Source organism: Cyrtonyx montezumae, unplaced genomic scaffold (genome assembly GCF_038088225.1).
Source record: "Cyrtonyx montezumae isolate F1298 unplaced genomic scaffold, pur_monq_1.0 scaffold_8, whole genome shotgun sequence".
In the NCBI taxonomy this organism is placed as follows: domain Eukaryota; kingdom Metazoa; phylum Chordata; class Aves; order Galliformes; family Odontophoridae; genus Cyrtonyx; species Cyrtonyx montezumae.
The window spans coordinates 35,332,118-35,476,296 of NW_027072089.1; the positions used below are offsets into that span (position 1 = coordinate 35,332,118).

At 40.3% G+C, this 144,179-nt stretch overlaps 1 protein-coding gene across 2 annotated transcripts; it reads right to left on the minus strand.

Moving 5' to 3' along the window:
• Positions 1 to 7,880: 7,880 nt before the first annotated feature.
• FAM110B (family with sequence similarity 110 member B) lies at positions 7,881 to 110,016 on the minus strand. Of its 2 annotated transcripts, XM_065751918.1 has the most exons (4): positions 109,986 to 110,016; positions 83,136 to 83,264; positions 22,039 to 22,105; positions 7,881 to 10,731 (listed from the first exon to the last, which is right to left on the minus strand). In XM_065751918.1, the coding sequence occupies exon 4, from the start codon at positions 10,442 to 10,444 to the stop codon at positions 9,332 to 9,334; it is 1,113 nt and encodes a 370-aa protein (XP_065607990.1). In that variant the 5' UTR covers positions 10,445 to 10,731; positions 22,039 to 22,105; positions 83,136 to 83,264; positions 109,986 to 110,016; the 3' UTR covers positions 7,881 to 9,331. The 2 variants fall into 2 exon arrangements, with proteins under 2 accessions (XP_065607990.1, XP_065607991.1); XM_065751919.1 differs by lacking the exons at positions 83,136 to 83,264; positions 109,986 to 110,016 and adding an exon at positions 61,286 to 61,408.
• Between the last annotated feature and the right edge of the window lie 34,163 nt (positions 110,017 to 144,179).

The window sequence follows — 144,179 nt, forward strand, 5'->3', positions numbered from 1 at the left end:
CCCATCCCACAGAAATTTTTCTCCATGTTTATTATGCACTTTTGGAAAATAAACAGGGCTCAGAATGAGTTGTTTCTCATGGGAAAATGGTCTGTTGGGAGCACATTACACATTCCATTTGCTAATGAGAGTCTTCTGATAATTTTAACCATGCATTGCAAATGCGGGCAGCCCGCATCACATCTGCAGTGCTCAGATAGCATGGAACTGCTCCAAACTGCTTCTCAAACACATAGTTCTAAAATTTCCCATATATTTACTATTCCCTCATTCTGGTCACTAATGCACATTTATCCAGAAGACAAACTATGTGCATATTGATAGTTTAGTTGTTACACGTGCCATAGTATTAACAGATAATGGACTGTCTTTCAAAGAACATAGGAACAGATGCCTAAAGAAATAAGTGAATCAGTCTAAGGAAACTCAAAGACTAAATGTTTCAAGGAAGAAAGATAAGTGGCCTCAGCTTAAAGCAGTTGAAGCAATAAGAAATCTCAAATTAGAGATACGCTTCATGAAAGAGTTTCATATAGCTGGTTGTAAAGAAAGAGGAGATGCAGGCTGCTGCCAGAAGGATTTCAAGGACAAGTCGAATCGGCAAACAGCTGCAGCTCTAATTTCTGTTTTCAGCACTCATAGTCAGAATGACGAGGTCCGGGAGATGGGATCTTCGACTCCTGCAGAGTGGACATGAAAATACAGATCTGGGAAAGAAATATCAATGATGGTGCCCAGAGCAAATATGGACAAGAAGAAGCACTGCTCTGCAAAAGCAGGAAGAGACACGGGAGGACACAGCTCAGTCATCAAGCTCCTGAGTGTGCCATTTCCCAAAGTGCCCACCACATTGCTGTAGAAATAGCTGCTCACTTGTGGTGTTTGAGGTACCATGTAGAGCAGACCTGAAAAGGAGTGGAGATTGGTTTTCACCAGGAGCTCTGAAGGAGCCTGGGATTAGCATCTCTCTCACAGAAGCCAGTAAGTCCTGCCCAGGATGTTAAAGGATGCAGCCTCACCTCCACTGCTATACTTCAGAGCATAAACATGCTGAGTCTCAGTATCTGCCATATGTCCCTCTTGAGCTATTTCTCTGACTTAGAATAATATCAAAACACATCTTGAGGAAAACTGTTTCCATAGTTCTTTCAACACACTCCACAGTCTCATTACACATCGGTTCACACAGCAGCCCCCTGAAAAACCCAGCATCTCCCTGAGCATCAAATCTCTATGGCACTTGTGTGGCAATGAGCCTGTGGAGAGAATCTCTGGTTCCTCACCACAAGTGCCTGTGTAGATTAATTCGTACATAACCTCAAGCCCCAGCAGCACAGGGTTTTGCATGCTGCAGCAGGGGTGGGGATTTGCCAGGATGGGGCCTTGCAGTGCATGGAGCATTACTGCAGAGCAGAGAACACACTTGAACAGCAAGCTCCAAAGAGCAGGGTCTGCCCCGAACATTTCAGATTGTTGAATCAGAGAATCTTAGAATTGCTTGAGTTGGAAGGGATCCTTAAAGGCCATCTGGTCCAACTCCTCTGCAACGAACATGGACACCTGCTGCTACATGGGGTTGCTCAGAGTCCTGTCCGGCCTGGCCATGAGCATCCCCACGGATGGGGCATTCACTGCCTCTCTGGCCATCCTGTGCCATCTGGCCTCACCTTCAGAGATGAGCCTCAATAACGTCCCAGAAAGGCTTTTGATATCATAGCTGGCTCTCCGCAAATTATTACTTAAACGTGGTGAATGTGTATGAGAATAGTACCGAGTCATGCATTGCTTCTGAAATACTGCTTTGGCATTCACAGACAAGCAAAGGGGGCATCCCTGAGGCTTGACATGAATATTCATGATGATTCATTTGTCCTCAGTGTTTCCATAAGCTGGTTATTAGCAGTCCAGTTAAAACAGAGAGAACAATTTGTTTGCTATACTGGTGCTACACTTATGAAAGGAGAGGTACACTACTTGGGAGCATAGCATGGTAGCAACTTTCATAGAATCATAGAACCATGCTTCTTGGCACATTGAGCAGAAGGGGAGCTCCTAGTTAGACTCAGGGGTCTTCTCCCTTCTCCTTCCATGACATGGGACGAGACTGTGATTTTGTGGTTGCTTCCTACTGTGAGACTGAGGCTGTGCCTGCTACACCCTGTCCAGCCATGTCCCAGGGGACTCTTTTGGTGACTAATTCCACTGGGCACCATGCTGGTAAGACCCATGCACTTGAACAGATGGAGAAGCAGAAGGAAAGCAATGCCCAAGATTTGTAGTAAAGAAAAATAAAACATTCCCAAATAGGGTAAAATACTAAGCTCTGACAGTGGGTGAAATCCTGCCTGCCTCACTTACCATCAGTAGTAAAATTCCCATTGACTTCAGTGAGACCAGAATTCTGATACCAGTATTTTTCATGGTATTCTCAGCACACGGCCTTATTTTAATGCTTCCTCATGCCAGTGCAGGGAAAACCTGCAAGGCTTTTAACTTCTTCACCTTTTTGTCACTCCAGAGCATTTGGGGAAAAAAATGTCAACCCTGCAATATCATTAGGAAACAGTAATAGCAATACACACACACACACACACACACACACACATATATAATTTTATGGTTCTTGCCTGCTCTCTGTCTCTAGAATTCAGTACTGAAGCATATACTGACATAAAGCTCCTGTTTTCACTCAGGGTTTGAAAGGCCTCATTTGTTGAACACACTAGAGAGAAAACTCTGGGAAATGCACGATGCTGTGACAGCTCCTTGTGCAGAGCCCTGCAGCACAGAATAAAACTCAGCAGATGGACTCAAATCCGTAAACTAACAGAGCGTGTTTTCAGGAGGACGTGTTAGTTTTGTGCCAGATATATTTAAGCTGATATCCTCCAAGATATGCAAGACCTGAACAAAAAAAATCAAGCTTTTGCCAAAACCTAATACCATCATTTTCATGCATTCATACACCTCAGGTAATTCTGCTCTCCCAAGTCTCATTTGCAGGTCAACATTAATAAATAAGATGATGTTAATTTTCTCACCTCCTGCCCCATAAAAACCCTATAAAGAACAAAACCCACACCCTCCCAGACTTCTAAGTTCAGCTAAAGCACTTCTTTATCCCGCTGCTGAAGCCACTCCAAAACACTGCCAATGTGTTTCTAAACGCTCATTGCTGAGAGCAGCAAAGCTTTTATAGTTCAGAATGCCAAGACTGATTTCATAAAAGCTTAATATACTTGCAAAGCAGGTCATTTATTAAAAGACCTTTTAAAAGCTTCATTTCTTAAAAAGCGAAATTATCTGCCCACCCCCACATCTCCTCTAAGTATTTCATGTATTTCAACTCTGATATTTCATGTTTTTTCCCCTTCCTCCTCATTTTGAGGATATCAGTAAGAGCTGTTTCTTGACACCATGTCACCAAGTGCTTCTGCTTCCACACTCTGGCGTTACTGTGCCCACAAAGATGTGCCAATCTTTGGACTGGCAATCCTGGACACGGGGTTGAAGCATCAGAGCATCAGCCCAAGATTGCATTACACTGCAGCCCAAGCTGCTGTTTACTCATATTGCTACCTGTCACGACATAACAGCTTGGAAACAAGGACTGTCGTGAATTTGGTGTCATAAAAAGACAGGAGATGTGATAGAAAGGTTGCTGTGGGAGCTGGGAGTGTGAACTGAAAGAGAGATGAAGCTGGCTAAGAAAGGGTGCTAAGCGAGGAGGGGGTGATCTTGACCACACTCTTCAGAGAACAGGAGAAAAGAGCATGGCCAGCAGGTCAAGGGAGGTGATCCTCCCCCTCTACTCTGCCCTGGTGAGGCCACATTTAGACTACTGCATTCAGCTGTGGGCTCTCCAGTTCAAAAAAGACAGGGATGTCCTAGAAGGAGTCCAGGAGAAGGCCACAGAGACGACACAGGGCCTGGAGCATCTATGAGGAAAAGCTGAGAGACCTGGATTCATTCAGCCTGAAGAAAAGAAGCCTGAGTGGAGATCTGATAAATGTTCATAAATATCTAAAGGGAGGTGGGAGACAAATGGATGAGGACAGGCTCTTAGTTGTGTGCAGAGATAGGATAAGGTGTAACAGCCTAAAAATTGAATGTAGGAAGTTCCATACTAACACACTGAAGAACTTCTTTATGGTAAAGGTGATGGAGCACTGGCACAGGCTGCCCAGAGAGGTTGTGGTATCTCCTTCTACGGAGATAGTCAGGACCCAGCTGAACACTGATCTGTGCGACCTATTGTAGGGTACATGCTTTATCAGGGGGTTGGACTCCATGATCTCTTGAGGCCCCTTCCAGCCCCTGTGGTTCTGTGAAAAGGCAGACAGGGCAATGAAGGAAAGTGTAGAAAGGGAGAATGGGGGTTGGGAACTCTGAAAAAGTGAAACACCACAAAGGTGGAGGAGACTTCCAGTGCCAAAAGCAGGAAACAATAATAGCACAGACACCAGCCCCCTCTTACTCTTAAGACCATCACAAAAATGACTTTAAATTTAGAAGAATTTAAGAGATTACAGTTTTTGTTATATAAATGTTTTTCTTGAAAAAGGAAAACAAAAAAACAAACAAACAACAAAAAAACAAGCTCACTACAGAACACTACTAAATTCCCATGGGCAGCCATAGGCAAATTCTTTATTGATGGACTATAAAGCATGCTTGGAGGCTGTTTGTACGCACCAGGGTGAGGCAGACACTGTATTGTAGGTGCACTTCAGCAGCCATCTATGACCACAACAAATGCTGGGACAGAGCTACTGATTGCCACTTGTGCTCCCGGGAATATATAAAAGGGGTTAATAAAAGAGTTATTAATAAAATATTGAAATTTGCTTATTTAGAACTTCGCTTAACAGATGCCATCATCAGGAGATAAAAGTCCTTGCACCAAAGAGACAGTTGAGATGCCTTTTCCCATTAAGCTAAGGGTGACATATTTCCAAGGGCAGATTATTGGAGCCTTTCTGCTGACAGCAAGAAATGTCAGATGAACTCAGAATATCACTGAATGTCTATGCCTTGGTTAAAAAAAAATAACTTGGAGTAATATTACAATTCAGGACAAGACGCCTTATCCAATTTATTCTCTGTCCAGCACAAAGAGACCCCGCAATATATCCACATTTATATTCATTGCCCCAAAAAAGGCAATGTACCCTCACTATAGGGGAACACAGCTCCAGATGCTCTTACATTCTAAGCTTAATGTGCTCAGCTAGCAGTGTGGCACCATTAACCGTGGGAAATATGAGCTATATAGCGTTGAAAAACTGTCACCTTCCAAATTTATTCTTACACTCGGCCTAATAAAAAGTCCTGCATGAACAAGTGAGCTCTGAGTATAACATACTAAACATTACTGCTCCCTACCAGCGGATATCGGATGGGATGTGTTTGGGTTTAGCTCCTCTCCTGTGTCCTGCAGAAGGAAATCATTGATCTCTTCACCGCAGAGCTCCATTAGGCGCTTTGTTTAACACTGAATGACTCAAGCCAAACACGTATGGCCTCCACGGATGGACAAACTGCTGCAGAAAGAGAGAAGTCAGCACCACTGATAGGCCCTGCTGTCTTTTGATTTTTGACTTTCTGCCAAAGCATCATCCTTCTGTGTTTACCCTTCAGAAGCCCTGAGCTCGCAGCTCAGCATCCTCTCTTGCAGAAACCAAGTTCATCAAAAGGAATAACTCAGAACTCCGATTTATGGAAGGTAATCTTGTAGCACAGTCTCAAATCTTTCACAGCCTTGTTACAACACAAAGTAATTAAAAGAGCAATTTTACGACGCTGCCTTTCACTCAGATAAAAGGTTTATCTTCATGGGAAGCCATAAAGATTCCAAAGTATACTTCATCACATCGTTTTCCTCTTTCCCTCGTTGTGAATCAAGATAACAGAGCCTCTAGAAGCCCCTGTGCCATCGTGCTGTGTGCACACGCATGCATGAATTGGCACTAAGCACTGGAAATACACAGTGCTTTCCTTCACTTCTGGGGCCAGGGCTGCCAGCACTGGGCTCAGCACTCACTTCCACAGGACACCACGCACCTGCATCTCCTTCTGAGCTGCTCTTGCAGCAGGAGCTGCAGTGCAACCACTGCTGCTTGCTGTGCTTTTTGCACCTGAGTGAACGCCTGCTGAAAGCGATGGGAACATGACCAGAATGGGTCCCAGGTGAGGTGTTTGAGCTGGTTACAACCATCTGTAAACTCATTGTTTGGCACTCGGGAATCTCCCAAGACAGACACAAAACAAGGGACACTAGCAACGAGCGAGTTAGCAGCCTGCAAAGGCAACGTGCTTGCTCCCCTTTGAGAGCAAAACCAGCTCAGACAGCACCGATGAGGCTTTTATACGTGCAAGTAAGATGATAAGTAAACCCTCTCTGCAGAAACTCTAACAAAGTGTCAAATGGAAGCAATTGTTATCAGTTTGCTCAAAGCCTTGTGGTCTTTTCACTCGTGATTTCTAGTGTTGCAGGCTCACCAGTTGCAAAAATAGCCGGCTCTGGAAGCCTGAGTCCTGTATAATGTTGTTCAAGAGCAGGGACACTGGAGTTGGATCCCCACTGCGCTACGTCAAAGGTTCTTCTCAAGCACCTGTGTGAGGAAATGCTCTTAGTGACAGCTCACAAGCCTAAACCACTCATGGTATTGAAAGGAAATGAATTTGGCTTCTCAGAGCCTGTGGCTTCAGAACAAACCTTGAGAAACAAGTTTAGAGTATCAGCATATGCTTCAATCCATTTTCAAGTTACAAAGGCTTCTTTATTAACGGTCCTGGCTGACAACAGTTGAGATAAGTGTTTTAGGAATTTTGATAAACATGCTAAGAAAGAACAATGTGAGTGCATTTTTATTTCGGCTTTAACTTCTTTCATTGCTGTACAGCTGCATTACACTTGGCTTTAATCCCTTTAGCATTATTTTCCTTGTCAAAATAGCCACTGATCTGAGTAAAACTTACTGGAAAAATATGCTTTGAAAACCAGTGTGATATTAATGCCAACCAAGATCCACAGAGCTTAAACTGTCACAAGTGTGCCTGTAGCTGAAATATGCATCTCCTCACTAGGAATGCCATAGTCTTGGGTTGTGAATCCAAGTGCAGAAAGCATGGAGCAGCTTCCTGCAACTGAATACATGCCTTGCCCTCCTCTCAGTGAACAATCATTTGGAAAACAGTTGAATGAAACAATATAGGACAATTCCTAGAATTGCTTAGGTTGGAAGGGACCTTAAAGACCATCTATTTCCAACTCCTTGCTGTGTGCAAGGCTGCCCCCACCAGCTCAGCTGCCCAGGGCCCCATCCCACCTGGCCTTGAGTGCATTCAGGGATGGGGCACTCACAGCTCCTCTGGGCAGCCTGTGCCACTGCCTCACTGCTGCACCATAGGCATCAAATGACCATGCTGCTCTACTTGTAGTCTGGCCTGCTTTAACAGACCATGGCTACAGGTCAGAAGGTGGGCTACAGGCTTCTTAAGGAAAAGATAGAACCCAATTGTGTAGAACAACTTAAATAGTGGAATATATAATTAATTGCTACTGAAGAATAACTCAGAAGACCGTGGTGATTCATTACGAATAGATGCTATAAACGGGGACAGGAACACTGCTAGGTAAGGAGGAAGCAAGCTATTTTAGGAGTCCTGAAAATTTCTTCTAGTTCTGCATATGGATCACGCTGCTAAAGTTACTTTCTAAGAAACTGTGTTCTGAAAAGCACTTTTGTGAAGAAAACTTTCATTAGAACCATTATTTAACGAAGACCAACACTGGTCCTAAAGCACAGTTCCCAATACAATTTAAGAATGGGAGGAGTTGAAAAATAAAAATAAAAAAAAGAATAAAACCCACCATGCCTGCACCAGGAGCTATTTATTAGCATAACACTCTTCCTTTTAAAGATTTCGTAACAACTGAAGTATATACAAAGTCTTACAGCATTTACACAATAAAAAAGTTTCCTATTAGCTGATGAAGTATACGGTAGTGCTGCAATTTATTTCAAAGCAGGTATACAATAATGAAGCAGACCACTGTATTTTCAACTCCTCTGCTACTGCACCACAACTGTCGGTTGAAATGACAGTTAATTAAACCTCTGGGAAGATACAGGTTGTCGAAAGATTTGTAACAGGTTCACCTGCAGCACTAGCCATCATAAGGAGGAAAGAAAATAAAGCTACATACTGTCATGTTTCTACACTTTCTAGAGCTGTAACAAACTTTCACAGCCTTAGATATAACATATGCAAGACAACATAATCACAATTCTTCAGATATAGTTCAGCTACTGAGTGTATTTACTTCTGAATAGGAGGCATTATATTGATATGGCTGTGTGTTTCCATTTTTGTTCATTAACTGTTCAAATAGGTCTACAAAAAATTAAAAGACAGCATGGACTTTGTAGTCATGATGTGTTTGACTAATAAAGGCATTCAGTATCAGCTATAGGATCTAATCATTCCCGTCAAAAGTTTAAGACCAGGAATCTTAAGAGTAAAAACAAAACCCACAAAATCCCACACCTATGATGCTTTTGTGTGTTGACTCCAACCTTCTTTAAGCTTTTCAGATTGGGTAATACAAAATCATTAAAATGCTTACACCAAACCAAATTCAATATTCATTTAGTTTATGAGCGGGCAAGCAGATTCACTAGACCACCTCAGCTGTGAAACTGGGGGTGCTCATTTAGAAACAGAAACCTAAACAGTCCCTTACTACAGGTAGGGATACGTACTTCAACAAAGAACAGCGCATTCCTTGCCTTTCAGAAACAGCTTTACAGGTGCCAATAATCCACCTTCTACAAGAGACAAGGCTGCTCTGCCTACTGTTGCATGTCTAAACCTCTTATTTTGTCCAATTTTGCTCCCCCCCACCCTCCCGCTCTCCCACCAAAAGGGATTCCATTTCAGCTTAGAACCTAGAAACGTCAGTTGACGATATCCGTATTAAGACAAAAAGTGACATATAAAACCCACGAGGAACCACATAAATACCAAAGAAGTCATATGACCTTTCCATGTAAACACTTCGATTATACTAAAGCCCTAATTAGATTCTTGTCTTAAACTTTTGGCAGATAACGTGTATGCTCAGCCAGGCTTTGCAGTTGGTTATTGTTCAAGTGGAAGCCAGGTCAGTTCACATGTTGACAGGCATGCAACTTGGAAACATTGCACAACAAGCAACACAAAGAGATTTGAGAAGTGTACAAGACTTCAAGTAGACTTCACAACCCTTCACAACTGAATATTCACAGACAAAATACAGTCCTTGCTTTTTCTACTGTGGATTTTCTCACACATGGGACACTTTCTGTGACTCTCTAGCTTGCTTGATGCTATATAACCACTTGATGATTCTGGCATTTCTTTCAATAGCAGAAATGCCGTATGGCACACGGTCATTGGCACTGTCATCGTTTCTAAGGTCACTGTTGCTGTCCTGAGACTGTTCACAGTCTGAGCTAATCATGCTTGCACTGCGAAAGTTGAGAGATATAATATCAGAGTTAGCCCTTGCAAAATTTTCCATCCCAAGGTTTTCAAGCTCTTCAGGATCCAGTCCACAGTAGTTAAAGAACCGTTCCACATCTGCATCGACGCGAAAGTATCTGTCGCTTAAGTCTGATTTTGATCTCTGTAGGGAGGGTCTTCTACTAACTCCGCATCCAGACTCAACTGCCTCAATCTCTGGGGATTTCAGGGTGGCAATGGCAGCAATTTTGGGTTTTGGAGGCAGAGGTGGGGCTGAGCTACTGCAAGGTATTGCTTTTAAGGGCTTTGCGCTAGTTACTTTCCTAATGTCTGAGGAGCTGTGAGAGACATGCAAGAAAGTCTCTGCCGACTGGTCTAGGAGCCTTCTACTGACATTGGAGCTGCTCTCCTGGGGGCTGCTACGGCCCTGTGTGGGGTAAACCTTCAAGGATTCGGCAAACGAATGTCGGTTCAGTTCCGTCGAATCGGCTCTGTGGGGTGGCCAGTTTCGGGGACCGTGCTTGTGCCCCGAGCCCGAGCTGGAGCCTTCAGAGCTATTGATGATGTTCTTCAGAATCTCTAGCTTCAGATTTTCTCTCTGGACACCACTCTCGGTCTTGGCGTTGTTGCTGAAGACCTTCAAGGTAGGGCTGCCCAGTGCCCGCTTGGCCGCGGGACAGACTGGTGGCTTCGCCAGCACTGCCGGCTTCACGGGCTCCTGCTTGGCATTGATGACCTCCTGGCTCTTGACGTATTTCGCCTTGTCGGCTTCCAGCCTCTCCACCGCGCTCAGTCTTTTTGGGTTAGGCTCCGCCTGCCTGCGAAAATAGTCGGGTCCTTTGTTCAGGATGCGGAGAGGGACGGCGGATGTGAAAGTCACGGCGGGGCTGACCGGCTTCACCATGCTACCTGTCGGTAGTGTTTCTGTAGGCATGTTTGGTGGTCTTTCCCCCGCAGCCGTTTTGGATTCTTCTCTGGGATCTCCTAAACGCACGGTGTAGAAACATGTACATTAAGCACAATGAATAGCCGATGAATCCAGGGATCTGAGCGTTAGCAGCAGCGCCTCATCTCACAGCTCATTAAATAACGCTGCGCTTCTCTTTTAGAGGCAGCCTTTGTACCGCGAGGCCACCAGACACAAGTCCGTATTAGCCTGCTCCACTGCCTCCTTTCTTCTCGCTGAAAGATGTGGGAGTTGCGTTGCTTCCTTTGTGCGATCTGAAAGGCAGAAGAGCCAACCGCGTGTTAGTGGCAGTGCCTGACATCAGAGCGATAGCAACAGCAGCCCAACCCTCCTCTCCTCTCCTGTGGCAGTGCAGGGAGGCAGCGCCGGGTGCCCCTCCACAGTGCCCAGCCCCACCACCAACCCAGAGCAATTACCCCAAAAGGAAAGGGGAAGAACACAGGGCCCCCGCTGGGATGCAGCCACACGCGCTGGGGGCAGGTAGGGGACAGGGATGCCACGTGGGCTGGGTCACTGGGTTAGACTCACATACCATCCTGAAGATGTTCACTTTCAAACACTGCCTGTGGCGTTCTCTAGTTGATTTCTCAACATACTTTACCCCCTCAGCCCCCAGAAGTTTTTCTCCTTACTGGCAATATATAATTCTAACAAATTCAGAGTACTTTCCTATTTCATTAAATGCTCCAGAAAATGAGCCAGTCTTAAAAATCAGGGAGGAAACAGAGATATGTAGTGTTTTAACTGCAAGGCGTACACTTCATCATTAAGCTAACTGGAAATCAAGCAACCAGATAGAGATACTGCTGAAACCCCACACTGCAGCTTCAAGGCTTTTTGAACATGAGTCCCCACAGCACGGGTGCTCCAGCAGCAAAACAAGGACCTCTATGTCCTGGTTGCCAGTAGGCTTAAGAGAGGGAAAATTAACTATAACAAGAAAACCCCAAACCATAAAGAAAACAAACAAACACTTTATTCTTTTAATGATGGATTTTGGAAGCATGTAAAACATTCTGACTAGGCTAGAAAGAAGAGAAATTGCCTTCACTTGCCAACTGTTAAAGCTTTCTAGGCAGCACCATGCCCAAAACAATATTTATCTTTATCTAAATTAAGATTCCTTCACTTCAGATTGCCACAATGCCACACACAAACTAAAATGCAACAGCACGGGTGACAGGGCAATTGCTGTAGCAACTTTTCCCACATGAGGCACTGAAGAGCACTTTCCAAAGGATCTAGTTTTAAAGCAGTGATTTAGCTAATGGGTCTCATTTGTTTTATTACCGCCCCCATTAATCTACACTGTCCTTTTTAATATCCCATTTCTGCTATCATCGTGTTCTTCAGGCAGAGTAGGAAAAGCTGCTGCTGCTGCTTCATTCATCCCGAGGTGCTCAAAGCAGCATCTTTCCCAGTGATGACCTGCTCTTGCCTGCACTGCCATGCTCATCTATCGTTATCCAACTTACTGATGGTTAAATACCCTATGGTTAGTTAAGACGTTCGGACCAACAAAAAAAACCTCCTCTACATCCCACAACAAAACTTGTAATTCCAGCTAAACATACCTTAACAGACAAAGAGAGCAGCCTCAAGTATTTATTCCCAGCAATACACGATACATACATTGAATATTTTCTCTAAACCACTCAAGGTCAAAAGCAAGGAAACCAAACATATAAATACTATAATGAGATTATAGGAAAAAGCTGAGCTTTCTCCTGAAGGCTCACTGTCACAAGCATTCTTCGAATACAAACTAACATATTTAGGTGGGTGATAAACCAGACGCATTCAGCGCCACTGAAAGGGTAGCAAAATGTTAATTAAGCTTTCCTTTCAACGTTGTTTTATAAATCCTAGTGACTTCCTGAATTTTAACTAAGTCTTCCTGAAAAAGCTCTTTTTTTCCTCATTTGAGTCAACATATTTACTGGGACTATTTTACAATTAAGTTTCTAATTTCCAAATGTGCTGAAGGTGATTTTAGCAGGCACCTGCACATATACATTTCTGTGTATCATAAATCAGACCCTTCCACGCTGCCAGCACGGAGCTTGTAGAAATACCTGATTGCTGCGTTTACTCAGTGCTTACAAGCAGAAATTGAATATATGCAAGGACAGGGGCCTTGTTAGGAGAAAACAAAAATGAAGATGAAGAAGAAAAATAATCACATTCCAAAAACCAACCCTTCAATTCTACGTACTAAACCAACACTGTCACCCAGCTGAATTAATACCACTTGAATAAGTGAGAGCACAGCTCTGCACTTCTCCTCAGCCACTGTCACTGAAGGCCGTGGTTCTGCCCAGAGGAACTCCTGCCAGCTCCGCTCTGCTCCTGGAGAGCTGCCCTGAGCACACTGCAGATTAGCAGGGCTGTGGGAACCAAAGCTTTTGGAAGTCTTTCCCCAGCATTTAGCAACTTCCTCACCCAGGACGGCTCTGCTTGATGCCAGCACGCACTGCTTAGGAGGTTTTCTTCAAAGGAAGAAGGAAGAAAAAGATTCCCACTGTGCATGCATGTTCACCCAAGGGAACAAGAGTGCTTGTTTGCAAGCACACATGGGGCCAAATGCCCTGAAGTCAATGGAAATACACTGTACTGACTGGCAATGAGCTCCAGGCACACCTACAAAGAAAATCATAGGGCTAGGGGAGCCAGAGCAGAGACACCCACCGAAGCCAGCAAGGGCCAGGTGGTTACACGGCCAGAAAGGGAGCTCTGTCCTAGTGCTGTTGGGAAAAACTGAGGTAGACTCAGCTACAATGTTGTTTTGGTTTTCCTGAGGTACTGTATTTAAATATCACGGGAAAGTTTATACAGTACTCTCACCTCAGAGAGCTAGAAATTGTTAATCAGACTGCATTAGAACAGAAAGTGGAGTGTAAGACAGGAGGATGGAGGTACTAATGAAACAACCTCTCCTGCCTGTGCTCAGATGGCTGCAGCCTAATTCTGCTGCTAGCTGTGACTCCTAGTGCAATTCCTATCAGTGCCTCTGTTGTTCACAGGCATACTTTAAGCACGGCCCTGATGCTAGGAGAGCCCTGTTACTAATTTCAGCACAAATGAAATAGGCTGAGCAGAGGCAGCACAGCCTAGTCACAGGAAGACAGAACTGTGCCACTTTGTTTCCAGTCGTGAAAGCCATAATTGCATCAACAAGGGTGGAAATAGCTTTTTGTTGGCTTCAGTGCTAAGGAAACCCATCAGAATTTGCCATCAGAATTACCTGCTGTGGACGGCTCCAGTACTAGCTTTGCACTGTAGGAACGCAAAGCCAAAATTTCCACTCCCAGGAAATGAATGAAATACACTTAAGGACCTAAAAACATTTTACTCTGTTTTGTTTTCATCCAGATGTTTATTCTGAAGGTGTAATCCTCCCCAGGGACTGGATTACGTTTTGCAGGATTCACTCCAGACTCCCATTATTGCACTTCCTTAGGAAAAGATCACTAGGCTTAAGAGATCATTTAAAGAAAAACAAAACTGAAAACTTACGCACACATTCAAGCACGCTCCATTTTAATAATGCACATACACTGATAAAGGCTTTCTTGAAGTTTGTACCACTGAGCTCTCCTTACATCAGCAACTGTTGCAGAACTGCTGAGCAGATTACAAAACATACACAGGAGTAGAGGGGCTTAGGTTTTTTAAGGCTCTTTCAGCCGGGCACTTTGATTCAAGATTCCTTTGTGGCAGAGGCAAAGATCCAAAGCACTTAGTCATTCTAGCCATCACGCTCTCATTGCTCTTAGGCCTGCAACGTGTTTGTCAGATGTTCACATTTAGGTAATAGGCTCACTAGCTGCATGATTTGGGACAACACAGTGCAGCCAACAGCAGCAATAGCTATACAACTAACAGTAACTGGAAACAAATTCTCTGTGAAGTACTATTTCTGTGTTGCCTTGTAGCTCCTATACCTTGACCAAGTTTCAATCAGCCACTGCCCAAACGTCTACTCTGAAACCACTACGTATTTTAGCAATATTCGAGTTGCAGCACAGCAGCAAAATACAACAGTGAAAATATGGCCTAAATGATACCACAGGAATTTTTACTCTTGATTTCACTGAGGACACAGCCTCATGCAGCAACACTGTGCTCAAGCTGATGCTCTTACTTCATCCCTCTGTGATAGAGGATGATGGATAGACAGGAGGACAAAACACAATGGATACACATAACAAGGCTGCCAGCCTTCCCTCCGCTTTCCTTGGTATTTAAAGGCCCGAGTCAATTTTATTTTCCTGATGGTAAAATATAACTACACAGCCTCAAGATGCACCACAAACATCATAAATTCAAGTACAAGTGATCTCAGCAGGGCTCAGAGAAATCACAAAACAAAATTTGCACAGGACCGCAGCACACAGATGAAAAATGACAGGCTCAGCTAATGGCTAGGTGCACGTTAGAGCTGAAGGTCCCCTTGTGAAGCTACTGCTTTCTTAATAGTCCCTATAAAGCCAATAAATGAGGACTCTGTTGAGAATAACTTGGTACAGGGCTATGCACTAGGATATAGTAGTATGTACACCTCAAATCCATACAAGCTCTTTGGAGAAACATCACTGTAAACCTCATACATACTTTATATTAGTAAGTTTAAAAATATGAACTTAGAATTGAATTGGCACTGAATAATCCACATCCAGAATGGCAGCAGTATGACATCTCTGAAATCCATTCTAGATAAACACATAGACGAGTGCAGACTCGGCCTCATATTACATCAGCTATTGAGATAAAAAGTATGAGGAGATGGAATTCAGATCTACCATGAATCAAAATGCAATTCAAAGTTGCCCTTCGGTAGCACAAAACAGTGACCAACAAGTGAAGGGCAGTATCTGTTCAAGGAGCAGGTTGAGCCTCCAAAAGGTCACAAAACATGATATATTGTGACCTAAAATGAGGAGTAGCACAGGGATGTAGAGGTGGGAAATTTCCCCCCAACTGGGAAAGCTGGTGGTCAAGGCAGATGTGTTCTAATGCTTGTGTATTACAACCAGAAGATCTAAAGAACTGCAGCTTTGATACCTTACACATCTGACAATAGCCTGATACATTTTAGGCCTATTCTGAGTTGCTCTGGCATTACACTCAACGACACCCTCTGATGTTAACTATCAGTCTGAAGTGCAGTAAGGTGACAAGTTTGCACAAGAAAAACTTGTAAGACAAAACTCTTGATAGAGTGCTACCATCACTTGACACTTCCTATTTCACTTTGAAGTTAAAACTGAGGTTTAAACCAGGATGTAACTAGAAATGCTTACACTGCTGTGGGGAAATAGCTTTTGGAAAACGCATGGAGGTACAAATGCTGGGGGATGCACCTCCATGGCTGTACTTGCATTCTGACTCTGAAATGCATGCTCAGCGCTCAGGGCAAGCTGCACAGAGAAGCCTCTCCCCAGGAAAAGCCATCAGAAATTGTTTTGCTCCTTTTCAGTTCTGAAAACTGGTGCTGTTACATGTTTTACCCAACAGACACACTCCACTGCTAGTGATACTTGCTTCTGGGTGAATACTGCCCAAACACGAAAACCGATTTCTGTAAAAGGTGCAGGCAGCTGCACAAGTACACAAAAAACCTCAGGAACGAAATTTTCCTTCCTTCCAATAAGACAGTACAAAAAAATGTAAGTTGTCTTATTATTTACATACATAGAGATCAATGCTGAGTTCTCTAAACCCCTCTGTTGCTTATAGCATACCGTACTCTTTGAGATAATTTCAGCCTCTCATTTAAAATTCACTTCAAGTGGGGACCTAAAAAGTATAAAGGAATGCAATGTAACTTTTTGCTATATTTCTAGCTCTGGCTTTCTATGAATACTTCCGTTTTCATGTATATTTTGCCTGCATATTTCTTTAAAACACTTTGCAAAACTTTAGGCAATGCATTTTAAGCAGATCTTGGATTGCAATCCAACTACTCACTCCTCAGCCAGTCTCAATGGTCCCAAGTTGAAAGTTGAAAGCACTTTCATTCTTCTCATCCTCTCTCTCTCCATAGGCACCACATTTAAACATATGCTCTACAAGCTCCTCACAGCCCTTCACTCTGGTCTCCTGGCCCTACACATTTTCCCAAGATTCCCTGAACTTTCAGAAGTCAGATCAAATGTCGTCTTTATCAGAAGACACCTGGGTCCCAATGCCCCATAACATTTCAGTGTTCATCAGAATCACAGAACTGTTGGGGTTGGAATGAACCTCTGGAGATCATCAAGTGCTCTCCACCGCTCTTCTTCTTCTCTATTCTCCTCTGCCAGTAGAAAAAGCCAGCATCTCAGGTCTCCTTGCCCCTGGCTGCTGACCTTCCCAGCCCCGCTTGGATTCAGCATCCTGATAAACCATTTATTTCCCAAGAGGAGATGTTTTCAATATGTAGCAAAATTAATTAATTGGCCAGCCTTGCATGTCATCACTGCACACTGGGAGGAAACAGAGGGAGGCTGAACAACAAAACATTTTTAATTAAGATCTTGAAAAAAAGAAAGCCTTTTAAATGGAACACTTCAGATTAATTTGCACCTCAGATCTGTGGAAATTCCTAACAAGCCCATTTTAAGAGCAAACCACATATGAAGCTACCCAAACCTTTGTGGTTTCCATACATAACTGGTTCAGTATAAATCATGTGTCAGTGAAGAAGGAAATCAGTATAATCTAGCTGCAAAAAGGTGTAAGACACACTCAGAGCACCCTTGGTCCAATGTTCACACAGGGACACATGTCTCACAGACAGGCTCCATGCAACAGTCACCCAACCAGCAATAAGGCAGCCAGAAAACAGCTCGAGAACTTCTTAAGTGTCCCTTCCCCCACAGCTCATCATCATTAGTGGAGCACCTGCTCCTCCGACAGCCACTTCTGTTTAAACCAAAACTGGGAATCACTTCAGAGCTCTCTGATCCCAGCCACACCCTGAACACCAAACAGATGATACCTGGACATCCTCCTCATCTCCCACAGAACAGAGATGGGAGAAGCTAGAATAAATACTCTGGGGTAGAGGGATGCTCAAGGCATGTCCTGCCCACAGCTGCTACTCAGCACAGGAGCAGCCCTGTTACTGATGTTAATCGTCATGCACATGGCTAACTAAGCCTGATGGCTAATTCCCAAGCTGTAGACAAACCATGGATTTTCCTGCCTGTCCTTGCTCATTAACCCTGCTTAACCTAGCATGCACCCTCTGAGCATGCTGCAGGCCCCCAAAATGCAGTGGGGGCTACCAATAATATCATAGAAAAAACTTTAGCCTCTGCTTCATTTGGAACGCCAACTGCAAGACAATCTCCATGGCAAGTGCTTAAACTCCTATAAAGTGCACGTAAAGACAGACTTTTCTCCAGCGCTTCTTTTAAAAGTTTTCCACTAAAAACATATATTTGGAAGCTTTCATTAAATTACAGAAAGAGTAAAAAATCCCAAATAGGGCTCTTGGTGCGAAAACTGGGTTAGTAAAACAGCTCCAGCATCATTAATTTCTAGGAGGCAGGGTGGTTTCCAGCTGAAATAGGAAGAGCCGCGCAAGAATACACAATAATCTCTGGGAAGCAGGAAACTGGCTGTGCCATTGGTGCAGTCTCCCATTTCTCAGAAGATGAAATACCTCTGATCTCATGTCCATAAATGGACAGCAGCTGCTACTGCCAACTCATTTTTGTGGAGTTGAAGAAGTTCACCAGACTCTGTCACATAAGGTCAAATCCCCTGAAACCTCAAGTTGCCATGTTTGGACTGTTTTTATTGAGAATGTTTTCTGAAACTGTTTGCAATGCAAAATATATTGAAGAAACATCATGTCAGAGCTATAAACAGATTCTATTTTAAAAGGCATAAACTCACAATGAAAATAGCTGTAGTTAGACACTCCCCTGTACTTTGTAAGCCTGGAAAACTCCAGAAATGTAAAAGTACAGAAGATCTAGAGTCAACAAATACAGTTTGGAAGAGAAACAACCCCAACGATTTATGCTGTGATGAAGAGCTACTATAAATGGAAAAGATGCTTCATAGAATCATACAATGGCCTGGGTTGAAAGGACCTCAATGATCATCTAATTTCAGCCCCCCTAACATGGGCATGGTCGCCAACCACTAGAGCAGGCTGCCCAGAGCCACATCCAGCCTTGCCTGGAATGCCTCAAGGGATGGTGCATCCACAACCTCTTGGGCAACCTGTTCCAGTGCATCACCACCCCCCAAGTGAAAAACTTCTTCGTAATATCTAACCTAAATCTCCCCTGTCTTAGCTTAAAACTAATCCTCCTTGTCCTACCACTAACAACTTGTAAACAGTCATTCCCCCTCCTGTTCACACGCTCCCTCCAAGTACTGGAAGGCCACAATGAGGTCTCCCTGGAGCCTCAAGCTAAACAAGCCCAGTTCCCTCAACCTATCCTCACATAGGAAAGGTGCTCCAGTCCTCTGATCATCTTAGCAACCCTCCAATTTCAGATTTAAAAATTCCCTTCCTTTAGTTATCGGAGATTTAATTGATAAGAAAAGCTTTCAAAACACTCATTCTCCAAGTTTCAGAACTAGCGTCTTTCTGAAGTTTCTTACACTTTATGAAAATACATTTCAAAGAAACAGTGCACTACTACACGGAGCAGTTCTTGTAAAACCCATTTTTGCAAATAGGGAATCAAAGTTAGATTGATTATACTCATTTTAGTCTTCTCAAGTTTAACAGCTTGCTGGTATCTTACTATACAGAAATTTGTTTCTGAATAAACTACGTGCAAAAAAACCTGTTTCACTCTAAAATTATTATTAAAACACAGCAAATGAGCATATTCTACTGATACAGCAAATACACTACCAGGTAGTAAGGTAGGCATGATTACAAACTAGTTACTGCTGAAAGCAATAATATTAGAAAAATGGCAATGTTCACCTTGTGGAATACAGCAGAGCGGCCTCATTCTGACAACAGAGGACTTTCAGTCACTCTTTCTGATTAGCTGTGGGGTGCTGTTTGTCAAGTCTTTGCATTACATATCCTCTTCTGTAACATGACATATCGCTGCAGTAAGGTCAGCACAGCCACTTAAAAATAATTTCCACACCATAATTGTCCCGGGCTAACCATTTATAAACACCCAAACATGAAATATTGTGCATTTATTTTTTTCTAAAATAAACTTTCAGAGTAAGTCAGAGAATCATATCTTTTACTTTAGACTGGTAGAGCTATGTTTTTCTCTAGATAAGAGAACATTTTCCCATACTGCAGAATATTCCTCCTTCCTCCAGCTCAGTTCTAAAGATACATGCTGCTTGAAGTCAAGAAAGAAAGTTAGAGGAATGCACACCACCGCATCTGTATATTTAAGATCTCTTTAAGTACGTCAGAAATACCAACCTTGTTGCAATCAATACAATACAGCTGTATAACCCAAGTTCTATGTTGGACATTTATGGTATAACTGACATTTGTGTGTGTAATCACTTAAACTACACTGGATGCATTTACTATAGTTGCTGAAATGTTAGCTGTTAGTATACATTGAGTCTATTTCCTATAAGTGACATTTAACGTAATGACACTTCACTACAAGTGTCTTTAAAAAGCTGCACTTACAAAGTTGGAATTGCCCAGGCTCTTCTTACTAAATGGTTTTCTGCATATCTGAGGACCCTAATGAAGTTACAACGGTGATAGAAATTCTTCCTGGCCACATCTTTTGCAACACCATAACAATCTCACTGTCTTACAGAAAACAAAATCATGAATCATGACCAGTGCACTAGTGTACTTAATCAAGTAGAGGGCTGAGGAATCACAGCTCCAATAAAAACTAAACCAGCAAACAAGCAACCCCCAGTAACTGGGCGTATGGGAACAGGCACAAGAAGTGGGAAACTATAAGACACTGAAGGTTAAAGGAGAAAGGCAGTTACTAGGAAAAGAGTAGAGAAGAAGTGATGGGAATAGGTGGCAGCAAACAGCAGGCTGGGAAGCAGAAAAAGATTACAAAATAGCGAGGGATTAAAGAAAAAAGGAAGACACTTCAAGTGCTCTTCCTCATCATCTCTATCACAACTCTTACACCCCACATGCCTCCCCAGCAGGAGGAGACTGCAGAAGGAAATCAGCTTTTGAGCGTCTCGTATTTTCAAGCAGAATACGAACAGCGGAGGAAACCCAGTCAATAAAGAACACCTTCAAGTCAATCAACAAAATGCAGAGGTTTGCTGTAGACTATCCAAAGCCACTTCTTCCTTTTGGCATTACTTCAGTTGCCCTTAATGTGCAGCAGCACAGATGCTTGCAACAGGCTTGCCCTGGGAGAGTTCTGAAGCTAGAATCACTGCTAAACCTCTCCCTTTCATACTTGTAGAACACACAGTGAACAACTGCAGACCTCCTGGAGCATCTGTATGAACACCAAACTTCAAGTTCATTCTCTAAAAAAATGGAAAGAAATCTCGTATGAAATGTCCCTAGCAAGGCAAAAACATGAAATGTGACTGTGGTATTAGCACAGATTAACTTCTCACTACAAAAACTGAATTGGAACAATTACAAAGCTCTAAACGTTCCTAAGTGTGAACCCTTGCAGCACAGCTTTGATGTCTTTCAATTTAGGACCATAACTTATCTGGAATTTTACATTCTGACCCTCCTCAACTGACATAAATTGGTTTAGAGATTATTTCAACATTTTACCGCTAAATTTGCCACGTGTACCCTTAGACTTAACATTTTGTTTCAAAGAAAAACAGCAGTGAAAACTGTTAATTTAAGACACCACGTGATGAATATTTACACTCTGGTGCTGAATCTGGTGATAAGAAACAGATGAATGCAAAATGCCTTCTACACAGTGGAATTAAAACCACATATTAGTGAAGTGTGTTGCTGATTTGACAAATGATGCATCAGATATTGATTACCGATTTTTTTCTTGCCTCAAATTAATGCTGGAAATGCTCTTATAACTTCTACAGAATTTTATGATCACTGCTACTAACTGCCATGCTCATACAACTCCTGACTCCCTGGGTTTCAAATGATTTCTTTGTACTAACTGAGAACAAAGCTACTCAGTATAGGAGATGTTTTCCATTTTTCCTGATACTGGATTTCCTCACTTCTGAGCACATCAGTAGTAGTAACCAGATTAATAGCAGAAAGGCTCTTGAGCACTAGGGTTAGAATTGCACACGTGTGCCGAACGTCAGAAAACATCAGATTGTACTGAAATGGAAGATTGCAACCAAGGTGTAGGTTGGGAATAAAGAAAGAAAAAACATTTGGAACTACTCAAATTACTTTGCCACGTTGACATGTCCATTGCAGTGTGACTGAGGACAGCAAAAACAATCCTCAATCTTTCTTAAACAGTACAAATGAATCTCCCCAACTCAATCAACTAATAAAGAACAACAAAGAGATTTACTACGAGAACAAACCATGAGGACAGCAGAAGAGAATAAGGAAAAGACCCTCAGAAGATGCCCTCCTTTTATTAATCCCTGGATGAGAAAGTATATTTAAATCAGAAGGTTACCTGAAAAAGCACAATGCTGAGCTCCTGTCCAGGCTCTGAATGGTGGACGGTAATACTCCAGTGGAGGCTGAAAGAAAGGAAAAAAAAAAAAAGATAAAAGCAATTAAAAAAAGGGAAAGGGCAGAAATATGGCAGCATTATATATATCAGTTGGAGGATATGTAAACCAAGCATCAAGCCTGGTTCACAGCACTAGAAGGGAAGACAGCTACGCATCAACAGAGCAATCATGAAAGACCAAATACACGATGAAATCAACACGTCTGCACACTGGAAAAGCTATGAGCTGTGTAATAAAAACTAATTAAAAAGACATTTGGGATGTCTCAGATCATAAGCTCTCATTTGCCATAGTGTTCTGAGGTACAAGACAGATTCAGCCACACTGCAGATGAAACACAAAGAGGTCCAAATTTCAAAATGAAATCTGTAATACACAGATTAAGGCAAACATAAAATTTGTATTTTAGGTTTCTATTATAGATAAACAAAGACTTTTGGCTTGCTTTTTCTCATTTCCAGATGACGAAAAGAGAATATAATATTATAAAGAGCAGAAAACCAGTAACAGCATTTGTGTGCAACACCTTTAGCAGGATGCAGAATTGGTGTCAGCTACTCTGGGGATATTTGTTTGAGGAAAAATATCAATATGTAAATGCTAACACTACTTAAAAACATGAAATTTTGGAAATATGAAATCCACAGTAATGACTTACTTTTAGGTGACTTCCTATATCCACAGTTAAGCTCAACGAGTAAAACTTTGTATGCTTAAGAACACCCGCACATCTCCCTGCTGGGAAGCGGAGATAGCTGACAGGACATTTTCCAACTCACCAACTCCAATTAAAAACCACTAAACCACTACGTTTTTAAATAGCTATTAGAAATTGGTCATTTCTTTCCAACACCTACATGAAGTGATTTATTCATGGAAGAACTGCAACTTTCAACCGGTGACACTAAATCATGGAAAAGTACAAATTTCTGTTTACGAAAGAGAAGACTATTTTATTTTTTAATTATAAAATATTAGCCTTTTTGGTATTTTGTGAGGATTTTGGACACTTCTATGCCATGGTAATAGTGTTTTTTTGTTTTTTTTTTTTTTTTACAAAACACTCCTCTTGGTCCAGCTAGTCCATGCACATTTTAATTCACAGTGAGTGCCTTCTTTTCCTGTCCAACATAAATTCAGAATACTATGTAGTAATATCAGTTACTAAACGCATACAGAAAAAAATTCAAACCTTTGTATTTTGCATCACGTGCCAAACATTTGTAAATATCTTCACAATATACTGAGCAGATGTAAAATGATGTAATGAAACATTTTGAGGCTATAACTTTTGTGAGATTAGATTTTCTGTGATTATTTTTATAAACAACCATTTAGGGAGAAATAAATCTGTGTATTAATTTAGACAGGGAAACAGCTCTGCAGCAGAACACAGCCTTTCTCCCCAGCAGAAAGATGCTGGTTTGAGTTTACATGGGTTTGCACAGAAAGCTCTAAGGGCAAGCAGCAAAGTTCCCTGCTTTTCATATCAACATACATACACTTTTTATTTTTTAAGTTATTGACACAAATATATGGAGATAAACATTCACAAACCACAGAATCACAAATACAATGGCTTACCCTAATACTAGCAATACAAACTGACTTGAAAACTATTTAAGAGATAACAGCTACCAACAAAAATAAAGCCCTTCAAAATATTGGCAAGACTAGAGCATGTTCTGTCATTTCCTCAGAAAATATAACGCGTATTTGAGATTGTTATTTCAAACAGCAACAAGGATCAACACTTTTATGATGGGACTGACAGCATGAGCTATGCAGTGGGATATATTTAGTGAATAGTAGCTTATATAGTACATACAATTTCAGAAATGTGGCTTATTGCATTTCCTAAGTGCTAGAAAGAGGTCACGATAATAAAAAGTGTCAGTATTAATACTGGAGAAGCTCTTGTACAGAGGATTGTCACAATTCCCTGCTTCCACAATAAACATCCTCCTCCACGTCTCAAGGGTTTTCTTGAGACACACATTAAACTGTGAAATTACTTGGAAGGGACACGCCACACAAGCTTCAGTGAACTTGAATCTAGACCCAGGATAACAAAGAAGGAGTAAGATGTGCAAACAAAACCAAGCAGATACCCATTCTATGGAGCTTTTGGGCACACTACTGGTATCAACATTCATGACATGGAACAAAACACAACCAACTCAGTTTAGAAGTCAAAACAACAACAAAAGACAGCTGTTAATAGGTATGAAAACAGACAGATGTTAATAGGTAGAAAAATATTAAGTCAGAGCAGTATACAAAACAAACAAAAGGCACAAAATTCAAGTGGCTTACACAAAGCATCTATCTAGTACCTTATACACATTATGTACATTATCAATATTAAACCATACAAACAATTGCACCGCATTGCCACAAAGGCTATTTGTGCCATGCCCAGTCAGAAAACCTACATATCCACATATAAGCCTAAATGTTATGCAAGTTCTTCAAACACCAGGACAGCAAAATATTCCTTAGTCTACACACGCCATCCACAAATGAGAGCAACCATGAGGCTCTGTAACGCACAAACATCTGGAGCAGCCTGGAGGCATCTACCTGTCTGCTCCCATACCTGGCAGGAGTGCGGATCTGCAGGCAGGAAAGCACAGTGGTTTTTGTAGGTGTAAGAATGAACAGCCCAAGGCAGAACTATACCTCGAATGTGCTGCTTTAAGTGGATAAACTGCCTCAGCAACAGATAGCCTTCATCTCTCTCAATCCAACACAGTGCAGTATAATTCTGATGTCTTTAGAAAACCTCATCCCATCCTGTACGTGCTGTGACAATCTTCTCTCAAGCTTCTTTCCCCTGCCCAGCTGTGTAGCCCAGCCCCAGTGACCACTGAATAACCAATGCCTGCCTTTCCTATGAGGTGGAAGGAAGGCCAAGAAAATGTTCCACACCTGCTGGACAATCAGCAGTACAATATGCAGCCGGCCCTAGCTCTGAAGAGCTCACGTATTTGTGACTAAAGCATTACCAAATGGCTGGCCACTAAGAAAGCATAGAGTTTATTACTGCTGACAACTAACATCACTGATCCTTTTGTTCCTTTTAATTCTTACTTGAATGTATTCTTGGACCTGGAGGTGCAGGATTTCATTCCCTTACAGATGTATGATTCAGATAAAGATACAGCTAGGCAAGATGCCATGCAGTTTTTACACTGGACACACAATACAGTGTTAAAATATTTGCTGGCATATACAAACATTGAGAGTTCAATGCTTTTTTTTTTGGTGGCATGGAAATCTGCTCCTTGTACACAGGCTGCACCAGGGCACCTGCCTCAGCAACACTAGGATGGCATGCACTGCCAGTTTTACAAATTTACCACTCCACACATTGCTCGTTTTGATTTTTTTTTCCCATTAAGAAATTTAACATGATCAATGATAGCAGATTCATATCACCTCTGCAGAAAAGACTGGTGTAAGAAATTCTTTTAGAAAGAGGCAATGGTCCTACATGACTCCTCTTCAAAATCGGTAACAAATATGCTGTTAGTGCTAAAGACATAGTAGCTGAGATCTGTGCAAAGAACAGATTGATCACGAGCTTCACGAGCTCCTACTAGATTGGTGTGTGGAATGCAGTTTAACTCTGGCCTCAAGGCAAATCACTAAAGCAATAATCCTCATCTTTCCAAACCTCTTCTTTTAAAGAATAAAAAGTGATATGATGAAAAAAAAAAATTATGACACACGAAGAAAGTGATGTCAGACTTCTGAAAACAAAACAAAACAAAAAAAATTGGAAGATTTAACATCATTTGTAAGGGTAGAAAATATGCCTGTGTAGTAAGCACCAGACAAAAACCTGGACTAGAATCACACTAAATTTAATCTCTGAAGTATTTTTCAAATCAACAATTCATACAGGTTTGAACTATCACATTCTCCTCTGAGCTTGTGTTTATTTATTGCTTTGTTTTCTATAGAACTCCACAGCCTCATTCATATTTCTCTCAGAAAAATCCTTTTGGAATGCCTATAAAAACACTCCACAATGGCCAGGCAGCTGGCATCCTGTAATTGCTTGTTAGACTAATTTTAACAGTCCCTCACATCTACTGGTAAAACCAAGGTCAAATGAAAAACATTAACAACAATCTGGGGTTTTTTAAATTATATTTATGCCATGTTCATCCCAGGTGCAGAATCCAGTACTTGTTCTCATTAGAACTTCATGCGATTGGCGATTGCCCAGTCATCCAATTTATCAAGAGTTCTCAAGAAGGCCTTACTATCCTCAAGGGATGCAATAGCTCCCTCCAATCTACTACTGTCCACAAACTTAGCATACCTTCAAGTGTGGAAAAACTCTACACTACATGCAAAAACACTGAGGGTCCCAGATTAGCGATCACTGTGATGGATACTGCATTCTTGAAATTTCAAGCTGTGAAAGAATGGTCAGTTGTCTGCCATGCAAGCAAGATCCCAGCATGGATTTTGAAAAGAGTAAGGAAGTGAGCCTAACATCTGGATCCCTTATTGGAGATACAACTGAAGAATGAAAAACATCTGGCCCTGGATATTATGAGCAGAGGGACATAGCTCACAACCAGTTCTCAAAGACGCTGGCAAGGATACATTTTCTTCAGTAGCTCTTAACCAAAGAGCATGGTTAGCCCCACACCTGAACTAAGTATACAAGGCTAACAGGATTCAAGACACATACCAAATTCTTCCTATTTACACTTGCTGAAATCATAATGTCTGGAAAAAAAAGCCGGGTTCTGACTCACCAAGCATCTACACTCTGATATTTTTTTTTTCTTGAAGACTGTTTCCCCTTATTGAAGAAAAATGAAGCAAAATAAAAGACATTACAAACTTTCTATAAAACGAATTTCAAGTATTTTTTTAGGCAACATCAGGCCAAGTAAAATCAACTTTCTGCTTATAGTCTGCTCTCTTCATGCAAACCTAAAATACATTTACCTAAATATAACAGCCATAGCTATTCTGCTCTTTGCTTTCTTCCAGGTTTAGCATCTCAACCCTGAGCAGTAAAGCCAAAAAACTGCCACCACGAGAAAAGTTAAAACCATAAATGCGACTTTATTTCAATGACTTGGATAGCAAGAAATCTTAACTAGAAATACCAATGAGCAACAGAGCAAGCACTGGGCACTGTGTGCCCAAGTTGACCAAGGTGTAAATGAAGATACTCAAAAGCTGCAGCCCGTGCTCCACTAAAGCACAGCTCACCACACTTTTACTATGGCACGTGGTTGGAAAGTGCTGGCACAAGTTAGGAGACGTATAACAACTTACAACATAACTTGCCACAACTGAAAGCAAAAATTGGAAATTGTGCAAAAGAATACTTTAACAGAGGAAAATAAACAGGCACACAAACAGAGCCCCAAAAGCTAAATGAAAAATGTGAAGAGAATGAACTTCAAGTCAATGATCTTTTTGCCTGCGCAAATCGTGGGGTAATTTCGGCTGACTTGGATACTACTGGCAAAAGGAAGACTTAAAATACATGATGGCTTACGTGAAATATTCACATCTGGAAGTGTCACATGCTTATCTCACTCAAAAGGTATGCTTGGTGTGTTCCCATGATTGAATCCCCCATTTGTCTCCACGTATCATTAAAAAATAACTATGATTAATAAACAACTTGCAATAACTATGACCAATAAACAACTACGTAGACTTTCATTTGGAGAGTTAACACTGAGCAGGTGTTCTAGCACCTCTAATTGTACTCTGTTTTGCTTAATCCACCACAAAAGGAAATTAATTTTTGAAAAAAATAAACATAGCTGGAACAGAGCATTTGGAGCACATCTGAAGTGAACTACCTTTCCCAATAGTTACTTTATATATTAGATATAAAATGTTTTTAGAAACAGACACATTTTTGCATATATATATATATTTTTTTTTTTTTAAATGTTAACTCAGTTACAGAAGAGTAGGACCTGTATTTTTCACTGAAATTAAGCCTTATATCAGAGTTCATATATTCTTTCAAGGGGTACTTTAACATTTGCAAGTTGAGGTGTGATCGCAGAGAATTAGGAGCTTGGTGTCTCAAAATCAAACGCAGCAGTTCAAATTAGAGTATACAAATTTAAAGGCTACCTTTAAGGAAATGAGACCTCGTGTACTGTTGCTACACAAAGAATACATCTTGAAAGATGTTAGGAAATACATTCCTCCTAATCCCTGGTCCATCATCATCCTTGAAAGCAGATCACACACATGTGTTACTAACACCTCATGATCACAGAATCGTAGGGGTTGGAAGGGACCTCTAGAGATCATCAAGTCCAACCCCCTGCCAAAGCAGCTCCCTAGACCATGATGAAGAGGTGGAGATTAAAATAGGACTCAGCTGCATATGTGCTGTAGTACCAAAAGGGGATTCTTCCTTCCTCTCTGAAAAAAAAAAAAAAAAAGAAACTGGAAACCAAGAACACGCCTCTTGATTTTTTATGCAGTTACCTAGTTGAATTTCCCTGTGTGTTGTTAAACTTTCTGATGTCTTCTTGTTTTAAGTTTAGTCCAAAATCTTAAGAGCTCACACCCCTTTCATTAAAGGATACCAAACCAAATATTAACACAAGGTTTGCCATATGTAAAAACATCCACAGCTCTACTTTAGTTATTCACTCTGCTCAACAAGGGAGAAAAGATCACATACATAACTCCTGACTAGGTCACAAACAGCACCTTTCTAATGTTTTATTCATAATGGAAAGCTCCATAAGGAGCATCATGCTCATGGTATGAGCCACAACTCTTCAGCAATCAATCAATACTGTATATTATTGTATTTCAGAGAGTGACGCATCCAGTGCATTCAACTGTCAGTCTCTTGATATAGTGCTCATTTTAACCCATGGTAGACAGTTTCTTGATGAGTCTGGGAATTATTCCAGACAAACTCTCAAGAATACCTATAAAGAAGAAAACGTATTGTCCAGTCTAAAATTCTTCCTATAGAATTCATACATACTTTAGTCAACAACAGTCTGCACACCAAAAAAAACCTTGCAAGCTTCACATGATGTACTTTGAAAACAATCATGCTTCCGGAATGACAGGCACAGAATAACTGCATATGAATTTTTGTCTAGAAGACAACGGATAACTTACAAAATCAAATCTGAATTAATCAGGTATCCCAGCTCTTGGTTCACTGAGCTGGATGCTTACAGTAACCTGATCCTGTTTCTTCAGGTCTTTTCTGACTGGTAACTTCTTTCAGCTTAGTACTCAGAAGTGAGTTTCACTAGGATTCAAAAAAGATTCTATCTTAAAATTCTTTTTCTTTTTTTCTTTTTTCCTCTCTCAATTTGAAAATTTTGGTCATCCCCTCATCCATGCCACACTCAGAACTGCTGAGAAAGAGAAGGACCTTTGCAGAAGTTAAAAGCAGACTCTGGGCGCTAAGCCAGTCTCCAACTGCGCTGTGCCCTGCTAAACCGTGTTTGGATTTTCTGCAAGAGCATACAAAATCTGCATAAAAGCTCTTGAAATACCAGAGGCAATCTAATCTGAACAAAATCTGGAAGCAGCAGACACTGTTTAAGACCCTTTATTCCACTTCAGTCATTAAGGGCACAAGATTTACACCCAAACCTTGGATCTGCAGTAGCACGCACATGTCTTTTTCTCTTGGATGTTTGCTTTGGCAGATCCAGTGTTTTTAATTTCATATCAGCCAGCACGTGCTAAGCTCTTCAAGAAAAGAAAGCAGGATCAAAGCTTGCTGAACAAGGATAGCCGTAAGAATGGACTCCATTAAGGAAACAAAGAACTGAGCTAAGAAATAATGGCTGTTTTTTCTATTATTGTATATAACATTTGGTGCCTCAGCATATTACATATTACATGTAATTGTCTGACAAGAGCATTCAGTTCTTTTTAAATTTTTTGCTTTTGTTTCAGAGATGCTGCAGAAAAAGGTAGAAAAAAATTAAGAGATTAGGACCAGATGAAAAAGGGAACTATTCTCTGGAATATACCTTGCACACAACAAAGGAAAAAGAAATTGTCCTTTGGACACTGCTTGGAATGATGCTAGCTGCCCAGTGCCCGACCAACACCTGAAGAGTTAGTGGGCTGGAGCACATACCATTGGAGGGGAAGCAGAGAGCACGGTGATTTATCCCTGTTAAGAAAGGACTACAGGGGGCCCTAATTGCAGTCTGCAAGTACCTAACAAGACAGAAGCCAAGGGGTGTGGGAAATTTTGGCCTTATACAAAGAAAGAAAACAAAATCTCTTTATCCCAAGGGAGGTCAAACACTGGAACAAGAGACCAGAGAGGCTACGGGACCTCTATCCTTGGAGATCCTTAGAACTGCCCTTGATGCCACCCTGAGCAACCTCATCCTATGAGACCTGTCTTGGCCAGCAGGCACCCTCCAGAAACACATTCCCACCTACGGAGTTCCTCTCACCTTATTACCTCTTTTGGTCATAACAGTCAGTGACACTATGTCTCATCCTATTCTCAACAGCAAGTGACCCAAACATGAGCAACATGCTAAGAAATATTACACTGCACATGTTAAAATTCATCACAATCATTTCATTCTACTGCTCCTCTTTCTCTTTTGGAAAAATACTGCTCCTCAGTATGCATGGGGTGTCTCTTCTGCACTTCTGCTTTTTGCATCTCTCAGTGAGTCAGTTGTCAACTGTGCATGAAACAGGACAACTCGGGGAAATCAAGGAAACAAAAGGAGACAGAACAAAGCCTACCTAGACAAAAATGTACAATCTCTGCTTTTCAACAGATGGCATCCATAACGCTCACTGAGACAGTCAGTTAATAGGCAGCATTCAGGAGCAAGTTCAGGAGAGGACAGAGGGACACAAAGTTGCTGAAGTTGGTGTTACAGTAGAGGCTAAATAAATGGCTAAATGTGTTGTTCCACTTTGTACAAGCCTTGTTGGCATGCTGCAATGTTCAATATGGTACAATTACCCCAAATACCGGTGATAAAGATATGCAGGATATGTTGGGACAAACCTAAGTGGTGGGCATAAAATTTTTTGCTATTTAGAAACTGCCTAAATCAAAGGAGATTTTCTGTTGCCACGAATTAAGTGCCAGGTAGGGAAATGACTGAGGATCCTATGAGAAGTTCTACAGTATGTGTCACATCTGTTGAATTAGTCAATCTAATAGTAGTGATGTGATGTACTCCTCTGCTCATGGCAGATCACGTTTGGGCAGAAACATGCAATGACTCTGCCAGAAGAACACAGTAGATACGCAGACAACCTTTATTCTGACTGTTCAGCTCTCCCCCAGTGCATCTGCCCACAGTGCAGTTAGAAACACACAAATATTTACCACAATGCAGCTCTGCAGTACACCCAGCAGACTTTGAGCAACAGAAATCGCCAAACTATTTTTTGCTATTTTGTAGAAAATAAATAACAGCACTATTAGAAACTGACAGAGAACCAACAAAAGCAACTAAGCAAACCCACACAGAAAACTGCTAATTAAGTAAAGCCCATTTTTTCACAGCATGGATGTCTGGAATCTCAAGCCTGAAAAACATGCATTTATCTTCCCCCATTTTATTCGCCTGAAGTCAGCTCTTTTCCTTTAGCATCCCAATCAAAAGCAAACTACATTTTAAAAACATCCGTCATAAGACATGAGCACTGCTTAATAATGAAACTGCTGAAATCAAAGCACAGTCTCGTTACTCTGTCAGGCAGCTCCTACTGAACACTGCAGGAAAGAGGCAGTCATTACAGAAACAGAGCCTGCTCAGCAGCTGAAGATGTCCAGTGCAAAATCCTAGAGTCTAGACTCACAGTTATCTTCCCTGCTAATTACTAATGGATATGAAACAAACTTTGCAATGCTCATTAATGACCCTGAGATAGCTTTATGCTAGGGATACTCGCTGCACTGTATGTACACCATGCCATTACAGACACAGTTGAGACTGGTAAAGTTTCTACACTGTGTCTCTGCACTAACAATCACTCATTCAGTTTTATCTTCCCAATACTAGAATAAGCCAATGTGGCTATTACAGCAGTATATGAGGAAAGGAAAGGAACTGGAAAGAAATATTTTTGGAGTGTGAAACTGTTCTACTTTAGTACTTCCTATGAAAGAATAAATGTATGCGGTTCACATCACTGCATCTTTGTTTGCAGGTTCCAAGTCTTTTGATAAGGAAGTTATTATTTATGTTTGCACAACAAGAGCTGATGCTAAGAATTAATAACATCTGTGCAATGTTTATTAATTTTGTACTGACAACTTATTTGCATTTGTAAGTTATACTTCAGTGGTAAAGACAGCACAGCTACCCTCTATTAGTCACCACTGTAGACAATCCACCAAATCTTACTGTACAAACAAAGCCTTGCAAAATGCTTTGCTTTTGAATCTCAGGACAGGAATGGTACAGCATCCACCACACATGAATTGCAAACCACTAACAACTGAGGTCTCTTCCAGCAACCTGCACCCCTGGTGTGCCCAAACAGCACCACAGCAATGATAAGGAGGTGGCCAGAAGCAGGGTACAGACTTGCAGAGTCTTTGCTCCCCCCAGAATGGGGCAGCAGGCACACGATGCTGATGTTGGGCTCACGTGCTAGACAAGAGCAGCTTCAGACAGGCCTCCCCCAGGACAGGACAATGTTATCACAGTTCTTGGTGCAGTGTGTGCTGGCTTTGCAAATGTGTTCACCCCACACTAAAAGCTGTTTGAGGCAGGCAAAGGGTCAGCTCTTGCTCTCAGTCCTGACAGTGGCACATTTCTTAGTCACTTCCCAGTTCTGAGGACTGAGAATTGTGTGAAATTATACCGTTGTTTCAACGCTACCATTATATGCATTGTCTTCAGACAATAAAATGTTCTGTCGTAGTCATTGCAGGATGACAGCAGTGAATACACACTGAGTCACTCCACATTAATTTAAATAGCACAACTGTGTGAACACATGTTCTTCAGTTAAATCCACACACAAGCAAAAATAATCAAACCTCCAAGGAAGAACTCACTTTCTACACAATGCAACAGCAATCCTCCTTGCTGTACAGCTACTCCTTGAATAAACATGAGGCTTAGAGAACCACTGCTGTTTTCTGACCCAGTAGAAGGCACACAAGCCACCTCAGAGAGTTATGTCACTAAAAGTGTATGTGCCTACACCTGCCTTTGTTTGGTGACCTCCACAACAACCGCAGAAATGGTGCCTGCAGGCTGAGCATCGTGACAGTGATACGGTGAGTTTTAGGGTTTCCCTCCTCCCACTTGAATTGGAACCTCGTTTCTCAAGGGAAAAAAAGAAAAAAAAGTCACTCAAATGTTTTCTCACCCTCCTTAACAGCATACCCCAGTCAGTGCATCACATTCAGAATGGGAGACAAGGGATGCCTACTGCCCTGACACTTGCACTTATCATAGGACTTGCTGCACAGCCAGCTCATCACACAGCACTGATACCAATGTGTGTTAAAAAGAAGCCAACAACTGTTCAGACTTCTCCATGTTTGTGCTCCAGAATGAAACCACCACCAGGAACAGAAATCAGCCAAAGTGCACCTTAAATGAAAATACAGAACTGAAGTGAGTACATGCTTCTTCATGCTAATGCCCATCAACAGCTGTCATCACACCAGAGCTGCACAGCTGCCTGAAGGGATGTTACTTCATGCTTCCTAAGACAAAACTACCTACATACAATGCCTCTAACATGCAATGGCATTTACTCATACCAGGTGCTGTCATCATAAAAGGTTCTTAGCATACTCTCCATACTGGGCCCTTGAAGAACTGCCCTGCCTGACAAAGGATGACAGTGCTTTGAAGAGGATTTGTAACACATAACTGAGGTCAACAGAGCACTCATACCACCAGATATTTCTCCAGAATGAGCTCAGGTATGACCGCCTTGAGCACAGGTACTTGTCTGGCTTCCTGTGGGAACTTCTATTTCTCTCCAGTACCTCTTCACACTCTTGAGTTAGGAAAACAAGTCCCCTGGCTGCTCAGTGGTTTCAAGCTCACACTACACAACACAGGTGAACAACAACATAGCATGAAAAAGAGGCAGCAGTTACCCACCTTACCAGGGACCAAAGCACGAGGAAATGCCTTTTACTCCTTCACCAGTTTCCCCTTCTCATGCTGGCAGTCTCAGTGAGCACCTGTACCACCCAGACATGGTTATCCACGCTGGCCCAAAGGAACACCTCATAACAGGACTGCCCCTTCCAGCAGCTCTGTGCTTCACAAACCTAAATACAAGGGCTGTACAGAAAGTAATGCCTCCTATTTTATTATGTTGGTCCACAACGTCAGAGGCAGATGCTGGTGGCGTGACAGTAGAGGTTGAACCTTCTCACCAATATCTCTTTACATTTTGCTGCTGTATGACAAATGACAGCAGAGGCGCAGCCTGACAAGGAAGTGCCTATGAAACAATGGTATGTCACTAAAATAGTACCACTGACATTCATCAATGCTTGTTGAGTGTTTAAGGAGACCAAACAGTGAACGTGAGTACAGTGAAGGCAGGGGATGGTGTGTTCCAGCAGTGACAACAGCAGCATGAAAAACAAGCCACATTCATAATAGCCAAGCACAGCTGTGACACCTCAAAATGAGGAGTACCTCAGTCAGCTCATCCATGTGAATTAACACATTACAACCAGGGAGCTGTGTATGGAGCAGAATATCTGCTTCAATGTGCTGGAAACAATGGTAGCAACACTGAAATATCACAAAGTTTGTCAGGATCTACTGAACAAGGCTGAAGGTGACAGCTTCCTGGATCCCACCATTACCAGTGACAAGACATGGTGTCACCACTGCAAGTCAGTGTCAAAACAGCAGTCCATAGAGAGGCGATGTGAATTTACCACTAAAAAAAGTTCAAGACATAGCCCTCAATGGGTAAAGTGATTCAAACTATCTTTTGGGATAGGAAAGGAGTGATCCTTCTGGATTTACTGGAACTCAGACAAATCATCTGATTGTTCCATTATGATGCTGACTAAGCTGAAGGCTCAAACTTCCAGAGTCAGGCCAGAGAAGAACACAACCTTCCTCTCACAACACGATGTTAGAACACCTACTGATTTGAAGACCACGGAGCAGTGTCAGCCTAGGTTGGACTGCCCCACCACACCTACTGAGTTGTCCAGACTTGGTGTCTTCTGGCTTCCATCTGTTCAGGTCAATGAAAGATGGACCAACTGGGCAACCTTTTCCTAGCAACAACACCATCACAGCAGCTGTGAAATAGTGGGTCACCTCCGCTGGTGTAGATTTTTACAAGAGCAGAATGCAAGCTCTTGTTCATCACTGGCAAAAATGCACAGCTAATGATAGTGCCCCTGTTGAAAAATAGTGTTTTGTAGCTGAAAATCTGCTCTATCCAACAGCATTATTGTGTTTTTTGTATCTGTTGCAGATTCCATGGCAACAAAGAGGAGGTATTACTAATGGAGCAACCTATGTACCACTGTGCTGCCACCCAAAATGCTGCAAGTCTTTCAGGCTTTGGAAGTGCTGGGGCTCCCTATGGCATGGCATTGGCAATGGACAGCTTGACTACTTCTCTTCTCTGTCTAGCAGCAACCAATGCCCTACTAGTTGTAACCTCCATAGTTGAACACTGAAATACCCAGGAACAGGAACAGAGATGCTCAGGAATCCAGTCTGGTAAAGAAGGCCAGCAAGCAACCTCGAGTAAGGTAGTTAACTGCATATTATCCATGACCAGGGAAAGTGATACTATTTACAAAGCCCACATGGGAAGGAATATTGTGGAGAACAAGTTGTATAGACCTCAGCTTTGAGGTCCATTTTTAACCTCATGTTTATCCTTCTTAAACTCCTTCTCCCCACATTCAACCCCTGACTCCAAGTCACAAGCAGGTTGGCTGGCATTGATGTGGCAGCTTGATGTGGCATCCTGGGAATCTCAGATTAGAAAACTGAGCCAGAAAGTGCTCTTCTAACAAGGAACAAAACCAGTGTAAATTACAAAGAGAAACAATATGGGAACAGAGGATGATTGTAATATTGTGTTTTGGAGCTCACTACCACAAATTGCAGGGTACACAGTTTCTGAGAAAGCTAGCTGTGACAGCCCTTCATATTCTTGCATCAAAATCAATTAAATGACACAGCACCGTACACTGACTAATGGCTAACTTGGAGAGCTACTCACAGCCACTTACGTGTAATCAAAATGCGTATAACTAATCACACGAAGTAACTGTTAGCATTTGCAGTTTATGTTCTCAAGCAGATGAATACTTCAAATGATACTTCAGCTACATAAAAACAACATAAAAACTCAGAATTTCAGGTCAGACAATTAAATCTTTCCTGTCCCGCTTCTCTGAAGGCTGTTTAAGTGAAAACTTGCAGTGCAGAGTGGCAGCCTTCAGAAAAGTTAACTTTCAGTGACATTACAGTTTATCTTCTGTAGTTGATGGGGAGGTTTGTGCTTCACCTTGGTAAAAAATAGTTGTCAGATACATTACGTTTCACGCTGAATATTTATGTCCTTTTCTCCAGTGCCGTAATTTTTGTTGAAGCATTAAGTTTTTCTGTGCAGATATAACTCTTGTATTTCTGGCTTGCCACCCCAAACAACAAGGTAAGCTTTAAGATTTATTCCAAAAAAGGAGAACAATCAAATTTTGGTAAAAACAGAACAACAACAAACAAAAGCCAACCACAATCTCAGATGACAAAACGCCTGCAGCATATACTAAAAATACCACATTTTTTTATTTCACACATTCGGTCCTGGAATGATTTGCAGTAGCTTGCAAAGTCAGATTGACATCAGCAAATGAAACAGCCCTAGCCATAGCCTGTGAAATACTGTTACAATACAAACTTTAAGTGTCAAACTTCAGTGAATTATGAAATTTATTATGCCCTCTATTTTCTACCTGTAGTCTCTTGTATAGAAAACAGTTATCTCAAGAACTATCTGCACCTGTGCTGTAAAGACCAACTCAGTTATCTACAGCTATTACTAGAAAATAAGAAGTGAAAAACCAACCACTAAATCACTGATTTTGTGAAACTTTCAAGAAGATGGAATATCATTATGAGTTCAGGACTATTATTAAGTAGATAAAAGCAGAAGGGATGAGATAGAACAGGTACAGATACATTAAAAAAAGATGTTAAAAGGTTTCATACTTTGAAACATGGGCGGCAAAGCATAGAAGGAGAAATCTGACGACAACACATTTAGGCAGCAATGATATGAAATCTGAAATTTCTGTTTATATCTTTTATATAACTATTTACTTATTTTTATTACTCCTTCCCAGTACTCAGAGATTTCTGTATTCACTAGAGGACTTCAGCAAAAAACACACTGTATTTTTGTTTCAAGGCATTGTCTTTGAGTAAATCTATTCATTTTCTTCTCACTTGATCTAAATAAAATCTAACAAGTCTCAATTTCTACCTGTTTTCCACGGTGTACAAAGATAAAACAGCTACAAGGTAAATTCTGAAGAAACTCATAACTGTAAGCATGCTTTACCCAAATACATACATACATTTCAGTTGAAGTACATAGAAGCAAATTATCTTGGGGAAACAAAACAAAAAGACTCCTAGATAAATCCATGTGTTAAGATACCAAAGAATAAAACTAATAGAGGATCAACATCCCCACCAATGGCTCACGTTTGGGGAATTCAGAACAAAACGATTCTAGATGGCCTAAAATTTGAAGATACTGATTTTAACCAAATTTGATAAAACTTTTCAATGTTTTTGCTAGGAAGTCAATTTTTCTTCTCCAACCACCTCTTTTCTTTTAAGGCCATTTCTGGATATACTCCAGTGGAATGCAGAAGCAGAGATGAACTAAAGCAAGAAATTGAACTTAGCTAAATCCACTGCAAGACTATGGAAATGACATCTCCTATTTCCAAACAGATAAGACTGTATTCATCAGAATGTTTTGCCATCTCTGATACAAAAACATAGGTCAGCAAAATCCCGTAATAAGTTCTTGTAAGCCCTTGAGAAAATACTGCTTCTTTCTTCCTCATTTTTCAGCCAGCACAACCTCCAAGAAACTTCTGATAATCAAGGACAAAAATAAGCACCCACCCCAAATCCTCACTTCTTTTGTGTTAAACTTAACCAGAATGAACAAAACATTTATTTTATTGGTTAGATGGAACTTGCAAAAATATTCCTTAATCATCACCACTGACTCCAGGTTTGTCTCTTGTTTAACAGATAATTACAGCATCCATTTTGTAGGACATCAGTGACATGAATGGGGCAGAAGAAGAGGAAGTGGGGAGCAGTTCCTGGCCTGGAAGTAAAGCAAAACAGAGAAGCCTGCTTTATCTGTCAAGTCTGCTTTTATCAGCAAAAGTGAGCTGCATCTTACTATGCCTTAAGAAAACCCGCTTGGCACTTTCTGCTAGCAGGCAGCACAATCGGCATCTGTGGGGGCTGTTGTCAAATGCTCCCAAACCTCACCCTCCTACACCTTGCACGTGTCTGCCCGTGCTCATGCATGCATAAAAAATCAGTGGCAAACTGGTTCTGTGGCAGCTGCAATGCACGGAAGCGCTTAGCACCACCAATCTTGTGCTGAAGTGATAAAACACAGATGGCCAAAGTGCCCTCCCCACAGGCGTGTGCAAAAGAAAGTAAGTAAATAAATAAAAAAATAACAACAGAAAAGAAAAATTAGAAATGCTTTGCTTTTAGACAGCTTCTTATTGCTCCTCCCACCTAGAAAAGCTAATGCATTGTTTTTGTAGCCTATCGTCCACATTCAGTAGTGTGGACGATAATTCAATTTCATGCTTATTTCAGGAGTGAACAACTTGAACTGCTGAAACAGACTCCAGTGTATGATCAAAATGCATGCTATTGTGTTTTGCTCAGGCTTCTCAAGTATTGCTTACACTTTTCTACAGTTCTTTCCCTGGCTTTCATCTCCCTCCATTTTGTTCCTGATATACAAATATCACTTAAATTAAGCTGACACAGAACTGCTCCTGCATAGACACATCTCTCACTCCGCAGCTGCACAGCCAGGCAGCAGCCCAGGGATGCCAGGTCAACCACAGTGCATAGAGTTGCAAATTTAGGTCACCTCTTTCAGTGTCACTCCAGTCACCAGCAACCACACTTCTTAAAAAAAAAAAACCCACAAAAAAACAACCAACCACTTGGCCGTTTTCCTGCCAACCTGCCTATCAAATGAGATCATCTTAAGAGCAAAATCAGCCCGGAAAATGCTTATTGCTGAAGATTTTGGGAAAGGGCCAAGATAACCACAAAGAATTAATTTTCCCCAATTTTGCTGTCGCTGTTGGAGTTGAGGGCAGCATTTGCCAGAGGCCAAGCAAGCATTAAAACCCCAGGAACATGCATTCTTTGACTAAGGTGCTCTCCGTAAGACTGAGACACAAATACTGATCTGATGGCAGGCAGACATCATCACCACCTGAGGAAGAGAAGAGCTGCGCCAGTGCCCATGTTAACAGAGATCCTTCAGCGGCCTGACCAGGACCATGGCTCAGCCTGATAAATATACAGGCAGCTGAGCTGAGGCCAGGCCCAAAAAGAAATACACATGGTGCTCAAATGGTCCACGACAGCAGCCAGCTATACTTGGAAGCAGGGAAACATCATCATATGCTCCAAGCAACGCATTAACTAATAGATTTTTACAGAAGAACAGCTCCTACACACCTGTGCCATTCAACCACACAGGAACTGAGAAGGAAAATCCTCAATAGAGAATGACACAAGGCATTATAGCTTGCTTAATTCTTGCTTGCAAAAGATAAACAGAGGAATCGCCAGAGAAGGTGCACCTACCAAACATTCACTACAAGAACAGCAAACTAACTTGTCATAGGGCATTGAAAATGAATCATAAGGGAGAAACAATGTGGATGGGTCACTGCATGACAAGACACTTCATTTAAGGAGTTTTAGATAAATCCACAGATGAGTGAATTATTTTACCCAGAGGATGATATTTCAGTTTTAGAAAAGAAAGGAAGGAGGTGCAGCAAAATAAATCCAACTTTAGGGCAACAACAACAACAACAACAAAAAAAAGGAAAATAACTTTATGTAAACAGAGATAGGTTACATGAGATGAGAATGAAGTTGTTAACAGCAGAAAACCCAGTACCATTTCCATAGCAACAGAAAACAGATCTGTCTTAAAAGTAACTAAAGCGTTTTTAAGAGAAACAAAGTTCAATTATGGGATGGCTTTTTTTTATTTTAATTTTTTCCCTCTGGTCAGAGACTGATGCAGGATCAGAGAGTCAGGGAGTTAACTTCCAGGCATACAAAAGGCTAAGCAATTAGGAACTACAGATTTGAAGAAAGAGTTGATCCCTTTCCCAGCCCATTACCCTGCCAACTGAAGATTATTTTCTACTCTCTCTTAGCTAATGACTTAGTCAAGCACTAGAACCTTTCTCTCTTAGAGCTCATTCCCCAGGTCCATGTACCTGCAAGGTGTGTATTAAGGAATCTCTGTTCATGTTTTTCTCTGTTAATGCTTGATTCTTGTTTTATCACCTATGCTGATAGTTTCTTTTGTCCTTCTACCTTGCCCTCAATTCTATTTCTTGTATTTGCACTTCTTTGTCCTGACATCCATCCACCGTTGTCAGTCTCTTCCTACAGAGAGGGCATCTACAACTGACTGCACATTGAAAGTATCAAGACAAGCTTGCTGCAAAGCCAACTAACATCAGCAGGGATCCAATCCATCAACACTTCCAGTGGGGTCAAGGTACTACAGACTGCTGTGCAATTTTACACAGACAACAGCTGCAATGTTCCCTCACATTATGTATTTTAGATCCTTGCTAGTATTGTTCCCTGGCTGCTTTTTTTTTTTCCCCAGTATTGCCCTGTTTATAGTCTCTCAATTGCATGCAATTGTTTTCGGGGGGGCATTATCTTCTGTAAAGCTAAGCAAAATAGCTTTGCATTTCATGTGTATGTATTTACCTCTTTAGATTCTTTTGAATTTTAAATATTTGTCTAGACTTGTATTTTCTGATTTTCCTTATTTGAAACTGAGTAGTACAGTAATTGAATCCTCTTCACATCACCGGATTAGGTTAAAAAGGACAAAACTAAAATCTTTTGGAGAGGTGAAGCAGAACAAAACTCAGGTACTGAGATGCAAAGAATGAAATCTTGTTTTAAACAATTTCTCGTTAGGATACTTATATTGAAGCAATTTTGTCTTTAAAATCCTGCCAAAAATGAAATAAAACATTTTGCAGAAAAAAGAAAAAGGAATCATATAAACTCAGACTGATTTCTTTACTAAAGCAATGGGAAACAGCAAACTGAGGAGAAATAAGAGAAAACATAACTAACAGACCTGTGGATCAGTGATTATTTCTTGCTATATTCAAGAAAAACAATCTAATGGTAATAATTGAATTGCTGCTTTAAAATGTGAGGAGTAGTAATAAATAAATAAATAATTCTTCTAAATAAAAGACCAGTGGTTAGATTAGCTTTAGCACTTGAAGAATTAGGGCTTTTTATATTTGCTAGTTTAAGAACAAGGCTGCCCCTGTACATACATGCAGGAACCTGAGGAAGCAAACGAAAGCTGTTCATGCTGAAGATCCGAGTTTGAAAATAGAGGACTGTTTCTGATGATTTTTCCACAGTAAATAATTCTACAAGACAAAGGTGATGTAGACAGCATATGGTATGTTAATTCTGGCCCTGACAACAGCTCTGTTTTCTGTCTATTCCTTTGCTAGACTGTGAGAAAACATGCAACTTGTGTCACCTCCATGAATGCAAAACTCGCAGGACTCAAGTCTTCTGCTCAGTCTCATGAGGCACAATGAGTATTAACACATAGGTATATAGAAGCACGTGACACAGGGCACAGAATTTCTGACTGAGCATCTCTCCAAAGCACCTCTCCTAATGAAAACAGCTAGTAGATAAAGTATCACAATATTTTACATAGCAGAGGAGAAACCAGACAGAAAAATACTCTAGCACAAAGAGGATGCACACTACCTTTGCAACAAGCAACTAAAAAAATATCCAAATAGCATGCTTTTCAAAGGAGCCTGGGACATTTTGATTAAAAACCCAACCTCTCTGTGCAGCATCAGTGCTCAATATTAAACCTTCAGTGCTCATCTAGACAGCACCATAAAGAGCCTTGCTGCTCTGTGTGAAAGGATATTCCCAGCACCCTGGTGTTGTTGATGCAGGATGGGAACTTTGTGCTCCAACAGGTGAGTTGACTTTTCCTTCTGAATTGCTTGCAGTACAGTCATGAAGTGGTCTGGTTATGTATTGACAATGGGTAGGGCTAAAAATCAGCATCAGCTTCCTGGTAAAAAGGAAGGCCTTCATGGAGGGAGGGAAGGGGGCTGTTTGTTCAGTTGGATGTGATGCTTCAACTATCCCACAGTACCCTTAATAAAGGGATGAAGGTGGTGGTGGGGAATGATCACAAATGAAGAGCAGTGAATTGAGCACCAAAATCTTCCTGGAAGGTGATGGGATGGGGAAAGGCCAGGGGAGAACATCTCCTGCCTGCACTTCATAGCCAGTCCAGAAGCAGATGGAGGCAGAAGGGCAGGAGGTGGCCACTGCTTGAGGTTGGAAAGAACAAAACCAGCCTCTGTATTTACGTACTGCACCACAGCTGAGAGGCAGGCCCTGGTGTTTTCTTCATACTTTCTTCATGCCTTTCTTTATATCACAGTGCATTTTACATTGTTAAAAACAGATAATTACTTTTTTTTCAGCTCTAAATAAAGTAAAAATGCCTGTCTTGCTGTTACTGTGAGGATCACAGTATGCTGAAATATAGAACTGTTCTGCTAAATACAGTAATCCAAGTTTTAAATATTCATTACTTTTCAGGGGGAAGGAAGTGGTAGGTGGCAGGAGGGATCACCTGAAGCACAGTTGGAATAACTCAGTAGCGTTTTTCATGAACACAGTCCCCCTGCACCGTCTGTAACCTGCTGAATCCCAGGTGTGCTCTACTGTGTGAAACTTGGATATTTTCTTGTAGGTTGGGTCAAAGACTTATTTATTTGAACTGTTTTATTCAATACAGCTATCTACCTCCTATATATGTTGCTCAAATTGCTTTTCAGACAGCCTTCAGACATGGGCTGCAGCCGTCCTGTTTCAAAGGGAATGCTCCCTGCAGCTGGTACCAACATCCCAAGCATTGTGGCTGCTCCAGCAGCACTCTGGTCCCAGGTTTCACAATCATTCTTATGAACAAAATAGCCAGAAATATCTTCTTGCTTTTTTTCCCCTGTGGAAAAAAGCTCAGATCTAGAATCTCAATTTTGGCCAAGCTGCTGTTGACAAAGTTTGCACTCTAAACCCATGGCAGTTCCACAAGTCAAAGTTCTCACTGACTTCAGCAAGAACCCAGAGCTTACGGCAACCTCACAGAGCATTACACTAACAGGTAAGAGTAGTTCAGGCACTGCACAGGAAGTTACACACAGCAGAGAGCCTAAGAGCTCATCTCTTTCAGTAAGATAAAGGAAATGATAGATGAAGCAAAACAAACAAACAAACAAAAAAATAATCCAGATACAGAAGCACACATTGGCATTTCATCCTCTCTTGCTGAAGACAATTCTAATTCTCAATTAATATAATAAAGCAAAAAAAAAAAAAGAAGTGGATTACTAGCTGCATGGCATTTCAATAGTACAAATCAATCACTAGCTTTTGTTTTTTCAAATATGCAGAAAAGAAATTGTAGTAGGACTCCCCCCAGTATAAGCACAGGTAGGAAAAATCAGTACCATTGGAACAAATTTGCAATCACGTACTAATAAAATAATGCAGAATTTGTTGATAACCAGGACTTGGAAAATGACATGCAGTCATCAACAAACAAATATCTGCTGTTTCCACAGAAGTCCCAGAATGAGTCAAATTGCCTTTGAAACACAGTCTGTTATTGGAAGCATAAAGCACTGTATCTGTTATAGCAGCTTCACAACGGAGGCCCAAAGGCCTGACTCTAAAAAGGAAATAAAACAAATTAATAAGAAAAACATGGCAGCCATTAAAGTAAATGAATAATAACTGATTTCTGGTCACAGATATTTTTTAGAACTAATAAAACGATTCCTTGGCACACTGACTGAAAGTGGGGGGGAAAAAATCCACATTTATCTGCAGGGCTCATCCTAAACATTTAGCAGCTACCTCGACAATAAGTCCTCTCGTTTTGGTACACTAGTGCAATGTTAGTGTTCTCAAAATTAGCCCGAAGGGTTTCTAAATTAGTAAGTCTATGTTACCATGGTAACATGCATTACTAAAATGGACCACTTTTTACATCCATTATAATCAACTTAGTGACCAAGAAAGTTATAAAAAAATCCTTGCCTTTTCAGTTTCCTACAGGTTTTAAAAAATTGTTATTATAATACAGAGATTGCTTTGTTTCTTATGCAAGAAGAGAATCAGAATGAAAATCACTACCCTCTGCAACAAAAGCATGACTTGCTTTTAAGTTTCCTGAGTTCCACTTAACAGACACAGATAGCTTTAACACCCTACATCTAGTTTAATATTATCAGACTAGTCACAAGCGGATGGCACCCCTTCCTTATCAGAGCACTGAGCAAAGCACACTGAGACCTCAGTCATGGAGCTTCATACACTCCAGGATCCTTCCCGTCACACTGCCTCATGTACCCTGGGGCACGTTAAATGGCACTAGGTGCCCTAAAAGTCAACCTGCCATCCCTGATCAGACGATATTCAAGCTGAGAATATTCAAGTTAAAAACAGTCTCATACAAAGTTCAGTGTTCAAAAGACATCATCTTCACAGCCATCACATCCACACAGACCAAAGAATCTGCCCTACATTCACACAGATTAGATAAATTTATAGCTCAGAAAAAAAAAATCATCGCCCCGATGGGAAACATCCTTGCTACAGCCAACTCTGCCCAATCAGCTTCAATAATGCAGTACCTTCATACGAGGGTTACTGCAGGATCCTATGAGGACAAGGAGCCTTGTCCAACCCAGGAAGTTTTTTCCACAATGGGTTTGATTCAAATGGCATCAAGTATTTGCAGTCAAAATCTTGACGACTTATATTTGGATATTTTCTTTTAAGAGATAGCATCTCATTGTATATAAATATTTTTTTTTGTCATAAGCCTGCTGTAACAACATCCCCAGGGTATTCCTGTGGACTCGCTGTTCACAAAAATCTCCTAATATTATTGAGACTATAAACATGAACTATTTCTGACTCCTGCTGCATTGAAATTTAAGGGGAAAATGTCACCAGTTTACAGTTGTGTCAACAAGAACTAGATGTATTAGCTTGTAATATTGCTTGCCAGTAGTGCTGAATCGATGATTTGTGAAATTACGGATATATTTTAAAAAAGGAAGTTACTATGAATTTTTATTTCTTTTTATTACTGGAAGAATATGTCAAATATTCCAGCTTCTCACATTTTGACCTGACAGTTTTTTGTCATTTTAGGTGACGCTATCATTTACAGTTGGGAGTTGATGCCAAAGCATTTTAGAATAATTTGTTGAAATAATTCACAATAATTTATATTCCTTTCAGAAAGCTGGAGGGAAAAGAAGAAACAGTGTCCAAAAACACTACGCAAACCCCTCCCAAAAGACTTCCATAAGTACAGGATTGCTTGGTGCCTTCCTTTACCCCATCAAGTTGTAGCAAGCGAGCCAAAACTGGGGATTCTTGCTTCACTCCACCCCCTGCTTTCCAGAAAAATCATATCCAGAGAGTATAAAGGAATAGTTGCTCCTCTGATCACTGGATTTCCTATCCAGGAAAATATCAGTTAAAGCATGCAATATACACACACTCATGCAACCATAGTTTCCAATCCTGATGCACTTATTTAGTTATTACTGACTTTTTGCTGTGTTGTTTTTGTCATACTTTTGGGGCTGAGGGAGAAAAGTTCTTCATAATCTCCAAAAACATATGCATGAATGGGACACCACGGTGAAATTACACGTAAAGCTCAAAACTAACGTTGACCATCCACAGACTGAATGACCTCCTGACTTCAAATGGTTGTTTTAGCAATGACTGTTATCACTCCTTGTGGCTGTTCCTAGGTTATAACCAAAAAACATAGTGGCTCAGGGATTTTCACACGCAGCAGTAATCATCTAACTGTGCAAAGAATTTTAAAGCTGCATGAACTAATCCTTCCAATAACAAGTCAGAAGCCATGCACTTGTGAGCACCCAACAAGTTACAGGAAAACTAAGTTCAAAGGCATTATCAAACACATCTCCCAAACTATATTACAGAATACGTACTGGGGAAAACTCCTTAATCACAACCTTCTCAATTGTTAGTTTTATGCAATTTACATGAGAACAGAAACACCAGATCATTTTATGTATACTGTGAGAAAAAACACATTCTGATGTAATTCTAACTGAACCTTGAGTTATCACAGTCTGCTGTCGGCCTCACTCACTTGAGGGACACGCCCTTACTTCTGGATTATCCTAATGATATTATAAAGTAAAAAACAAACAAACAAAAAAAACCAACAAAACCCCACACCCATCTTCTGAAATGTGAACATCTGCATATAAACTAGAAGGAAAAACATAAGAGAACTAACATTTGTTGATGAAAACCAATGGCTCTGTATTATACAGCCCCGTGCAGCTGCATTTCTGTCATAAAAGTTGCAAAACTGAAGTGCTTGAAAATAAATCAAACATCGAAACTAAATTACTGCCAGCAAGGGCACTGCAATTCAATGATAAAAATTCACGTGACACCAAACAGTTTCAAGCTGCAACAGTTTGAACATTATCCTTATATGTAAATTGTTATTTATAGGAAATTATAATTTGAAATACTGACAGTAAAATTTATATCTTAATAGCCAGCATACTGACAGCTAAAATGGTTCACACATCTGGCTGATTTTATAGTATGTGAACTTCTGGGACAATACAGAAATAGTTATGTCTGCCTGACGATCTGCATCTCAAGAGCATGCTCTTCCTCCAGCAAGGGAGGGGAACTGGTTGGTGGTAGCAAGATTCTTATTTTGAGTCCCTTTTATACGTGTTGGATCACTTGTACTAGGACAGAGAAGTTTTTACTGTAGAATATCACTATATATCAGAGGAGCACTTAAAATAGTGTCATCTCTTTCAAGGATGGCATTTATGTGCATTAAAAAAATGGAGCTGCTGTGACAGTGTAAAAGAGTTTTGGATTTACGAGAGTAGCTCACTGAGAAAGTCAAGGCACCACTCTATCGCCTTGGAAGTGACACTTGGAAAGATGGCTGATGCCTGACTGACAGGCAGTCCCAGCTCCTTCTGCTCCAAGGACAGTCCCAGGGTAAGACAGAATATAATTTTGAAGTGTTTTTGCTATTAACCTGGCACATACACCTCTACAACCACAGACACAAGAGATGTAATCTCTCTTTTGGATGTCTCAACCTGGATCCCCCAGATACCAAGGCAGCATGCATCTCACCACCCTCCCAACTTGCCACTTGAGCTCTACTCTCAAACTCCCAAGACCTAAAGTGAGGCAGAACAAGGCACCCACTGCTAATGAGATTAACTTGTAAACAGGCTGGCTACACCCTTCCTTCAGTTACCAAAGCACCACTGCCTGAAGAAACATTTGGAGAAGCAATCAAGATTGAGAAGTTGCCCCCAGCTCTTCTGTGGTAGATACTGGGTTTTTAAAGGCACGCAAGGCTGCTTGTTTTTCTGCACCATGCAATACATATCAGTGACCATCCCATGCAGTTCTCATGCCTGTTATCAGTACCCGTGGAAAGTGATGGCAAAACTGCACAATTATTTCAGACTACATGACTGCATACCATCTTGGCTACTGTTTCTAGATTTTCAAAACCTGGTACCCACATGTATATTTAAATGCAAATTTTTGCAGGGAACAAACATTATTCGACAGCTCTTCTATAAACTTCCAGTGTCCATAATTTATATAAAGTTCAAGAGATGAAAAAAGGAAGCTGTACTTGAAAATTAGCCTTTTCTGCTATAGCTATAGATGTTTCACCCCACAGAAGAACCCATACAGAATCACAGAACTGTAGGGGTTGGAAGGGACCCCTAGAGATCACCGAGTCCAACCCCCTGCCAGAGCAGCTCCCTAGCCCAGGTTGCACAGGTAGGCGTCCAGGTGAGTCGTGAACATCTCCAGAGAAGGAGACTCCACCACCTCTCTGTGCAGCTCCAGTGCTCCGCCACTGCACTGTGGAGAAGTTCCCACACACACATGCAGAACTTCCTGTGTGTCAGTTTGTGGCCATTTCCCCTCATCCTATTGCCACACACTGCAGAGAAGAGGCCAGCCTCCTCCCTTTGCCTCCCGCACGTCCTGAAAGAACACCCAAGCTACGATAGTACAACAGGCTCTAAAGCACAAACCCCAAACTGCAGTGGAAGGACAGAGCCAGAGCTAGGAATCAGCCCTTGTGCACTTCGTGAGGCTGCTCTATTTGAATTTCTTTCACACGCTGCCTTCATAGTAAAATAAAAATAAAACCAAATGCTGTTCCCACTGGAAGACCCCGTCCCCCAAAAGAAGCCACAACATTTCTAGAAAACAGAATCATACAGAGTTGTATTTGAATTTCGAAGTGCATTTGTTTCCTGTACTTAATTCCATCTTTAAAACAGGAAATATCTTAATTTTATTCTTCCTCTCTTCCCATAAATTAGTACCCAGTACTTTTTCAGAACAAGTTTTCTGTTCCAAGCCATCACCACTGTGTGCTATTTATGACAGTGCTGTGGAAGCAAGTAGAGCTCTGACTGTCTCAGAAACATCTCACTAATTTACCAAAAAGAAACAACACTATTTCTTAAGCAAGAAATCCACTGTTTGCAAACCTCTTCGAAATATGGAAGTTAACACCTGATAGTTTTTCTGATTAGTTTTAAAAATCACTGGGATAGTGTTAACAGCTATGCACGCTGAAGTGTTTTTATGTGAACACTGAAAATACAGGTAGAAGCCCCAAGAAATAAAATGATTATTTTATTGATTTATTTTAAATCCATGACCACATGGTAGCACTGCCAACTGCCTTCTCTGGGAGCTCATGAATGTAGCACAGTTTTGAATAATCTGGAAAACAAAACTAGACTTGAGACTTTCAGGCATCCATTAAAACCAACACAAAACACCAAGGACAACAACAAAAAAAGCTTAGCTTTCCAGAGCAGCACTGAACAGAGTTAGTTAATTAATGCTTGGAGCCACACTGTGGGTTGGACCAGTCGCTCCCATTTTGTAAATGAAGAAAAGCACTTGGTCAGTAGAACAGAAGTGCCATTATTATTGCAATTTCTGGTTCCCTAAGCAAGGCAGCTTCCCCTCTTATTAGGCCACAAAGCAATGCTTCAAGTCTGCCAAAATGACACCGTTACCTCTGCTCCCACAGTCTAAAAATAGATACCTGCACAAATTATTTTAGAAAGCACCAGAAGACACAAACTGGTTTTCAGATCTTCATTGCGAAATAGAACCATAAAAAGTTGTATGTTATTTCATCATTCTTCAAGCTGCTTCTTATAGGCTATGAGCTTTACACTTTATTTTCCTTCACAGGACAATTTGCTTTTCTGTCTGATGATAGTTCTCACAGCGTGCAAATGCACTCAACTAGAAATGCCACTGGACGAGACTTGTCTCTAATCAGTGAAGACACTTCAAGTTTCTGTTGCATTATGAACTTTTGCGTAACATCTGCACAGAGAAGTCTTCCCAGCAGACAGAATTCTCAACATGTGTCACTGCAAGTACAAGAAAACCTTTTTCTACATCTTAATTGAAAAGTTGATACTCACTTTGTGAGACTGCTTTGCGATATAAGGTAAATTAAAAGACCACCATCCTGGAGCACACTGAATTGATTTAACAGTGTTAGCTCTTGCCCAGTTGAAAGGATGTGAATCAAAGCAAAAACACAACCGTTGGAAAGCGTAATGGTAAGGCAACTTAAGACAGCACTATGGAGACAGAAAACCAGCATTCGGATAACAAATGAGACATGATAGATAAAGCTACAGTATTATACAGAGTGTCTTAGTACTGGCTACAACAAAGCAGGAACCAGCAAGAAGATGTAAAGAGGGATGATATGATCGAAGACCACAAGCTTTGGAAATGCTCCCTTCATGCAATATTCAGAACTGATGTAAATGGAACAAGACTGCTTTCATCCAGGCTAGAAAAGTGATGGTGAGCTCCTTCTGTAGTAAGATTAGAGACATAGATGGGAAAATAGGGAAAGACTGCATTTTGGGCCTGCAGCACCAGGAGTACTTAAAGAAACAGACTGTACCTGGCTGCAAGATCCTTGAGAGAAATAAAACAGTTATGATATAACTGATGAGGTTTTGCACCACTAATAACAACAGCTTTTTTACGCATTCATTTTTCATTACTATGCTAAAAGATTAATAGGTATAAGGCAGGAAGAGAAATACACTCTGTGACTCACGTGGACTGCAGGATTTTTACCTAAGGGAGAAATTTAGGAAGCTAGTTTAAGAGCTACTTTTTCTGAAAAGTTCATCATAAAGGCTCCTTAAGACATAAGGTTCCCAGCAGATTAACTGAATAGCAATTGCATTTGCTACCTAAAAAAGTGACCTTTATTGATAAGAAATACTAGGACACTTCAGGGTTTTAAAAGACCCTGCAAAGAAATTAGAGTTATCAGCTGAGAAGAGGATACTTTGTAGAGATGATTTAATATTAACTCTGCTTTTATATGCTTACAATATAAACAGAAAAAAATTATAGCTATACAGTAATAAAGATTGTAATCTAACCATATTAGAGGCCACTCAACCATACAGAACTTAAAGCAAATTATTTAAGGACTTAGTGCTTTCAAAGAAATGCAAACCACCTCAGATGACAGCTCACGCAAAATAGGATGTTAAGGAAATCTCCCCAGACTGAAAAACTGTACTGAAATCATGCTAGATACAACAGGGACTGAAACAGAATTACACCTAGCATGGTTTTGCTCTTTGCATGGGAAAAAATCATTTTTGTAAAGGATGTATCAGTTCTGCATTTGTAACTGGGCCATCTGATTTCTCCCACAAGCATGAAAAACTGAATCAATCAATAGCAAAAATAAGCCCCAGCATGTTTTTCAGTATTAGCAGCTTATTTCCTTAATACAACACATGCAATTCTGTTTTGAAGCAAAATGCAAGTAAGGATCCTCTTAGACTCACTGTCCTTGGATTTCTGTCCTCAGAAAAACACCCTGAACTTCCAAACTTTTCCATTTAAACCCTGATGGCACAATGCAAGGTGAGAAGCTGTGCTTTCATTGGTATTTCTGACCAAAAGAAACCAAACACTGCAATAATCTCAAACTATGGTAATGATCACAGTAAATCAGATCTGTCCAAGAGTCCTTCCCAAGAGCATCTGATGAGATTCTGACGTGCCTTTGTGCAATTTGTGACAATCTTTACTGTTTTAAATGCACCTGTGTTTGGCATTATGGGCCCTGTACCTGGTAGATTTCAGGAAGAAAACATTCATAAGAAAAGGTTCTGAGACAGCACCCTCATGCTTAATGATAACTCCTTTCCAGCTGCGAGGAAAAAAGGGCATTTCTTACCCTGCTGCACATCACTGCCAGAAGCAGTAAACTGCTACAACCACTGTGAAGAGGCTGAGAATCAAATCCCCAGCTCTAACAAATCCTTCGTTGCCTTATTTACATGTAACTCCCCAAGGAATCCTTTCTGCCATGGCTGTCACCTCTGCCCTGTAGAGCTGGGAAGGGCAGGACCAGGCATGAAGGAAACGGTCACAGTGGTAATAACCCTGTACTTGCTGCCAATACTGTCATGGCAGCCTTATTTAAGAGCAGATCCTAATTTACTGCAGAATTTCACATCAAACCTTTGCAACTTCTTTAGCTGCACTGTATACAGGGAATGAGAAGCAAGTTTCGTACTGTACAAAATGAAACAGGACTTTTTCTTCTAGCTCCAGACAGCCAAACAATCCTTGAAAGTGAAATCCATAGTGCGTGTGAACTTGGGAAGGGGCTGAAAGATGGAGAGGAAGGTACGGTTCTAAAATGGATGCGTAGGAAAGGGAAAAGAGAGCGGGGAAAGGAGACTCAACCTGCCAGGACAAACTCATCCCTTTTTCATGCATGTTTGTGACATCCAACAAGATACAACTTCTTCACTATTTCAGATTATCTCCAAAGGATTTTCGAAAGACAGTTGCAGGGACCAAGGAAAATAATCTCATCATGTGTAAAAGGCCTAAAAGCTGAACTAAAATGAAACAAACAGGGAAAAAAAAACAACTGTACAGCTCAAAAAGATTAAAAGGATTTATCTGATTAGTTTTTGAAAATTCAACAAAAATAAAAGTTAAAATTTCCTACTGGCTGTGACTGAAGCTGATGTGTTAAGCAAGGAGCTAAGCAAGCTCTCATAAATAGAGATTGGTTTCTTTCATCTTCAAAACAGTTCTGTTTTTTTTCCAAGTGCCTCCACTGCAAGAAATGTCTAAGTACAATTTCTAAGACGTTATGTCAGAACCTGTAAATAAGCAGGAAAAAATAAATTCCACAACATATTTTAACACATAACATCAGAACAGTAAATGTGGCATTGCAATGTATTGAAACAGTAAAAATCCAAACGTGTGTCAGAACAGAGATAACGCTTATGCTACTTCAAATATAAAGCCTCAGACCTGTACTTGGCCAAGATGTAAACAAACACTACCTTTCAGCCCCCAAAAATGTAATACTAACGATGGTGACCACTTAACAAGGGGAAAATTGCTTTAGTGGGGGCTGAAAAGGAGAAAGGAACCTTATTAATATAATAAGGCAAAAGTCATGGCTTTGAAGGCATGGAATGAAAAGCTTTGCCAGTATCTTTTTTCCTCCTCCAGTTACCCAACTCATACTACAAAAGATGCCCTAACCGTTTCCTCCAACGCTGCCTCGACGGTCACCTGTCTCCTTTACTTAGGCCCAAGGACTTAATACAGTATTAGCAGCCAGTGCTGTCCAGCCTTCTTGTTCTCAGCAGTGATGTCAGACCCACAAACGGACTGCAGAAACCAGTCTGCATACAAGCAGAGCCCTAATTATCTGCACTTAAGACTCCAGAAAGTATATGCATAAAAACAAAGTGTCTGTAGCGTGTTCTCAAAGCAGGCCAGTTTCTCCACGTTTGCTGCTTAATTCAAAGCTGTGTTTTGCTAGAGGGGAATCCAGCTGAGGGGGGCACCTCCTTCTTCTGGCCCACAGCCTTTTATTCTCCTTTCTCTCATGCAGATTTCCCTCTGTGCACTTTCTGCCCACTTAAGTTCAACATGATCCTTAACAAAGGTGTAATTCTGTGTAAGTGGTGCCCAACAGAAACCATCTAAGGAAGTTAAAGCCTTCTTTGAAGCAATTTTATACAATGTTTTTGAATGCAATGACATAACATACCATCATGGAAGGGAAATTATCTAAGATTTACAATGTCTGCATAAAGCACAGAAAATAGCTGTGGCCTGCATGAAATAGATTTTTTTTTTTTAATTATTTCCTTAACTCTTTTCCTTTTTTTTTTTTCAAATTTTTCCTCGTCTCTATTTATGCTTATATATACCATCTAGCAATAAGTAGATGTATACAGATCTCTATACATGTACACACTCATATACAAGGATAGGTATAAACACAGTTTTCATTTTCAATAGCAGAATTAATACAGAAAAAGTAATTTCCCTTGAATGGAGTGGCCTTGTGTGGTCAGCTGTGTAGAGATAGTCAAAACCAGAAATGTGAAACAGATGAGCCTGGAAGCATCTCTGGGTCCATCAGGCTCAACCCCTGTCCAAGCAGGGAAACTCAGGCCCATGTCCAGGCAGGTGCTGAAGGTCTCCAAAGACGGAGATTCCATGATGTATCTCCAAGCAACCTGTGTCAGTATTTAGTCACTTTCACAGTTAAAAAAATATATATAATAATAAATTATATGCTTCCATTGGATTTCCTGTGTTTCAGTTTGTGCCCATTGCCTCTTGTTTTGTCATAGGATATCAAATGAAAAAAGCCTGGCTCCATCTTCCTTTAATCCCCACCAAGAGTTATCAATGTATGTAAATAATTCCCCACATGATTTTTGGCAAGCAATAGAAAAAAAAAAAACTGTGTACAATCCTACTGCCTCAATAGGATGTTCCACAAAGCTAGAAGAGCTGCTGATGTATGTATTTCTTGTACATGAGGGAAGTATCAATCTAGTTTCAGGAAGTTTGCAGAAAAAAGTCAATACTAATTCAACACCAAATGGATTCAATATTTGCAGAACTCTTCTAAGAATGGATTTAAGACTTAGTTGCAGATGCGCTTCTGATGCATGTCTTCAGAGTCACACTAAAGTAAAATAAGAAAGCATAAACTGCTTTGCAGAAGAAGGAAAGAGAAAATACTTGCAGAAACTGTCTCTTTAGGGAGCTAAACAGCAGAGTTGACAGTAAAGAAGTATCCCAGTTTTTCCAAAACGTATTTCAGGAAAAAATTCTGCATCAAGACAAAGAACCCAAACCCTATGTACTTTAGCATGAGACGGCGGCACCATCTGCTCGGCTGTCACCCTGTGAAGATTTAATGAAGGCAACCACAATAATGCTGGACCCTTTAGGCAGCCAGTGCAGCAAATTCACCAAGAGCCGTCCCAAAAGAGTTCATCCTAAAATGAACACAACTCTAAGCCAGCAAGCACCCACACAGTTCACAGCCCTGTAGGCAGCAGCAAAGCTGTCACAGTTTGGGTCAGCATCATACCACTGCTGCCTGAGACACCTGCAAAGAGCAGAGTAAGGACCTGGTAAGGACAGCCCCTCAGGTTGACACCCTATGGCACAGCTATGTGGGGCACTTGTGTGAGGGTTGACACAATTGAGAGGGCCCTTGTTTTCAAAAAGCAGCCAGCAAAGCTCATGAATCACTTTGGAAAGCCCCGAGGTAGAGATGACAGGAGGATGACAGGAAGATGAAGAGGGACACTTGCTTTCAGTAAAGAGGTAAGAGAAGAAAAGCAGAGATGTCAGACTTGGAAAGGTCAGGGGTAAGATTTGATTTTATCAAAACGGGCTTTCTGTGCAGAAACCAAGGACATCTTCCATCAGTTAAAAAAAATCATAACAAAAGAAAAGCCTTTTTGGTAAGCTAACTTAAATTCTTCGCCTGCATGCCATCCTTGGCCACCTCTACTTCCAAGTTATTTTTGGATGTTCCTCACTGAAAACAGAGCGATGGCTGCAAAGATGCCAGAGCTCAGAGGGGTGAATGGCAGGTAGAAGTTGAAAGGCAGAAAGAGCTTGACTGGAGAAAGTGAGTAAAAGAGAGAAGATAGATTTGAATGGGAAAATGGGACAGACAAATTTAGATCTGAGGCGGCAGCAAGGGAAGAACAACTGTGAGGAGAAGAGAAATGATACACCAAAACACTGAAGGACAAGGAGGCCATCTATTGCTCCAAGGTTGTGTTCTGTTCCAGCTGCTGCATTCTGCTTTTCACTACAACTAACAGGAAGCACTCTTCATGTGCTGGGCTTCACCCAGTCCTGGGGCACAAGGGCCAAAGCAACAACCTTCATTCCACAGGACGTCTAAGAGATATGAGGTGGGGAAAGCCTGGATTGCAATAGGTTTGACAGAGCAGTGATGGAAGAGAATGGGATGCAGTTTTTCAATACCTCATACGTCTTCTGGTTAGACTGTTGTTGGAATGTTGTCACAGTGAGAAACACAAAGCTGCACACTCAATTCTGCATGACTGCAGTGCCCAAAATACCCAGTGCCAATTATGACACTGAGACAGAAGAAAATTGTCCCTACCCTGGGAAGTTTGTATTGTTAGTGCTCACATAGGCAGAAGCGGTTACACTGATTCTTTTTTGCCCTTTTTAAGGACATTTGCAATGATGGTTTATGACCATAAAGCACAGACTGCTCAGCTTACCTTAAAAGCTCACAGCCTGTGGTCACATAAAAAATGTTTCAGTCTTTTTTTTTTTCCCCCTTCCCCTCTTGCCTTTTTCTGCCCAGATATTAGAGGCAGGCAACGCTTTATGACAGCAACTGTTTCATACCACTGGCTAATAATGCAAACACATGCCTCCCCAAATCAATAACTCTCCTTTATTATCACTGTTTCATTATCACTACCTACAAAAACAGGACCCAGATCTCAGAAGAGCTTATTATAACCATGGACCCGAAACAGAAACAAGAGCCAAATATTCCCAGACTTCTGAAAATGTGCATACCTATGCAGACCTGAGTGTTCCAGTTTCTCTCAGTTTAAATGGCACTACCAACCCATACAAGTTGTACTGCACGCCGTGCAAAGTGGATAGTGAATGTGTTTGTACAGACTTCCTAACCAGGGAGCAGAATAGCATGATCTTTGGGCTAGTCTAGCTTTTTCCAAAATGTTAAGCACATCTAAAGGAAAAGCAATAATTTAGTACCATTCTTTTTCAGTAATGGAGATTTTGTAGCATACACATCGATACTAGGAATGGATGCAGTAAAACCACTCTACAAAACCCAACAGATAAAAACAGCCAATAAAGGAGACAACCATATAATCAGCAGCAGCACAAATAACGTTCAGTTAATAAACCAATATACCGCAGAAGTATCAGGCACAACAAGAAATGTCTATTATGGATAGGAATGGATGATTCATGTTTAAAAAAACAACAACATTTATTTACAAAGTTAGGATCAGGGTTGTAAACTTCAGCTGCTCTGCAGACAGACTGCAGCAAGCAGCAGTACCCACAGGTGGCTGAAATACATCCATGAGAGACAATGAGAAATGGAGACGGGAATCCTGTTACTGGGATTACCCAGACAACAGCATCCAGGATTATGATTTGTCGGTTGCATTCTGTACTAAAGCTATCTGGCCACACTTAATACCTCAGGTAATATATTTAAGAATAATTAATTGTAATAAGGGATTAAATGTGAATAAATAAATAAAATAAAATGGAGATACTTAACTCCCATTCCCCAAGTACACAACTGTGAGGAAAAATACTGCAGCTGCAAGAACCAAAAGAAAATTATATTGCTGCTTCAGTCCCCCTGCTCAATAAAACATGTTCTTCCTGTGTGTACTGCAAGTATTTGACAGAAAGTTGCCTAGAGCTATGTGTATTTCATCCTCTCTTTAAAAGTCTCCTACTCCATACACTTAGCCCACCAATAAAATTGTGCCAGACATGTAAGACTCATGGGACAGGAAGTGCAGCCCCACAGTAGCCACTGCCCCATCCCATTAGCCACTTGGCAACAAGGGAAGCCTTCTTCCCAATGCCCATCCTGCCCAGCCATCTTCACACGGGGAAGGATGTCACAATTCTCATCTCATTTGCTATTGCTGCTGGAGCAGTGCTGGAGGAGTGCTGGGGCAGTGAGGCCTCCCTTATTTATATCACAGCTTTCAGAATATCCCTCACCTTCTCAGCTAGGCTCATCTCACTCAGCCCAATCCCAAAGTACTGGGATTTCAAGGATGTAAAAGACTTTCACTATCCAAAAAAACCCAAGGGAACAGGCTAGTGATCTCCCATGAACAACAGATACTATTGAACCTGTTGTCCGTTTAAAAAGGCTTATGCTCCATCAAGGTAATAATCAGAGTTGGCTCCAAAAAACAAATGAAAAGGTGAAAGGTGCCTTAGGGTACAAAGTCACTTTTCTTATTTTAATGTAAACCTTTACATATATATCATTTAATACTACTCAACTTCAAAAACAGCAAGGCCTGTAAGTACAAATCCTGCAAAATAAACTCTTTGGTAATACCTTAAATCCCTATGGCTTTTTCTGTAGTCTCTCTTTTACTGCTAACAGATTGCAAAAAAAATGCATTAACTTCAAGCATCATCTTTCTCTTTTAGATTTGGTATGGTTTTACCTAATGTGAAATACACTTACACGTGTAATGGTAAAAAAGATCTAATACCTTAATAAAGCAGAGCTGGTCTAGCGCTGTTTATAACCGGCACTCAGATTACTGCATATATCCATCTCCAGCTAGCAGAAAAAGCCAGTGCTTCTGAAAGAACTACTCTTGAAGGAATATAAATATTTCCATTGGGCTGTAATGAGATTATGGGTACCACACTGAAAGCATTAACAACATATTCATTTCTACACAAACATATCTTAGGCACACATGATTGAAATCACCTTTTGCCAGTTATATACATATGAAACACACCAGTAGACGAGACACTGATTTTCATAACACACTTTTCTGCTCTTACCATCCCATACACCCACTGCACTTTAATCACAAAAGAGCTCTGGTTAGAAAGACCTCAAAATCCACCCAGTTCCAACCCTCTGCATGGGCAGAGCTGCAGCCCACCAGCTCAGGCTGCCCAGGGCCCCATCCAACTTGGCTTTAATCATCTCCAGGGAAGAGGCACCCATAGCTTCTCCGGGCAGCCCGTGCCAGCACATCACCGCTCTGAATGAAAAATGTTCTCTTAACATCTAAACTGGATTCCCCCCCTCTTTTAGTTTCAAACCATTCTCCCCTGTCCTATCACTATCAGACCACAGTTCTTGGTTGGAAAGGAAAAGTTCCTCCTTCACTTAACAAACGACTTGGAGATTTAACTACAGAGCAACACCGCAGAGATGAGGCACAGCTCAGAGGCACGGAATAAATGCACTATGCAGGCATCTCCTCACAAACAGCAACTACAGACTTAGAAGTCAAGAAATTTTCTGACAAGTGCGAATGTAGGACCTCAAGAAGAATAATCTGATGTACACTAGATTTCCTGCAGCAATTAGCGTGTTATGGTTAAAATGTTTATAGCAAGAATAATGACAACCTTTTTAGACAACACTCCTTAAGTGTTGCTTCAATTTATTTTCTTTGTTTACCAAGAAGAAAAAGGAAATCGTTGGAGGTAAAAAAAAAAAAAAAAGACATAAGCAAAGTAGCTTATTCCCTTCTGTTAAAGTATTTTTAGTTAATTTAAACTACTACCAGGTCTAGATTCATGACTGTCTATTTTTCTGGAGATGCTTGTATAGACCACCACAGCTCTTTTAGAAGGTACAGAAGTACATACCTTAATAGCTATGGGGTGCAGTATTTCGTTTTGTGAGGGAGCAGGTGATATATTCACCACCAAAGATACACTGTCACAGCATTTATGCCTTGTGTTGTTTACAAATAATGATAACCCAACACCTGAGACAGAAAATTAGATGTCTCAATCCCTTGAAAATGAGCTCCCTGCCTACAGCAAACACGTAATTCAGCTGGGGAATTTCTACATTTCTTTAGCTATAACTAACCATTACTTACTCCCTCCTGTCACAGAGGTCACGAAGATAGAGATAATTACTTCACGAAAGCCTCTTTAAGAAGGCAGAAGGCATAAATTAACTGAACACCTTCTTAAGAGGCTTCTAGCTGGTCCTTTGGAGCAAGGAGAAATACACGGCACCCTGAGCAACATGCCTTTACTGCCAGGTCCTCCTGGTCCAAGCTTAAGCTGTTGGGAAATGGCTTTTTTTGCATCACAGGTCTACATCAGAGAAAGCAGCTTCAGAAACAAAACCCTGGTGAACTTTCACCAACTACTATTTACTAGTCTAGTCAACAGCAAAAATTCAAAGGAACTGGTACCTGCCAGCTGTGATTTAAACATCCCAAATACTTTTTTCCCTTTTGAATACACTGTTACGAGTAATAAAGCATACCTATCTGTTGTGCACACAGCCATATAAAGTTAGTAATTACATAAATACCCAGGTTTAAGGATATCTAGTCTGAGGAATAACTTAGTTTCCCACCAGTCAGCTAAAGAACAACTTGATTTTGCATTGGTCTAAGCATCCTCATAGGGAGTCACAGAGGGAAGAGTGAAAGCTGACACCAAAATAGCTCCTGTTCTCAACACCTTCCTGACACTGCTGAGACAATCTCGTCCCTCCGACGCATGGTGGCAGCCAGCCAGAGGGCTGGTGACTTCATGCACAAGTTTATCTGGGTTCTGGAGTCTGACACAGACAAGGGCACCAAGTTTCAACTCTCAACAGTCAGCTTCAATATTCCAGTGTCATCACTGGAAGAATGAATACACCGAGACTTCTTTTTTTAATACCTCATACTTGCTTCCCTGCCTTTTGAACAGCTTTAACTGTAAAATGTGCTCATCAAATATGCATGCCTTTTATAAGAAAAGTTGTCATCAATTAACGCGCAGGTCAGGAATGATGAGAACTTAAATGAGTGTTGTGGTAAATACTGTGAAAGTCCCAGATTTCACAGGGACTTTCACACAGAAACTCGCATACACATCTTGGTTCATTCTACTGCTGAAGGCAGTTCTGACAATAAACAAGGCTCTGGGCCAAAATTCAGCCTCTGAAAACAATACAGATGTATGTATCCATACGTGCATGTGTGAGCACAAGCAAAGGATATACTGCAATCTGCCAGGCACGGTGGCTTTAGTTTCATTTTGAAAGCCACTGAAAATAAAACCCGTGGATGAAACAAAGAATCCACCCAGACATGAAGGCTACAGCATCTCTGTTGAAAGAACAATAGCGTATACTCCTCATTTCTCTCTCTTTTCATGGGAGAAGCACCAGGATAGTCATTACTCTGATCAAATTAAAGAATGCTTCACAAAATTATTCTTTAAACTAATCACCGTTAAGAGATTTCTCTTCATGTACCAATAGTCATAAATGCTCTAATTCAATTGCTCGCAGAACGCATTCCAATAAAAGAAATATTTCTATTAGCATTACAAAAGGCAACCAGGAGAATTACTCACATGCACGGGCTCAAGATTTCAAACCAAAGAAATATTCCTGCATAAATACATCCTATTTTTCTACTAAATCCACTCTAATGACAAGTTTGGTAATCTGACGGCTCTCCCACCAGAGAACACACAATATTAATGGAAGTAAGATCAAATTAAACAGATGACACGATTAACAGTATTCATTTCATGCACGACTGTGAGAGATAAAGACCTGAAAGTGATTACCACGAAGTAAAACTCCTCCACCGACCTCTCGGCTGGCGGCTAGCAGTCCTCAAGTACTGATGTTTGGTAACAAAGAGCAATGCCTTTCATCCGTGGGCTCTCACGCTACGAGCTGAGCACCTCCAGCGCTGCGTGCGCGCAGTACCTCTGTATCTATGTCTGTAATGCAGCACGCAGATTACTGGGGAAACCTATCAAACCGGCAGGCAGCAGCCCAGCCTGCCAATAAGAGCCAGGCACATGCGGGATCCAGCACATGCTCGCTGCGGCTCCCACCCTGTCACCGCTGCTTAGCGGCTGCTCAGCTAATTATAGCTGCCTGCCAGAGCGCCCAGCCAGCGTGCGTGGGGACGTTGGGCGCGGGCACGGGCACGTCGCGCCTCCCAGCAGAAGGATCCGCACCTGGGGCTGGGAGCGGCCTGCGTGCGGGAAGGAAAAAGGTCTGTTTCGCTGTTTTGGCTCCAGGAGAATGATCTGCCTTTGAGGAGGGGGCACCTCAGTCTGAAAAAGAAAGATGGATTTAGGAGAGAGCTGGCAAAGCTCGCCACTTGTCGGCTGCTGGATCAGTTAGTCAGACAACAAAACCTAGCAGTTTACTTTGTCTGCAACAATTCTTGTTTTGAACGTACACGGTAGCGGCGCAATCGCTGTAGATCTCTGACTGATTTATTTGCAGTAGTTCATGACTCACAGCGTAGAGCTCTGAGGCACTAAGTGCACGCGTTCAGCGCACAGCAGCCCCACAGAAATCAACAGGACCACATCTATCCTGTTCATCTTCGCTTGGGCAGATGCTCAGCTGACAGAGGGTTTCTGTGAGCACCAGCTTTCGCAAAGTGTTGGTGGAAATGCCAAGGACATTTTTGCTATTAGGCAAAACAGCTGGACTCGTTTAGAAAATACTTTTCATAAGCAAACACTGCTTAGAAGCACAGGGAACTTAGGTAGATAAAGATGAAAGTAAGGTCTAAGTGCACAGAACTAAGGGACATGATCTAAGAGACCACAGTATACTAGAAAGATGCTGACAGCTCCTACAACTATTCAGGATACAGAGTATCAGCTAAATGATAATGAAAAAAAAGATACAAGCGCTGTAATTTAGCATTCCTGAATAGCGTATATTTCAATGAATCTTCTCCCCAGTTAGCACAAAACAGGAAACAAAATTCTGAAGCCTCCTGTTTCCATAGGGTTCGCATACTGATTTGTTCCATGGCAGCCATATGGTTTCCAAAAGTGACTGGCAAGACAGAAATACAGAGCCTGTTATTCAGAAGTGCCAGGTAGCTAGCTAGATGTCCCTCATGAGATAAAAGCAGATTTTTCTGGACTGACATTGCCACAGTATCATCATAGTACAGAATCAGGCGTACGTAACTTTATGGCATATTGTTAAGACATCCCACAATGTTACACATAAAACATATCCATAAACATTACGCTTCCAAGTCTCATTGCAATAATGAATTTCTGTGTGCTCGTGCTAGCATTTCCCCCACTTCCTTACTCTTATCGCCAGCACCATACAGCATCAGGCACTGTCTAAATATATGATATTAAAGTTTGTTCATAAACATTTATATATCATATTTACTTCAGTACTAAAATTGTTTACTACTACATAAAGTGTTACCAGTGGAATAAGGTTTCCATGTGTTAACAGTGCAAGGCCACATTTATTGATAATATGTAAATAGCTTACTTAATCTGCCAGTGGAAATTGCTCATAAAAAGTCACTCTATGCTAGAAGCAGACTTCATTTCTATAAGAAAAATATTCTCAAAGCTGTATATGGATAGAAATAAAAATGAAATGCAGGAAAAGTGACATTTCGCCCCTTTAGTCAACTTTCAGTCAGCATCAAGTTTTGTATTGCAATAAACTAAGGAGATGACTTTATTAAGTCTTCCTTTTCAGATTACACTATTTAAGGAGCTCATCAGTTTTTACAAACTGTGCTTCTTTAAAACTCTGTAGGATATTCCAAGTTTCTCAGCAGTGTGACTTGACTCTGGAAAGCTATGCATTTCATAAAGGGGACCTGCTTACACACAGGTTAAAAACTTAAAGAGAACTGAAGAGAATGAATCGTGGTGAAGATTCTCAGTTCTCTGATGATCAGATTCATGAATACTTTTTAACAATGTTTTGCCAAAGGTAGTAACAGGAACTAGACGGATAGTCTTGACCCTAGTCCTCTGATCCAGCTGTTGGGAATACTTATGTTTGGTAGGCACAGACAGACAGTCACAAAAGACTAAGTCATTCTTTTAATCTAATCCACACTCATGGACCTCCAAAACACCAATAACAGGTGAAAAAGAAACCAAGAGAACAAAAGGTTAGTAAGTTTCAGCTGCTAAAGGGCTCCCAGTTTTGAAAATCTCCTGCTCAGGCCGCTAAACCTAGAATTCCTCTGCTTTGCCCAACAGCTGCAATCCCTCAAAGCTCCCATCATCACACATCTAGCCTCCTGCCTCCTTCCCATGAGCTGCTGGCTCCAGAGGGAAGCACAACCCATGTTCTTCTCTCATGTTGAGCTGAAGGTGGGGTCCACCAACATGACCAGGACCTCCATTACAATTGTTCCTATTTGACAACTGCAAAACCAGTACTTCAAGAGACACCATTTTTTTTTTCTGTAACATAATCAACACTCATTAAACGTCTGCAGTTAGCTTAATGAGTCAGCTAAAATGGTCTCAATTTCTATATCATTCTACCAACACTCACAGATCTTTAAATAGTCTGCTGGGAAAGGAAGCTGTGGAGAGCAGCACCCTGGGTCTGACGTTTGGAGCTGGTGGCAGTTTGTAAGGCAACCTGATGAAATCTCAGCTGGGCACAAGGCAGAGCTTCACCAGCATCCTCATTGCCTGTGATGACCACACACAAGTGTCTGGATCAGGCACAGGACCTGGGGAAGGATATGGCCATGTCTACACACACCAGCAACGGAGGCTGGGAAAGGTTTTCTGAGGATAGAGGAGCTTCTCAGCCCAAGCACATCTCTGCTGGAAGTGAACAAGTTGTGAAAGGTAGGCGAGTTGGCCAATATTCGGCAGACTTTCATAGAAAGCATAAGCCTGTCCCTGGCATAGGGGATCCATCTGTGCTGAACTTCGAGTTCCTGTTCCTCCACACGAAAGCAGAAGGGCTCTACTCCTTTTTTAGAAATGAAAAGTAAGGTAAGCTTTTCTTCTAGACATTTTCTTGACAGAACTGTTTCAATCAACATTTTCCACAACCATATGGTTTGAGGCAGATGCCCATCACAGAGGGGAGGAAAAAGGAAAACCTTTGGGTATGATGAGTTCACCCGAAACTGAAAACAAATCTTACTCTGAAAATTGCCTAGCTATTGTTATTAATAAATTTTACAATTCATTTACGCGCATCTAAATGAGTCAACAGCTATTTTAGGAACAAATAATTTTTTCTCATATTACTTTTATAAGTTCTTAAATATTCAGTGGTTCTAATTCAAAAATATTTAGAACCAATAGACTTCTGATATGTCTTACAAAGAAACATGTTTCATTCTGGCTAGCAGTTAATGTTTGTCTTAAAAAAACACCAAATATTGTTTGGAAACTGCTATAGCTTTTACTTAAATAGGTTTTACAAAATATAGAAAACATACAGAAAGAGAATGAGTTGAATAAAAGGGTTGTTGAATTGGCATGCTGCATTTCTAAAGGCAATAGCACAAATATTTCAAAGCTGTAGTCCTAAGAGGTTGAACTGAACCAATTACTCTAATGAATATTTTACTTGGCTCAATGCATTCATTTGACTTTTAGAAGAAAGCAAGATAAACTATCCCATGGTTTTGTATATATAACAGGAAAAGAAAGAAAAAACTCGAGATTTATATATTTATGTTACTTTTTACATTTATACTGATTAAATATTATAAGACAGTTTTTCACAATTTTTTCTACATTTCCATTTTGCTTCCCCTTAAGATTTATCTAGTGCTATTTTCATTTCCTTGTGAAAACTGCCTTTGACTTCACAGTAGTTATTTGATGTGCTCCCACCCTGCCCAGCAAGTGCTTGGTGAAGTCTTGGAAGTCTGTAAATTGGTGGTAGATGTAACACAAGCCCATCATTCATGGAGAGAAATAAAAACACATGCCTTAATGTTTGCCAAGTAAACCTTCTCAGGAAGTCACAAATGCCAGGCTTCAAGGTTGGCACTCAGCATAGTAAAAAAGACCAAAACAAACCAAAACTATATTCATTTATGGAGCACAGGGGCATTTCTTGAAGTGATCTTAGTTTGAGTCTGGGAAGAAAGTAGTTACCTGTACATATGTGCATCTCCATGCATGCACACATAAATGCTATCCCTAAATGTTCCAGACACTGCTCCTCCTAGTACTTAACAGGCAGAGAAGTCTCAACATTAAAGCCACAGAATCTCTGCAGGACATCAATAAGACTGATCAAAACCCTTCTTTTTCTTTTATTTTAAATAGCACTCATATTTTATCTTCCATTGTTGCTTGCTTCTGCAGACATTCACATGGGCAGACCCTCCACTGAAAAGCCAAGTGACCAAAATGAAGACATCAATCTGCCACTACCACCTCTGAGAACCAGGGGAGGAGCATTCAAGCTGACAGTAAGGTGTGTTTCATCCCACCCATGATGGATCCTTCAAGTAAACACAGTAAAGAAGGATCTCAAGCCTGTTAGAGATTTACTACACTAAGTACTTACACTTTGCCCACAAAACCAGATATGGCACAGATGTTAGCATTATTCTGGTTGCATCCTCAAGAACACAGCAATCTCAAATTTAAATGACAGGTTATTTTAAAGTCTTCATATCACCCTGAAATACGTTCCCTGTCACACACACCACTCTGACATCTTCATCTCAGCATCAAACTTTCACTTCTACCCAAGTTCCTTTCACACTTTGTTCACTGTAATACTTTCTTTTCCCTCCATATCTTATTTCAGCAACGATAGCAAACTAAACAAGCATTCTTAATGTCCCTGTATTTCCAACCCCCTAACTTCTTTTCTCATACCTGGGTCTATTAACTCCCTTTTCTCTTACCCTAGGGACAGCTACTGTGTGAGCTGCTCAGTTTGAAATACAACAAATTTGTGAGCTCTCGCTAGCGAGAGCGACATGTGTGCCTCCTTGGCACCACTTCTTGACTTCTGGATAGCCAACTAGATAGCCACAAGGATGATGAACCACAGAAAAGGTCCACACTGCTCAACAGTTACACAGTAAGCAAGAAAATAGACCTGAACAGTAGATCCAGGCCCTGGGCTACCTACAGGTATATGCATGACTTATGCAAATCAACAATCATGACCCTGTGATGAAGACCTCAGTGAGGCAAAGCCTGTAAAAATCTATCAGTGAAAGAAGAGGTTGCTTCTCTTAACAGCCAAGTGAGGGAATACATTTGCATAACATAAAAGGCTTTAAAAAAAAAAGTAATCTGATTGACAGAAGATTCTCAAGGCATAACATGAGGTATAGTGGTAGCAAAAGTCAACTGCTCAGAAGGGCATGGGAAGTTAAATATACATTGGAACAGGCCACAAGAGGGCTTCATAAGTGGAGATACATTTTTTGTACTTGATGTAGTGGAAAATACGGATCCCAAGAGCATCACTAAAGTCAGAAAGCTGACAGACAAGTACAAACCTGTTCCTGAATTTTTGGTAAGTACACTTCCAGTACCTCCACATCATTAATCTTCATTGCCACTGCCAGCACTTTCTTCTCCTTTTCTATTTACTGTCTTTTTTCCCTATAACTATCTTACTGCAATCTGAGATAAAACTCTGCACTGCTCATATCTAACCAAGACATCTATATATTGTTGCAGGACAACTTTAAATGCAAGCCTTCCATTAGAGGACAGGTGTAATTTCTCAAAAATGCTGTGCTGCAAACAAGTGCACTAGCTGAAGAGAGAGATGTAGCATTTCTTCCTTTGAAGGAAAAACTGTCAGACTTGCTCACTCAATGTAATTAAGAATGTTGTTTCCAATTCTGGTTAAGAAGTGCAGCTCTGTGGCTTTCTTTGATCTTCTCTGATGACAATGAAGACCTAGCAGGCTCTCTAAAGCCCTTTTCATTAAATTTATTTTATTCTTCAAAGAGTGTTTTCCACTCTCTCACATCTCTTTACGCGAGAAGGTGTTTATGTCGAGCTGCAAGACACAACTAGAAAGCAAGTCAAGGTGCAACTGTCAGAACACGAATTGGTTCTTTGCAGATGCTAACGCATGCAGGCATTCACTTGAAAACCGCCCAGAGATGGCAAAGCTTGGAGACTTCGAGTCTCCAGCCCACACCCATAATCCTGAGCTTCAGAGCAACTCTCAGATCTCATTACTGTACACAAGGGCTGAAGACATTCAGCACAATTAATCTCAGAAGAAAGCTAGCTTTGTATGCAATGACTTTTGTTATCTTTTCAAAGGTAACAAGTTTGAAGACAGATTACTAAACTTCAAGACTTTTTACTTAAGTGTAAAATAAATTTAGATTTTAATCTTAGAAATATTGTTACATGACTAGAAATTGTATGCATATGCAGCCAGCATCCATGACTTGCTGTACCAGAACCCAGTCTCATAGTCTTCTTACAAGAAACCAGAAGCATTTTGCCGGCATGGATGAAATGCTTCTCCAGGAAGAGAGGTTTAATTATTCAGTGTAGCAAGCCAAAAACCCTTGTATGAATAACACATCAGGACTTATTCCCTAACAGGAGTGTGCTTACACCTTGGCAGCTTGTAGACCTGGCAGCTACAGTTTGTGGGGCAGATAAGATACCAGATCCTACTTCCAGGACTGCTTGTGGATTTCAGCCAATGCTCTAATGTAAAATGAGGAAAGAATTCACATAGTCAATGGTCATGTAAAATTAGCGTAAATGGAAACAGATTAGTTCCCAACCCTAAAACCTACAGACTTACACTCCTTGTTCTCTCCCTTCCCTGACCGTTTGAACCAACACTCCCCTTCCTGAATGGTGTGCCTCCTAAAATGAGAGGGAAGCAATGACCCTACAACAATTAACAGGAGAGCTAGGGAGTGCTCTTAAAGAGATGGCAAATGCACGAGGGGACTGCTGCAAGGACAAATCACTTACTGGCCTTCCTTCTCCAATTCATCCTGGCCAGAACACCAGGTCTTTTCTTCACCTTCCCCTCCTAGGCCTGGGGGGCAAAAACTGTTGCTCAATTCTCAGTTTCCCTGCAATAATTCAGTGTGGCATAGTAGCTTCATAAAGTGACCAGCTGTAATAATACTGCTGTCAATAACCACGATTTCTTCAGGTGACCATCCAGAGACTCATCCTGAGCTGGGGAATCTCAGCCAGATGGTTCCTTTTATCCCTTATTTCAGCTGCAAATCCCCAGTGATAGGTTTCTAAAGTCATGGGCATCGCCACCTTCAAATTTACATTTAACAAACTAAAAAGAACATAACAAAAACACCAAACCATACATAGCCCTTTTGTCACTGGCACTGTGATGACTCCACATTGTTTTAGTGGGCACTGAACTTCAGTCAAGGTAAGATTAGGAATAATGCAGTCTAATGCTCACAGGTCTGAACCTAGTTTTCATGAAACAAGTATGTTGTATCTTTTCCAATACTATGCATCATGAAGGATAACATTGTTTTAGCTAGTTCTTTTGTTTGTTTATTTCTTGCATCCTCAAGCAGATGACATATCAGTGTTGATTTTAAAGGTCCCACAAAACATGCCAGAGTTGGAAAGGGAAGTCAATAATCCCTTAATAATAGGAAATATTGGTGTAGGTGGATGGTTAGACTGGATTATCCTGGAGGTCTTTTCCAACTTTGGTGATTTTATAATTCTGTATTATTAATAAAATAACCAACTTCTTTCCTATATAATCCCTGTAGAAATTTGGTACAAAATCATCAGGAAAATAAGGCCAAAAGGCAAGAAGTTAAAATTAAGTGAAGGGAGAACTAGAGCTTTCACTCTCAAACATGCATCTACTGCTACAGCAGTCTTCTGCTATACAAACAAGTAAGTCTCTCCTTGCTCTCCAAACATCCCTTTTAATCAGGGTCTGAGAAAGAAACTGCTTCAAAGCTAATCAGCAAATTAAACAGACGTTGATATTTTCAAAGTAAATTCCAGCTGTCTGTAGTCAAAACATAAGCAACATAACCACAGTAAAAGGGCTGACAGAGAAGGGAAACATTAGGAAATTTCAAAGTTGCATAAGTGTTTAACATTTACTTCACTGTACATGATATTCATACTTTATAACACAAACGGATGTACGACAAAAGAAACCCATAATTTCTACACTCAGCTGCACTGCCACATGCAATCTCCCCATATCCCATACACTAGCATAAATATTCATACTTGGAAGGACCAAAGGGAAGCAATGTAAATAACCCTGCACATAGGACTGAGCTTTCACACTGATCAGCCCAGCACATTATAGTGCAAAATCTTAACCATTTGTCTCATTTAAAGTATTCAAGTTATTCTGAGTACTTACAACCACACCATTTATATAATTCGTTTTTAATGAAGCAGATACAGAACTGAAATAGCTCTGAAATATTGATGCTGAGAAGAATTTAGACCGCTCATTTTCTCTTTGGGTACTTAGAATATAGTCATCTCCTGGGGTCAATCAGTGTAGTGCTTCAGGAAACAGTAGCTTCTACTACTGTTTTGTATCTCAACAGTACAATGCGATGAAATAACCACATCATACCTATGAATATATATATATATATATATAGGTAAATCTACTTGCAATTTAGGGTAAAGAACTACTCGGATTCAGATGCATCCCTTCTCATTCAGAATGTGAGATTTAAATTAACTGTTACAGATCTGAGCCTGTGTGAAGAGAGGCCTTAAGATTATCTTTCACCTTTTGCAGTAATGAGATTTTTTTGGCTCTGTATACATACTTCAACTCCTAAAACAAGCAGAAGAGAACAGTTGGACTAAGATCAGAGACACCTTCAAGTCTTCCCAATTATATCATATACTAGAGTATCTCTTGTCAAATAAATAAAATACAAGAGCAAAAAGTATCAAACCCTGTTAGGTGGGGACACACCTGATAAACTGGTGATTAAATAACAAAAAAAGCCTGAGATCTGTAGAAGCTGCTGTTGGCAAAAGAGATGCATGGATGCACTTGAGAAGTTTGTTGTGTCTGAAAAGCCCAGAACAGCAAAAGAAAAGGAAAATGATAAAAGCATACGCCTAGAAGAAGAGGGCAACTAAATCCACACCTAAGAGGTATCAAGAGACAAAACTAGAGAAAACGAAGCATGCCTTGTAGCTGGCTGTGTCTCTTCACTTGCCTCATCAGCCTGTAAAGCCTGCTGGAAACAGATCTGCAGAACTTGTGAGGAAAAACAAAATATTATTTGCACATTGCTACTACAGCTCTCAGGAGAACTTACCCGTAAGTAATTTACCAACAAAATTATCCACACTAGATGGTTCTCAGAAGCAGCACAAGCACCAGCTCATATTTACTAACTGTACTTCTAGCACTGTGGACATTTTTTTTTCCTGCTTTCTCTTTTTTACACAAACACTTTTAATCTGCATAGTCTTCAGGGCAGCCGTATGGAAAACTGGTATTGATTTCTTGTCTGAGCTTCTTCAAGTCAGCACTTCCATCTAGTAAGTTAAAAAGGCAGGCACCCCAACCCATGGTTAAGCACTGCTGCCTGCAGCACACAACGCTTCCACAGCAGAGGAGGAAAGTAGTTAGGAAATTTCTGATCTTGACTTTACAAGACTAAAGCCATGTTATTAAATTAATTCGTTCCCATCTTCTCTGGGAGCTTCACTTACATCGCTGTGCATTTCTTAAGGGCTCACAGGGCGCTATTCAAACCTATGGGACCATCATCTCATGCCTTAGCAATGACCTACCAGCAGAATGAAGGTATTACTGGAGCTGGTCCAAAACAGGGACACTGCTAGCAGGACAAAGACCTTGGCAGAGGGAAGACACTTCTCTCTAATAAAGATATCACATCCAACCTAAAGAGCATTACCTGATGGTGGATGAGGTTAAGTACTTTGTGTTTGAAGGTCCTGTGAAAGAAGCTTGAGGACCTATTCTCTACATCCCTTGACTATTAGCAGAAACAGAAAGAGCCTTTGAAGAGCCTGCAGAGACTATGATAATGAGAACACTCAGCAATGCTTCCCAGGTTGTTTGGGGTTTTTGTTTTTCTAAACATTAACTCACTATAGCTTCCAACTGAGAAAATGAAGATAGAAACAAGGATAAGAAGCTAGAACAAAGCTAAACATAGGTATAGTTACCTGATGCTTTAGATAACTGGTGAGTCATTTGATTACTTGCACTGAAATTAAAGCATTTGAAAATTAAAGGCTACACAATCGATCTGTGAATGGAAGGCTACATTACATGCACATCCAGCCTTCGCCTTACAGACCATAATGCTTTCCAAGATTACCCATATTTTATGTTAAAAGATGAATTCATTTTGTTCTTTATACATAGTTTCTTAACACAAGGAGTACCATTAATGTGAAGATAATCAAAACACAAAGCTAAAGAGATGTGAAGCAACCACCATTCAGGACTCTCCATAAACACTTTTTTTCTGCTTCCCTTAACACTGAAATTTGAAGTCTGGCCTATGACTAAAATAGGTGAGCAAGAGCCTTAACTTGGCAAAGATCATAAGCCATCATTCAAGAAAAATATGATCTAATACTTGTAATTTCAAACTATCTCGCTATCTGACATACAAAATAAAAAAAAAATATTATTCAGATGAGTCAGTATTTTCATTACAGGCTGCCTACCACAGCAAAAACTCAAGTGAATGAGCATTGCAGAAGAACATGTTGTTATAGAAGTGCTATCAAGATGTGACTTGAAAGAGTCACAAAGTAACTGCAGTGTATATATATTTATTCATTTATTTGAAAATACCTATTCTTATTAACATAGCACACAAAGAGGAAAAAGAAAATTCAAACATTATAAAGCTCTATAGAGGACAAAACTCTATTGGAATGCTCCACAGGTAAGAAAACTTCATCTAGAACTGATGCAAATATATTGAGCTTAGCTATCAAAATAATTACGTTTCAATGCCAGGCAGTTCTGAGCAGAGATAACTTAAATCACACTGATGTGATTGAATAGTTTTTGGCTGAGGTCACATATCTAAAGCTTGCTGTCTACTTAAACAGTTCACCACAGAATACTTCTTATCACATACTGTTTGTGTGACACATGAGAAAATACTTTCACTCCTCTGAATGCTTACAGCACCTAATCTAATTTAGAAATTGTGGCTGCAGCAGGCAGCAGCATTAAGAGGCATTTTTTATTTTTAAACACACTATTAAACAGATCTATGTGTAAATATGACTCTTCCCTGGAAATACTTTATAGATCAGAAAATTATTTTCAAGATGTTGGCATGCACAAATCAGGGAAGGCTGATTTAGGCAGTAGATAATGAATTTATTTAGCATAAGCATTTATGCTTATTAAATCCATTAAGAACCCTGTTATTAAGGAGTTTATTAACTGCTGTGATAACAAGCTCTTTTAACTCAGGGACGATGGTGTAAAATAAAGTCAACTACCAATGAGTTCAAAGAAAAAATGATTTTCTATTCTTCGTATACCTCAGAATTCATAAATCAGAGAGCCTAGCACTAGTATCTTGGGAAAATAATTAAACAGGGATTCTTTTCATTCAATGTTCTACAAACAACTCGAATTTCCACATTAACAAACTGAGATGAAGAAAATTATTTCAACAGGCCCAAGTGGAAATATTTTATTTTGTCATGCAGCAGGTAATTACAGATGACTTATCATGATAACCACCATGACATCAGCACTCCTATGGAAGAATAAAGCCTAACCTGAAAAGGCTATGTCTGGTGGAACAATACTACTTTTGGCAAACTGGGCAATTGCCTCAGAAGTTCAAGCTAACACAACAAACCACAAGGAGCCCTTTTCAGGCCAGAGAAAAAAAGGAACCACAGCTCTCTGAATGGCTCAATGCCCCACATTGCTACAGGTCAACACTAACTAGGGCTAAGTGTAAAATCCACAGCAGGCATTTAATGCCTGAGATTAGCAGTCAATTGATTAACTTGACCTACTGGCCCCATTGTTATTTTATTATTTCTTTTTACATCAAGTTCTTTATGCTACTGAATCCTTGTTAACAATTTTAAGTTCGTCTTCCTTTTAAAAAGTTCAGAGTTCAGAATTTGATTTTCTTTATGGCTCTTTCACAGAATAAAATTATATACCTAGTAATTTAATAGTGCATTTCTGCAATTAGTGTAGCTGAAAAGTTCAGCATCTCTGAAAATGTATCCACTAAGAAAACAGCAGGAACTTCTTTTTCATTCATTTATAAGGGAGGTGTTGAAGAAAATCAGTGCCTCTCCATATTCCATAATAAATTTTACAACACTAAAGCTGAGGAGGGGGGAGTAACAATAAAAAAGCAGTTGTAGTTCATCCTCAGTCATTTCCCCGTATTGACACTGAATAGCAGCTGGGTGCCTATCCAACTACTGATTTCAATTTTTATAAAGAGTTCAACTCATGAAAAACAATCAAGAAGAGGCAACCCACACGTATCAGAGGACTAGTGAAGGGTGACTTTTCTTTTGTTTTACTTTTTATCTCCTTCCCTAACTAGGTCAGAGTTCCAACAGAACCAGGTAGAAAAGGCTATGAGCACAAAGTGATTCTTATAGCACTGCCAGACACCTTAAGGTTTGAAGGCCATGTATAACGCAGGCAAAATGCTGCTAGAAAACAAAGATCAGTTGTTTTTTTTTGTTTGTTTGTTTTTGCAGTTGGTGATCTTCACATGACATCTTCACATTTCTTCTCTGAAAAAATAAGCAGCACTGAATATAGGAACTCCAGCAAGAACCTAACCAAAGCTCAAAAATATCTTAAAGAAGTGAAAAATCATGGACTGATGATACGCAATCTGAACAGATCTAGGGTGTACAGAGTTCCCTAATCATGACTTCACAGCACTTCTTGTAGTTTTAAATTCTGATGATATAACAGCCATATAGACATGCTATGTCTGCCTACTACTTGCTGATCTTCCTCAGTACCACTGTGAGCTTTACATTCGTTCCATCCTAAGTCCTATAGTTGACCCATATCACCATAATATGGCTGGGTCTGAAATCCTCCACGGGTTAATTAGGCAGACAACAAACAAACAAAAAAAGTTGAATAAAATCATTCTAGCTGTAAAAGAAAGAATAATCTTATAATGCCCCTCTATTCTCTCTGCTTCTTGTAACCTTCCATGACATCATTTACTCATGGTGCCCTCTACTTGCCCCCTTCTGTCCATGCCTGTTTCTCCTCTGTCACAGCTCCCCTTGCCCTCTAAAAGGCAAACTAACCCTTGTGCTCCAGAATCCCACTCACTCAAATGCCTTAATTCCAAGGCAGCTTTCAAACATGGCTCAGCAATCACAAACCTCAGAACAAAGTTAAAGAAAACTACATCAAAAACTGGAAAGATGAACTGCAGCATACACTTGCAAAAAGTGTATTGGGCTTGACTCATTCATAATCTTTCCTTAGCAATGATTTTTGTAGGTAATGGCAACGCAGCATGTTTATCTCTATACTAGTAAAACATTTCAGAGGACACCACGTGGGAAATTATCACTTCAGCTGGAGATGATGGCTACAGAAGTAGGGGAAAGAACAGCAGAAGTAGTTTATAAATGCAACCAATAATATTGGTAGACAGAAGAGGTCAAGAAATTATTTTTGAAATGGAAAGGTCTCACATCAAGAGAATTATGCTGCCTCCAGTCTTTTTTTCCTATTTTTTAGAAGAGGCCTTGCTGTAATTTAGAAGAGGGCACTGAAAACTTTCTGATGGCACCAAGCTCCAAGGAATCAAGAAGGTGGAAGAGAACTGAAGTGTCACACCAGAAGAATCAGGTAAACTCATGAGTTACAGAAGCAGAATGGAAGCAATTGCAGCCAAATAAAGTGCAACGTCAGGCACTTGCTTCCACAACAGTCACTGAAAACTGCTAAAAATGGTATTCACCAGCTGGAAGCATGAAAGGAATAAAAAGCATGCACATGTCAGCCTCAGATGACTATAAAGATGCAGTTATGATGCCATCTGTGATGGAGATATTGGGCAAAGGCCAAGAAAAAAAAAAAGAATATAAGCCATCAACTTTTGGTAAGCTGGAGATCTGTGACCTTTTTTTGTCCCCTCCTTCCCAGAAACGGAGTTAAAAAGAACAACAAGATGCTTAAACTGGGAACAGCTGAAAACATTTTTAAGCCAACTACACTTACCCACAGATATACTTCAGCAGAGAACCAATATGACAGCTTGCACCTTTCAGGGGTGAACACTGAATGAACACTGTCAAAGAAAACACGGTTTATTCACCAACATCTCTCCTTTCATCCATTAGAGATGCAACCGCTCAAAACACAGACTGAAGCAAACAACCATCCATTATGTAGAACAAGATTTTTTTCTGTTCAAGGAAAACAAGACATCCAGCCAGATGCAGTCACAGAGGGAACACAATATTTCTGGTTATACTGCAGGTAGCAAGTAAGATGCGTACACACCAATGAAGTGATGCCTCAACATTTTTCTACACAGAAGTACTCTTTACTTCTTGTTATGACATAGCACAATTCAGCACAGTGCAAAAAAAGCTTGCGCCAGCAGAGGGAGGCAGCTGCTCTCCAGGACACACGTCCTCACACTCCCCAATACACAGTAGGAAGCCAACGAGTTTGTTTTTATGGAAGTGAACTCACCCCTCAGCCATTGTGTAAATGTGGCTTTAAATGAGGCTGTAATTAGATTTTGCTGTATTTAACAAAACCTCTCTTTTTGTCACTTCTCTTTTCCAACGTTAGAGAGGAAATAAATGCATTCGTGAAGGAAAAAAGAGAAAAAGTTTATGGCTTTTCCCTGAGTACATTCAGGAACACGTGAAAAAGCAGAAAACATACAACAGCAAACTTAACAGGACACTCAGTCTTCACATTACACATGGACACAAAGATCTCTCACAGTAGCCCACTCTTAAACATTAAGCTTCCTTTTATCATTGTTCTCCTTCATCACATTAACCTCCTTAAAAAACACTAACAGTCCAACACTTGGAGTCTAGCTTTTCTTCGTGAATTTAATTCACTTGGCAGAAAACATAAGTGCTAAAACTCAGGCACAATAAGACTGCCACGTATTCATTTTAGGATGGAACTTTTCTTTCATTCCTACTTTAACTATTTTGGTCACAGCACTTTTGTTTTTAACCAGTTTTATTTCCATCAGTCTTCACAGAGACTGATACATCTAAAATTTAACTAGTTTAAATCAAGCCCACATTACTGCAGTGCACATTGCACAAGTCGATTTTATTTTGTTTGTTGGAGTTCTTTATAGTCTCAATTATGTATTTCCACTGTGGTTTAAGTAACTGCATAGCAAGTGAAGCAGAGTTTGCTCTGAATAATGAACTGTTTTGACAGTCATCTTCAAAGTTCGTTTCCAGAGCTTGCAAGCAAAGGAGTTTATAGTGGTGGTGGTAGCAGTGGATTCAACGAGGAACTGGTGCAAGAAAGTCAAGAAGATGTGCTCAAGGTCATGAAGCAAGTTAGTTGCTGATCTAAGAACAAAATGTTTCTCCTCTTAATCGAGTACCCAGGAATGCTTCTTTTCCAAGAAAGTCAAAATCTTCTGATAACTATAGAGCCTTAAAAAGGTTTCCATGCATACCATCATTGCTTAGGATTTATTTACAGAAGTTAATCAATTTTGAGAGAGCTAGAAAAGCGCGTATCTAATACCCTAATTCTCTATAAATCTTCTATTATGCTGCAAGTTTTAAGAAAGCTAAGGCTGGTTTAGAGGACTCAAATGATAACTTCATTCTGAAATCAGAAATTCTCTTCTTGCATCTTATTCTGAAAAATGTTGTGGTAGAGCATCGCAATAGGTTTCCTGTCTAAACAAAAAGAGGCTTCAAGAAAGCACTTAAAATTATGAAGGGTATGAAGATAACATGACAAGAGTCTAAAAATAGAAGATACAAGGCAAAAAGCTGTATTCAATTATTAAACATATGTATTTGCATACATTTAAATCTGCATGTGTTTTAAAGCAATCTACAAACTAACTGGGGAAACCTTTGCAACAGGAGGTTGGTAAAACCAAGATTTTGGCACAATTCAAAGTAGTAGATATTCATACAGCAGATACATTATTGAATGCAAATGATCATAGAACAGATTAAATTGAAGTTTAATCTTAAAATGAAAAAAAATCAAGGTAAATAGTATAAGTAAATTATATTTCCACACCTGAAAGAGACCTCTTACATTTGTTTCTGAAATACTTGAGAATAGCTCTTTCAGAAGGCAAGGTTATGAAGTTTGATTCAGTCTCAAACTTACAATTCAAATAAGTCCTATAAAATGCACAGTAATTCTTCTGAAGCTTCAAATGAGCTGAGAAAAATACCACAAGTATTTAGGATACTAATCCTTGCTTTATTTCTACTTATATAAAACATTTCAAAATGAAACATGCCACATAAACGAAACATAAGTTTGCCATTACCAAAAGACTAGGTGGACACATTTTCACCTTCTTTGACCCATAAAGAACCAAAGAGCCTTTTTTCATGGGAAGTCTGGAAATTGGCATAGGGCAATAAGCTACAACTACAAGAAACATTATTAATGTCTACTAAGCCAACAGTTCAGAAAAAAAAACTGGGGAGAAATCCAGTAAGGCACCTAGCCAGTAGCAGGGGCCATAATAAGGAAAGGCAAGTTTCCATACTAACTCCTAAAGTGGAAGCATACAATAGGATTAACCTTATCTTATTTAAGTTTCTTAACAAGTCTGCATCCTTCAGACAGTGTTCTGTTTCCAGTAGGACTCAGAATCCACTCTTTAAATGAAGCAGCAATAGCTATGCTTGGCAGAGTTAGAAGCATGAGAACATCAATAGGCAGAATGGTTGAATCAGGTTTGACCTAAAGAAGAAAAATAAAATTCCAGGCTAGATAAAAATAAGACAACATACTCAAAGCAGCTTAAAGGAGACCATTTTTAGGTTGTGTCTTGTACTTCTGCCTGCTTTTCAATTCATATGTAGGAAGGTAAGATTATAGTGGCTTCTGCTGTGGCCTTTCAATTCAGATTACTCTCTACATAATAATTATTGTCTTTCTTCTCAATGCTTACATATTGTTTTGCTAGTCTGAGAAAGTTTTCTGTATTTATTCATTTCTGAGAAGGATTTTTAAATCCTCTCCAAGTATGAAAGTCCTAAGTAGAGCTAATCTCATGCTCCATGAACTTTAATGCAAATGCTGCATGCATTCCTGTTTTTCTTAACAACTTCATTTTAGTGTTTATATGGGAATACAGCTCTACTACTGTAACCAAGCAAAGCAAATATGCTGCAGTAAATGTAAACTTTACTCAAAGCGTAGCTTCAAAAGCATTATGGCATATTTCAGCCCAGACTGCCAGTGACAGACCTTTCATGTCAACAAGAATTCTAGAGCAGTCAGACCAGAAACCTTTGGCAGTACGTCTTGTCCATAAAGTGGCAACCTGATTTCTGAAGCCAACTGCATTTCAGCTCCAGATATAAACAGACTGAGTAGAAACGGTTTAATATCGGAAAAATGTCACAAAAAAAAAAAGGCAGGTTGCTTGTTGGAATTAAGACTCTTCCTTCTAAAGACTCACATATTGCTCTTCATAACTCTCTCTTTTAGAGAGCAGCAGTAAGCAGCATCTCTGATAATTTGGTATTCTTTAACACAAGACAAAACATGCAAAAAAGATGTCAAGGAAAACTTCATGACTGTACAAACACCAAACATCCAATTTTGCCACTGAAAGCAAATGATGCTCATATTGAAAAAATTTTTCTATCTAACAGAAGCACACAGGAAACAACTTAGGCTGTTCAAAAGTTCTTGGTAATATTTGATATAAAAAAAAATCTCTATTATGTCTAAGCAAGCAGATACTAGATATAAACTGTCCTCATTTTTATTCAAAACATCATGGTCACACTGTCTCAGCATGCTTGTCCAAACTACTACCAAGAAAAGCACTTTCAACACATCTTAAAAATGCATAATTCCCACCAGAATTTCTTTTTCCCCCCACTGAAATGTAGGGTTTTTTTTAATATTATTTCAAATTCTACTCAAATTCAGGACTGTAGATCTGATACTTTCACTGGTTCATCTAGATAAGGAAAATCATTACAAGTTATTTGGATTCATTCTACCATTTGAGATTTGATGTAGACTTTTAAAAGAAAAAAAACAATCACCAATATTACAGCCCATTTTAATTGCATTCATCATCACCTTCTCCTTCATCTCAATAAAAAAAGAAAAATCCAAACTACTCCAACCAAAGACTCTCATATAACTTGCATCTCCATCTTCCTCTTTGCAAGCATGCACCCCTCAAAGAAGGGCCTCAAGCCTACCTGTCATCTTTGGATGCTTTAGGGAAGGTCTACATAACAACTAGGTTGCAGAGGGACTCAAACATCTTCTCACGCCATTTACACACAATGAAATTGCATGGTATATGGGAGAAAAAAATGGTTAGAGGTGAAAGAAATCTGGATCAAAATTACTATAGAAATGTGATTGGAAATAAGGAAGAAAAAAAAAAAAGAAAGTATCTAGTTCTGACTTTCCTTCTGGCAATCAATGTGACCACACAGACCATCAGCAAGGGACTTCCATAGGTAATACAGACTCCACTTGGAGAAAACAGCATCAGAAACCCCGCTGTAAGAGCTATTTTAGAAAAGAACTTCTACCAGAAATAAAACGCTTAAGGAAGACAAACTCCATTATGAAAGAAAATAAGAGGCTGTTGATGGTTCTTTCCTTTTTATAGTACAGGGTTTCAATAGGCAAAGCAGACTTATTTGAGCAGAGAGGAACAGAGAGGAAAGGAAATAATATGAAACTTCGCACTGTTTGTTTCACTTCTTTAGGAAAAAAAATCTATTGTAAGAACATCTTTGGACTGAGCAAAAGCAATGCTCTCATTTTGTCTCATCAAGCAGTAATAAGTAAATACAAACAAAAGAAGGAAGGACATTTAACAATCAAAGTTTCTTCTTCTGTACAAAGTAGAAAATTATGCTAGTCCTTAACACTCAGTTTGAATGAAGGGCTGTTTTTCGTTTAGATTTTTGAAGAAAAGATCCCACTAAAAGTCAAGCATAGCACATACACAGAGCTGTACTTTAACTCAGGAAATGCAAAAAAAAAAAACCTAAACAACTTGAAAAAAATCATAAGCAGATTGCTATTTTGAAACTCCAATCTAGTATTAATGGCAGTAAAGTAGAGAAAAGCTACGAATAAAACTCAACACTCAGAGATACAGCAATGCCTGAATAAATCAAAATCATCAGCTTGGGTTTGTGGTGCAGAAGTTTATATCTGAACGCAGCTGGATCCCAGTCAGCTAGCCAGCTCCCAGAACAGCACCTCCAAACTGTATTGATTTCTGCAGAAGAAAAGGCCCCATAAATCTGCTTGAACAGCATTGCGTCATCCCTCTGGTTGGCTTCAAGAAGCAAATTAAATGTTTTCCATTAGTATGGTAAAGAAGCTATACAATTTTGTTTTTATTTCGAATACAGGCTCAAGTTACGGAACACTTGAGCTAACTCTGTGGCCAGGACTACATGTTTCGTGTTCGTAAAGCCAGCAATTCATGCTTATGGGAAACCAGATGTGTATACTGCACAGTTCCCAGGACCACGGATTATTTTGAAATATGTTGTTGTTGATTAAAAAGGAGAACCCGCTTCTCAGTAAGCCACGAAGTACACTGAAGAAAAAACAACATGCTCCTACAGGAGAGGCGGACAACAAAGGGGTGGGCGCGAAAAGAAAGAAGGAAAAACCAGCAGTGTTGTAGCGTAACAAACAGCAATAGTTCTGAGAGGCAATAAGCAGAATATTACTTGAGGCAACAAGAATTCCTTGATCAATTATTCATATCACTGACACCAATTGTTACAGCTGCATCAATGAAAAAAAATCTAGGGCAAATAGAAAACCTTCACAGCTAGAAAGTGCCCTTGATTTTCACCAGAACATTTGGCTGCCTCCTATCATATGTTTCTGGTTAGCAACACAGCCCTCCAACAAAGGGAAACAAGAGGCAGAAAGATGCAGAACAAACTGATTTGCAAGAAGTAGTAACAGCGTTCAAGGCTGCATTTCAATCTGTGCACTACCAAAAGTTTAGGACACTTTGCAGTTCTGTGCATGAATCACCACAACCACCACAGCATTTAAGGACATCCATGTACACCAAAGATAATGCAAATACCTTCTACAAAGTCCTTACACTCTTACTGTGTACAACTACACTTCTTATATACCATTCAAAAGAAATACTGCTTTTTTTTCCCCCAGTTATCTCAGCTTGTATTGTTTCATGCAGTCCTAAGGTAAAAATGTAACAAAAGGAAACACAAAAGTATTTCAGGATTTTTGCCCTCCCATTCAAAAATCACTGTACAGTCGTCAGATTTTCTGCTCCATCAAGATTTCAACACAATATCCTCAGTTGTTGAGGATGACCTTGCTGGCAGACAGAAGAAACCTCAGTGAAACTGAATTTAATGATGTGAGAAGCAGAGAGAAAGGGAATGGCATACAGAAGGGGCTCTGTGGGCCTCCCCTTGCTTGGTGGTCTTACTGCCAGGCACATACAGCAGATCTCAGGAGGGAAGGTTATGGGGTGAAATGCTGACTGTACAGATGGGAAAACTCAAACTGATTTTGATTTTGCTTCACTAAATGTTAGGACGATGAACTTTGGTCTAGTTCAGAGCCCTGCTTTCAGAGAAAGATCAATGAAGGATTAACAAGAAAAATCTGCTATTCTTCTTGGACAAATTAAAGAATATTTATTTACAGAACCTTCAATCTTTAAAGTTAAAACCCTGCAACAGCTATTTTAAAATTGCAGAAGTTATAAGACCTTTAGAAGGACCTAAGTTTAATCTTGAACTGTGTAAAATACTGTTTCCATTACACTTTTTTTTCAGCCCCAATCAACCATCAACACAAAGTTCAATTAATCTTGTCAGTATAAAGGATGGAGGGTATGCATCATCACCACATTCAAGATACTGTCTAATAAAATTGTAGTATAGTCAAAATTACAAAGTAGCATTGACAACTTCAACACAGTTCTTAGTGTCATATTTTGCTTGCATCTACCAGCGTTTGTCTCTTACATTCACGAATGAGTTCTGGACAATCAAATGAAGAGAACTTGAGTGATGGTAAGCAGAAATTCAGCTTACACAAACCTCCCTGTTCTCCTGTTGTGGCAGACATCCAAAAGTGCTTCCATAACTTGGGGCCACTCTAAGTTCCAAATGCAGAAATCTAAAAGAAACTTATTTCTAAAAACACAGCACACCGCTGACCTCTTAAACTGTTTCCTTGTCAGCACAGAACCACAGACACATCTTCCTACTAATATTATAAGGAATTCTGGCTGTAAACTACAGTGTGCTATCTTGTCATTTCTGCAATCCGCATACCAATGAAAACACTCATAGAATCATGGGCAGGGAGGTAGAGTGGGAGGGGAGACAACAACACAGGCAAAAGAATGGAAATTCTTATCTTGCAAATCATATCAGGAACTTCAGCTTGCTAGAAAAATGAATCTCTTTACCTTGATGTAAAACTTCCAAGCTCCTGCTACATCTGCCTGATCTGTTTGGAGGTCTTCTCCCGTAGCAAAGGTCTCCAGAGAGAGGCTGGTCTCTTCTGCCTGGAACTCCAAGGCTCCTTGCAGCACTGCCTGAAGACACAGCAACAGGAAAGGCATTTAGCTTTGCAATCATGCGTTACACCATGTGTCACTGAAGTCAGTCTGCAGGCCCTGCAAAGAGGTGACTAGCGATACTGGATGAGCATTCAGCCAGCTGTAGTTGTCCTAGATCATTTATGAATCCCAAGAGTGGAGTCTCTGCTCCCTGCAATTTGACAGGCAATCTGCAGTTATAAATCCTTGGTTTCTCATGCCATCATTTTCCTACACTGAAACTGCTCAGAGACATGCTTTAGGAATGCTTCACAGCAACAGGCCCAAGCACACAGACATCTTCAAGGCAGTCAATGAGTGCTGTGCCACAGCACCCAAAGAATCCAGCCCACCTCCCATCTTATCTCCCTCCTTGACCAGGGCCTTTTCCCAAATGACAGAACAGCCCTTATTAAATATATGAGCCACAGCAACCTATTTCACTCAGAAAAAATGAAAATGACAAAGTCCTTCAACTCTACCAATAGAAAGTAAGGGCAACAAAAAGAATGGCTTCTTCAAATGAGTGTCTATGAAAAGCTGTTTTTAATGTGCAAAACAGCCATACACAATTTATAGAGATATGATCTAAATCGCTGCTTAAGTCAAAGTTTTTATTTTCCTATATATGTCACTTGTGATGAGATCAGCTCTAATGATAATAGAATAAAAGAGAAGTCCTAAAGCTTCTGAGTTTTCTGGGGTTTTGTTGTACTTCACAGCTACGTGCTCAGGCACTCCTGCTGGCACACGACCTTACTATACTGCATTATTTCACAGCAAGTACAGATGACATTAATTTTCCAATCACTGTTATTAATTTGAGATACAGGCTACAGATATGGTGAAACAAATTCCATTCCTAAAAGTCTCAAAACTACTGAAGTTCAAGTTGAAGGAAACAGTTGCCTAACATAGTCAATACACAGAAGAATCAACAATACTTGCCAGGTAACAAAGACATCAGGTTTCAAAATGGAAATCTGCCCGTCTCGATGTTCTTACACCTAAGATGAGAAGTTCATTTGCTTGCAGATACATCTGTGTTGGGCAGGTGGATAGTGCCTACAACAGCTTGCCTTGAATATTTACTGCCATTGAAACAGCAATACAACAGAACCAAGCAGAAACAGAGGGGATTCAGGGACAGATGGGCACCTTCTTGTAAGTGCTTACAAATACGTGCATGTGGTAAATCTGTTCCAGCCACATTCTTTGACCAACAGCTCAAGCAAGCTCCTATATACGTGCTTTTGTCTCCAAGTTGAATGACAATTATTACAATTATCAACTGGCCTTGGCAGGACATAAGATACCTCCAAAATCCCTAGAAATCTCTGCTTAAAATAAAACAGTGACAAAACTTTAAAGGAAAAAATTCTGACTTGTTTTGAAAACATTCAGCTTCACAGATGAATTACCCCATTTCTGCTCTGCTGAAATCAGAGCTCCTTCCTTGCTGCTTCTCTGGCAAGAATAAGTCACCATGTTACAAGTCCGCGAGGAACATGGGTTTTAGCTTCCAAATGTACATCCAGTGCTAGCTTTGCTACAGCCTCCTACAGGAAATACATATCTGAGTTTAATACATTCATTTTTAAAGAAGAAAGCATGGTATGAGTGCACACATGCATAAACAAATACATATAAAGTATGTGCACAGTTTTCAGTCAACAGTTTCTGAGATACTCAGAATTTCACTTAGGAATATTTTTATGAATATTTATGTGTTTTATATATACAGACTGTATCTCAAGTTTCAGCCTTTAGCTAAGAAGCTGGAGCCTTTCATGACACATGCTGTTTCCTGCTTCACTGTCCAATACAAACAAGTCTTTGGACTTCCTTTCAAAAAGTTTTTGTCCTCATTTGCTATGTTCCTCCCTTCTTTCATTCTCTTGCTAAGTGTGTGAAATCAAAGTTTCAGTACTTACAAAAATACACGTCCCAAGGAAGGGAAGCCAAACCTAAATCAGAAGGATTCATGAATGAATGAATGGACTTCTTATTTTAACATTCCCAAAGGCACTACTTAAACCTTCAAACCTCACTTGAGTCTACCCTGAGGTCTCTGTAATCCTAAGTAAAGTCTTTAAAAATGTAGGTTTTCTTGACAAAGAAATAAGCTGATCTGGGAACTCAGCAGCAGGTGATTAAACATTTGATAACTTGACGCTTTGATTAGGCGTTCCCTTAATCACTGTCACTGGGGAGAAACTGAAGTCAGGAAACCAAAACTAGACAGCTGGAAGGATCTCACTACTCACACAAATAGGATTCACTTTACACACCAGAAGAGATAAAAGTGCTTTCTGCACTCAAACAGAACACAGATCCTTGAGAGAATAATGTTATTCAACAATGTAGACAAGGCAAAGGAAACCTCCGCCATACATGTATCTAGAAAGAAAGAAATAGTTGCCAGTGGGCATTATGCCAAAAAGATTCAGACAGTTTAAAATATACCCTAAATTTTCACAGGCAGGGGAGCTGAGTCACTATTCTTTCTATCTCTAAAGGTTCGGGGTAAAAAGCTCAGTTCAGACATAAATCAGGAGTTGTAGCCAATTTAGAGAACATAACTTCCAGAAGTATTAGTTAGTGGAGCTAAGTCAGGAAAGGGCCACGTCTGCTAATTCTGGCAGTTTCTATAAATGTGTTGCTTTTTTAAAAAATAAAGCAATAAAGCAAAATTAATTCACTCACCTATTTAGCATTAAACTACTGAGAAGATGGAGAAATCAAACTAAAGAAACCCAGAACAACCAGAAATAGTATTTCCCACAAGTGATGTTAACACGTTCCTATTTCACATATTACTGTGGTATTACTTTAACTATGCTGAACACACACACAACTGTCTTGAACAAGGAAGGTTTTACTTCTGAGCTGGGGACCTTGACTTTTATATTGTCTGACTTTATACACAGCTGGAAGCAATTTACCTCACAGACACCCACGAACGCTGAGTTTCATCCCAAAGAAAGACACCTGCAAGAAGCTAAGAGCCTTATTCCCCATATGAAGTCTGATGAAAATACTGCTAATGCTCTGGAGCAAGATTTGCATCAACTGGAAGGCAGCAACTCCTTCACAAGCCTAAAGAGCTTCCCTGTCGGTATGCTGGTAGCTGCAAGCACTTCACTACGAGGCTCCAGATGAGTGCACCTATACAGCCATAGCATACTGCCAGGGAAAGTTAGAGTTTACTTACAGAAGCAGAAGGTACATTAATCTCCCAAATGTTAATTACAATATCAGAAAGCTTAAGTGAGAAGCAGATTACCAAGTCCAGCACACTACATTTTTGTTTGCAAGTGTACATTTACGTATGGTAAGAAAAACAAACAAACAAACGCCAACAAACTACATATGCAAAGAAAAGGCAAAAAACAGAGTTTAATTTAAACCGTGTTAACTTCCTACCCACGTTCTCAGGCACTCCTTTTTCTAGACTCCAAGAGGGTTTCATTTAGGATTTGAAGTTACAGATTAAGCATTCTGCGTCCATTGAAATGCATCAGGTGCAGACAAGCTGTCATTTTATGAGATGCATCGTTTATCAGGAAAGAAATCAGAACAGAGTCCTTAATATAATCATAGGACTGCTTATAAAATTACAGCTTCTGACCTTCCAGACTTCCTCTCTGGACTTCTTTTAAAGTTAACTTCTTATAAAGTAAAAGGATACAATGTACATTTATTCTAAGAACCTTTTAATGAAAGCACAGCATTTTCCTGGAATGAGTCACAAACAGTCATGAAAATCTAATAGAAGAAAAAAGCACACAGAAAAACAGGTTTGCTGACCAATGTCTTACCTAGCTCCGCAGGGTGGGGATTTTTCCCCACCTGGAATTAAAAAATGAGTATAGACATGATAAAATTAGTAATTAGGGTTTTAATTAACAGTGAGCAGCCCAATAAAACAGGACCCCTGAATGCGTAGAAAGAGATGTAGTGTCCTTTGTGGAAGAAATTGCTTCGGATGGCAGTGGAAGAAAATGGCAGAGAACATTACTCCCAGGGAGGATACAACACTGGAGCCAAGCATCCACACAGAAGGCCTGGGCTGCAGGGCTCTTTCCAATATGAACGTTCACCTCTAGTCAAGAGGCTCACAAGAAGTATATTTGTGAATGCATCTGAGTTTGGTGACAACAGGTAAGCTGGAAGCACAAAGGAGGGGTGTGATGCAGTAAAGAAACATAAGACTATATTAAGTAGATTTTTTCATATGTATGTACATATATAAAATTAAATGAGAAACAAGTATAATGACAATTCAAGTGACAGCAGAAGACAGGCTTAAGTAGTGGACTGATATACCAAATTATGTAAGTATACTAGGAAATTCATTCAGAACAATCAAGATTTCTTACTTCTTTCTTGTGGAAGGAAACAAAATCACACTGCTTTATTACCATAAACACTACTGAGAACCATAAAATAGAAAAAGCAGAAGTTGAAATTAAGGCAAAAGAAGACTCTTCTTCAGAGTTTCTACTGATTTATCTATAGTTTTAGTTACAGTCTCCTAAAAAGGGTAATACAGATGCAACAAAGTAATTAAGAGTGACTCATTCAGAAATCTCAACATGCATACCAATGAGATTCCTGATTTCAGGGTCTTGAAAATGGCTTGAGACACAGCCACAGAAATTTCTGTTTTAAAGAAACAACCCTCTGAGTCTATTACGGGTTCTGGGAATATACACCACCTTATAGAGTTAGGTCCAAAATATAAGTTTCCAAATTCCAGGCTGGGTTTGACACCTGAAATAAACCATATTCTCAACTGCCCTAAATTGTATGTAAGAAGAAGAATGGGAAGAGCTATATTTAATTGATTTTGCTGTATGCTTAGCAGCGCTTAGCACACATTTCTTTGCGAAGCATTTTTCTCCTTTTTCTTTTTTAGGTTTGCAATTTAGTTTTATTCATTTTTGATAGTCCTTATGAAAGCAAAACCACCACACAGCTCATGAGATGCAAGCAAAGTAATTGGTTTGACTTTAGGACAAACATTAGAGGCAGCCATATGCCATCACCATCTCTGCCTGTTACTTGGGAGAAATCTTAAGACAAGACATTCATGAAAATATACATGAGAGTAATTGCAGGCAACCAAAGAGGGAATCAGGTACATTACACTACTCTGCATTCTCACAAGAAACTTTTCAAAAATTTGTAGCACTTAACAAGTGAAGCTCAAATTCTACTAAGCAGAAGAGAAGCACACAACAGAAGAGCAGCATGACCTAAGCACGAGAAAGAATTCTAGACCTTACACCATAACATTTCTTCCAAGCTTTCAGTAGCATCAGCACTATAATGTTGAAGCGAATACTTTGGAATTCATGGACACTTTCAGAAGTCTTTGCTACATTCCAGCTTGGTAGATGTCACCGAGCATCTTTAACAGGGGATCTGATCCACGTCTGTAAATATCTAAGAAGCAGGAGGCAAAGGGAGGAGGCTGGCCTCTTCTCAGCAGTGTGTGGCAATAGGATGAGGGGAAATGGCCACAAACTGAAGCATAGGAAGTTCTGCACAAATGCGTGTGGGAACTTCTTCCCAGTGCAGTGATGGAGCAGTGGCACAGCTGCACAGAGAGGTGGTGGAGTCTCCTTCTCTGGGGACGTTCAAGACCCACCTGGACATCTACCTGTGCAACCTGGGCTAGGGAGCTGCTTTGGCAGGGGGTTGGACTAGATGATCTCTAGGGGTCCCTTCCAACCCCTACAATTCTGTTATTCTGTGATAATGCTTGTTGCAAACCCAACCATATTTGGGGTAGCAGTATTTTTAAGCAAATCTGGAACAAATTGGCTCTTCCCCACTTTGCTACACCCACGTAAGATAAGCTGTGGATGTGACCTATGGTTTCTATCATACTATCATATTGAACCATTGCACAAAATGCATTAGCTCTTTGTTGTGTATAACAAAGGGATAACAACTCACATTCAAAGCAGTATAAGTGACACCTAATACTATTAAACAATCAGATCAATACAACTCTTAGGTTTTCTGGATGGTGTTGGATGCTGATGTAAAACTTGCCCAACAATTCTTCTAGGGAATGAAGGCAGGAAGCTGCCCGAGTGGTTCCCCAGTGTACCTGAATGACTGAAGGCAGTACATCACCTTGGTCACAACTATGGGAAGACAGTAAGCGTGCAAGTGCAGTACAGGTACTTATGAGTGAGCTATGCACATGTTTTGGAGTAGTTTCAGTCCTTCATTTGCTTGCTGCCTCACATAAGAATTTAATTTACTCTAGTTCAATCTCATATCGCAAGTACAAGTAATTAATATTGAGACACACAAACACTAAGGACAAAAACCAAACCAGAACATTTCAGAAGGAGTAAGAAAACTGGCAGGGGGAGTTAAGTCATTGATTCATCTTTTCATTAAGCGTGACTGAAATTCAGACAGACATTATAGCCAATAAAGGCAAATTTTCTTCTGGCCTGGCAGACTATGCAGTTCTAACATTCAAGCTTCTAGTTAAAGAATTTTCATCAGCAAGCTATTAAAACCCAAGAGCAGCAAGAATATAGTTTGATCCATATTCCCTTGAGGACAGTCACTCACTTAACCTGCATTAACACCAAAACTACCTATCTCCCTTGCAGTACATCACAACCCAGTACAGCCCAGATAAGCTGAATCCTGGTTAATCCGCTGTATTTTTTCTTGGTTGGGTGTTTTAGTGAGAGGAGAGGATATAGACGGATGAACTCGGGTTTGGACTTCATGAAAGTTAACAGATAAAATGACACTAGAAGACATGAAACAGTTATACTGACCACAATAGAAAATACTAACCCTACAGGAGGGTTAAAAAATCCACAGTCCACCATGCTAGGAACAAGGACATGCAAAGTTTTGACTTTGGGTCAGGCCACAGGGCCAAGCAATCCCTGTACCATGCCTAGCAACCCATTTTCATGGGACATCTTGCCAAAAGCTTTTCTCACTGGGCCTCAGGAGCAGAGAACAGCCCCAGGCTGCGGGCCCCATCCTTAGGAAAATCTAGTAGATGTTCATGTGAGCAGGAATTAAGTACAAACTGTCAGCTGTACAGTGTCATTTAATAGCAATCTTTTCATGATGCACATATAAGTCTAGCTTAGATAGGATACAAGTCTAGCTTAGATGAGCCATTATAGGCACTATTGTTTATACAAGTAAATAAATAAATAGGAACCCATTACTGCTTTCTTTAAGATCAGCTATCAAAATCTGGTTGCTGGTTAAAAGGTATTTTAATTAAAATACAAGTTATTGCTACCCAAAAATTCAATGCAGTAGTACAGTACTTCCACACGTGAGGGGAAATGGATCCAAGCAACTGCTTTGCTCTAAGCAACGGGATGTTGGCAAATAAGGGGCAGAGGCAAGCAGCCAAACCAACCACTAATGCTCAGAGCGGTATAAATCAGCATTCTGAATCAGGCTTTACACTTCCTTTCTAAGGTCTCAAGCCCTTACTGCTTCTTTTATAAAGATTTATCAGTCTTCCACCAGATCACTACAGAAAGACATGGAGGAGGCAATAATAGCATGATACTTCCACTTGACCTTGGCCTTGGGCCACTTTTTTTTTCAAGTGTCAAATCAAGAATGAAGCTTAAGAGACTTGTATTGTCACACAATTTGTTAACTCATTAGCGTAAGCTTCTGACACATTTTATACCTTATAAATAAAAGTATCAACCATTTTCCTCCACTGTCCCATCGTACCACCAGATGCAGTGTGAAAAAGCCACAGATGGCCAATAGGGCTTTCCTATGGGGTGCCACATGCATCGTTTCCCACTGACAACTCTTAACAACATTTCACAGCACTGGGGTTAGGGAAGAATGAAACAGCATGCAATGTATTTTTTCTTTTTTTACAAGTGTTTAAAGTAGACTGAATTCATCAATCACTAAGAAGTAGAACCACTACAGATGCAATAGTTCACAAGACCTCTGCTCAGAGATTTCACAGCATCAGACACAAAGGAACAAGAAGAATGTATGGGAAGATGCAGTACAACAGCCCATAAGGTAAGGTCTCTCTTGCCTTGAAGAGCAAAGGCAGACGAGAGCCCATTCTACACCATCACTCATCCTGTAATTACTCGATCATTCTTTTTTAAATAATAAAGATAGACCTCAAAGGTCCACTCCACTGACAGCTGTACTGGTTAATCTTATTTCAAATGATTATATGGCTAAGAAAATAATGCTGATCATTTGGGCTATAAAAAGATCACCAAAAATACACACAACATAAATACATAGTACAGTAAAATATGTATTTTTCAACAGAGACAACGACAACTCCTAACAATGGGAACTGTTGAAGACTGATGACTTTAAGCTGGCAATACATATTTTGATGACTCCACCAGACCAACAAAATTTCAGTACGGCATTCTCCCCATAAAGCTCAGTAACACTTACTATAATAGACAGATGGTACTGCAAAAAATTCCTTATAACTTAACTACAAAGACAGGCACACAAGCAAGTATTCAACCCTACACACTGAATTTTAACATACTGAATTATAAACTCAAATGTAAGAGTATTGTAAGATGGAGTTTGCATACAAAGCAGAATTAGTATCAAAAGAAAAAATAAACCATCTTTTGTCTAAGAAACAAAACATAAAACAGACAACCAAAAACCAGCAGCAACAAAACATCAACTAACAAAACACCATTCTACCTTGATTTTTACTGCAATGTTATCATTTCTACAGCTACATTTCCACGTAGCAAAAATGATGCATTTGCAGTTATGTTTGTGTGCCAGGAATATAAGGGAATAAGTTTTGAGATGTATGCCTCCTTAGATCTTACAGAAGGGTTTTGTATGTAATTCAAGACAGATCTTGCCACTAAATAGAGAGTGATTGTTTTTTTCTTTTAAAGCTTCTAATATAGTAGTATACCAAAAGTAATCATTTGGTTACCAACTGTAAAAGTTACAGTAAAATATATGACGTGAGCAGAACTCAGTAAATGTTTTAGATACATTTGAAATTTTTCTCTTCTGTGTTTCTAGTTTTAATAACCTTGAAGCTTGCTCATTCTACATTCAAAAAACATTATGCAAAATTAACATTTTAACACAAGAAGTTTCAAGGGATATTCAACATACAAAGAACTGTCGGGAACAAACTTCCCTTGTACTGGTGCTTACAATGCACACTGATTTATTTGGGTTTTTATAATTTACTCCTGTGTGGGCGTCAACCGACTTGCATCAAAGTTTGCTTCGCATCTACAGCAGTTGTTCAAGATATGACTAATAAAATTGCACTATGGGCTGACTATTACATCTGAGGTTTTTGCACATCTCGTTTTGGGAAGTATGGACCTGCAACACCATGCATTTGAAGATTTGAAAATCCCCTGAAAGCAATAAGTATGCTTCTTGTCTTCTGTCTGCACAAACCCAAGTATTACAGAGTAGAAACTGACAGCTCCTGTGGAAGCAGATGGACAGACCCCCTGACCTCCTCACACATCCACACCATCTTGAGAATAAAAAAAAATAAAAAGGAGAAAAGGACAAAGTGCAACAAGAGTTTTGCACACACTCTCTTAAAATGACGTTTCCTCTCTTAAAACTGTACTCCTTAATACCATGCAACACACAGACTCACAGGCCTGCCGTCTTTACTGATGGGTGCCAAAACAGGCCAAGAATGCAGGAACCCACCTGACATCAGCTCTAAAGCAGAAGGGAGAAATATACATCTGGTGAGCTCTCACAGCTACTATCAAAAATGCATCACAGGAAGGTGAATGTTTTAGAACAGGGATGGATATGAAAGGCTCCCGCTGGTCTTTTCGGGCAGCAGTTCCTCCCCCACCATTGCTTCTCAAGTCAGGAAGCTTCCTAGCCACAGAGGATGATTTTTGTTGAACAGAGCCTTAACTTATTAATAAGAATGAAATCTCTTGACCTAGATTTTCTCCTAGCTTAAATAAATATATAAATAAAATCTGTGTACACACACACAGCCTTTCCCTATAAACACCAATGTATTATACTGGTCTTACACCAAAGCACTTCAAAACAAATATTTCACAGTGAAAACAAAAAAGGCTTTTCTAACACACACACACCCCACCTTAGCTCAGCTTTGCATCTGAACACGAATGCAGATGATATTTGATTAAAATAGAAACTTGAACCCCAGGTTGAATGTATTTACTCTTCAAAAGCATTTTTACGATTTGATTTCTTCTTGCCCGCTGTGATAATTGATGAAAACTACACAGGGATTAAGATGAGCACAGGTGCATGTCTCTGTGGTTCAAAGAGAACTGATCTCAAATGAATAAAAACAAAAACGCTCCACTATTTTTAATAATGGCTTTAACATGCATAAACAAATAAGCCTAGATTCTAAGTAAGATTTTACACTACAGATTTCATATTACCAAAATTTAAAACTCATTTCATAGTGTATCAGAAACTTTCATGAGCAGTGTCTGATTTAAGCAGCTATTAACAGACCTCGATACTGTGTCAGACTGGACCCAGAGGAGGAGGAAGGGGAGGAAGAAAAAACACTGAAAGCAGTTAAGAGCACTAAAATACAAACCAGCATGTATAACAACAGACACTTGGCCCTAAATCAGCATTGTTTTTACATCTGCAAAGGGGAAGGATAACCTGGGAGCTTAGAATATTTTACTGCCAATATTAAAGATCTGTACACAGCCCACGATTATTTTCTCTGACAAATTTATACTTCTACAGCTGGATCACAACTTCCTCATAGCCATGAGGTCAGGAACCGTTTGAAAAGAAATACGTGATACAGCTAAATCTCTGTGCCAGCTAATCATACCTAATGCAAAAAAATGTGCATTCCCCCAATTCTCTGTACCAGCCTCCTTCAGCAAAACTAACTAGCATGTCACTAATCCCAAATTCGCTGCACTACTTTGTTAAACAGATTTAAAAGCCAAATACACACAAATCACACAGGATAAAGCATTGATTCTGTGTTCAAGGCTTATCACTGAGCTTCTGTGAGAATTGGAGAAAAAAAAAGAAACAACCACCAGTATTCACTCGTGTGGAAAACAAATTAATTTGTCTTCAATGCATGCCAATGAACAACTCATCACTCATGTAGGTATTTTCATACAACTACTTTCTTGAATAAGCTGGCTCCAACACAGCTCATGGAACATTCAATCTCCTTTTTGAAGCAGAATCCAGTATATTTTTAGGCCTTTGAATAATAACAGTAGGAGATTACACACCACTGGATCAGAGACTCCCTTCCCTCCTCTAAACAGGGGCAGCTCACGGTTCCCTCAATGCGAGGCACAGGAGCTAATTAGCACTGCTTCCAGACCAGCTTCATTATAACTCCAGCATCTCTTACAATGGTGCAAATGAGGGAAACACCAGCCACAGTTTTGAGAAGTACATCAGTGAAGCAGTCAACATCCAAATTTTTCCAAGCAACCTTTTAACTATGCTCAACTCCATACATTTTCCTGTATAAGTTGCAATGGATATATATTTCTGTAGTGTCCATCACTGTGTTTTTAACTGCAGGATACCAATATTTTCATATAGGAACCACATATATTTACCAGGGAATTAAAACATAACCAGAAGTAGACTAAACAAGCATTCACTAAAAAAAAAAAAATAATAATTAAGGTTATTTCTAACTATCTGAAATCTCTAAGTCCAAAATCGCTATATTTTGTTTTAACTAAAATATATGAGTGTTCATACTATGTGCCTAGTTATTAGTCAGTGAGGAGTGGGGGAGGGAGGGGGGGAGAAGGAGGCATAAGGCTTAAAATAGTTCATCAGTACAATACACATCAAACTACCATTTAAACTTCACACAATCCCATTCAAATTTAGTGGGTTTATTTGTTTTTCTGAGAGGAAGTATACGTAAAAGCACGTTCTTTAACACAGGCAGCTGAACTGGATAAGACTAAACCAAATCTGCACAGGAAACCCAGGATTAGGGCTGAAACTCTGCCCTAATCCTCCTGTCCACAGAGGGAGCGATCAGCAGCCAGCACGTGGTGCAAGCTCTGCACCTGCAGTACCCAGGCAGGATTGAAAATGCTTACAGAAAGATCAAGCTTCATCTGACAAGTTTCCTTTTGGCTTAAGAAGTGTAGTATCTGCCTTCCTCAAAAACAAACCAAAACCACATGATTCAAGCTTCGTCAGCGACTTTGCTAAAAGGATACCTGCACTAGACAGATGTATGCTCAACCCCACGACTCCAGGGAACGGTCCTGACAGCAAGAAAACAAGGTGTGATAGATCAGGAACACTGCAGTTGGGTACCCACAAAACAACTCAAACTGACACTGTCATATCACATCACTACATCAACTTTACATTACCTTTCTGCAAATTCCTCAGTTATTGATGAAGTCTTAGCACTTGGTAAACCACTTCACAAACAATGGAATTCCCATGACAATAAAATAATGTTGGAATATAGTATTATTTATCTGATATTGTAAAATGTCTAGCAAAAGAGGAGGAAAGAAAAAGGTTTACCTTTAAATATCACCTCCTGTTGACAAAAAAAAAAAAACACATAAAACAAGATGCTTTGCAGCACAGCAGCTCTGAGAAGCCACCATTTTCTACTGGGATAAAATACTACTTCAGTCCTAAGCCATTCTGCCATAAAAGTTTAAATACTGAAAGCAGCAAGAGGTCTTCCGCTTACCTTTGCTATTGCTTCTTTAAACATACAGTAAAACCTCACTTTGCAAGAGTCATCTACACACCAGGTTCAACTGCAACCAACACTGACAATAAAACCACAGTTTAGCACCAGGAATTGGAAAAAATTTCCAGTTATTTTCTCATTTTTCTTTTCAAATGCACAACACAAGCTGATGGTCACTTGGACTGCCTTAATACCACTTCATAATTTACCAGCAGGCATGTTTCTTGGATGGAGAGTCAACTGCAGTCCATCAGGAGGTATCACAAGGTGAGAAATTACTTTCTTAATCACGAATATATGCCACATGTATGTTTATTATGAAGCTACAACAGCATCTGTATGTCCATATTACTAAGTACGTAAACAGCTTTATGGTGTTCATTACTATTTTATAGTGGACATCAGGTGCTGTATTTGAGCAATGAACAAGTTAAGTTAACAAGTCCCTAAACCTGGTGCATGGATACTAACAGACTGAAGAAATATAATAGCACATCAGCTTCCAAGCTGAAGACTTGTACATAATTAAGACATGTAACTAAAAGGAAAAAGAAAAGCAAAACCTCTTTAAGGAACAACTAAGTTCTTAACGATGCAGGTACAAACTGCATCTGCAACTGTTTTCCTACTTATAAGGCCATGTTTTCAACTCACTAGGAGGAAAGGCTCAGACTTATTTGTAACTGCTAATTTTTCAATATTATAGCGTCTTGCTGACAACCAGGTACTAATGCTAATGCTTATCTGAAAGTTCCTAAATACATAACTTATCCTTTTCAAACAGTTTACTGTGTTAAATGTTTAATAGTTTTATCCTGAATCAAAATCCTGTCAAAAACGCAGAAAGCATCTTCAGTGCAATTCTCAGTCTTTTCTTTGGAAAGCAAACAAACTCATTACATTCCATGAGGAGAATGAAATCTCTAAAAGAAGACTAAGTTCTTTTCTTCTCAAAGGCAGGACTGCATTAAAAAAGGTTTTATTCTTGGCTCTCATATGAACATTTGGGAGCCACCACTTTCAAGCAAAGACTCACCCACTTAAAGGCTGAAGCATTTATTTTGAAAAGCAGTGTGAAATTTCAGGGGGAAAAAAAAACAACACTATTTTGCACTTCCCTACTTTTGGTAATTCTCCAGATATGACAAAAAATAATCTCAAAATAACCTCTTCCCTATATAACCATTTTCTCATAGACATTGCCAAGTTATCTTACACCACCAGTGAGAATTTCTACAAGATGTAATGACTTCCAGACAAAGCAATGCTGAGTACAGACATTAAGTGAAAATTAAAAGCATTTGAGGTATTTCTGAAGACACCTGAGAAAAGGGCCTGTGGAATTCACCTTACTGGATGCCCACCATGCACTGCCTTGTCACCAGCCTGCTCAATACCACCAGAAGCCATCAGGGGAGTAAGGCCATAGCAGAGAGTCATGTGCCATATCCTCAATGCCCAGGGCAGATGAGTTTGAGCCAGCCCTGTCACAAAGGACTACATTCTTACTGCAGCTAACAGTCCTCAGAGGAGCAACACTTCACTTTTGGATGCATACCAGGTACTGTAACTGTTTCCCCAGATCCAACCCAAATCAGCTGCAGAAAGGAAAAGCTCATCTAGGAAATTGAATCAAGTCCCCACAGGGCTTTTGAATGAAGAGTATTACTTGTGTGTGTGCACATATGGACAACATTGTGTTATGACAGAAATACCAAGGGAGGGAAAGGAGCATCTAGTCCTTAGTCTCCAGGATGACACAAGCCTACCCGGAGACATCCACACGTGTTGTTTACTGGGGCTTTGAGCAATCTGATCTAAAGGATGATGACCCTGCCTATAGCAGGGGGTTGGAACTAGATTATCTTAAGGGTCCCCTCCAACCCAAACCATTCTGTGATTCTGTGGATGCTGAGATGTGCTGCTGATCCCATGCTCAGCAGTGTGAGTCATTAGCCAGAGTTTTCTGGTCAACTCCTTTCCCCTGCCTCATGAATGCACATACTCATGGGAATGTTGTTTTGGGTATTCTCCTTGTATTTTATGCGAAGACACTGCTACTTTCTCTTACCTGCAAAGCAAGTCTTGACTGTGACCTGAAAGTGCTCTGTAAGCTGCATTTACAGCAGTAATGGAAGAATAGGCCCAAGAAGCTGAATATTTTGTGACTACATTCATTTAATACATGCCCATCTCCAACTAAAATTATAGCATCAAGCAACAGCTCACCTTTCTTTCTTTCTATTTAAATACCTACACCCAGGAATGTACATAGGTGTAAATTAAGGCATTTTACTACACAGGTCAAGTCCTGACCTGTATGTACATCTACATACATTAGCATAAAGGTAGAAGTACTACAAACATCAAAAAGGAAATGTTAATGAGTAGTTCAAATACTCATCCTAGAGATTGCTAGGAGAGAAAAAAAAAAGTTTCAGAAAAAAAAAAGAGGCAACTGAAAAGTAATGACGAAAAACAGAGACAGTGCATAATTGGAATCTTCTCCCAAGAAGATTTTTCCTTGTGAGAAATTAGCTGTACAAGACAACACACTAAACTAGGTACCTTCATTTTACATCACTTTGTATTTCATATGTATTTAGGCTGAAGACTAGCTACATAATTCAAGACATTTCAAATCTGTTTTGAAACATGCTTTTAATTACCTGAAAACGCCGTACAGAGTTTTCCATGCAGAACACATCCTTTTTTCAGGAAGAACACATCTCTTTTTTTCCCAAGTCAGAACAGAATTAGTTAAAACAAATTATCACGCTACAGAGAACAATTAGGTATGTACACTCTGTAATTTCTCAACAGGGGAAAGAAGTTCTACAATTCAAGCTGCCAAAGGCTGCAAAGCTGCGATCAAAGATATTAAAATATCAAAAAGAAAAGAGACAGACGCTGGACAGCAACCCAAGGGCACACTCCCTGCTTTCTCAGGAGCTTTCAGAGGTACAAAGCCCAGCAGCCAGAAGGAACCCAGCCATACTCCAGCACCATAATTGCCTTCTCCATGTATTTACCAACCCACTCCTGGAGAATGCTCAGTGCTCACTGCGAGTCCCAGTGAATTTTGTACAGTTGCAACCAGTTTCTTATGTTCTTGTTTATTCTTTTATTATATCATGAGAGAAAGGTAGATCATGGATAATAACTACGAGAGCTGTTTGACATGATAAGCAAGATAAACAGAACTAACCCTAGCGCTGTTCAAGAAGCATTTAGATGAGGTGCTAAGGAATTTGATTTAGTAGTTTAGTGGGTAGGGATGGTGATAGGAGGATGGTTGGACTAGATGATCTTGTAGGTCCTTTCCAACCTAATGTACCTATGAACCTATAAAGTCAGGTGTATCATCTCACTGTCAGGGATCACAACCGTCTACAAGTATGAATAAGCACTGACATTGACTTCAGGAAAGTCCCAGCCTAGCAAGAACTGTGCAACTATGTATAACTCCACAAAACAATTTCACATAAAGGAAAGAAACCTTATCCACAGGTGACTGCTCCGCTAAAGAACACGTTCTCCATTCCAAAATAAGTGCTCTGCATACTGCCTAATAAAAGAAGGGCGTTAAGAAAATGGTGGTAAACTCACAGTTACAACTCCAGAATTGTAATGTAAAAAGGATTACTTACAATAAAGGATAGAACTATTTTACTGCTTCTTGCAGTTCAATACACTGTGGTACCAGACTGCATTTAACTGGAGGAAAACCTAGGCACTGTTCAGTCCGGTTCTACACTGAAAACAGTGGGCTTTATTTGCAAATAGTAGACAGCTTTCACAATTTGCACCAAACTGAATGAAGTATTCCATAAAAACAAGTCACACTGATTAAGGAACAGGTTTTGTTTCTCATTAGAAATTCAACTTTAAATTAGTAGAAGTTTGAAGCATGGGAAAGAGGTAGTAGAAGGTCTGGAACCTCACAGCAGCTAGCACTGCATTAGACAGGATCTCTATCTCTACTGCCATAACACTAGTGTTCTTCACATAAAAATGCTCTTCCACAATTACTGTATTTGCTAAATACCTCTGAAATTAAAACAGTGTATTTATACATTTTGATCATGTGAATAGTAGCAGAAAACACCAGACAGACAATTTAAAATAGAATTCATGTCAACACACTGTTTGTCTCCCTGTCTTCCTGTCCCACCTGGACAGTGGCTTCTCATGTTCAGAGCACAGCAGTGGGCACCACATTGCTGTCTCACAGCACTGAAATGCCATCGTAGAATTACACCGTGATATCTGGCTGCAAAGTAAGCTTACTGCCATTAGTAGCATTTGGTTAGTAAGGATCACAGTGATAGAGGATGCAATGAAACATACACTGGAGGTGGAGCACACATCTGATTTCAAGCATGGGCAGGGTGCCTCACACCAAGCCCTTTCAGTAACAGGGACACAGAAGTAATATGGAAAACAAATGAGTTGATTCCAATAGTCAGAAGAGCATCGTCTGACACCTTTGTAACAGTTTGCAGATAACAGAAGCTCAGATAAAAAAAACAACCTCTTATTAAACCCAGAGTTGATGGGGGGCAAAGCTTCTCCTGGTGCACCTGGCCTCTTGCATTTTAGGCCAAGCACTGCTGTTTAGCCAGCTAAGCATGAGTTAATTCAGCTTCTATGTCCCCAGAGCCTCAAATTCTCTAGTCTAGTCTTTAGGAAGACCACTTAGAAATGGATCAAGTGCAAGGTGAGCATTAATACAAGCATCTCTGCATATACCTCTACACAAGTGGTACACATACTACTCCAAAATGCCCCAGTGCCTCACAGTTCCCATACCAGGCACCAGAAAGATGAGCAGGGGTACCTGCAGAGCCAAGGCACAAAAACAAGCTCAGGAAGCAGCATGTGACTTCACCATCACGCTACAGACAAACCAACTGTGAACTGCCTGAGATGTAAGGAGATGCTAGGTGAGGTATGCCTCAGAAGCACCACACTCCACATTCTTCAAATGCTTACAAAGGTGCCCCCTAGATCAGTATTATACCATGGTTTCAGTCAGGTCCCTGATCTTCTAATTCACAGAAAATAAACCATTACCTCCTGGCCTCAAGGGAGACCTCCTTAATTTTTTATTCACATTCGGAGCCTACTCACACTCCTTCCCTTTATCTTTGATCCCTCCAGATCCCTGTAACAAGACAGGTGGTTGAGAGGAATAAGCCACTGGCAGAATTTTGCATTCTTATTACATTTAAGGGAAGGCATGCTGCAATAATCTTGTTCCATCTCATCAGCATTCCTGTTCTTTAGCATATTTTCTGAATAAAGCCTATGCAGGCAAATTAGCACGGTGATATTTCACATAGTTCTTGGTCTTTATGGTTCATTCTCTCACTTGCTAATGCTTCCTGTCAGTTGCCAGGCTCCTAGATCAGTAAAGGGTAATTTGCACATCTGCCTACTGTAGCAGCTGTCTTTTGAAAATTAGGATGGATGGCTTCACAACCCCAGCCACAGCATCAGAACAGCCTGGAGATGTCAAACAAGAAGGTTTTCAGGATAAAGTGGGATCTACACATTAGAAAGTCCAGAAGAGAGCATTTGATTTTTATTTTGAGGAGCTTTGAAATATCACTTTTAAAAGTTTCCTCCCCACTGGTGAGGGTCCAAAGTAGCTCCAAGAAAGGCCTGCAGCAAATTTTTGCCCCAAGTCCTCTTGATTTTACATTTGCTGATTGAAAGACACATGCCCATTTGTGTGCATTTCTGCAACAGTACTTTTTCATTCATTTTAAGATGAAAAATAGATTATTGTGTGCAATCTGTTGCTCTTCAGATAGCAAAACACTGTTATGTCTGGTAGCAGACTTGCTGTTTTTGGCTTTAGGAGGTTTTTTTCTCCCCCTCTTCCTGTGAGAGGAAAGATTTTCCCAAAGGATTAAAGTGACTTCATAAAACAAATGTAAAAACAAAGACACTTTTGTTTAAAGACTGCAAGTTTTGTTTTATGGGGAAGGGATGGAGATGGAAGGAAGAATGAAATGACACTGAACATCTTTCAATTAAACAGGAAAAAAAAAAGCAGATTGCATTCCAAAATAGAAACTTTTTGAAAGCGTGAGCTTGCTATATAATTTTTTATAACCTCCTTATTAAAATTTGTTTCTAAATATACACACCTTAAGACAATCACTAGTGAATATCTTAAACCATTATAGCAAAGGTCAGAGGAAAACATTTTCTCTCCAAATTCAAGTGCTTACACTGTGCATTCCTATTTGCTCTGCTCCACTAGAGTCAGTTTCTTTCCCTTACAGTCTACCAAACAGGAAGAAAGGAGGAAAAAAGGCTGAAATGTGTGGCTTTAAATATACAAAGATTTGTGGGATTCACTTCAGCTACAACTGCTGAAGCTTAACCTAATACACATCATTTAATTTGCTCAATTAAGACCCAATACCACAGTGGGAATAATCCCTTGAACTTGCACACCAAACATTACAAGATCAGAACTATAGTAACAATAAATAAAGGAAGAACTGATGAAAGCATCAGAAAGCCTTCAGCAAAGCTTGTGTTGTGGTCTTGCAAGAAAAACCTAAGTGAGCAGAACTGTGCATCTGCAGTTATTCCCCATACATTTCCAGAAACACTGCAGAAATTTCATGTCTTACAGAACTGGGAGTCTAGTTTCTCAACAGAAGGTATTAGTTAATGGAATTAGTTTAAAATAACATGTCCAAATTGAGTGAAAGCATTCCATAAATTCCCATTCACACTGCCTACCACTTAAATTAATTCAGTACTGCCACTCACCGCAGTTATTGTTCAACACACAGAAGTAACTCACTCAAAGAGCTCAACAGCAATATACTTAAGCAATGTCACAGCTTAGAAAGGCAAAACAAGTAGGAAACGTGCAACTAAATTCAACATAGAAGTGAAATCCATTGCATTTTAACTACCCATACCTATGTGACTGACTTAGAAACACTGGTATTAAGCCTGACTTTTTCTAAACATAAGTCTCACAGGGGTTTATGCATGAAAAGTGATGAGGTGCTTTTATTAGTAATCCAAACTACTGAGGGTGAACAGGAGAAGTAACAGTGGCAAACAGATCACAAAAGATACATGTACGTATGTATACATATGCATTTTCTAAATGTATATTATCATCTCAAGGACTGTTCACCCAACAATTTAAACAATTCTCCTACACCCAAGTTTAAGCTGCACATACATAAATGCACCAGCACACACAAGAGAAACAGTTTCATTTCTAGGAAGGCACTGACCTCCCTGAGTAGCACACACTGATAAAACTGTCAAATAGAAAAGGACAACAGCAAACAAAGGTCATTCTGAATCCAAAGGTCTGAGTCCACTCATGAATTTGGGTGGTTATTTAAGACAGGTTTGCCAAACACTGTGTAGGGGTACTATAGAAAAAGCAACCACTGCCCTTTCACAAGGGAAGACGCTTCTTAAGCTCCTGTTTGTGCAAGGGAAAGATACAGAAAAACACCAGGTGGAAATCTTTAAGAAAGGTACCAGTGAGCACTGGAAGGCTGCGGAACAATCTTTCTTCCCCTTTCTTCTTCCCGCAATTCTTCTCTTTTCCTCTGCTTTGCTTGTGAGCTATGCAAAATGCCATGTAATTGGCAGATGCTCATGCCTAAAAGGTCCTCCCGCAGTTTACGGCAATGTTCTGCTTTGTTCCTTCCTCACTGTACCCTCTCTATATTCAGATATGTTCTTCTAAATAGCGCAACCCCAACCAGTAATAGCTATCCCACAGTTACATCACAGTGATGAATAAAACATGAGCTTTCCAGTTTAATTCAAACACACATTAATACACATACTGAGTTCAAGTGTATCACAAGCAATTCTGTCATTTCTCTTTTCACTGCTTTGCTCATTCAGTCCTTCCAAAACTCTTGAATACAGTCTCTCTTAAAACCTGGAGCATGCACAAGTGGAAGGATACATCTCCATCTCTTTAAACAACTCCCCCTTGCTCCAATCCATTTCTCTAGTTTTTCTAGTGGTTGGCAAACCAACCCCATGGCAGAGGGGCTCAAGCTAGATGATCTTTGAGGTCCTTTTCCACCCAGGCCATTCTATGATTCTGTGATTTATCTGCTTCCCAGTCTGACCATGAACACAGCAGTAACAGCAAGAAGGATACTCCTTTCCATTTGCTTGAGCTGCAGACAATACTGGATGTGGCTGTTATCTTCCCTGACCAATAAAGTCTTCAAACATTTCCTCCCATTTCTTAATGCAGACTTTACCATGATCTCAGATTTGTAACAGGAAATTATTAGAGCGATTCTAAAGAACTCAACAAAGCATCAGGAGTTGTGTGCTCAGTTCTCTGATTTGCTGGAGGCCATTCAAATTTAGGTTGATTCTCTCCTTTATAAACCTGAAATAATAACTTATCCACCTCATCCATTAGCATTGGAACTTGAAGGCTGTCAAATAAGACACTACACAAACGCGAAGGATAGCCCCGGTCTCATCATTTTTAATGATATACTCATCACTCGTATAAAAGAGCAACAGGAGCAAGTGAAAAAAAAAAACCACTACAATAAGTGAATAGCATAATACATGCTAAAAGCTACCAAGACAATAAATTCAATTTTTCCTGGGATTGTTAAATTATTCCTTTGATGGTTCAACCTAATCTTTTCACGTTTATTTCCTATGGGGGATGCCAGCACACTGAGCTCATTACACAGCTCCTCCCAAGAAGAGAGGAGGAAAAAAAAAAAAAGAAAAAGGGAAAAACACATGTATTTAAAGCAAACATTAAAAATTTGAACTATTAAAAGTCAAGTAAACTACAGCAGAAAGGAGTTTGCAGCTGGATTATTTCTAAGGAAGTTAGACACCTGCCTTATAAATTCAAAACAAACAGACATAAAACAGTATCAAGACACTGATCTCGCTTTGATCTACAAACATTCTCAAAGCATCTTACTTTTTTAAAATCATCCTAAAGATGCATCCGCACCAATGACATACATTCTTCCTCCTTTTTAAAGAGTCCTCTTGAAGCTTCCAGAAGCCAGATTGTGTCTACAAAGCCCAGCCACAGGAGAGCTTACAAATGGGCAGGCCCCAATGCTCTAGTAGATCAAAGTCAACACGGTGGGGCCTTCAAATTACATACACCTCCATTAGGCTTTCTATGAGGTACACACCTTCTGTTTGTACCAGACAAGCCTCAGCTGAAGGGAAACCCTGAACAAAGTGTCTGAGCTGCCATGCCTCATGTTTCAGGTGTTCCTGGTGACTGGGCCTCCTTGGCCTTCGTGTGGCTCAGCACAGAGGATGGATGTAAGCACCCACCTGATGGGAGAGAACAGCCCTTACTTATTTACAAGTTCATCACCCATCCTGACCTCCAGCCTGCTCTTTTCCACTTTCTGTCCCAAGCATTTTAATTTGTGACTATCTTCAATATTTTATGATTTATACTTTGATTCCTTTATACACAAAAAAAAAAAAAAAAAGAAAAGAAAAAGCAGTAGCTACTAATGGCATAGGTAGGAGTTTTACTTGCTAAAAATTCCATTCACCATCATGTGACTGGACTATTATTGGACGATTATTATGGACGAATATTATATATTATTATTATATATGGACGATTATTCTCGTCGCTCAAAAAGTTAAGGAAATAATAATAAAAATTAAAAAAAAAAAGCAGCCAATCCACTCACGATGCTTCTGACATGGAAGTACTTTTTATTTCTGTTGATTTGCACCAAACTTAGGGTTGCATTAGTTACCTGAGCAGGTTCCCTCACAGGTCACACACAAACTTCAACACAAACTATGACTTAACAGACAAATAGGTGGGAGGGTATCCAGAATCTGATAGCTGAGAAACTCATTTTGATTTTCAATGTACATGTATTCTAACATTCATTCAACAAGACATCCAGTCATCCTCCTGTATGACAAGCTTTTAATCAACAATTACAGACAAAGTTCAGTTTATGACCTCTCCTCTTCTCTAAGAATCTGCCCCAGGGAATTTCTAAGCAGCTGCTACCCTCCTGTCTGCCCTAACTAAGATAAAAACCAGCATAGCTTCAGTTTTAGTCTCCATCTAAATCCAGGCTGATTGTGTCCACCCTCTTTGTAGCCTGGATGTCCTTCCAAAAGTTCCACTGGAGTTCTATCTTCTCTGTACACAAATGACCAGAACTATATACAGCACTTGATATGAAATCTCCTTCGCTAAATTCCACTGAAGAGATCTTGGTGACCATCGCATTTGCTTTCATTTTTGCCCAGCACCAGTCATCCATGTTTGACTGCAGCATGTAAGACCTTTTCTGCAGGCCTTTTTTAAGGGATGACCTCCCAGCTGATAGCAGATACACTGTTAATAATCACTCAGCAGATAATCTCACTTTCAGAGTTATTTAACTTCCTCTCATTCCTATTGCTTCAGTCATCACAGACATTCAAGTCTTCCTGTGCAACAATCCAACCTTCCTCAATGCTGACTATGCTCCCTTACTTCGCCTCATCAGCAATCACCCTTCACACAGATGAATCTCAGCTGGTATGAAGGAAAGAAGACCAGCCCCCCAGCAATACCCACCCCAAGCAGCAATTCTATCCATGCAGCCAGTCCCAACGTCTTTTTTGGTGTCTCCCTATACTATCTCACCATTTTTTTTAAGCCAATCCTCCTATTTCCAATTCTTAGTGTAGCACTGCAGAACTCAAATCTTCTACTCCTTTTGTCTACAACATTCAGTATTTATCCAGTAATAATACTCCTTTAGTCTTCCGTGACCTAATTGTAGCAAACCCACGATGCATTTTATCCTGTTTTCCACTTATCTTTGGGTATTTAATTACTTTTTCCATTCCAAATTTGCTCTAAATCCTTGAATGTTATTAAGACCAGAGCAAGAAGTGTGAATAGATTTCATTCTTCTCTCATTATAAAATAAACACAAGTGTAATTATTTTGCTTTACTGCTATCACAGCCACTACATCCAATTTGACAGACAACAAACAACTCTTTTTCATACCTGGCTCCAACAATCTGCAGCAACCCTCTCAGAGTCCTACAACAAATATCTCTGCTTCCTTTCCTTGACAGCATTAATCTTGAAACAGGCATTAGACATTCGTTTTTGTTATTTGTCACACTGTCTTGCTCCTATATTCAAATCCTCATTTCCATAGGAAACTGGCCATAAGTGGCTAATTTTGGAATTGCTCAAGTCACGTATCCTTCAACTACAGCCCAGTCCTCATAGTATCAAACCCTACTTCTCTTCCCTCCCACCTCTGTTAAATTTCTTCACAATCCAGCATTTGGAAATACAGGTTATTCCTTCAGTTTCTGCCCACTGACAGTCAATTCCCTCCTTCACTTCTTACAGGTTTTCTGGTAACTTGTGGTATCTTTTTCAAGATTCTTACTCTCTTGCAGTAAGGTCTACAGTCTCCTTGGCAAACTTTTCCTCCCACTTAAAGTGCAGATTCTGAGTAGATGTTATACCTTTCATTTAAGGCAATCCAACATACTTCCCCCCCCCCCAAATCCATAGACCTATAGGTCTTCAGCCTAGTGGACTTCACAAGCCAGTTCTTCTAACTTCACAGAACTTGTCCTTCTGAAACAAAAGCACCTTGCAGCTGACACATTTATCTCTCATTTTAATTCACAATGATTAACTTGAGGCTACTGTCTTGCAGAGCAGAGCTGTGATGGAAACCAAGACCCAGCATGAGCCACAGAGACACCAGAGACATTCCAGAACCAGAGCTCAAAGATATGACATCCAGCTCTGGGCAGGGCTTTAGTTCACTGCACATTCCACTATAGTTAACATGTGAAAGATATCCCATGATAATTAGACTGGATATCAATTAGTACAGTGAAATATGTGACCAACTTTAGAAGCATACATACAAAAGGAAGCCTTCTGTGCATTATGCTTTTTCATGTCAGCACCATATCTCAAATAGGTTCTGTAGCTCTGAGCAACCAAAACATAATTACTATAGAGTCATGTTTCATACCTTCACACACTTTTGCCTCATTAAATGAAAGTCACTCCTCCAGATCTTGGAGTATAACGTGAACTTTTAGCAGCAAAAAAACTCATGCCCACTGTAAAACCACACATGTATGGAGCTCCTCCAGTAACAACCCGCAGTGTCACCAGCCCCAAGGTGCAGGTAGAGAGGACATGGCAGGACCCACTCCAGCAAAACGACAGCAGATGAGCTCTATATGTGCCTGGAAAACACCATTCTTCTCTCAGCTTTGACTCATGACAAAGTTTTTCTCATTACCTGCAGAGATGTCCTGGCACAAGGGCAGCTCAGGGCTATCAGTTCCATCAAGGCAATAGATCACCCAAAAAACACGTTCCTGGTATACATGTACCTACACTACAGATCCGTGAGGAGTGCACAGGCACCTGCTTGTTACCTCCTGCCTGCAGAGGCTGTACCCACAGAAGAAAAATTAGTTAATTACAGATCTCTATAAAATGGGATGCCTGTCAGAGGCAGCATAAAGCTCTAACAGCCCCAAAGCACACCATGGCAAACACCAACCACCGTCCCTGCAGAGTCTACCAGTGATCCTTCATCTACCTCTCTCAGCCCCCGTTACCAGAAGCAGTCTGTCTCACCTGCTCACACTGAAGCTTTGCAAAAGCTCTTGCCCACTCTCAGAAGAGAAGAGCACTTTCCATCCCACATCAGTGAATAAGGTACATTTATTTATTTATTTAGCTCCAGAAGTGCTCAGAAGTGTTTTGTTAATTCTAAGCCAGTTGTGTGCTGGGGTGGTATGGATTACACTGACCTTTTCAGAGCTCTAAACTTCTTTAGATAAGTAGGACACAACGTGAGACACATGGCACCCTGTATGCCCACAATGTGCCATGCACCAAGAACCAGCAGGCTCCATGGGCAGAACCACCAACAAGCTGCTCTATAAAGCATGGTTCTCAAGGCACAGAAATACAGACGTCAAACGAAAGCATTAGCTCTAACTCAGCACCATATTAAATCAAGAGATGCATTTCAGCAGAGGAGCGAAGTCAAACTGCGAAGTGACCTCTGCAAAGCCACCCAGCCAATAAGGAACAGACTTAAAAAACAGCGCATTTACAGCCATGTGATAAAAAGGTCTGCACTAAAGATGAAAGGTCTACGCTATAGATAAAAGTCATCTTCCTGCTTAAAAAACACAAAAGCATTGTCATTTTAAGCACAAAGGATGTTCCACCCGTTAAGTATCCGAACACAAATACCGTTGATTTTAAATACAAGCGCGGATCAGCATGCAAACCACCCTAACTGAGGTCTATGCGAATTAACACTACGATGGCACGGGAGACGCCGATGTGCCCACGCCCGGTCTTTTAAAGTTCTAACCTCTATTGTATACGCGTTGGACCATAGGAAACAGCTCCGTTTCTTACCCTAGCTGTGAGAGAAGCATCACAGCGCGAGAGCAGTAGGAGCTGGGGCAGCGCGGTGACAGAGGCTCAGCAACACCATGTGCTCGGCCCCATCCCCGTCCAGCAGAGCAAGCTCACACTCCTCACCGACCCGGGAAAACAACTCGGAGTAGCTAAGCCGCCAGCCCTCCCAGCTGCTTTCACCCCAGCCGTATGTCGTCCCCTGACATTAGCGAGGAATTTCAAACCGCTTCGCCCGCCCCGCCGCCGGATCCCCGAGGGAGCGGGCACGGAACCGGCTCCTCTTCCCCGCGGCACACACCCGGCGGCTCCACCCGCCCTCTCCCCACGGGGCAGCGCCCGGCGGGATGAGCCCCCCGCCCGCCCTCCGCCGCAGGGGGTTCCGCAACAAGAGGGGGAGCGGCTGCGGGGCGGTGCTCAGCCCCGGGCCCCGCCGCTCCCACCGAACCCGGAGCCGCGGCCCGGCCCGGTCCGGCGCCGCGCCCCGCCGCTCTTACCGTCCTCGCCGGCGCGGCGCGCAGCCTCCCGCTGAACAGTGAGAGGCGAAGCCGCGGGGAGAAGCGGACAGCCGGGGCCGAGAAAGCCGCCGCCGCCGCCAGCGGGAGAAGGAGGAGGAGGAGAAGGAGGAGGAGGAGAAGGAGGAGGGGGAGGGGGGCGGAGGATCGGCCGCGGAGGGGAGGAGACGGGGGGCGGGCGAGACGAGGGGGCCGGCGGCCGGCTCTTCCTCTCGACACGCCGCCGAATGAGGCCGGGCCGGGACGCGGGGCCCTCCCAACGCCGTCGGGCCCGGGTCTGTGCGGGCTCGCCCTGCTCGCACCGCGCGGAGCGGCCCCGCCGCTACCGCCGCCTTTGTTACCGCCGGGCGCTGAGCCCTAAGCCCCGCCCGGGGCTGCTCCTTCGGCCGCGGACAGCGCGGCGTTACCGATGATAATTTGGGGCTGCGATGAAAGCCCCGCTCACCTGTGCCAGGCGCTGCTCGGCGTCCAGCGTTGAAGTCAACCCACGCGCTGTGCTTTGGCTGCCTGTTTATGCCTGGGGAGCTGAGTGCCGACTGCTCTGTTAAATTAACTTGTGGGGTTTTTCCCTGCTCTCTCTCTCACTCTCTCCTTTTTTTTTTTTTAATTTTTTTTTTTAATTGCAGAGGGTAAAATAACACTGTGAAGACTGTTTTCTTAGCGTTCTGATCCTGGCAGCCACCAAGAACTGTAAAGCTGATCTCAGATACACCTTTTCGTTGTCTGCGCATCGGTTTTCTTTCGAACATTGTCACTCAGTCACCAGGGAAGGGATTATCCTGCTCCACTCTGCATTGGTGTGGCCTCGCTTCCATCACTCGATGCAGGTTTGGGCTGCAGAGAAGACAAAGAAAGCATCCAAAGGAGTACTGCAAAGATGGGGAAGGATTTAAAGGGCAATATGTGTGAGGGGCAGCTGTGCTCCCTTGGTTTGTTCAACCCAAAGGAGCTGAGGGGAGGCCTGATGACGGCTGCCGCTCTCACAGGGAGTGGAGGGACAGCACTGATCTCTGCTCTGTGACAGCGACAGAGCCCGAGAGGAGCGGCATGGAGCTGTGTCAAGGGAGGGGCAGGCTGGATGTCAGAAGATTCTTCACCAGAGGGCGGTGGTCATGGCCCCAAGCTGCCAGAGCTCAACGTGTGTTTGGACAACACTCTCAGACATAGGTTTTGAGTTTTTAGTGATTCTGTGTGGAGCCAGGATTTGGCATCAGTGATCAGTTGAAGGCCCTTCCAAGTTGGGATGTTCCATGGCTCTATGATTTGCCCATTGATGTACATGTCCAGTTGCTTACTGATCTGTAAGTACCTTGTGAAAGCAAACCTTTCACACCTCTCCACTGCTTGTTCTGTAACAGCACTGCGACATTTCTTCCTCTGATTTCAGCTCATCAGTTTGAGCACTCAGGTCAACACAGGCTGTCCCTTTTACAATAGTCGAAAGGAAAGGATTTTCCCTTGCCCACTTCTCACTTAGAAGGGGCTTAGAAACTCCTGTATGAGGTCTTTTCCAAAGGGCAGTTGTACTTGAGTCATCTGAACAGAAGTGGTTCACTCTACAGGACCGTCTCCAAAGTGACCTTTTAATGAACTGGTGACAAACCAGAACTAGACTATACCAGGTTATTAGGACCAGGGGGCTCCTTGGCAGCCTTCCTTAAAAGCTCTTTTCCCCAGTGGTCATTAGTAACATAGAACCCCAGCAGTCCCACGGTTCCACGTAGAAATCCTTGATGCTTGCCCAGAGCGCAGTGGCCTCTGCTTTACCTCAGCTCAAGTGTCAGGACAGCACAAGGATTTTGGAGTCAAGCTGTTCAGGTTGTTTGGAGCCAACCAGACACTTTGACATGCCATTCCTGATCAAAACAGGCTGACCAGTACTTTAATTCCAGACACTAACGTTTGCCAAACAGCACTTCTGCTGCATGTACCCTTCCTGATGAAGCAAAATCTACGGAGCTCTTTCTTACAGTACTGACTGGTAACGTTTTCGCACCCGTTCATCACTTGATGGATAGCTTTATTAAATTATGCCACACAGCAGCTGCTGCCTCTGGGAAGAAGTATGGAATAATACAATTAATATCTCACCCTTTAATTTTAATATAGCTGCTAAAATATTCATTCTCATTGTCAAGATTAGTGACAGCCTCTGTCTCAGACAGATGACCATCCCATAAAAGTACTGGCTGAAGGCAAACCGTAGACCCAAGTTAATCATGAGCACCCAGGGACTTCATCACGTTCCAAGTCATTTTAATGAAACCAGCACTTTGAACCCAGGATGACATTTGAGGGCATCATAAATTATCCTTGCACGGAAAGATTTGTATTTTAGGATGCCATAGCCTCTGTGAACAAGTGGTATCTGAGGCAAGGACTAATTCTGTCGAAAAGCATGTACCTGATTAAGCTCATCTAATTCCATGAGGAGTAAAATAAAAAGTGCATAAGAAATGGAGTGTTCTGGAACTGTGCTAAGAACCTTTGGAGGTGGTCAGAAAATTATCCTCTTCCAGACTTATTTCATCTTTACACTTATCTAAGAGATGGTTACAAAATGAATTTATTTTGTTGGTCAATTAAAATGTTTCACAACCTACAAAAGGTTTTGAGATACGGGGTTTTAAAGATCAAGCTACTGATCAGAACTGTCTTCCTAGGCCCAAATTCTTACAAGACCAAGAATAAAGCATTTGTCACTCTTTTCAGCAGGTTTTACTTGGAAACAGCTGACACTGCTTAAAATAAAATTGTGTTAATTAACCCATGTTCTCAAGGTCATGTTGTAACAGTGCAACCCACAGTGCAGACAAGCTCTGTCCACCCAAACAATGTGTTGCTTTTATTTGTGTGCCTTCAACCTGCCATCAACACGAGTCTGCATCTCACTGCTGCTTCTGAACCTTCAGCCTGCTTGTTTTCAAAGGGAATTTTGGTTGCACTTTGGCTTACACGTGCTGTTAGCAAAGCAGCAAGCAAAGGGAGGAAGCAGTCACCTGCTGTATGGACAGCCAGGGTTAAATGAGCTCATTTCCCTCTGATTAGTACTGTGAGCCTGGCTGTGGGATGTTTGGGTTTTGGATCTTGTCTGCTTGTGTAAACACAAGCGTAATGATCAAAATACATTTCAACATGCAGCCTGCTTCCACAGACATGGAGGGATGACCTGAAATCAGCAGCGTCCTGCTGCAGCTGCAGCAACATGTTTTTTAGTGTATTCCTGGGTTAAATACATGAGTGAAGCATGTACGTACTGTCTGATCCCAGACTGGTCCACCTCCTCTGCCCATGCAGTTCCCTCAGCTACACCTGCTGAGGTGCAGTCTGGATGGCTGAGAAAATCACAGCTTCAGCTATCACAGCTTGCACATCACTGAGCTGAACATGCACATTCAACAAGCCTGCATCTAAACAAGCGTGGCCAGCAGGATGAGGGAGATGATCCTGCTCCTCTACTCTGTGCTGCTGAGACCTCACTTGGGGTACCACATCCAGATGTGGAATCCTCAGTATAGGAAAGGCATGGACCTGTTGGAGCACATCCAGAGAAGAGCCACAAAAATGGTCCAAGGGGTGGAACACCTCTGCTATGAGGACAGGCTGAGAGTGCTGGGGCTCTTCAGCCTGAGGAAGAGAAGGCTCTGGAGACCTCAAAGTGGCTTTTCAGTATCTAATGGGGAGCTGTAAGAAGGAGGGGGACAGATTCCCTAGCAGGATCAGTTGCAATAGGACAAGGGTAAATGGTTTAAAACTAAAAAGACAGGAGGTTCAGATTGGTTATAAGGAAAAAGTTATTTTTACTGTAAGAGTGGTAAGGCACTGGAACAGATTACCCAGAGAAGTGGTAGATGCCCCTTCCTGGAGACATTCAACTTCAGACTGGACCAGGTTCTGAGCAACCTAATCTAGCTGCAGATGTCCTTGTTAATTGCAGGAAAGTTGGACTAGGTAGTCTTTAAAGGTCCCTTCAAACTCAAACAGTTCTGTGATTATAAATCCCACTGACTGGGGTTTTATAAAACAGGACAGAATTCTCTATGTCTGATCCCCAAAACACACAGCTGCTCACACTATCAAGGTGGCATAAGACCCTATAGTCCCGTATTTGAACAGTGGAGAGTACTTTTTTACTTTAATAAGCTCTGTAAAAATATTTACATTCAGTGATCTGCATGCTATTGGGGCCTTATTTGAAATTGAGGTAATGGTAAAGGACAGATGTCAGTCACGCTCACCATTTGCTTGGTGTTCAAAAGCCATTGTGTCAAGTAAGAAGCAAGACCCAGAACCCTTCCTAGCAACTTGAAGCTCAGCACTTCAGAGGAGGACTCATTATTATCTTGTCTCAGTCACTGCATTCTCCCTATCAACTTGAACATGGCAATATTTAGGATCAAGCACAAGGCATTCATTTTGTTCTGTTTTCTCTGTGTTCACCTTGGGCATTACCTTCAAGGCTGTTACAGCTGTGTTTACTCTTCAATTTCAGGAGGTGTGTGGAGGTAACCCCAGCCAAAACGGAGGAGCCAAAAGGTGTGAGGACATGACTACATCACTTGACACATTGCCTCAATCAGGGAAATAAAGACGTGGCTGCTCCTTTTCCCTGAATACACAGGGCCATTAAAGCTGAGCCAGACAGATATCAGTTCTTTAATTAGGTTCGTCCTTTGCAATGCCCCAGGAAAATTGTTACAAGAAATGCCATACGATTGCCCAAGAACAAATGAGATATGATTTTAAACACCCTTTATTACTAACATTGCATAAGCATTCTAACAATCAAATCTAACAGTTTGTTATCATAGACGCAATCCTTTTGGCATAGAAGCAGCAAGATGAATAGCAAGTCCTATCTGTTCTCAGCAAATAGCTGCTTGCCTTTGTAAATAAAACTGTCAGGACTCATTCTCCATACACATTTGCAAATTACATCCATTGGCTATGTATCTTGCAGCTTATTTAATATGCTGGCAGAGAAATGTTACCCACACATCCCTGTCACTGCCAAGGAGCAGGCACCTTGGGAACTATGGCTTGAATCCACCCATTCCTCATACCGACCCCTGCTGAGAAGCCTGTTCATTATCTAGTTTACAAACATTCCAGCCTAGCATGGAAACACACTCCAAGAGTGTTTGCTTTGATTACTCCATTAAACAAGGATCACATAACCTCAGAGGAAGTGATTAAATACTTATTTTAGTCCTAAACGTGTTATGGAGAGTAAGAAACTCTAACCCACATCTCTGAACATCCTTCATCTCTGAACATTCTTGCTTTCTATATGTGTACTTGTCATTGTTTTGCACTATCAAAGGGCACTCTGTTACACTTTGTGTATGTTATACTTTGCCAGTCAGCCTGCTGTGCAGAGCAGAGCTATGCCTCCTCGTCCAAGTGTCAGCATCCTGCAGGAGTTCACTTCAACTCTTTGTGTCCCTTTAACTGTGTGATACGGTAACAATATTGCTTACTTCCCAGAGAAAGAGAGTAAAGTAGTTGAGGTGTGCTCTATGCTTTAGAAATACTGAGTAAGCTGAGCCCTGTACATTGTCTGCATTGTACACGAAGAAGATAAAATCGATCATTGACAGCATTTTGAATAGCAAGAATTACCTTTTTATAACTTTTAAATTGCAAAAGTATCTGTATCTCTTTAATAGTAATGTATGAAGAAGAGAGTATCTCCTGGAGAAAAGGAGGTTCAGGGGACACCTTGTCACTCTCTGCAACTCCATGAAAAGAAGTTGTAACAAGGTGGGAGTTGGCCTCTTCTCCCAGGTAACAGCAATAGGACCAGAGGTAACGGTCTTGGGTTGCACCAGGGGAGGCTCAGTATGGATATCAGGAAAGAACTCTTCTCAGAAAGTGATGAGGCATTGGCACAGGCTGTCCAGGGAGGTGGTGGATTCACCATCCCTGGAGGTGTTCAAGAAACATGTGAATGTGGCACTGAGGGACATGATTAGTGGGCATAGTGGGGATGGGTTGAAGGTTGGACTGGATGACCTTAAAGCTCTTTTCTGGTTATGGTTCTATGATCTTAAAATACTGATACATGAAGTGCTGCAATTTTTTTTGTACTTCTTACAATGTAGGTCCATTTTTCACATGAAACCATCTATCGTGCTAATTTTGACATTTTTCATTAGTGATACATAATAAACTAAAGTCATTTCAACTGAGAGTTCTAATTAGTTGCCAGTAACACAGCATAGTCCCTTGTAATTAAAATTTCTGTATGTGAGGAGAACTGCCTTGTTCTCATTACGGAGCCTAAAACCACAGAGCATCACATTTCTCGTTATTCTACCAGAGGAATGTACGAGCACAGTAATGACTGCATTAGGGAACGGCGCATAACAACAGAATCAATAACAGATATAAAATGTGATGACATTGAACTGCAAGGAAAAATTTCTCCATAGAAAAGCCTCCCTCCTGCTTCTATTATTACCCGACCAGTGCAGCTCTCTGTCAGTGACACAGCTCTTGAGTACCTGACAAGTATCTCATCTAAGAACAGTGATGGGGAGTAGTGGCATTGAGGGAGGGCTGGATCAGAATGGGAGATGAGAAAGATCCAGCAGTTCCTACATCAGGCCATAAACACCATGGGAGAGGCTCTATGGGAGTTGTTTATCGCTTGTTGCATGGCTCTCTCCTTTAATTACCAGAAGCTTTAATATCCAAGATGAGCAGAGGTTGGACAGTATTGTCAAGTGTGACTGGGCTGCCGTTCAGATGCCAAAGCATGAACAAAAACAGAAGCTGCGAGTTCTGATTTCAGGTTTTCATGATTGCTTAAGCAGCTCTGGTTTTATTTGATATCTCGAGGTGAAGCTCTGAAACAACATGGGAAATAGCACAGAGCACTCCTCAAGGATTAAACATGTTTTGGATTGACAGAGCACTGATCCAAGCAGCACTGTTTACTTTTCTGGAAAAAAAAAATGTATTCTTGCTATAGCCCTTTCTAGAGACGTCTTATTTTTTTTGTCAGAAAAGAAGGACACAAGTGGTTAAGGAAAATGAAGAACTATTAAAGGATGAGTGAGAAATTAGTTATATGAAGAAATGAATCATTTACTATTTAAATAACTTTGTTATATCAAAACAAAGAAAATACTAATTCTAATGTTTATTTCATGGTATCTATTGTATTTGTACAATTTTATGAGATCAGCCCAATTGTACTGAAACGTTTGCAATCAAAGCCACACACTAATGGATTGAGCAAAAATCTCAATCATGGGTCGAGGAGTAGGATCACACACATGAAACCTCACAGCACTTTTATAGCTATGTGCAAGCTTTTTCTTTTTAAGAACTTCACCTGCAAGAATTCTTGCCCTGAGCAGCCTTTTTCCCAATCTTTTTCAGTCTATGGGAAGATGGTGGCAGAAAGCCGATGGATTTAAGTTGCACATGAGGTCTGACCCTGCACCCCAGCTTGTGCCTAGTCCTAGCAGGGTGCCGAGTAAACTGCACTGATGTCTTTCGCAGTGAGACTGTCACAGAGAGACTATTTAAACATGAACATGAAACTATCCCACCTCCAATAGCTTGTATTTTCGTTCTCACTTGTGTTCTGCACTGGGAGCAGCTCAGTTCAAGATGCTGTTATTAACTCTCTAACATATATGTGCCGTGCCTCTGCCCAAGCACTCACCCTCAGTGTTCCTCCAGCGCGGCTCCCAGACACCACTTCCACCCCCTGCCCACTTTCAGCAGTGCAGCAATCGCCCTGGCATGGGCAAATTTATAACTATCCTCCCACGCTGCTGCATTGAAACAGCTTAGAGGGGCTTACCACCTCCTCCTGCATGACCCACGCTTATATAGTGCATGTGGGTGGCGACTGTGTCCCTGTCTGTGCTGGCTCATCTGGGAGCTTCTTTTGACAGCTCACACATGAAAGGTTTTGTTATTTTTTGAAGTGTAGTGGTAGAGATGTTACACTTTGGATCAGGATGTCAGCAGAGGCTCTGCAGGGACGCGAGCATTGGAACTGACAAGCAGTGAATAACTGATATCAGGCATAACTAATAGTTGTGCCCAGACTTTGGCATGTTATTCTTAAAAAAAAAAAAATCCAATCTGTAAATACAGTCTACAGTTGTTAGCTTGGAAGGAGGGGAAAGGGATACAGAGATAATATGGAGAGAGAAATGAATAACCAAAAAGTAGAAAAAGCAAGCAGAAGAAAGTGAATGGCAAATGGCAGATGGTAGATTAGGAGATATATAAACATACAAATGGATCAAAACTGATACAGAATTGTAAGAAGAGAATTGAGGATGAAAGTAATCACATCATTACAGAGGAGGAAAAAACTAAGAAGAAAGTGTTTGCAAACTTTGAATTATTGTATACAACCAATGACTCGAGAACCCCAGGCAATAAGGATGCTGTGCTTAGAGTCCTATGGGCTGTGAGACAATCTATTTTAAAAATGAGCAAGAAATCTGTAAAGGGACATTAAATACAGAGAGTGAGTGGGTGGGGCGGTGGGTATTTGCAGCTTAGATCCAATTTGGATGGTGATGAAGTCTCACTGTAAGACAAATATTATCTTTAACCACCACGGGAACAATGCAGTTATTTCAGCAATAGAAGAGTTATGCAAGGGAAAGACATTTGAATGAACTTGTGGGCCTCTTTTAGTGGTTGCAGTGAAGCTGATGACTCTATTTTCATTCAGACTTGTTGCTTTTCTTAATCATCTGTAGAACAGAAATGGTGATGAGAGCAATAAGCTGTAAGGTGGTGTGTACTTAGGTTGTGCTCTTTCTCTACATGCTGCCCATTTTATTTTCTTTGAAAGCAGGAACAGTTATAATCTAGCAGGGCACAAATCTGTAACATCACTGAAGTATTTTCCAAAAGGAAAGATTTTACATCAGATAACCAGAAGAAAGAGAGACAAGGGGCTCCCAGAACAGGTCAGTGGCTGAAGTAGAGCATCTGCTCTCACGGTGGCCTCATCCCCCTTGCACAACACTTTGACATACCAGAGTTGTTGGATAAATCACCATGTCCATCTGCACACGTTTTTGACACACTGAATATAGTAGCAGGAGAAGTATATGCATCAGCATGTTTAAGTGTCACAAAACATGGAAGAACCATACTGTCTACCCACTAGAAAAAAATACAGGATTTTAATTTTGTATTACGGAACTGGAACATAAACTGTTGTGCTGCTGTACAATTCTTAATCAGTTGTCTCAGAAAGAGCCGGATGTTACATTTCTGAATGGGATTGAGACCAGGCTGGGTGCTGTGGGGCAGTGGCTGTGATCAGCTTAGGTACCCAAGCAGCCACAGGTGCTAGGCAGCTTCCGAAAAACAGATGCTGGCATTTTTACAACTGTGAGTGAAGATACCACCTCTAAAGAAAATGATCTCTGTGCTGCTATTCCTGGTGTTGTATAAATATCTGCTATTTCCTCGATTCACAGGACCTCTGCAGAAATGATATGATAAAGTTTGGAAATATCAGAGAGGAGATTTGCGTAGAAGGCACCATACGTTGCTAGCTACTTAGCACAAGTATTGTATAATAGATTAACCAAAGGGGTAATATGGTGCTTAACTGGATGTCGTGTGAAGCAATGAAAGCCTTCATTTCACATCAGATAGATTAGCTGTAGGTACTTGGCAGAAATGGCAACACTTTGTAGAATTATCTGTAAAAATGTGTGCAAAAGAAATAGAAAGGTTCTCACAAAGAAAGGAATGCCTTCTTAAAGGGATGGTGTACTGTCAGAGTTGTATGATAGAAACTGAAAGTATAACTCGCAAGCAAAGTATAGCTTGCAACAAACTCTTGGCCTTATAAAAAGAAGTTATGTTTTCTTTCTTTTCTGAAATTCCTGGATATATTCCTAAAGATATTCCCTGCTTTCCAAGTGGGAGAATTTTATTAAAGTTGCCATATGCTGGGATATATTCTATCTAACTTGTCATACATTTTCTATCGACAGTGAGGAGATTTTATTTGAATAAAATGATGGGAACTACTGGTGCATGCAAAGAAAGAGACATTTTTTTCTGTTGTACACCCTGTTGCAAAAGCCTTAATACAATTCATAGCTGCACCAAAACCACTGTGCAATAATTAATGGTATATTGCTATTGAGTATGCATGGAACTTTACTGACAGTCATAATTCCCAATTTTACAGTGTTTATTACAGACACCAAGCACAGCCTCAGTGCAGAACAGCTTTCCTTTTCAGAAATGCCTCAGACTTAATTAATTTTTAGTTCATGCTTTCAGTGATAGGCTTCCACCACCACCCAAGCATTTTGCCGAGTTCTTACCAGGTGCATGCAATATTCATAATTAAAAATACAGACAGAACACTTTTACCCTTTTGGGATTTATCTGTTTGTTTTTAAAGCTGCAGGTTTAAATTTAAGCATATGTTCAAGAGCCACATACGTCTTTAAATAGGTTCAGTGCTACAGCAAGGAAAGTTTCTTCAAGCACACTGCTGATTCCAGGGTGAGAAATAAACAAGTATTCTCACCTATTAAAGTTGCTGACTTTTATTTATTATAAGCCATTGTACGTTAAACTCTATTTAGTTTTCCAAAGCTGTTATTAATATTTTTTGTTCATGAAAAGAAGTGACAAAATCATGTTGCTAGGTTCTCCTGACTCAGTAATAAATTATTACTTGTTTGCTGTTTTCCAATACATATTTTCAATAGCACAGAAGCACACTTGTGTACTTAGGTAATAAAAATTTCTGTATCAAAAAATGCTTAAAGGGGATCTCAAATCTATCAACATCCCTGTAACTTTGATAATTTGGGGAGATTTCCCATGTGGGTGCCAGCTGTCCCTGTACCATGAATTTCAGGGCAGGGTCCTCTTGCCAGAACAGGACAGCTTGGGTATGCACAGGCTGGTGGAAGGACATTGGGAGCAGTGTGCTCCGTCCTTTGCCTTTCCATTACACTGGAGGTTGATTTGTAGCAACATCGACTTTGTTCCACTAGAATAAATATACTGGACAGAAAACACTGCTACAGCTGTCGAGTGTGTTGCATTTAGTCCCTAGTGGGGTTTGGAGAATCATAAAGCATATAATATGAGATTGGATAATATACAGATGCCAAACAGTTGGTGCTTCAGCAAGTCCCATTCCTGAGTGAAAATGAATTAACATTCCACTGTGTTTCGGGCCTTCATGTGTCTGGCTTGATATCCTGTTAAAGAAAGTGAAACAAAACTATTCTGTCAAGGTGTGGATCTGATTTACAAAGAGCAGGTTCCAAACTCATTATGAATCAGACACAGCCTCTGGTTACAAACAGTAGACTCTGTTCAATCAGGAAAGAGAGCAGAAACTCTAAGTCACCAAAGAATCTGAAAGAAAAGATCATAGGTCAATATCTTTTTGTTTCTGTAACATTACTATAACAGTATAGTAATACACAGACTTTCTTTAAAGAAATGTTACCAAAAAAGTTATATTTTAATTTAGCTGCATATTAATTGATCTCTCTTTTGATTATAAATAATGGTAGTCATATGTCTTTGGTATTTCCCTGTGCCCAGACAGATCAGAACAAGGTGCTGCAAGCAGAACAGGATCTCACAGCCGATCAGAGAGCTGGCCAAAGGGACGTTCCCAACAGTGTTATAGAATAGTAGAGCTTCCATTATCTTCACCCTTTGCTTTGTGTCTTCTGCATTTTTGTTCTGGAGACATTGGATTAGGGTTTCTTCACGTAAATCTCTGGCAGATGAAAGAAGGGACCTACAAGCATCAGACATATTTCTACTTGCCTGCTTAGGTGGAGTACCATCCTCGAGGGATTTCTTTCTGCTGCATGACTGCCAGTGATGCCAGCCAGGACAACGGCATGTCACAGTGTGTGCTTTGTCCTGTTGTTTTGGCACTGGTTAAGAATTAAAATGTTGAAATCAGCCACTGACTTCAGCACAGTAGGTGACACTTCCTTCTTTCAGTGATACCTTGTTCCATTTTTTGCATATATTTATCAGAAGAACACAGTCTTAGCATTTATTACCATTTGTCACTGAATCCTGTCCTATTTTATGCTACAGTTTGCTACTCTTCATAAGAAATCCTATATTATCAGCAACAATCATGTAGCCTTACAGGAAAGAATCTATTCCTCTGTGTATTCACTCAACCTGCTTGCCAGCTGGCGAACTTGACATTTTGAAGGGATCCCTTCTTTCAGACTTGAAATTATTTTGCACCACTGGCTGTTTATAGCAAGGTTTGCTAACGTTAAATAATCCACATTTCTAATAGTAAGTCTTTACCATTATGTGTACTGCTCACTCTCTACCTAAGCTCAGTTGTAGAAAGGCACTAAATATGAAACTATTTGAAACACTATGTTGTCAATGAAAATGATTTTTTTTTATTATTTTAATTCTGATACAAGTTTGTACTACTTTTGTATTAGCTTTTCCTGCCCAGTCTCATTTGACCAAAATGGTGCACGAAGTATATTGGACTGCACAAGGAGTGCAGGGCTGCCTTGGAGGATCACCCAATTGTTCATTTTTTCAAATAAAAGAATAGAGATCAGTCTTTGAGGACACAAACATATATAAACCAATTCTGGCATCAAGGGGGTCACATCAGTAATTCCCAATAAGATTTCTAGTGTGACAAAGATTTTTCAGGCCAAACTGTTGGCTGCCTATATTCCACAGCAGTACTTGAATGTTGTACTCTGAATGTGACAGTACCAACTTCTTCAGCCCTGTCCTCTAGAAACCCTGTTGATACTTTGCTTTACTCTTTGTCTCCTGTCTCTTAGCACAGTCCCCAGTGAAGTTAACCTCTAAAGGGCTTCCTGCTTTCCGCACTGGCTAACAGATGTCCTCCAGCATCAGCTTCCACCAGTGCTTTGTGGTTTGAGCTGTGGCCAAACAAAGTGGTGTGATCAAGGTGGCTGCTGGCCTTGGCTGTGTCCTCAGCACTGTGGCAGCCCACAAGGAAGCTAAGTAATGGAAGGGCAAAATGAGTGTTCAGCTTCTGTTCCTCAGTTTAGTGAAAAAAGGTTATACCTAAGGGTAAGATGGGAGAAAGCATCAGATAGCACCATTTCCATCCTGGAAAATTACAGATGTAGCATAGTGAGGAAATAGGGAAATGGGGAAAGTGCTTCTTTCTACATCTTCTCTATACAAAATTGTAATAATCTGTACAACAGCAGTTAATATACTCATCTTGAAGTAACATCTAAACATCCGCGTGAGCCTAAGTCTCATTGGCTTGTAGGTGCATGAACAACTTCTGAACATGAGATGTGTGATAGATTTCCTGCTTGGGGATTAAAAAAAGTGGGTATTAATAGGTACGAGTCTAAGCAAAATGGCAACTTCTGACAATTATGCTGTTAAACAACAGCAACAAGAAAAAGTAGCTATGAGATTAATGCACTTCTCATATCATAATTCTACTGGGAAATTGTAAGAAATCTGAATTACATAAAGTTGTAAACAACAGAAACTGCAATTACTAGAGAGGTAAACAAATTCTTCATAGAAATGTTTATTTCCTACACAAGATAAAATATATCTGTTTTGTAAGTAAACAAAAATGAAGCATATACATGTAATGAGTCACATTTGCATCTAGATTAAAAGATAATAAATAGAATATGCTAATAATGCACAAAAATATTCATTAATGGGAATTTTTTTTCTCATTTATGGAGTAAGTGTATAATGTATTGATCATCATTAAATGCCCACTGTTTGATAATGTGAAGAAAGAAAACGTAGCAGATTGAAATGAAACCATACTCACACGCTTCATTGAAAGCTCCTGTTTCAATAGACTAACTCTAGGAGTTAATGAATATACTTTCTTCTTATCTGAAACATTAATCTGATACTTGTTTTAGAAGTATGCGGAGGGAAATAACTCCATAATAATAAACCTGTTGCTAGGAGGCCTGGAGAAACCTAAACCAATTTGGCTTGGAGAAATGGATAATCAGTATCTTAGTGCTTTATTTCTAATGCTCCCTTCATGCTTTTCAGTGAGAACAGGAAATCATCGAGATGAGAATAAATCTACATTCTGATTGTTTACAGAGCATAATGAGGGCCTCAAGCAAAGAAGTGCATCAATTGCTTTATACCTGTGGCTGAACTGTAGCACATCCCATTAAATACACACTGAATAATGCCATTCAAGGTGTGAAGCAAAAAGCCATAATTTGTTAATGAATATCACTTTATTCTGTTATTATTTTCAGGGAAGTTTAAAACTGTCTGTTCTGGAATGTGTTTCTGGTTTTTTTGTTTGTTTGGTTGGTTGTTTTTTTTTTACATATTGTATTATGGGAGCCTCAGATTTCAGTTTGCTCATTTTCTTCCTCAGTCTTCTGTGTGACTCATTCCAATCCAGATGTAACTTGCTGCCTTTATTTCTCTTGGCTCCCACCTCCTCCAAGTCCTACTACTTCACCTTTTCCTTCACTCCTGGCCTTGTTTTGGAGAGGGAGATCTGTAACTTTGATAGCACTCCCCACCAGAAATGCAATCACTTTGGTCACTCAAGCTGTATGTTCTCAGAAGCAGCCTCTCTGTGTCTTTGTCAGCTCCAGATTCCCACTCCATATTGCCATCTGCTCTTTTCCTATGGTGAATTCGAATTCTCTTTCTCACCTCAGTGTTTCTCACCCTCAAATCCCAAGCCTGTTTTGCCCCTAAACATCCTCTCTCTACATCTTCTACAGTCCTTTCACTGCTTTGTCTTGGATGTCCTGTTGAACCTCCAAAAAGAGTGGCTCTATAGTGGAGCTTCTCACATTTCCTCCTGAAATGTCTTCCCTCCCTCATTTTTCTATCACCAGTTTTCTCTGTGACATTGAAGTTCAGTGCTTACTTTGATCTTTTCCACTTTATTCTCCTTTTCACATTGCAACTTTCACTATTTTTTTTCCACTTTTAAACATTCAAAATAACAACTATTTTTTGTAGGTATGTAATAGAGAAAAGATACTTAATACTGATAATCTCATGACTGGTGTTAGCTACTTCTTCTTGTTTTCCTTAACTGTTCTGTTCTCTTTCTTTAGCCTATATAATGTACACAGTCTCAAACGATACCTGAAACTTGGGTTCACACACCAGAATTCATATATAATTTCCCTTATAAAATTCAGAGTTCCTTATCCTTATCCTCACTCTTGAGATTCTTCGAAGCTTTTATCTGACAATATCTCAACTGTAGTTTCTCTTTATGTCTTCATCTCTCTCTCTAGATATTGCCAAGATTTGACTTTGTCTCTTTCCTAGCAATCTCTTCAAAAAAGTTTATTTTTCCTTCTTTTTTTTTTTTTGTCTACTTTCTCTTTTCACCTTGGCCTTTAAAATACAAACATTTACTTTATATTGGACTCAACTATTAAGAACAAATAACACATAAACATGGTCAAATTTATGTCTTTGACTTCTGGCTGGTATGTACAGTGCAAGAGGAGGAGGAGAGAGCTGTTCATTAGATTTCAAAAGAAGAAGAAAATACACTGCAGTTTGTCTATTTCTGTACAAGGTGCCACAAAGCATTTCTGCCAGTGGTATTACCCATGCTAAATTCACTATAGTAGGGCTCTATCAATGAGACTTTAATTTCTCTCATATGAACTAATTTTCTTAAAATCTTGATCTGGCAGCAAAGTACTTAAACATATGCTTTGCACAGACTTTGAGTGACCTTGCAGAAGAAACCGAAATTATATATCTCATATACTTACAGTTAAGCACAAGACTAATTACTGTACTGAATTTGTGCTTTAAGCTAGCTTGGTGGTTTATGACATCCATTTTGCACTCAGGCCATAAAAGAAATCATCTAAAGAAACATATTTTGCAATGTGCTGCATTTAATCAAAATTTTCAGTTTTCAAAACATTTTTAGCAGAGGCATTAACTCAGTTGTCCAGACTAAGACATTAGTTTGCTGTCTTTGGCAGAAGTTCTCAGGTAAAATAAAATATGTAGGGAAAAAAAAGAAGAAAAATCTCTGTGATATCTCCTTGTACCTGAAGATGAAAATGATTTCAGATCCTACCCTACCTCACAGAAAGAATGCTTTATCATAACGACACATTTTAAAAAGTGTTTCTGTTAATGTATACTGGCTTCCACAGTAATAGTGGCAATGATAAATGAGCATGTAAATGTAAAAACATATGCCATAGTGTATTTATTGCAGGAAAAAAAAGGCTCTGTGTTTTTTCTCAGATGCTACTCCAAGTTACTATAGCATTAATAATGGTGGAAACACTGCAGACTCTAATTGTTTTGTGTCTGGAGCCTAACCAAAGAAGGCCAAATACATACAGAAAAGAAGGTAAAAAGACATAATATTTATCTGATTCTAAAGATTGATATATCCTTAAAATATCATGCAGCATAAGAACGGTACTTGGAAAGCAGTATAATTCTCACATACATGTAGTAGATTTTCAACCTACAAAGGAGAGAAATGTTTTCTTTATAGATTAAAGCAACCCTTTTCCACTTTTTCAAACATTTACAAGTAGGGATTTCCAATAGTAATGAATAAAGCTTCACAGCTTTGGTGTGATGTGAAATACAACTTCCTCAGGGAAGGGAATTTTCATGACTTGATCAGACAGTAACTGTTTGACAGGCTCACAGAGCAGCCATGAATTCAGCTTAAACAACTCGGCCCAGACTTTTGGATTTTTACCAGATTTTTCTTCCCAGAAATTCACAATTTTGGATATGTGCTGCCAACAAATGCCACCTTTGCATATCTTCACTACTTCTTCCAGATACCATTTTCCAGAAACTACTGCATTCAAATCTCAGAATCTCCAACTCTTTCAAAATGTATGTGCCACCGAGACAATAGATCTGAAGGTCACTTCCTCTTCTCTGAATCTTTTCTATTGATTTGCATTAAAAATAGGTTCCCGTGAGGTGTCTGTCTGGTGAATACCATTTGGTCTATTTCTAGCAGCCCCTGAGGATTTAATAAGTTTTATACAACAGCACACGTATAAATGTAGGTCTTTTTCCACCAGGTAACCTACTGGTTCATTTAAATTAGATTACAGATGGGCTAGGGGGAAAGCTGGGGACTTTTTCATGTGGCATGCAGTTTAATAGGAGCACAAAAAGATGAGCTCTGCAATGCTCTGCATGCTGGCCAGAATTCAGCATATCTCAATGCAGCTGAGATGGCCCCTTTGATCTATGGGATCAGAGGTTCAGCTTTTAACACACCATGGTTAGGTTTTTAGCAGGAAATTCTGGGTCACTGTGCTTGCTGCCAGGTCTGGAGCAGTTTTGGGTACCGGTGGGGCCTAGTGTAAGGGTACTGATTACTCTCACACATGGGGAGAGGTGCTGGTGTATGACTTTGCCCTGTGAAGGAGGAGATGCTGTGTGATTATGCTCTGAGATCAGCCTCCCATGAGGGAAATGGCCAAATCCTATCTGCCTAGAGACGCTCACATCCCAAAACTGTTATGAAACATCACCTTGCTGTGGTGGTGGAAGCATCACTATGTGCTCCTTGACATTTCTATAGTTCAGTTGGGAGCAGACATTTTTGTGGCGTCACTTTCTTTACTCAGGCTATGGAGAGGGTGACATTTCCAGTGAGAAGCCATATAGAATTCCCAAGATCTACTCTTTTTCTATTAAACAAAAAAAGAAATCTGCCTTGAGTTTGCTTTGCAAGAGTTAAAAACTGTGAACTTCATTTTCTGAACTGGGGCCCCATTTCCATTCAGTACGAATGCAAGTGACACTCATGCCTCCACATCTCACTTAATTGAGGACTGAGTCATTCCCTCCTACATTCAAACCCATGTTCCCAACAGCTGCCTCACAGTGTCCTCTGTAGCTCTTCTTTTCTTCTTTTTTTTGTTTTTTTAAACTGGTATTTTCTTGCATATACTACGGATTTCTTGCTAAATTGTTATCACAGTCTTTCTTAATTCTGATATTCACAGTTTATTCTGATGGGTCATCCATTTTCTTCCTGTTGTCAGCTCTGCTGCTATTACTCTCATAAAGATGTTTCTGAGAGTTTTGAGAGGTTTGATTTCCTCACAAAAAGATACCAGCTTTAGCCTTGTTCCCATGGCTACCAACTCCTCAGGCACTCCTCAACAGAGAGTTCTCAGCTGCTCTCATTCAAAAAAAAACAACCAAAAAACAACAAGACATATCTATGGACACTGCAACTTGAATTTCAGCTTCCTCCTGTTATTCTCATTGAGAAGCCCCAAACTAATGCCTTTAAGAAACATAAGAGCGTGAAGACTCACTTTGATAGTTCTGTACAAGGCCACTTGTGCCATGAGCACATCATACAATCCCAGGTATAAATCTGTCAAGCTCCATTATAAAAGGATTCTTGTTTGTTTGTTTGTTTGTTTCCTCTCATTTTTTTCCTCTCATTTTTTTTCCAGTAAGAGGACTGAGTGAATAATTCATTGCTTGGTTTAATTCATTAAGTTTAGTTAAATTTTTGGCTCTATCAAGTCAAATTAGTACAAGGAGCACTTTGAGCATTTTGTTTCCTCCTTTCACAATTAAAGAACAAGACACAGGATATAACATTCCATTTTCAATCACAACAACTTTAACAAATGCAATTAATAGAATATATAGGTATCTGTGAGTGTAACTCATGAAATAAAGTGAACAATTTTGTCTCTTTTTCTTCAGGCAAGCCAAAGCCCACTTTCTTGCCTGAGCAAGAGTGTCTTGCCTTATTCCAGCAAGTCTTTAAGGACCACACAAAACCTAGTTTTGTTGGTTTTACTGGTTTTATTTACATATCCCATTGTTAAAGAGGTCTCCTGAAGTGCTCTCATAGCAGGAAAAAACTGCCAGTTCAAGCTGTTCAGATCTAGAAAGAATGTCCCAAGAGTTCTTTAACTCTTATTTCTAAATCTAGCCATACAGAGGTTTTTCAACTAGACACATTGGCAAAATTCATGTACATGTATGATCAGTTTTAAGATGAAGAATCTGCATCATGTTTAATCAAACAAACTGGTTTTAAAGTTCTACTCTTCAAGTGGTTAACTGAAATTGCAGGCAGAATTTCAGAGGAGATCTTATTGATATTGTACAATTATACATTGGTACGTAATACAACACTTAATGGCCCCAAATAGCTTAGGTATGTTTGGATATAATGTAAACACCAACTATTTGGAAGTGTCAGGGAGTCTCATGCTGATTTGCTACTGTATAGATCTTCCAGATGCACAGAATTGCAGAAAACAGAAGATATTTGGTGACATAATATCAGTATCAGCTGCTTTAAAGATGAGGAGAAACTGACATCTTGAAAAATATAAAAGTGCTTCTTTTGAACTATAAAGTTAAAATAGTAGCACTGTATATAATATTCAGTGCTTTTGATTGTTTTTCTCGGAACTGATACAAAATATTAGCTTAACCAAAGAAAAGCAGCCAGATTAGAACATTAAAATTGATTAGCTGACAGAGAATATATGTAAATTCAATAATGATGGCGTATCTTTTTAAATACATGATTATTTTTGGACAAATAGGAGATGAAATTTCCTTCTGGTGCAGGATTCCTACATGACATTCTAGCATGCCCTTTGTTAGGATTATTCGACACTCAAAGCACTGTTCCTGCAATGACACAGCCTTCTGCAGCTCTGCTACACCATGTGTCTGCCGTCATGGTAGTTTAGCTCACTGATCCCTCTGAAGGATTGCTGGTCTCATAACAGTAACATTAGGACTATCTACTGTCTGAATTTCCCCACATATGTCTTGCTGTCTCTCCGGAAGAGCTGTATGATGGAATTTGAGGAATGTGTACATTTGCCTGGGATTTATGGGTAACAAAAAACTATCTGGAATAGTTTGTTCATCACAGGTTTCATGTTATGTGCAGATCAGCTTTTCAGCAAGTGTGCAGTGAGTCTGATGTTTCTGGAAGGCATCAGAACTGCATACATTTCGTACAAGTGGTCTGAATGCGACACAGTTGGAATTTCTATGGACCATCTGTTCATCTCACGTGGTGAATCTGATGCTTTCTGTCATCATCAAATGAAATACTCGTGCACTACTCAGCAGAGGCTTAAATAATGGTCAAGTCAACTAAAACAAATAAAACCAACCCTCAGCCAAACACTCTTCTTCCGCACTGGTCTTCTCTTCAGGAATCTCCTTCTCAAAGCTGAGATAAAAGGTGGCTTTTGTTCCATCAAACCACAGGTTCTTCTGACTAAAAATACGCACTTCTGGGCAGAAAGGCCATATGAACTTCCATCTAATAGTGTCTATTTCTCTTCACAATAAATACAGCAAGAAGTGAAGATCCCCATCTGCCTCATGAAGGCCATTACAGCTCGATGAGAAGTCTTGCACTAAGTGTTCTGCATGAAGATTTTGTCTAATTCTAGGTCCTTCTAAAATGCTCTCTCTCTGTTTAGGGCTCTGTGCCATTTGTCCACTCTTTGATTGCTCACCATTTGAAAAAGGCCTTCAGGATAGTTCCTGCAAAAAAATTATAAATAAATAAACGTATGGATAAAGCATAATAACCATTTGTAATGCTGCTCTGTGCCCCAAATTAAAAATGGATTTATTTGATGGGGCTATAATGGCCTACTAACAAACCCACAGATTTGGACATTAGTTTGAACGTAATAACTCTTTCAGTGGCTCTTACACTGGCTTTTAAGCAGGAAGAACTGGAAGTGATGTTGAGAGTCTAATTAAATGCTCAGAAGTGCCAGTGAATGTCAGTAGGTGCTATTTTTTCCACATGGAGGAATTCAGTGACACACGTTTTAAGAAAGGCATAGAAGTATTAGAGAGCATCTAAAGGAGGGTTACAGAGATGGGGAAGGGTTGAGAGGGCAAGGTGTATGAGGAGTGGCTAAAGACTCTGGGTGTGTTCAGTGCAGAGCAGAGGAGCTGAGGGGAGGCCTGATGGCAGCTGCAGCTCTCCCAGGGAGCAGAGGAGCAGCACTGGGCTCTGCTCTCTGTGACAGGGCCCGAGGGAACGGCATGGAGCTGTGCCAGGGGAGTTAGGGACAGATTCTGTACTGAAGGGTGATCGGGCACTGGAACAGGCTGCCCAGAGTGGTGGGCATGGCCCAAGTGCTGGAGTTCAAGGAGTGCTTGGATGATGCTCTCAGACATAGGGTTTGGTTTTTGGGTGGTCCTAAGTGGAGACAGGAGTTGGACTCGATCATCCTCCTGGGTCCTTTTCAAGATATTCTATGCTTCTGTTTTAACATGAAATTTCTCATAAACCAAGCATGCACTGATATTTAACTGAAGATTTAATTGGTCTCTCAAAATTAACATTTACATGTTTCCAATCATTAACATCCACTTTGAAACCAACTGCAGCAAACGTTTTTAATATGACAACTTTTCTTAGAATTTTTATTACTCTAACATGCAACTCGAAGAAAGACTGCTTATAATTTGAGGCAGATTAATGAACTCCGTTTTATGACGATCTGTCTAAGAAAGTAACTTTGTTGAGTGCATTTGAAAAAAAAAATAGAACCCATAATTCTCCAGAATTAGAGCTTTCAAAATCTTCTGTGTGCTGCGAGTTAGTGAATATCACTGAGTGACGGAGACACACTCCCTTTGATGTTTGTGAAACAAGACCAAATCCTTTTACGTTGCAAGCGTGTAACTGAAGTTTGTTAGAACTATTACGTGCAGTCTAATCTGTGCTCCACACATATGGAAATTTTCAATGGTCTTTGGTGTAGAAGAAGTACTAAGAAATAACTCAGCAGAAGAAATTTTAACTACATTTTTCAAGCAGGTTTTGCTATCTACTGTATGTTTAACATAGTCTAATAAATCTGGTAAGAACTTTCTTCCCTTATAGTTTTCCCCTTAAGAATTATTGTTTTTGCATATAATCTGTTAATAAAAATAATATGCCTATAAAATTAATGAATATACAAGATATAATGTTTATTTATAAGATCTTCTCTCTTTAGGAAGCAGTTTTGACACGCTCCCTTCTCTGAAAACCTCATGAATTAGTGATTAATGAGGCCTTATTTTAGGAATTCCTTCTGCACTGATAATTTCTTCACATCTCATGAACTTAACTGTGAGGAAACCGTGCTCTGTACTTAAATGGGAGGAAAAAAAAACCAACTCAGGAAGGTTTTTCACTCCATGGAAAGAAATCTCTCCATTCAACTTGTTTGAGGTCATTGTCAAGCAATGTGTCAAGGCTGTCCCCTAACATGGCCAACCAAGCACAGGAAAAACAAAGAGCACTATCCCAAAGAGGCAATGACTGTCCATGATCTTCAGCGTCTCCAAATTCTCTAAAAGGCACTTTGCCTCATCCAGCAAATTTTCCACGGTGATGAGTTCATTTGTTAAATCCTCTTCAGCCTCTGATAGTTGTGCTGCTTTGACTGGTGTGGACACCTTCCTGGTCTGAAGGCCTTGGCTGGTGTGGTACAGCTATAAACACTTCTTGTTGCTCCAATATTTTTCTAGTCCTGGTCCATTCCTCAGCAAGACTACACACAAATATTCAGAAACTAGTTAGCAGGTCTAATTTTTAGTCTTCTAAAGTCAATTGAACTACATAATTGAGTGTAATGGTACTTTGGGGAAGCCCTTTTTTTTCCCCAAATTTTATTTTGTAAAGCTGGTTATATAAGCTATATATCAGATGTTAATCTGAGAACAGCACTGTACCTTAGTATTTTGCTGTAAAGAGAGTTGATACAAAATCACTGAGCCTCCCCAGTGCCTGGGTTGCAATATCAGAAATCTTTGGGCTTCTTTTTTATATTGTCCTTCTCTCTCTTCTCCACGGGACAGTACATGCATGCTAATCATAGAATCATGGAATGACTTAGATTGGAAGGGATCTTAAAGATCCCTGAGCTTCAACTTCCCTGCCATGGATAGGATTGCCTCTCACAAGATCAGGCTGCCCATAGCACCATCTAACCTGGCCTCGAACACCTCCAGGAATGGACCATCCACAGCTTCTCTGGGAAACCTGTTCCAGTTACTCACCAGATGCCTTGACTAATCACCTAATAATGTACGTGAGTCTGGGTGGAAAAAATTGTATTATTAGACACTGAAAAGCATAAATGGGGCATAAACTAATACAGCAATAACTAAACAGTCATGATTGCCTGAGAAGTTCCCATCGTATATGCCCTTCTTGGTTCATTGACACAGTTTCAGGATGGTATGATGCTGACGTTTGACCTCCATTTCACTGGAGAGGGGGAACTGCTGACAGATGTTGACCTTACAGGCTTGTGAGTCTGCAGTGCTTCCCCGTTCTTCCCCCAGAATAGCTTTGATTAGCTCATTTTCTGAATATGCTTCAGTACCCATTTGTTTTTCCTGGTTCTTGACAAAACACAGTACTAGGCAATGTGTTGGGAAAAAAAATATTCAGTTTTCTACTAATTGGCAAATGATTGTTTACTGCACACTTGTGTAGTATACCAGAACAAGCAAAAAAGCACAAGGCTTTTGATCAAAATATATTATGTTTCTCTTAATAAACAAAGTAAGTATATTCTTCATGTTTAATCATCTTTAAAATTGAGGTTCTTTTGTTCAGTGATAGCACTAATTTGGATTTATTTTGGACACAGTAATGAATGAAAATGGTGTGTGAATTCTATTCCCAGACCAGCCAGATTAACAACTGCAAAACCCTTCAACCCTCTAGTTGGCAAGTGATTTGTTGACATGACATTCAAATGTGTTTTGCTTCAGCATTAATGACAGGAGCTCCAGAACTTCTGTCATTGAGGTGATAAATGGATCTTTACACTTACTGCATTGAAAAACTGGGAACGGTGCCATTTTCCCCCTCATTTTATTGAAAAGCACATCCCTTTACATTTACAGGAAGTAACAACTTCTTCTTTCCGTGATTATCATACATCATCATTTTGTTTATGAATGGTTAATCTCTTTATTTGACCTGTTGATAGTGGGAGGGTGTGGGATAGCATCCAGGAAAAATACATTGAAAACTGCTGTTTTTTGACCTTGAAAAGGGTAACTGGAAGGAATAAACTAGCCTAATCAAATGTGATAGTCTTAAAACTGGTATGGTTGTGAAACACACTGGCTACATATTTCCTTCTATGTCTGGTTTAAACATATCTATAGAAGCATATAAAAAATGAAGGAAAATGATTCCCAAGGGCACATTCCTATAATGACTTGAAACCATTGAACCTATAGCAGTTGTTGAAACATTTATGCAAATGTAAAATAATAAATTTAATCATGATGAAAATCTCTCTGGTATTTTCACAAGATTATTCAGGTTGTGACAAACTGAGTTTTACTCAAAGAGAAGGAGAAAGTTGATTTTTTTAATAATTTTTTTTTTTTACTTAGAAGAGTCAAACGTGTCTGTGAAAAAGGGCTAATTTTAATATTTGGTTCCATAAAAGTATTCTAAATTCATTGAAGTGAATTCGATTTCAAACAAAAAAATCAAACATTTCATGCTGCAATGACATTTATTTAGGTAAAATAATTCAAATTGTTGAGAAAAAAAGAAGAATTATACCATGTTTAAACAAAATGAAATATTTTAGCAAATCCCGTTCTTATTAATGGTGACAAAGTTGAGAAAATTTTCTGTATTGACTGATCTGGTTTGGGAGCACTTATTGAAATTAAAATTCTTGTCAGTTTCTCAGAACAAGGAAACCATTCTCTGTTCTTCTGTCTTTATAAAATATCATAGTAAGGTCAGTCTGTCAATGTGGGTCATTTGGCATTTTGAGAAGATTCTGTGTTCAGATGTCCCCACTAGGCTCCTAACTTACTGACACAAAATATTGCATCGAGTAAGTATTTCACAACTCAATCACAGCATTGCTATTGATGCACACTGAGAGGGCCCTGTAGTAAGCTTGCAAAGGCAAGAGAAGGCAGGAGTGAGAATCAGCACTGGCTGCCCCAAACTCTCCTTTCAGCCAGAACCATGCCAGCCTCCTTACCACACTATTTTAAGATGCCCAAATGAAACAGTTGTTACTCAGATGAACATTAAAACTGTTGTGTCGAGAAAGGAGGAATAAACTCACTGTGATTTAATCACTTGCTCTGACCTGAACCTCAGTAGAAAACACTATCCAGACCAGCAGTAAGTTTTGCATCTGTAACACAGATGATCCATTACAAACTCCAACAGACCAGAGGTTAACAAGACAGTATCAATATTTTTTTAACGTATCTGGAATTTTTCACAACTCTAATGTGAAAAATTGGATTGAAACTCCTGAGAGAACAGCTTTCCTTCCTTCAGTTAATCTGCACATATTCACGTAGCCTTCCTCCAGCATATTCATACATCTGGTAGAGGAATAGGAAGAAAGCAAAAAGTGCCTTTGTATGGATAAAGCTTGAAAGCAACAAAAAGTGAACTGGACTTTGATATAGCCCCAAAAGGTTTAATAAGTGTTTGTTTAAATTCATCCAGGCACTTTTTTATTAAGCTTTCTTCCCATTCTGCACAACAATAGCACAGCAACAGCTTTGTTAGTGACTTTTCTATAAAGATGTATCTTTAACTTGGACAAACTACAAACTCATCAAAATGTTTTCTCCTGTATTTATGATTGCCTGTTTGCTCAGAAAAAATGAGGGCAGTTCCTCAGGCAATTATATTTCCAGGTAAAACTCTCCACTATGAATCCCAGGAGTGTTGTTTCATGTGAAAGATTAAACGTAATTTTCCCAGGCTTATGTAGGTTTCCCAAGTTTTATAGGAAACACTCCTACTGTTCAGTAGTGAAGAATGCAATTTAAGTGTAAGGTGAGCATTAGTAAAAGGGAAATATGGGATGTTTTATACTTCAGCAGAAACCACAGGCCTCACAAAATGCCGGTAATGTTTTGGTGCTGTGAGAAAAATGATGATGCATTTTTTATTGTTATGAAATGCCTGATAAAGACTGAAATACAGTCATAGATGTTTAAGTAAAGTTTCTATTACACTGCCTCTTGGCATTTTATCAGATCAGATGGATGTGGGCAATACATACTATTACAAACCTTAGTACCACATTCAAACCCTCCAGAGGATCTGAGTGGATCTGTGGGAGCATGTGGCCTTGAAGGGCTGGTAGCTCCTCATGGTCCTCAGTAAAGCTGCTGCTACACAGTGTTTTGTAGCTTCAGTTTTCAGAGAGAAAAGCAGGTGGAGAAGTAGTCACAAAGAGAGTGGTTAAGATTAGGATACGAAATATCGGCTTCTTCGGGTATACAATGTTGATTTCATATATATGTATATTTATATGCATGACTTGGAAAAAGGAGTGATCTCTAGGAAAAACATGAATCATGAAAGTAACTTAGGAAACATGAAAGTAACTTGGGAAAACCGAAAGGATGGGGTGGAGTTCAAACCTCAGATATTCAGGTTAATGATGGCAAGCGAATTAGTGTTAAGCAATGTGAAATCATGCCTGTTCAGAGAAAAGTATGAACTACCCAGACATTAGGGAATTCTCAATTAACCTTATCAGCCCCGCAAAGAAGCCAGATTCTTACCACAGCACCATTAAGGCTCTGCTGAATGCAGTCAATAAAAGACAGGATGTGCCACAGAGATAAGAATGGGACGATAAAAGTTGCAGATGTTATAATGCTGTGAGTTTTCAGCCCTCTACACAATACAGTCAACAGTGCTAGGGAGAGGAAAAGAGCAAGTTCAGAAAAGTGTGGTGAAACAAGCAGCTGCAGGGTGGAACTCACAGCAACAGTAATATGAAGAAGTTTGGAATTTAAAAGGATCTCAATGTGATTATAAAGACTGACAGGAGTTTCATGAAATAGCTAGAGCAATTTCATGCATAAGCTAATCTTTATTGGATCAAGAGGAGACATAACAACGAGAGACACCTACCCCATCTGCACTTACTGAGAAGTTCTTCAATCTTACATTAAAACTTCTGCTGCTGGATAGCAATGCACCGGATTTCTAGTATAACAATACCAACATTCCTATGTTTGTTGGAAATTGAGGAAGAAAGAATGGAACAGTCAATAAAGCTTATAATTTTACACCTAAAACTCCTAAGAATTATTTTTAAAAGCTCTTCCGAGTTTCAATGGAAAATTTCTCTGCACATGCTTTCTTTGTGTGTGCTCAGCCATAAATCAAAGAAAGAATCTTTCCTTCAAAAGAGCAGCATGAGACCAACCTCTGAACACTAAACTCAGAAAAGTAGTCTTGTGCTGCTACAGAATTAAACACTTCTGTGCCTCTGTTCTCAGTAAGCTGTTAACCCTCACCATCTTCTCAGTGCTAATACAATAATTATTGCTATTTACCAGTTTTCCAAAATGTGTGGTTAGGTGGTGTCCTACCTTGTGAAGATTCTGAATGATTGTAAACTCACAATTGGAACTAAGGAGGCACAAAGATGTGGTAGTTAATAAGCCATAAAGATATATTTAAAATAGGCCTTTTAAGACGTGATGTTAACACAATGACAGGAAGCATCTGATGTGTAAGAAGTTCTACGTTATAGAAAAAACATGATAAAATAATGGAAGGGAAACACTAATGCAAGCACTCTCTGTATGTACTTTAAAAGCTAAATTATCTGTCTAGTTCTACTCCCACTGGAATCAAACCCCAAACTTTATCTATTTCCGATTAATTGTTTTTTCATGGTGCAATAAGGCTTTTGACACTGTTTATTCTGTGCACAGTTTGGAAAGTGCTGATGTCTAGAACACCCTGGTTTTGAACTCATGCTCAAGGGTCTAAAGAAGGCAGGTATTTGACTGGGTGCCCTCTGAAAAAGAACTACAACTGATGAGCAGCCCTTTCAGCTCTTTCATTTTAAAATCTCAGAGACTGGCTCAGTTTTGAAAACAACACCTTACTGTCTAATTCAAGAGCAGGCTTTGAGTTATGAGCCCAGAGTAGCATTGCTTGCGTCAAAAAATTAGGCCAAACAGCGGGAGAGTTAAGGAAACCTCTCTCTCAGTGTTACCCCTGAGGTAGCTGAGTTCCCTCCCTGCAGTGTGTGTTGCCTATCCTGAATCCCACCTGCAGCACCTGGCACTCCTTATGCCCTACAGGGTGAGAAGTGATGTCTAACCTGGGGCAGCAGACTCTGCTGCAAATACCCTCTTGAAGCTACTGCAGTATTTCACCTTCCAGAAGAGCTGAGGAAATCCTGAGGAGAGCCTGGCAATTGAGAACCCTGTACATGAAAACTTCTTAGACAATAACAGAAGCAAAATAAAAAAATCAACATGGCATTGCATCCAGTTTTTAATAAACAGGGTTATGAAGATCATAAACAGGCTGATAGACAAGAGCAAAATACAAAAATCATGTGGTCTGAAATTCAACACAATACACGTCAATTAAAAAACCTGTGTGAGTTCTGCATAGAGATCATAACTTCTGTTTGGATAAAGGAGAGCAGCTCCAGCCTTGATTTCTGACTTAATGACTCTACCATACTCAGAGGCAAACATTTCCAGTGAACAATTATCCATCCTTGCTACTAGGACTGTGCTATTTCTGGTTTGATTTTGTCTAGTTTCTGCTTCTATTTCAACTGCTTTTCTTTTTCACTTTTTTTTCCTTTTCCTCTGTTTTCTTTTCTCTTTGGCAAAATAAAGAGCCAGCCACTGCCACTAATCAATTTCCTCATTTAGGCACTGAGACAATGACTGAATTACTACTTACCCAAGTTAAGGCTGAGCACCTTGGATTTCAGTATCTTAATCAGACTTTCCAGAACACAGTTTATTGTGTTGCTCATTTTGAAACATCTTTCTATTTACCATTTTCTTAGAGACACCATAATTTTGCCATTCCAACAGTAGGCTTTGTTGCCCCATACAAGAGGCAGAACCTGCTCTCTGTCGTAACTGCTTGTTAACTCAAAGACCCCTCTTGGCAGGATGAACAGTTTCACTTTAGTCTATGCTGAGTTTCATGAGGTGGTGCCACCTCTTAAAGGGAGGGAAGGGATAGGAATTTGTTTAGGAAGTACAGGGCAAAAAGCTGCTGCTCCATCTGAAATCGGGTTGGGGATAGAGTCTTTTTACATGGCACAAGTCCTGTGCCCCATCCCTGGAAGTGCTCAAGGAAATGCTGGATGGGGCTATAGGCAATCAGGTCTTATGGAAAGTGTCCCTGCCCATGACAAGGGAGTTGGAACTAGACAGCCTTAAATGTCCCTTCCAAGCCATTCTCTGATTCTATGGGATTTCTTGCCTGTGAAAGTCTGGGGAAGGAAAGTAGGACATTAGGGCAGGTTTTGGCAGTGTGAGCTCTAAGGGTGGATTATATATAGTGCTGGACCAACCAGGCTCTCCTTGAGGGCAAGGATGAAACTGGAAAGAAGCCTACTCCTCAGAAACATTTCATGTTAATAATCCTATGTTATCTCTCACTTACTTCTGTCTTTTCACTCTCTCATTTCCCCAGTTACTTGCTGTCAAAATACAGCCATGCAATGCACAGTTGTCATTCCTCTGACTGCTGCAGCTCTTCTATCCTGGGATACGCAAGCTGAAGTTGCTGTACTGCCACTGGAGTAAGCCAGCTTTCTTCTGGACAAATGTCTTTGAATTCTTCTCAGCTCTATTGCACTGTGAATTTCAGTGTTGCAAAACTCCTTTCAGATGTGCAGTGATAGGATATGTGAACTTCTCACACACACACACACACACACACACACACACACACACGTATATAAATTTATTTTAAAGGAGATAGTGTTTCAAGTACTTATAGGTTATTTAACTTTAATTGTGTCAGAACTGGGACATCTTTTACAAACAGAATCCTTCCTCTTTCTGCTTTTTTCCTATTTTCTTAAACAAGATTATTCAAGATTGTTCAACAGATGTTTCCTTCACGTGTATTTCCACCTACTGGTTACCTAGTAGAGAAATAGAACATGTGTTGTCACTTATCTTCAGGTTACCTAAATCACCTACTATTACTTCTACTCCAGAATTGGATGAATCACATTTTTATAAATGAAAATATATCTAAAAGATTTCTAGATAGCCTCTGAGGTCATTAGGACTAAGTAGCTGGTCTCATTAGTAATTTTGCTGTGTGTTATCTGCATCTTTGGGCTTTGAACCATCTCGCACTTTGGCTGTACATGTCTAAGCCAATTTTGAAAAAGGAAATTAGTTTCCTAATTTTGAAAGTTGAATGACATCAGCGTGAATTAGGCTCTAAAATCTGGCTTGGCTCTGTTCTTTATTTATGCCATGACTGCAGGGCAATCGAAGTGAGCCGTGTCTCTTCAAGAAGTTGTAATTTCTTCTTTAACATCGGTGAAGTTCTAAGTATGCAGTATATTCAGCCTTGAAATTTACTAATGTACTCATATGCTGTTATGACTAAAATAGACACAATTAATAAGTCACTACGTCCTTTTAGGTCGTACTCACTAAGTGGCATGTGACTCAGCTGAAAGGAAATCACCAGGCAAAGCTCTAGTGAGTGCTTTAGAAATACTGTAATGGCCATGCTGCAATTAATGAAGTGTTAGAGATAATCCACCGCCATCTGTCTTTATTTTGCTAAGCCACTCAAGTAGAGACCATATTTGAGGGAAGAAAAGAAAATCCAGGACTGGCAGAATGCTGCAAATGAGTATTGGCAAATGTTTGTTCCCCTTCTGTCCAGCTGTTCAGTGCGATCGTGTTCGTACCTCCCTTTATTCCTTATTCATGGTCTTTCTCACAAACGGGGTTATTCTTTGTACAAATACCTCATTGTGAAGGAACATGTTTTTATTCTGCTATTCAGAGTGCTTTTCCCTCCCAGCCAGGGACTCAGACCAGACCATACGTGTTCCCTGATGGACAGCCTGGGGCTCGCAGCGACCTGTCAGCAGGTCTGAGGTGAGCCTCGCACAAAGAGCTTCCTCCCAGAAGGATGCAGGACTCACTGTGTCTGATCCCCGAGTGAAAGAGAGAATAAATGCCCAAAGGGCTGAGACTGGCAGGCATACAGCTCACAGAACCTCTTCACCAGATCCTCCCTCAGATCCCAGCTGGACTGCAGTCCATGAGCATGTAAAGGCTGGTCTGAAGGTGAGAAGCAGGTGCAATGAGGGCAGTGATCTTTTCAAATGGCCATCTGCATATACTTACATGTATATTTATTAGTACATTTATTAGGGTGCAAATGGAGCTCTCCTGTATCTGGGCATCCCAGAATACTAAAACAACCTTTCCCTCCCTGCTTTTTTTTCTTCCCAATATGCTTTCTACCCTTCATAGAACCTCTCTATTATATTTACCCATCCATGCTGTGTTCATCAAATGCAGGTGCAAATCAGTGGTAAGTATGCTTGCACCACTCTGACGTCACCTAGGACCTTTTCAAAAAAGATTCCTTAGTTTTCTTCTGGGAGACTGAGCTACGGAGTCTTATTAACCCAAACAGAAAATAAATGCCAACATATACGGTGAGTCTGCAACTGTTTCAAGACAATGATTTTAATGACAAAGAAGACAAAAACTGTGGAACTGTGATAAAAACAGAAAGTGGTCAGTGAACATCTGAAAACAGTGTGGAAAACACTGACCTTAACGAATATTTACTCCACTCAGTAAAACTGTCTAAATGAAATACTGACAGCTTTATTACCTAGTGTATTGTAATAAACTAGAATTCAATATTTCGATTTCACTACAGCTATTATTTTGGAGCGTCTTGAAAGATGATGTTCTTTATGTCCAGAAACATAAAATACAGTAATTCAAGATACAGTGTGCAGTTTGCCAAATAGATTTTGACAAAGGTGCTTCATCAATATTTTACTGAGAATGAAAAATGAATGTCCCCATTTTATTTATCCTCTTAGGAGCCTGGCAACTTCTTGCTCCGCTCCAAGGGAAATCTCAGTACTTTGAAATTATGAAGCCTTCCATGCAACCTTTGAAGAAAGCTTCAGTGCCACATGTCCATTATTATACCTTTTTTTTCTTTTTTTACAGAAACTTTTCCACAAACATATCTAGCATATTTTTGAGTAGTAATTATAGCAAAGCAGCACCTTGGCTGCATAGGTATTCACTCCTGTAGAGATTTACCCTTTGACTTTATCTGTATGTGTATGAATTCTGACAGCTCAGTCTGTCAGTAAAAATGAAGGCCATTTTTAAAGGATAGGTCTGCTTATGCACTACCCAGCTAAACAGGCTACAAAAGTCTATTGGTTTCACTGGGGAGAGGAATGCTTTGAATCTGTTTGCCTCTGTTCCTTAACTTTGATTTATTATAACATTTTCTAGGGTGAAGTAATTCAAAAAGATGAACAAGCTCTAAGAAATTAAATCCTCTCTTTACCTGTTGATAGTAAAATGCTCCCATCTTTACCACTCATAAGCTTTTCCTCTGTGATTAGTTCCTTCAGGGCAAAGATGTGCATGTGGTAGATGGGGAGACACGTCTCTCACAGGGTTCCAGAACTATAATACGAGAGCACCAAATGGCTCTGTCTCCTTTCACTGACAAGCTTAGGCAGAGGAGACGTCATGTTTCTTGGAATTGCAAGTGCCTAAAGGAGGTGAGGTGGAAGGCACCCTTGGCACTGTGAAATGTGCCATACTTTTGAAAGCTGACAAATATGCCTGCCTACTGAAGCAGCACCATGGCAATGAAGTTCTAGTTTCTCCACCTGCACAAGTCTCTTGTAGAGGGAGCCAGGGGACAGATAAGCCACTCTCTCACCTGTCACTTAGCCCTTGGCTATCAAGTGTTCCGTGTCACTACCATGGTTGCCAACTAAAGCCCATTGTAACACCTAAGGCTCTCTTATGGCAGGAATTAGTTGAATTGAAACTCTTCCACTTTGGAGACCAGAAAATATCCTTTGATTGGCCTTTGATTCTGAGTAATATGAATTATGATGTTACCTTTCTTATTTTGTATTAAAAAAATGTGCTGTGCCATAAACCTCTGGAAAGAGTGAACAAAGTCATGGCTCATCACTGGTCAAAAGCAGGTTGTAGTAGAATGGATCTCTGCCCACATCCTCTTGTTTCTTTTCTTTTCTTTTTTCTTTTCTTTTTTTTTTTTTTTTGTAGTATTTCTCTTTAATCCTTTTCTGAGAGTCAGCATGTTGGCCACTCCAGCACAAAAAGAATCCTCATTTATAAAATGTAAGTGATATAAAAGCTACAAGCACATGTGAAACATCTTAGATCAAGGAGATTTTCTCAGAACTTACTGACAGTCAGGGAGATGAGCTGACAAGGAGGTAGTCGATGTGGAAGTAAGCCATGATATAAATCTTTTAGAGGAAAGGGAATAGCTGGTTACCCAAAATGAAAGAGAATGTCAGATACTCAGCAAGCTGGATAAAAGCCTAGTTTGCAATGGACTTGCACATCCAGAATATCTACTTGTAGAAGACAGTACAAGTAAATCACAGCATCTGTTTTCCCAGCTTTCATGTTTCAGAAGTGTTCTGGTGTCTCTTAACTGATTTGAAGAGGTTAGCAGTTCATTGCATCTGAATGCATATTCAACTCAAATGATCTTTAGGATCCTGTTTACTTGTTTACCTTAGTACTCAGATGTGAATGTGTCTCTGTGTACTCAGTGGAAACCAGCTGCAATGCGTTTCAGTTTTGCAAGATGCAGAGTACTGCACATCCCTCTATCTGAGGGCATGGTTAAGCCCTTAGAACAGCTGAATTGTGTCTTTGTACAACGGGGAATTGATAATTGGTCAGATGAAGCATGAAGGAATGAGACTAGAGAGCTGATGGCACAAATTCCAGTCTGAATCCAGCAAATTGCATCATGGGTTGTTTTTTTTGTTTTTTTTTTCCTTAAAACTTCCTATAGCAAAACTGTAATGGAGATAAAAGTGCTGTTCACTGCTAAAGGATCATTCAAGTATCATTCTCTTAGCAGCACTCTGTATGACCTGTAAGTGGGCACAGTAAAGTGGCAGGAGATTTTGAGCTATGTGCTTTTATAATTGTCCCTGCCAAGCAAAAACCTAAGGCTATGCAGTGCTTGCATGACATGTAGCAGGAATATATATGAAAAACACATCCTGTTATGCTTGGGGTGCAGTTAGAGATAATCATTGGTTGGCTTATAGGTTT

What these genes read in the sequence shown, in the direction of transcription:
- FAM110B (XM_065751918.1), bottom strand. Translation starts at nt 10,444, where the DNA reads ATGCCTACAGAAACACTACCGACAGGTAGCATGGTGAAGCCGGTCAGC.